The 121,896-nt window shown below is 39.6% G+C and overlaps 1 protein-coding gene across 1 annotated transcript; it reads right to left on the reverse strand.

The window, feature by feature from the left end:
* Positions 1-65,028: 65,028 nt before the first annotated feature.
* Positions 65,029-121,269, reverse strand: vwa5b1 (von Willebrand factor A domain containing 5B1). The gene is given in 21 exon segments (XM_066691072.1): positions 65,029-71,643; positions 73,510-73,627; positions 76,603-76,672; positions 78,149-78,220; positions 80,989-81,123; positions 81,991-82,128; positions 82,832-83,137; positions 84,271-84,466; positions 89,909-90,108; positions 91,138-91,363; positions 92,528-92,713; positions 94,146-94,260; positions 96,687-96,889; positions 97,495-97,605; positions 102,974-103,150; positions 111,163-111,287; positions 114,024-114,155; positions 116,236-116,390; positions 117,225-117,447; positions 117,887-118,048; positions 121,124-121,269. Coding segments are annotated over 21 exon segments (3,915 nt in total). The 5' UTR covers positions 121,263-121,269; the 3' UTR covers positions 65,029-70,917.
* Between the last annotated feature and the right edge of the window lie 627 nt (positions 121,270-121,896).

Genomic DNA, 121,896 nt, shown 5'->3' on the forward strand with positions numbered 1-121,896 from the left:
GGTCACAGATCTCAATCAATTGAGCATCTGCGGGATGAGACAGGACGAGAGATCCACTACCAGCCAGCTTGACACAACTGTGGGAAGCATTGGAGTCAACATGGGTCATTCCATCCCTGTGGAGCGCCTTCAAGTCGAGACAAATTGAGGCTGTTCTGAGGGCCAAAGGGGGTGCACCTCAATATTAGGCAGGTGTTCCTCATGTTTGTATGTTCTGCGTATTTGTGCCAAGAAGTTTCTTCAAACATGTAAATCAAAAAACAAAATTACTATTATTCAAACTATCTGAAACACTTCTTTTTCTTTTTTGGGCTGTTTCTTTAGGCTTAGTTTAGTCTCCCATTTTATGTGTGTGATTTGTGACTCTGGAGGGTGCACTACCCCTTTCACCTCGCACTTCTCGCTGTCTCTCATCTGCCGTGTCTGCTTCATTATTATTTCATTTTTTTGCCTCTCGTCTCCCTCAGAGTCATGTTTGAAGTCAAGCTATCATTGACAGGGCTGCAAAGTGTACTGAGAAGGATGGAAATTGAGAGAACTGGCAGCTGTCGACACATTATTTTTCTCTTTCATTTTTTTCAATCCTTCAAACAGAACTCATCCTTTTAAACAGATGACTGCAATTCAAAACAAAGCACATTTCTGTCTCTGTGTGTGCAAGAAAAAGGATACCAACCCTCAAGCAATCATGCAATAGTTTGCTTTTAGTACACAATTACCATTAATACACAAATGATGGTGAAATTAAGTCCCAGTAGAAATAAATGATAGGAGAATAGTAGAATGATTAATTTGATAACTTGAGTCCAGGACCTTTGAATTTTATTCTTGCTGTGACCTATAATCTGACACTAGAGCAAGACTCAGAAAGTAGGTACATACAGAGTAAGACATGATTTGTGTATGATGATATAGTACAACATGGCATATCCAGCCCATTCTGGAGTGGTTGCATGAAAAAGGTGGGGATGTGAACATTGACACGGACCTGTTCAAAAACAACTTTAAACACAGGGGATTTCTGTACTTTAAAAGCAAGCAAATGTAACACGCACAAGATTGATTACGAAAACGCAGATAACAATACAATATAAACAAATGGTGCTAATGGACAGTAAGTTAAAATGGACACAAAGCCATTACAAGAAGCATATGAAATAAAGCAAAGGAAGACTGCACAACAAGCCAACAAAGGCACTTGTGATCTAAATTTCTGTGCTTGGTTGTATCAAGTAGCACAGTGCTGACATTGCTACTGACATGGATCTGAACTTGTAATGGAGTTATAGCAGTGTTAGGCATCCTGCAATGACTAATCGTCTCTATATTCATATATGTACGAGCATTGTTGTGGGCCTAGCTATCCCTAGGCTCGCAGCTCCAGCTTTGAATATTAAGGGGCATAAATACTTAATTGAATGTAAAATTTGTTGACCTATTTGAACAACTCCATTGTGAAAACTTTGCACTCTGGAGCGATGTTTTTCAAGCAGCATGCACTTTCAAACTGAGGAAACCTACAGTGAGGGAAAAAAGTATTTGATCCCCTGCTGATTTTGTACATTTGCCCACTGACAAAGATATGATCAGTCTATAATTTTAATGGTAGGTGTATTTTAACTGTGAGAGACAGAATAACAACAAAAAAAAAACAACAGAAAAACGCATTTCAAAAAAGTTATAAATTGATTTGCATGTTAATGAGGGAAATAAGTATTTGACCCCTTTGACTTAGTACTTGGTGGCAAAACCCTTGTTGGCAATCACAGAGGTCAGACGTTTCTTGTAGTTGGCCACCAGGTTTGCAAACATCTCAGGAGGGATTTTGTCCCACTCCTCTTTGCAGATCCTCTCCAAGTCATTAAGGTTGTGAGGCTGACGTTTGGCAACTCGAACCTTCAGCTCCCTCCACAGATTTTCTATGGGATTAAGGTCTGGAGACTGGCTAGGCCACTCCAGGACCTTAATGTGCTTCTTCTTGAGCCACTCCTTTGTTGCCTTGGCTGTGTGTTTTGGGTCATTGTCATGCTGGAATACCCATCCACGACCCATTTTCAATGCCCTGGCTGAGGGAAGGAGGTTTTCACCCAAGATTTGACGGTACATGGCCCCGTCCATCGTCCCTTTGATGCGGTGCAGTTGTCCTGTCCCCTTAGCAGAAAAACACCCCCAAAGCATAATGTTTCCACCTCCATGTTTGATGGTGGGAATGGTGTTCTTGGGGTCATTCCTCCTCCTCCAAACACGGCAAGTTGAGTTGATGCCAAAGAGCTCGATTTTGGTCTCATCTGACCACAACACTTTCACCCAGTTCTCCTCTGAATCATTCAGATGTTCATTGGCAAACTTCAGACAGGCCTGTACATGTGCTTTCTTGAGCAGGGGGACCTTGCGGCCGCTGCAGGATTTCAGTCCTTCACAGCGTAGTGTGTTACCAATTGTTTTCTTGGTGACTATGGTCCCAGCTGCCTTGAGATCATTAACAAGATCCTCCTGTGTAGTTCTGGGCTGATTCCTCAGCGTTCTCATGATCATTGAAACTCCACGAGGTGAGATCTTGCATGGAGCCCCAGACCGCGGGAGACTGACAGTTATTTTGTGTTTCTTCCATTTGTGAATAATCGCACCAACTGTTGTCACCTTCTCACCAAGCTGCTTGGCGATGGTCTTGTAGCCCATTCCAGCCTTGTGTAGGTCTACAGTCTTGTCCCTGACATCCTTGGACAGCTCTTTGGTCTTGGCCATGGTGGAGATTTTGGAATCTGATTGATTGATTGCTTCTGTGGACAGGTGTCTTTTATACAGGTAACGAGCTGAGATTAGGAGCACTCCTAATCTCAGCTCGTTACCTGTATAAAAGACAACTGGGAGCCAGAAATCTTGCTGATTGATAGGGGATCAAATACTTATTTCCCTCATTAACATGCAAATCAATTTATAACTTTTTTGAAATGCATTTTTCTGGATTTTTTTGTTGTTATTCTGTCTCTCACTGTTAAAATACACCTACCATTAAAATGATAGACTGATCATTTCTTTGTCAGTGGGCAAACGAACAAAATCAACAGGGGATCAAATACTTTTTTCCCTCACTGTAGATGTAAAGAGACCTCTGTATTGAATGATGTTTGCTTGAATTAATGCCGAACCAAAGGCATTTGTTAGCAGATTGTGAACAAAGTATTATAAAATTAATTAGAGGCACGACTCGGCTTGACCTACTTTCACTGGGGGAAGCGGAGAACAATTAAACTAACAAAACTCACAATGGATTAGACATTTTATTGCTCAAATAAATAGTTTTTTCATCGGCCGTCGGGTGGCATTAACACTAAGTTAACAACAGGGTGCCTTGAATTATTGCTGCACGAAGAATACCCATTTGTAAGCCAGTCTGGTCAGGTGTCTAGCATTAAAGAGTTAAGAATAACATTTACAAAGTGGTTTTGATGCAGAATATTGTTCCATTGATGTGGTTGAATTTAATGGACAACAGCTTCAAGCACAGCTTAACACTGGTTGCAGTAAGCAAGTTTCGGTTTCAACTGTGAAGAGAAGACTTCGAGCTGCAGGTTTGACAGGTTGAGTGGCAGTAAGAAAGCCTGCTAAGATGGCACAGTAAGAAAAAGAGGCTTGCCTGGGCCATGAAGCACCGCCAGGAAACTACTGAAGACTGGAAGATCTTAAGGACCAATGAATCAAAATTTGAAATCTTCAGTTCATCACGCATGGTACAACGTCGGGTAGGCAAAAGGATGGTTCCCCAGAGTGTGACACCAACTGTCAAACATGGAGGAGGAAGCGTGTTGGTCTGGGGCTCTTTTGTTGGATCCAGAGTCGGCGACTTGCACAGAGTGAGTGGCACCCTGAACTATCACAGCATTTTGCAGCGCCATGCAATACCCTCTGGTCAGGGGTTCATTATACAGCAAGATCATGACCCAAATCATGGGATGAACTGGACAGCAGAGTGAAAGAAAAGCAACCTTCAAGTGCAAAACATTTGTGGGAACTTCTGCAAGTGTTGGGAAGAACTTTCCAAACAATATTTGATTTCCATTGTAGAAAGAATACATTGAGACATTAAACTGTGTACAGTTCAATAAAAACTAGAAGAATTTAGGTGTTCTGAAACTTTTGACCGGTAGTGTATTTGCTAAAACAAATATATGAGCATGATCTGAATGATGAAATTGAACTTTCACAAGTCACAAGTCAGTAATTCAAAACTACTTTATCTAATGTATATTTGTTTATTGGGGGCAGCATTATCCTGCCGTCTTCTCAGATGAGTGTTTTCAGCAGACTTCCAGTCAAATTCTAAATAGTTTCAAATATAAATAACATTTAAAAATAGCCACATTCACCTGTATGTAACCCCTACTCATCAAGATGAATAGATCAGCAAATCACACCTCTATTAACTGACGTGTATTCAATTCACTCAAACATGTCTCTTCATTATCTTCTCAGTCTTTGAAGTTTGTATAGTATGAACTCTGTATATGTTGTATTAACTGTGTGTCAGCTTGGATAAAGGCCTCATGATCAAATGATCAATAATAAAACGCATTGTATGAATGTTTGTTTAGACTAATAATCTGAATAATGTCTCGGGTAATCTTTTACTTACAAGGACCACTGAGAAAATTCAAAACAGCTCAGCAGTTTCTTGATTTTGTGCTCAAGACATTTAAGAATCATCAGTTTCAATTTACTCATAAATGCCATTTCAGAATATTTCTGAGAATGTCATGACCTTTCTTATAATTGACCTTCCCTTAAAATCATGTTAAACATAATGGGACAAAAGCAATAGGCAGAATGAGAGTCAGAATGTGTCCAAGCGTTATTTTACATTGTAGATTTAAGATAAAAGGGTTGAAATTGCAGGTAATGGTTTCCAACTTCTGGTCATCTTTGAAGTTCGATCGTTGTTTTCTGACAATATGATTTCATATGTTTTCAAATTCAATGTTGTTTCTTATCTAAGGTTTTTAGCAAAAACCTGCTTTGTTGCTGGCATGGGAACGCAAGTCTTTCAGCTGTCAGAATATTGAAGTAGACCGCAGTCTCTTCCTGGGAGCTATAGCCGTGTCTGCTGCCAGATCAGCGTGTACTGAGATGTGTAAGTGGGTGTGATGTGAAGGACTGACCTGCTAATGTGAGAGAACCTGACCTAGTTTTTTTTTTTTACTGCATGATGTGGGAGTTTTTTAGCGTGGTGGGAAGGCGAGATGTGGGTCCAGGAGCAATGCAGGCAGAGCCAAAGTCTGCCACTGTACTGCAGCAAATCATAGCCTGAACTACCAAACTAATGAGACACCGAACAGCACTTGCACTTCTCTTAGGTGTGCCCGGTGAATTAGATACTAGTCCAAACTCTGACAATGCTACAGAGACAGTCTCGCCATAGGGAAGCTATGGGAAAGTACAACTGCCAGCTGTACTTATTTCCTTTCTGATGAATGAAAAGGTGAAAAGAGTCCTGCAAGACCAGAACTGCCCAATCTCTGAGAGGGGCATGCCCTTCCCCCATGACAAGTAGTCATGGTCCTTATGCTCACAGATTCAGATTTCGGTTCACGTTTAAATGATAGCACTATTCAGAGGGAAAAAAGGTGGCATCAGAACTATTTCTTATTTCTATTTTCATGCATACAGACATGCCCCCGGAGAGGGCACACAATCACGTTTAATACCCCGCTGGAAAATTATCACACTGTGCCAACTATCGCCGTTATCTGAGAGAGCCCTATTTGATCAGGATTAATGTGGCTGTTCATTCAGTAGCTAAGGATCATGTTAAGCTAATTAATGAATTAGCCAATAACTGCTGCAATTATGTATTAGAGAGCAGGGATAGAATGAAAATTGATCATAATGAAAATAATAGAAGACAGAATAGAAGTACCAGGAAGGGAAATCCCAGCTTTATCTACATTAATTATCTTCCTTTAATATACAGGTCACAACACTGTGGTAAAACTCAGTTCCTGGAAGACTGCCATGTCCTCGAGATTTTCCAACTGTAACTCCCATTTACTTACTTAACCTAGTTATTGTAACAGATAGACAATCAATAGTTCGTAATTGAAGCTTACACCATGGGTTTTATTTAGATTTTTCTTGAGAATTTTGATGGGTCCCTAAAACTTTATTTACATCTCCATGTTACTGCAGAAGTTTAAATTACATGCTTGTCATTTTTCCCTCAATTTTATTGTTAACATTCTCAACATGTTATTAATTCCTTCTCCTATACTTCCAGAAATGTACAAGTCCCCCAGTCATTTGGTGCAGTGCGTTTGTTACTTGCTTGGGCCGTGCCTGTGATGGTGGTTTGAATCTATAGTTGGACCATATTGACATATTGAACTACACATATCCAGTGTGACTGGCCTCTTTGGACAGATGATCTCTATCACAGACCTTATCATACAGAGAGAACCACTATAATATTTCATAACTTCCTTATATCTGAAAATGTCAAGGTTCAAGAATGCATAGAACCTGATTTTTGATTCAACACCATTGGCAGACATTATTAATATTATGACATTCTTATTATACATTCAGATTATACATCATCATCAATAATCATTATCAAATGCCTTTATCCAAAGGAACTTACATGGTTTACTTTACATTTTAAAACACTGTTCTAAATATACAGAACATCACAGTAGCAACATCACTACAAAACATCATCAACAAGCTATAAGAGAAGATTTGGTCTAGAGGTGAAACTATATTGGAAGTAAGTAAAGGAGGTGCCAAAAGTCTTTCCAATGGAAAACAAAATGGGTCAGGATACATTTAAATGGCATTTAGATTTATCCTCATTTAATCTAGTAGGACATCTTGAATCAATTCCTTCCCAGGTCCATGTATGGTGGGCCGACCCACCACTCACACCACAAACATTTGGATCTTCATGACTGGCCAATAACTGAACATTTTCCTTTTTTTTTCCATTTTCATAAACTAGCAATTTTTTTATTCATGTCTAGTGTGTGTATAAACTACTGACTGTGTTCAGCGAGCTTCATTTATTCAGTGTACTGGATCCAAATCGAAATTCAGCATGCATGTGCGCGTCCTGATTGAGCCTCTTAAAAGACGATTATCTCTATTTATTTCTTCAAAGTAATTTTTGGAGAGTGCTTTCGAACTGATTTTCATTAATGATTTCCAATTGAAAATCGCTGGTGGGTGAAGTGGCCGGCATCAACTGGCTTGTGCACCTCGATGACATTTGTTTTTGAAAAACATCCTCCTTTTAAAAGTGCTTAGTTTTCTGTGAGGGGGAGGCACATGTGATAAAAGACCTGATTAAAAATCCAGTTCTTTCATTTTTTAATATACTGTGACACTATCTGCCCATATTACCCCTGTCCGCCACCAGAGGTCATCATCGCCTGAGTCTTAATCAGTCACTCTACACTCCTCTACTCTCTGTGCTCCCGCTCTCCACTCTCTGCTCTCATTGGTCACTCACCTCAGCCACAGTTACCTGCTTGACTATTTAAACCCCCTGGTCACATCCTTCTATGCAGCATCTTGTATTTCCTTGGTTTTCATTTCAAAGCACTTCTTTTGTTCTTGTTTCTTCCTGGTACCGATATTTTCTTCGACTCCATGACCACCGTCTCCTGGATTGTCTTGTTCTCCCCGTGATTGACCTGCTACCTGCCTTATCGACTCAGAGTCCTGGACTGTCCCTATTGCCCTGTTTACCGGCCCACGACCCTCACCTTTTCCTGGACTCCTCTGACACTCTGCACCTGGGTTCCTTCCCTTGGCACCGGTACGTGACAGAAGACACAGCCTGAGCATGGACCCAGCAGAGCTGACCGCCCTGCAGACGGCGATGACTAAGGTGAACACGAGGTGAAGTTGGACCAGATCACCGTCACATGGGATCAACTCCTCCGTCGGATTCCGGCACCACCGACAACAGAAAGCCCTCCCGTATTGGCCTCTGCCGGTGCTCCTGCAACCAAGGTTAGATCCGTCCATCTCCCAGTGCCTGAAAAATATGATGGCTCACCTGACAAGTGTGAGGGTTTCCTCCTCCAGTGCTCCCTGTACGTCTCACACCAGCCAGCTGCCTCCCACAACAATTCAGCCCGGATCGCCTTCATTATCACACTGCTTACGGGGAAGGCTCTCCAATGGGCATCTGCAGTCTGGACGAGGCAGGGACGACTCACTCGTTCGCTGACTCGCTTCATGGATCACTTCAAGGAGGTGTTCAATCATCCGGCAGAGGGAAGAGATGCTTTTGAGCGACTCCTGGTTCTCCGACAGGGTATGTGCTCAGCGGCAGATTATGCATATTATTGCAGTTCTGCACACTGGTTGCCAGTAGTGTATGGGATGATCGCCCTCTCTCGGGCTCTCTTCAGTCTTCAGACAGGGATTGCACTCCGACCTGCAGTCTGAACTGGTACGTCGGGATGAGGATCTCAATTTGGAGGAACTAATTAAATTAGCAGCCCGTCTGGATCACCTATGGACAGCCAGATGAAGGCCTCTCACCACTGACTTTTCCTGGCTAGCAACCAGGTTCTTTCCACGATCCCTTCCTGTCTCCGATCCAGAACCCATGCAACTCAGTCGCACACGCTTGACTACATAGTTAAGACAGCGGAGGATGCAACAGCGCCTCTGCCTGTACTACTGTCAGGCAGGTCATTTCCATGATTCCTGTTTGGTTCGTCTCAGCTCTTTCCAGGATTCCACTGTGATGTCCCTTACTGACAGTCACATACGAGCTCAGGTCACGTGGGGTACTAAGAGTCTCTCTGTATCTGTTTTGTTGGACTCAAGGTCAGTGGGGAACTTCATACACAGCGTCACCGTAGAATGTCTTGGGATCCCCTTCATTCCCTGTCTCCCTCCTCTCCATATCACCGCTGTGAACCATCAACCCCCTGGCACTGGTAACATGACCCAAAGAACAGTTCCCCATCACCCTGCAGATTGGACTCCTTCATACAGAGGAACTCTCTCTGTTTGTCATTGACTCCTCCGGCACTGACCTCATCCTTGGGCTTCCCTGGCTTTCCCATCACGAGCCAACTATATCCTGGAGGGACAGTGATATTCTCTCATGGGCTCCACAGTGCTTTTCGCGATGTCTCACCCTGCCATGTCAAGCTACGCATGTAGAGAGCCCTCTCCTTTCCACCACACCAGAGATCCCACTGGAATACACAGTCCTGTCGGCGGTATTCAATAAAAGCCGGGCCTCCCACCTGCCTCCGCATTGCCCAGGGGATTGTGCCGTCAAGCTGCTCTCTGGTACATCGCCTCCCAGGGGCCGTGTCTATCCCCTTTCCATTCCCAAGTCCCAGGGTATGGAGGTGTACATAAAGGAGGCTTTGGAGCTCATGATCATTTGTCCATCAACTTCCCCTGCTGCTGCCAGTTTCTTTTTTGTGACCAAAAAGGATGGAGGACTCCGGCCATGTATTGACTATCAGGGGCTAAATGAGACCGACGCTCCCATTTGTAGTGGAGGTTGATGCCTCGGAGACCGGAGTGCTATCCCAAGCTCTTCCCTTGTGCCTTCTTTTCCAGGAAGCTCTGCTCCGCTGAACGAAATCACAACATTGGTAATTGTGAACTTCTGGCCATTACATTGGCATTTGAGGAATGGTGGCTCTGGTTGGAGGGTTTGAAGCAACCTTTTCTGGTTCTTATGGATCACAGGAACTTGGAATGCATCCAGGCTGCCAAGAGACTCAATCCCCGTCAGGCATGATGGGCACTGGTCTTCACTCAGTTTCCTTTCATGCTGACTTACTGGCCAGGATCCAAGAATGTCTAGGCATACGCTCTGTCCTGACAGTTCGATCAACTTTCAGTTCCCATCTCCACTGATCCCATCCTGTCTCCCTCCTGCATCGTGGCTCCCATCAGATGGGATATTATGGCACGGATTCGAGAAGCCCAAAACACTGATCCAGCTCCGACCGCCTGTCCTGCCCAGCACACTTATGTACTTGCTGCACTCAATTGTTACACTGGCTTCATTCCTCTCCCGCTTCAGGACATCCAGGGGTGCAATGCACCATATCCATCGTACAGAGACAGTTCTAGTGGCCTTCCATGTCTGAGGATATCACCCACTTCGTTGCAGCCTGCCCAGCTTGTGCACAAGGGAAGACACCACGTCAACTCCCAGCAGTTTTACTGATGCCGCTCCCCGTCCCTCTCAGGCCATGGTCTCATGTCTCCATTGATTTTATCACGGATCTCCCCAAGTCACAGGGCAGCACCACCATCCTCGTGGCAGTGGACCGAAGGCGTGCAGACTAATTCCCCTGAAGGGCATTCCTTCCGCCCTCGAGACTGCGGAGTTCCTCTTTATACAAGTCTTTCGTGTTTACAGAATGGAGGATATATTGTCCTATCAAGGTCCTCAGTTTGTCACGAGTATGGACAGCATTCATGAAAGCCCTCAACATAAACATCAGCCTGTGACATCAGTGATACATACAGATATTATATATATAAAAATAAGTTGTTTTTATTTATTTATTAGCACTGCATGAATGAACATGGTAATATGAAGTCGTCAAAGAAATGGTATAAAACATGATGTATAATATAAGGCCCAAATCTGCAGATGACAGATGCAGATTAAATAGTAATTCTTTGTAGGACTGTATATACAGTACAGTTCCTTTGTATTCTGAACAGAATAAAATGCTTCAGGAATGCAGAAAAGCAAAGGAATTGTTTAACTCTATATGGCAAACGCTCACACGCTCAAACCCTGTGTTTAATCAGTGAGGAGGAACAGGCGCTTCTCTGCGTGGAGTTCATCTTGTGTGTCACACAGTGTGGGTGCCATGGAGACCGCGCTGTGCCGGAGGATGTGGCAGAACGACCATCCGGCAGTGATTGTTTGATTTCTCTGATGGCACCGAGAGTGATTTAAACCATAGCGTGTGTTTCACTTCTTTGTCTGTAGATCTAGGGAAAATAAAAATGTGCAAGAGAAGTAAGCTGTGGTCCTCAGTATTTCCACATCAGGCAGGAAGCTGCAATATCAGTGGGTCCAGTTTATCGTAAACATTGCATTCCTATAGACAAGCAAACACAATATTTTCGTATTGTCACAGACGGTGATGGCAAGTTTTCCATGATATATTACCTTGTATTTATTTTTCAATATTTAATGGTTTTTGTATTGTATGCATTTTGTTTCTTTATGCTTTTAATTGTTTTCACTCTACATGTGGGTTATTTTGTTTTGCATTGTTCTGTATTTTGTTTGATTTAATATTAGGCACGGATTCCTCCCAGCTTGATAGAATTGGAAGTTAATTAATTGATGCAGCTGAGGCTGATTGACTGATTGAGATAGCAACTGTTTAAAATGGACAGGGACAGCACGAAGGAAGTGCCAGCAGAGAACGAAAAGTCTTCAGGGGGAGGCTGCCGGGCTGCTGAAGAGACAGCAATTGGGGACGGTGGAAGAGACATCAGAGGTGTGCAGCGATGGGATGGGCAGCCAATGGAGGAAGGGGGCGAGAGGCTCGGCTCCCCACACAGGGCGAGGTAGGTGGAAGATCGGGGCACAACGGCACAGTGCCCCTGACCGCCTGCCGGGAGCCTGGGAATGGATGAGGTGGAGCCAGGTACCCCCAGGTGCCGCAGGGTCCCACTGGGCAGTGACTGTCAAGGTGCCACTGCTGAGATTGTCTCTTCCCTCAGCGACAGTCCGGCCATCCGAAGCAGAGAACATGAGAGGCACATGCTCTGTGCCGTGGAGGAGATGAGTTTGACATGGGATTGTTCGGGCTTCCCCCATTCGCATGACAATACTGGACCAATTATAGGAAGCGGAGGTGGGAAATGTTGCTTTCTGTTTGGAGGATTATGGACTGGTAAATGGCGTATGCTGTGCCTGTGGCTCCCCGTGCACTGATTCTCTGTGCCGCATCAAAATTGAATTTAATGTATGGTCTGCAAAATAACAGACAAAGACAAACATCTTCTTGATTTCCAAAGCGAAGAGCCTGTTTACCAGAGCTGTACTCATCACAGATGTGCTTTTAAACACTTGGCCATTTTCACAAGACTGTCCACTGTCATCATGAGAATAATCGGGAATCTGCTTCTAGGAAAAGTGATACATGGAGTAAGTTTTGTTCCCCTGAAGAGCTCTCAAATGAAGAACACATTTTGAAAGGGCACAATTAGAAATTAAGAAGAGCTTGGATTTTTTTTTTACATTCATTTCCCACCCCCCACGTGGTAGAAAATAGAACTGTTCGAATGGTGAGCATTTATTGAAAATGAAAAACACCACCAACCGCTTTCCTTACTAGTATTAATATGATATAGCCTTGATATTGTGTTCTGGAGCTTAATAATTAATGAATAAATAAACCCTTCTGCCTATCGAAGTGCTGCCAAAGAAGAGACGTTTTCCTCAGATTATGTCAGAGCACTTTTTATATAAACATTTATCCCAGACAGGAATCAGAGAGACATTTCCAGGAATGAATTATGTTGTTTAGAACACAACCCATAGTTCCTTACATCTGTAATGTGTAGCATCAAAATATCACTTTGATGAGGACACTTGTAAAATCAAATGTCCAATTTGTTTCTTTCACCAAATGTCCCACAAGCATTTCACCTCTGAGCCCCTTCCTCACCTAAGACGTTTTAGTTTTGATAAAATACATTTTTGCCTTAAATCTTAACCATCCCAGTAAACTTGTGTTCTGGACAGCTCTGATGGATGGCTTTGAATGCTGGAAAAGGACATCGACAACAAGTGAAGTTTCATAATTTCATATCTCAAGGAGCATCTATTATGCACACATTTGAAATGCATTTGTGATTGATTAGAACTAAACACATCACGCGAAGCCATCATATACAGCTTTGATACTTATTATACACTCACCTAAAGGATTATTAGGAACACCAAACTAATACTGTGTTTGACCCCCTTTCGCCTTCAGAACTGCCTTAATTCTACATGGCATTGATTCAACAAGGTGCTGAAAGCATTCTTTAGAAATGTTGGCCCATATTGATAGGATAGCATCTTGCAGTTGATGGAGATTCGTGGGATGCACATCCAGGGCACGAAGCTCCCGTTCCACCACATCCCAAAGATGCTCTATTGGGTTGAGATCTGGTGACTGTGGGGGCCAGTTTAGTACAGTGAACTCATTGTCATATTCAAGAAACCAATTTGAAATGATTCGACCTTTGTGACATGGTGCATTATCCTGCTGGAAGTAGCCATCAGAGGATGGGTACATGGTGGTCATAAAGGGATGGACATGGTCAGAAACAATGCTCAGGTAGGCCGTGGCATTTAAACGTTGCCCAATTGGCACTAAAGGGCCTAAAGTGTGCCAAGAAAACATCCCCCACACCATTACACCACCACCACCAGCCTGCACAGTGGTAACAAGGCATGATGGATCCATGTTCTCATTCTGTTTACGCCAAATTCTGACTCTACCATCTGAATGTCTCAACAGAAATCGAGACTCATCAGACCAGGCAACATTTTTCCAGTCTTCAACTGTCCAATTTTGGTGAGCTTGTGCAAATTGTAGCCTCTTTTTCCTATTTGTAGTGGAGATGAGTGGTACCCGGTGGGGTCTTCTGCTGTTGTAGCCCATCCGCCTCAAGGTTGTACGTGTTGTGGCTTCACAAATGCTTTGCTGCATACCTCGGTTGTAACGAGTGGTTATTTCAGTCAAAGTTGCTCTTCTATCAGCTTGAATCAGTCGGCCCATTCTCCTCTGACCTCTAGCATCAACAAGGCATTTTCGCTCACAGGACTGCCGCTTACTGGATGTTTTTCCCTTTTCACACCATTCTTTGTAAACCCTAGAAATGGTTGTGCGTGAAAATCCCAGTAACTGAGCAGATTGTGAAATACTCAGACTGGCCCGTCTGGCACCAACAACCATGCCACGCTCAAAATTGCTTAAATCACCTTTCTTTCCCATTCAGACATTCAGTTTGGAGTTCAGGAGATTGTCTTGACCAGGACCACACCCCTAAATGCATTGAAGCAACTGCCATGTGATTGGTTGATTAGATAATTGCTTTAATGAGAAATTGAACAGGTGTTCCTAATAATCCTTTAGGTGAGTGTATATATATATATATATATATATATATATATATATATCCTTATGGTATGTATATCTCTAGATACAGGGCTCAATTTATGAAAGTTTATTTCTTTTTTTAAGACATATTCAAGCTTTAAATACAAAAATAATGTTTTTTATAATGTAATGGTTTCCCCTTTAACAAATTGCACAAACATTATTATATGAATATATCTACTGAACTCACAGAATGAAAGAGAAAGAGAATGTAGTAAGAAAAATAGCTACAAAGTAAAAGTTCATAGAATTGTCCAAATACATTGTTTGATATTGGTACAGTACATCTAGATCAGGGGTTGGAGGGCCAATTTCCTGAGGTTGCATGGGATGGGGGGGTGGCAGTAGAAAATGAACCACCGATGAAAACTAAATATGCCCCAAATCATACCTTTTTATGTCTGTTAGGGCCATTTATGAAGTTTAATTGTTGTTTTATTATTGTTCAATTTGTAATTTGTAACATAATTTTTCAAAGTCTGGCTTTGGGGGGGCCGCACCAAACATCCTCAGGGGCCGCATTTGGCCCCCGGCTGCACTTTGGCTACATTTTGGCTACACCCCTGATCTAGATAATTGTTTACCTTATATGGACCTTTTTGCTCTTTTAAATGCAGCAGCAATAGTCATTTACAAAAGTAGTTATCTAGTTTGCGCACTTTAAGGAAATTAGGGAGCTGTTGGGGGTTCACTGGCACCCTTCTTCCAAGCACAATCATATCCAAACTTAAAGGGAACTATAGAAAGTGACATAGTTAAACAAATTACACAGTGTAAAGTGGTTTAAGTACAGCACAATGAAATGCAATACAGTGAAGAAAAATATGTAACAGTAAAAGACACAGCAGCTGCAGCAAAAAATCCAAGGATTACAGCACACTTCTCCTGAGCAGCTGTGCAGACTGTAGAGCCAAGTATTTGACTGAGGTCAATACACATTTCACTAAGCTGACAATGTACATGTTGTGGTGTGTTATGGGGGTTGAGCTGGACACTCAGTGCAGTTGCTCCTCTTTAAACCCCCTGCCACTCCGTCCCTGTGCAGCTTGCATGTTGCTAGTTCTTCCTCTAAATTATGTTATTATCATTAAAAAGTTGGAGCCACACCATTATGACATAATTCCTAGGGTGTTTGGTAAGAACTGCAGCTTTTCTAAACTAACATTGTATTGTGTATTCTTCCACTGAGAAAACAAAAATAGTTTAGTAGTAGTTTTGTAACATTATTTGTCTTAAACATTAAATTGAACTTTGTCCAAGATGTTAATGCATTTAGGAATTGAATTGAATAAATGTATCCCTTTAATGTCATCACAGACCAGTTTTCTTATCTATTTAATATTATTATACCTTAAGAAATAATTCAAATCCCAATTCCCAAATGCCACTTCATTTTTAAATGTTTTAAATAAATGGCAATGTTAAATTCAGTATTGTTGTTGAATAAGAACAGTAATATATGTGGCAGCATAACTAATACAAATACGTGATACAATCTTAGTTTTTTGTTATAGAAAGCTAGTTTGTGATTATTTTCATGACAACAGAGTGTGGGGTAAGAAAGGTCTTAGCTGTGTCATCAAAACTGAAGTGCTGGGACATGGTTAAGATACTGTGCAGTTTTGTTATACTCATGGGCAACTCATTGTACCACTTTGGGACAAGAGAAGAGAAATGAATGTATAGTTTCTTTCTAAATTTACATCCTCTAGTTCAGGAGCGTACAAATCACGTCTTAGTGCACTGCAGGGTCTTCATACTCTATTACCTCATTATTAATATTATTATTATTATTATTTTGATTTATTTCTTGGCAGATGCCCTTATCCAGGGCGACTTACAAAATATAAGCACAAACGAAGTGCAAAAATACAGCTCAGTAAAGGCATCAAACATTAGAAATTCAGATTTACATAATACAAAGCATAATACAATGTACAAATTCCAGTTTACACAAGTGAATACAATAAATTAGGTCTTACATCCTGGAAAGTATAAGCTAAATTATCTCATTCATCTCGTAGGCTTAATTGGACTAATTGAACATTGCCCAGGTTTTAAGGTGCTGATGATTCAGAGACCTATAAACCCTGCTGAAATTCAGTTTCCTGTCCCTTGAGTAACTTTGCCACAGCACAGAGTCTCTCTATGCCATCTCCTTACCAGTGCCAACTTCAGTCCCTGTTTGAGCCCTGGCAGTATAATAAGATGCATTTGAAAACAGAGCTCTTGTTTATCCCGAGGGTAGGTACTTCATGAAGTTTACTTCTGCTGTCCCTGCCTGCCTTTAGAGCTGAACTTAGCGTTGTTCATCCACGTCAGTTCAATCAGAGATCTTATGACAAATCACCCCCATTTATTAATGCTTCCTTCTCACTAAAGGAATACTCATGAAACGGAAGGTGATTCAGGGCATTGTGCATACGACAGTATTTAACTAGTCAGTCAGTGTGGCCTCACAAGTTGGAAAGTGTTGAAAGCAAATTCCATTATTCAGACTGTTATACCTACATTTTGACTGCTGGCATAATAAAGGCAAGGAGTTCTTTGAAAAATAATTGTTGAACAGCATCAAGCCTACTAATGCCCTAGCAATACACAATACGCTGTGCGGCAACACATTTAGGATTCATACGGGCTGTGCAGAATTAGATTGTCAGCGACCTTCCAGAGGCAATTCCTTTCTCCAATTCCAATTTTTATTAAATTGTTCACTGTGTACAGACCTGCAATTAACCTATAGCGAGCATTTCAACTCCATTATAATCGCCCCTTTTTCCTCACAATAACAGACTCATTACTGAGCCATTTAAGAGGTGACTATACTCAAATGCAAATAAAGTTACTAAAACCTAATTATTATTGTATTAGTTCTGTAATTGCTTCACTTACAAGATTCACCTGTTGTTCTGCATTCAAATCTGTGCCTCAAACAAAGGCAGGCGCAAAGTGAAGCTTCCAGGAAATTACAGATACAAGGTTATATGATTTGACCCGTTGGAGTCAAGTCCAGGTCAGACAGCGGCAGTAACAGCATAACAAACAAAGTAACTTATAACTTCAATTATATACCTGAGTACATCTATTCTTCCTAGATAAGCAGGGCTCCTCCAGTTGCAGACTAAGCTCTTGTATGTGTAATGTTACATTGTGCAATATGTTCCATGTAGTCAATTTAATGATACATTCACCAGCTCCAAATATCTAGTTAACACAGAGTTGGCGGACAAGATATGCGTACTGGAGGCACATGTTAAGATACTGAGGCAAACAACATCAAAGAGCGAAAAACGTTGACTGTGACAATGAGCGCTCAGTTACAGGAGCCCTAAGATGTGAAGTGATTCAGTCTCCTTTTTGCTTACTAGGTTATATTGTTCTTTTAATTTGTGGCAACCTTGAAAAGGGTGCTATACCAAAGAAAAATCAATTGACTGATTGAGTTAAATGTGGCAAAATCAGACCGCTTTTTTATCTTTCAAAGCACATTAGATGTCATATGGTGAAATATAACCCAACACCTTTGTACGTGAGTTACATTACAGAAGGTGTAATATAGACCAGTTCACTGTATGTAAGCTATCTACTATATAAATTGACTGGGGGGAGCTGAGAGGCCATTTAGGTGTTTCAAAATAAATACACAATTAAATCAAGAAAGAAAGAAAGAAAATTACAAAATGCTCAGGGAGATGTTTTTTCACCCTCATCAGCGCCATGTCTCTCCTTGGCTTTACATAATGCATCTCCTAGGCCCTGCCAGCGCACTTTATATTCATGTGTTGACCTGCAGCCCTGCTGGCTGCGCTCCCAGCCATTATATGGATAACATCAAGATGCCATTAAAAGAGAAGCACTGTAGCTTCTTGTGTTGCAGTTTAAATGTCCTGTCTTACCTTCAGGTTATTTGGTTAAGTGGGCAGGGGATCAGTTTCATATTTTTAAACACAGCATAAGTCTTCGATGGGACCCTGTCACTAAGAGTTGACCGTTGAAAACTTTAACCCAGTTCTGTTGGAATATCAATTAATTCTTGATTTGGACAAGATAAGGATAAACAATGAAATAATCCAGCTGAAGCAGGAGAATTGCTCTCTACTGGTCAAACTATGCCTTCATAAAATAATTGTATACAGCTATACTAAAAATGTTATATGTTGTAGGTCTATTTATATATTGGTAACACTTTACAAAAAGGTTCCAGTATTACTCATTAATTAATATATGAATACTATAGGATTTAAACATCAATACATCATGAACATCATCTGAGTTCTGATGTTGAGCACATGAACCCGCACTTACCCTAACCCTGTTATACATGTGATTAACATAAGAATTCAGATGAAGTGCATGACATATTCATGTGTTTATCCTGTGGTATTCATATATTCATTCATGAGTGATACCGGTACCTTATTGTAAAGTGTGACCTATATATTAATAAAAAACAATTACCACACAAGTTTATTGCAGTACTAAACAGGTGACTAAACAAATAATAAAATTGATCTTTAAATTACTTCAACTATCACTTTCAATATAGCATTTGCTATCAGTAGACGATACTCAATAAGAATTTTAAAAGGTTCATTTTCTGTAGGCCAGTAGGTTAGCAACTACAGGTGACATCACCAGCAAAGGCTATAATATTAATGATATAATAATGAATTACAATTCGAGCCCAGTGATTAAGTAGTACATACTTAGATCTTTGTGGTGGGAATTGGCAGCCAAAGGGTGCCGCTGTGCAGTTTGCGGCCAACATACCTTGTCCACCTGGAGTGGGGAGGTCCTCTGCCTCGTGTGTCTGGGCACCAATAACAGGCACGACGTGGCTGTGGCTTCCGGTTCCTCTACGGCACAGCCAGGGGTCCCAACCCAAACCGGACTCCGCCGCACCCGCTGCCACACCCAGCGATCACCCACTCTGGCGAGTGACAGTAGGGGCTCTGAGGTCCTGGATCTCTGCCTCTGCCCAAGCCCCTCCGTCTCCTCCTCCAGACATGCTGCTGTGGAGTCAGCCGTTCTCCCCGTGCCTGCTGACCTGCCTTCCATGGCAGCTTCCCCCCCCGTCTGACATGCCGGCACGTCAAAGCAGCGCCTCTCACATTGGATTGTGGACACTATTACCATGGCCTACAAGTTCCCAGGGACCCCGGTGTCTGGACAATTTGTGGCCCACTCGACTTGAGGTGTTGCCACATCGTGGGCCCTTTTTTAAGGTGCCTCCCTGGCAGACATTTGTGCGGCTGCAGCTTGGAGCTTGCCGCTTACATTTGTTCGGTTCTACATGTTGGAAGTGACGGGCCCGGTCCCCTCCTTCAGGAACCTGGTGTTGGCTTCAGTCGAGCCACAGCAGCCTACGGGCTCTGGCTCCTGATTTATCTCCCAGTCTGCCTCTGTTTTCATCCTGTTGGAGATACTTCGAACCGTATTTCCCTTCCACTGGACTATGCTTTCCAGTCGAGCACCCACAAGAGCTGCTCCTGGATTTGCTGACAGCCCTGCTGATGTGTTCCCAGGGTCTGTCATGTGGCCTCCAGTGCGTTGCCCTAAGAGGCCACCTGTATATTGTTAATTCATTATTGACAGTGTGTTGCGGTGGTGCATGCATCTGGCCTGTAACCTGCTTTATGTATTTACTGTGTTTATAACAGCAGGACTGTGGCTCCGTCTAAGCTGGAATTAGACTGGAGCTCACTGCCGCTGTTCCAGCTGATGGCGCTCAAGCAGTGTACATAGTTCCTTGGTCAGCAGGTCTGTGTCCCGCTCTGGCTGTGTGCCATAGAGCAAGAGACCGCTGCTGCTGTCCTCAGCAGTAAGAACTTGAGTGGGCTCTGGTGCCCCGCTGTGTACATAGTTTGTTCATTAACACAGTAGAGCGGAGAGCATAAGAGTTGACCTCTGTAGCACCTCTTTATATATGCTGATTACAAACAGTTTCCAGTAGAGCACAATTACAGTCCTCGCTCCTGGACGACTCATGTGTGGCCCTGAAAAATGTTTATTGTCTGGAGTTGTTACTGAGGCCCTTAACAGTACGCCTCAGGGCAGGCTCCCTTATCAGCTAGCTGCTTCCTCCCTTGCAACGGTTTGGTTATACAGTAACCCCTCCCTCTTGGGCACTGCCCAAGGGTTGCAAGGTCGAGGGGGAGTCCTAGCTCCCGGCAAAAGATTAAGAGCCTGCACTGACGTCACCTTTTATACAAACTAATCTATTACAGTTCTTTGAACATGCAACTGTAGATCACGTGAAAGCATATTAAAACATAAGAAACATAAGAAAATGTCCAATCGAGAGGAGGCCATTCGACACATCGTGCTCGTTTGGTGTCCATTAATAACTAAGTGATCCAAGGATCCTATCCAGTCTGTTTTTAAATTTTCCCAAATTTTCAGCTTCATCCACATTGCTGGAGAGTTGTGTGAAGAAGTGTCTCCTATATATGATATGATATACTTAGATTTTCAAAAAGCTTTTGGCTTCAAAAAGGTTCCACGCCAAAGGCTGATCCTCAAATTGGAAGCTGTAGGCATTCAGGGTAATGTAAGTAGATGGATTATGAACTGGTTGATGTATAGGAAACAGATGGTGTCGATTAGAGGAGTCGCTTCTAACTGGAGTGAGGTTGTTAGTGGAGTTCCACAGGGATCAGTACTAGGGCCTGTGCTTTTTCTAATCTATATTAATGATCTGGACTCTGGGATAGTTAGCAAACTTGTCAAATTTGCAGATGATACTAAAATAGGCGGCTCAGCAGATACAATCTCGGCAGCACAGGCTATTCAAAGGGACTTAGATAATATTCAGTTGTGGGCCGACACCTGGCAGATGAAGGCAAACAGAATGCTAGGGTATATTGTCAAAAGTGTAGAATTGAGAACAAGGGCAGTGATGTTCAGACTGTACAATGCACTAGTTAGAGCTCATCTGGATACTGTGGACAGTTCTGGGCTCTACACTTCAAGAAAGATATCGCTGCTCTAGAGGCAGTTCAGAGGAGAGCAACCAGACTTATTCCAGGTCTGAAGGGAATGTCCTACTGAGAGACTGAGGAACTGAACCTTTTCACCCTGGAACAGAGGAGACTACGTGGGGACTTGATCCAAGTCTTCAAAATCATGAAAGGCATCGACCACATCAAACCAGAGGAGCTTTTCCAGATCAGCAGGGACACACGCACCCGGGGACACAAATGGAAATTGGGCTTCAAGGCATTCAAGACAGAAAACAGGAGACACTTCTTCACACAGAGAGGCATCACAATCAGGAACAAACAGAAAGTAGAAGGAACCTGTTTGAATGATGAGTGCAGGGGCCAATGGCAGCTTTGATAGAGAGGTGTTTTCCTACAAAGGTGCACAGACACCCCTCCCCCCAGGGCAGTGCTTCCTTTTTCAGATAACCGAGGTTGCATTCGCAACCCATGGTTTCATCCTGTGCAACTGCACAATCGTGTAATGTCAATACAATTATTTCCCATTGACACAGACAGCAGGTAGGCTAAATATTTAACCGGGTTCACAGTGCTGTCATTAGACTTTCTTCCCAGGGGGACAAGGAAATTATGCATTATGATATTTTCTGCAGTTGCTAGATTGACAACATAGCTGGATTTGTTGGATTTACAGTTGGTGGTGAAGGTGAAATTCTCCTGTGCGGTTGGGAGTGAGATTTACTGACTGGGTTTGGGGGCACAAACATGACATTGAAATGACCCCCTATATCACTGCTGTCAATATGGCTACACCGCTGTTTTAAAGCTTAAAACATATTTACAGTGAAAGTGCTTTTAGATATGGATTAATATTTATGGATGAATTGATTCTTTTTTTAATACTCAATTTATTGTCAGATGCTTCTTTTTCCACTATCAAGTTAATGTCTGTAGTTTACTATTAGCTGGTTGGTCAATGCTTCTATGCTCTTGGAGATGTCTTGTGGCTTCCACCCTAGATTTTAGCTTGAATAACAGCAGATTTGATTTGCTCACATTGGCTTCCTCGCTGGCTGCCCTTTAGGAAGCCACACTGGCAAAAGCTGTGACTCTCACACAACTTTTTGCTTAACCAATAAGCAAAAGGCAATATTTTCTTAAAATACACATTGCTAGTTATATTAAATATAGTATTACCAGTATATCAGTATATATATTAGTATTTATTTTTACAGTATATCAACAGAAAGTGCAAGCATAGGAGAGAGGAAGAGAGCAGATCACCTACACTCACCTAAAGGATTATTAGGAACACCATACTAATACTGTGTTTGACCCCTTTTCGCCTTCAGAACTGCCTTTATTCTACGTGGCATTGATTCAACAAGGTGCTGAAAGCATTCTTTAGAAATGTTGGCCCATATTGATAGGATAGCATCTTGCAGTTGATGGAGATTTGTGGAATGCACATCCAGGGCACGAAGCTCCCGTTCCACCACATCCCAAAGATGCTCTATTGGGTTGAGATCTGGTGACTGTGGGGGCCAGTTTAGTACAGTGAACTCATTGTCATGTTCAAGAAACCAATTTGAAATGATTCGACCTTTGTGACATGGTGCATTATCCTGCTGGAAGTAGCCATCAGAGGATGGGTACATGGTGGTCATAAAGGGATGGACATGGTCAGAAACAATGCTCAGGTAGGCCGTGGCATTTAAACGATGCCCAATTGGCACTAAGGGGCCTAAAGTGTGCCAAGAAAACATCCCCCACACCATTACACCACCACCACCAGCCTGCACAGTGGTAACAAGGCATGATGGATCCATGTTCTCATTCTGTTTACGCCAAATTCTGACTCTACCATCTGAATGTCTCAACAGAAATCGAGACTCATCAGACCAGGCAACATTTTTCCAGTCTTCAACTGTCCAATTTTGGTGAGCTTGTGCAAATTGTAGCCTCTTTTTCCTATTTGTAGTGGAGAGGAGTGGTACCCGGTGGGGTCTTCTGCTGTTGTAGCCCATCCGCCTCAAGGTTGTACGTGTTGTGGCTTCACAAATGCTTTGCTGCATACCTCGGTTGTAACGAGTGGTTATTTCAGTCAAAGTTGCTCTTCTATCAGCTTGAATCAGTCGGCCCATTCTCCTCTGACCTCTAGCATCAACAAGGCATTTTCGCCCACAGGACTGCCGCATACTGGATGTTTTTCCCTTTTCACACCATTCTTTGTAAACCTTAGAAATGGTTGTGCGTGAAAATCCCAGTAACTGAGCAGATTGTGAAATACTCAGACCGGCCCGTCTGGCACCAACAACCATGCCACGCTCAAAATTGCTTAAATCACCTTTCTTTCCCATTCAGACATTCAGTTTGGAGTTCAGGAGATTGTCTTGACCAGGACCACACCCCTAAATGCATTGAAGCAACTGCCATGTGATTGGTTGGTTAGATAATTGCATTAATGAGAAATTGAACAGGTGTTCCTAATAATCCTTTAGGTGAGTGTATATCTCTTCTCAAAATCTAAATCTAAAATGTGCAGGATGGCTTTGATTAACTAAATGTAGCTGTCCCATCGTAAGTCACAAAAGAGTTAAGGATTGTTTATATCCTTGGAGAAATAATTGCACTGGCTGATTAGTGAGAGTCAGTAAATACAGGAAACACTGAAGGTTAAGACCACAATTTGTCATACAGTTATCTAAAGGAAAACAAAACGTGCTTGGAAAGAGAAAGTGGGTCGATTGCATTAGTTTCCGGCTTTAATCAATGCTGCACTCCAGAAACTCAGCGATCCTTATCGATGGAGTCACTGCAATAGGAAGGCTTTATTAATAATCAGTGAGATTAATTTCCAGTGTCTAAAAAAACAAGCCTTCTCCTCGGAGAATCGAAAGAAAGCTGACGTCTGTGTTTTAGTTATGGCCTACATTTTGTCTTGGTAAGAGAGATTAGGCACAATAACAAAACACACACTTGTAATGCTAAACTGCATTTTTAATTTCGCCTTGTTTGAGTGTAATCTGAAGCAACAGTAAGCCTGTTTTTTTTTTCATGGTTTCATTAAATTTGGAGTGCTTGTGCTGCCATTGTCCGTTATTATCCATTTCAGCTTATTTAGAATAAAATGTATCCATGCCTGATCGAAGGTTTGTTTCTCCTGATTTTAGATAGCCTACATGCACAAGTGGACGAAGCACTGATATCTGGCTCTGTTCACTATTCATTTTACATAAAACTAAATGAGAAGGGTGTACCAGTTAGCATTTGTGGTTTAATTCTACATTTATTAAGGCTTTAGTAAAATAATCTCTTGCCAACTCCCCACACCCTGGAATGGACTGATGTAAACATTGAGAACATACGTGTGGTCACCTGTATACTGTCTGAGAATGTCGATCAATTCGAAGTTGATTCTCCTGCTTGGATGTCCGTTTACAAATTTCCTAACTTGAAAATCGCGAATTTGCAGTAGACAATCACTCAAGTACAAGTACAAGAATAATGCCAAATAATAAGTGTCGCATTCGAATTTACCATCTTTTCCTTAAAACAGCTTCCAACCTTTCTCAATAGTAGTGTCCAAAAATATCTCACAGGCGTCTGTAGGAGAATGCAGTCAATACGTTGAAGTTTCTATCTAATGGTCTTCCTAAGAGAAATATGATACACACTCTGGGCGCACAAGAGGTGTGGCACAAGACCAGCCTCTAATAACCAAGACTTATAAAACGTGCAGAGACAGACATCATCAATTAACAGCACCAAATAACTCTGATCATAATTTGAACAAATTAAACCGTATTACTGTTTGTGTTGATTTTTAAGATGGTTTTGCATGTTTTTGCACATTTGTTTATTAATGACAGTTTAATGTGTCTATGTCATGCAGCAAGCTCAAAGACTCAGCGCTGTTCAAGATGAAAACCAAGGGCAAACATCCGTACTTCTGAGTAGCAGCAGCAGTAGTAATAATACTCATTATATTCCTGGAACAGGCATTCAAATGGGCAGTAAGTTAGACATGGGGTCAAAAGCATTTTAATCTAAATGCGATTAACTTCATGTTGTTGAAACGTTCAATTTGTAAATGCAAATGTGAAACTTTCACTACCATAGCCAAATAGAAATGCAAAACATGTAATTCATACCTTAAATACTTCAAATACTCTTCTATACGACGAGCTGCTGTAGACTGAGACAATTATACACGGGTGGAAAAAAATAAATCAGGAAAGACTTGATGGTATAAAGGATGGAAGGATTGTGGTATAAAGAGGGACACTAATTATTCAAATGCATGAATACACTTTTCATCCTGCTCTAGCAGTTAAAGGCTGGTGTGAAGCATGTGAGAGAACACGAGGTGAGGAATTCTTTAGCCAATTCAATGAAACAGAACATATACAACTATAGTCCTGGGGGGCTTCAGTCCAGCAGGTCTCTCTGGACCATCAGCCCCCTTACAATCTGGAAAATAGTCACTTAATTAAGCAAATCAGTCATCTGCTCAGCTGGAATGAAAACACAAAGCTTTGTGGCCCTTCCAGGACCAGAGCAGTGCTCCCCTGAACTGGAGGGGCACACTGAGAACTAAATTAACTAAAACTGTTTATTATCCCTGTGGTTTTTAATAATGCCAGGGGATTCCTGAACGTTCATGTCACCTATACGAGAGCACAGTCACATCACTTTAGCATCGGTTTGACATTGGAGTGTGCCGTACACACTGTGTGAAGTGAGCTGAGCCTGTACACCTTGTGTGAATTGTGCCGTACACACTGTGTGAAGTGTGCCGTACACGCTGGGTGAAGTGTGGCCGTACATGCTGAGTAAAGTGTGCCGTACGCATTTGGTGAAGTGTGCCGTACATGCTGGGTGAAGTGTGCCGTACACATTTGGTGAAGTGTGTCGTATACGCTGGGGGAAGGCCTGATCTTTTACAGTCTTCACATGCAGGGCTGTTTCTGTAAGTGTACCATTTTGGATCACTACAGCTTTTTTACTTTCAATGGCACTCAATGATTTTAATTTAATTTAATTCAAAATACTTAGTGGAAAAAATTAAGATGAAACATTACCTTTTAATAGGACATTGTATGTACAGAATTTTTATTTTTTTCAATTATTACTATTACTACTTATTGCCCAGGCTCGCTGGACTGCACAGTGTCTCCTTTCGACCTTTCGAAGCCTCCTTGAGACAGGTCTGTTCACATTACACGTGTAGACCTTTCTAGTATATCTTAATTTAATTCACTTTAACATGCAGAGGAGTTGTGGTGATGCTGTCCTACTCTTAAAGCATTGTAAATTCAGAATGTTGAAGGTTATTCTTGACCATGTAAGGAGTCCTCCGCTAAATAACTTCTTCATAGTAAATAAAGTTGGTGATGGAGAAATGGGTGAGTTAACATGAGGAGACTGGAGGGGTGAATGTACATGGTTTGTATGGTTAATGTATATGGGCTCATTACAGTGATGTGAGCCCTCTGTACAAAAACAAATCCTACGTTGGGAGACCTGAATTGGACAGTTCATGGTGTGGGCACAGACAGCTGGATTTAGTTTTCATTTCTGTGGAAAACTATATTGTGAAAGTGTTCTTTTAACATTTTATGCATCCTCTTTTGAAACCTGAGGAAATCAATATAGAAGAAAAAATATATAGAAGATTTGAAATTTATTGAAACACGTTTGAAAACAAAGTAGCACACATGCGGAAACTAGATCATCATTATAGACAAAATCTCTCAATCTTCCCCAAAAAGTGGAACACTGCACTCAAAACATTAGACGCCACAAAATAATATAATCCTGCATGTGTTACCATTGTGATTGAGAGTACATTTCCTTCAGAAGCTTGAAGATAGCTTTCAGGTCTGATTGAGACAGAGATGTTCAAATCTGGGACAGATAGTTTTTGTGATCTTAGAGTTAACTATTTGAAATCTAAAAAAAGAAAGAAAAGAAAAGAAAATGCAAAGGTGTATAGTTTACTGTTTCAGAGTAGGAAGCATAAACTGACACAGACTGCATTTTTATATCTCGAAATCCATGTATCTGCCTTGCAACCCACAGACCTATCAATACAATGCTTAACACCACCCACGGCACAAGATAAGAACTCAAGTTTTTATGTTTCAAACACATATTAATATTGACAAATACCTCCCCCTCCACTGTTTATCAGAATAAACTGATTTTGAACACTGTGTATACGAGATGCTTAACCAGTGCAAAACAAGACATTATTTTCACAGGCCATTTCTATTCTGTTCTATATGTATTTTAAGTGTTGAGAACTAAACGTATCCTATTTGAAGAAGCCATGGAGTCTTCATTGTTATACACAGCACAGGTGGCAGCGCTGATAGCCGGGATGATAATCTATGAAAACAGTGTCAGTACCAACGTGGCTCAATACGGTGCTGTTCTCTTGAGTGTTTTGTTTCTTGAAGGCCTGCTCTCGCCTGCCTGCTTTAATGTTGCTCGTCACCACTAGAGGACAGTGAGACTCCTTGATCCCTGTGGGAAATCTGATTTCAAAAGACCAACAAGCTAAAACACAAATCTGAGCCTGCGGCTGAGCTGATGAGGAGTGATTCAGTGTGCCAGGGCTCTCTCTCTGAGGCACACACCCCTGCAGTCTGGAAAGTGCTTCTGGTCTTTGATTCGTCACATTCATCCACAGAAATGTCTCATAACAAATAATGTACCCTCTTTTTTGTATTGCACGAGCCGGAGTAGGACAAGCATTATTTTAAAGTCTTCTACTTCTAAAGTTTATTGAATAATTACTCTGAGATTGATGTATAGTACTCACTTTTGTATCCTACAATTAGGGCTCAGTGTTTTATTAGTTTTATGAGACCTGTTGAAACTACTATGCCCTAGATGTCCCTGCAGCCTCTCCAGTTCCCATTTAAGAAATCAACACATTATGCTTTGACAAATTGGGACTATAAAAGATTAATGATGATAAGGATAGATGGTAATTCAATACAGGTATGTGTTAAAGGAAACATTTAAAAGTGTTAAAAGATTAAAACAATATTCACCTCGTGTTCTGTACAGAAATGGGTATAGATGATTTTGCACAATTTGCAATTTATCTTTGGATCCAGGGGCGTAGGTTTCATTTCAGAAGCGTCTCCCCATAGTGTTGAAAGCTCCCCCGCCCTGCGAAACCTGTGACTGGACCACACTCGATGACAGTGGATAATATTATCATCAGAAAATACAGGAAGTTAACGGCTGACATTGACAGCTATACGGGGAAATAAGGTCATGAATGCCGAGTGATTTTCTGTTTGACAGAGGCATTTGTTAGTGCTAAGATTCCCCAGGAGGAAAACATTATTTTCACGTGAAGGATCTAAGCCAGACTTTAATCACTTATTTTGTTATATTTAATTTTTTTTAATCATGGTTTGATCACATATTTATTTAGTTGCTTCATGGTTTAATTAAGGACTGTTTATGTTCATGTTGTTTTTTTTTTTTACTTAATTAATTGCACGAACGTTTCCTTTGTTCTGAGCTTACACCAAACAAGACACACTTGCGCTGATTTGTGCGTCACCCTGCCTCCAGCTAACAGCCCACTGCACATCTATTTCCCTTCCCCTTGCCAGCTGTAGCAAGGCTAGCATGGCTAAAGCTGGCAAGAACAAACAGACAAACAGCAGCAGGTGTGGGAGCTTCCTGGGCGGACGCAGGAGGTGCAGCCAGGAGCGGCGGTGGAGTTTTTCCCACGAGCAAACCAGAGTGGGGCAGTGAAGGTCACTCGGGAGAACTTGGAAACCGTTATCAGGACAACTAGAGCTGAAGCTGTGAGGATTGCCAGCTGGAAAGCTCAGTACATTACTGTGCGGCTATTTGTGCGGTTGTGTTTGACAGATAAAAGACAGACTGATTGCTTCTAAAAGACTTTTTATTGCCCTCTGTCTGCTTGCTGTCGCTCCAGTGACCCAAGGAGAAGGTCACCTGCTGTTCCACCTGAAGGAGGAAAGAACTTATAATCACACAAAGATAATAGGAACAATTTCTTTCCACTTACTGGTCCTGGGCACAGCGGTTCTGAGCAGACCCTGGTGAGATGTGAGAGAGGGGCATGAATTGGCTAAGAATGGGAACTGCACATTAAGATTCATTGGGCACCTTGTGAGACCACTTGCTCTCCTTCTCACTCTCTCCCAATCTCTCTCCCTCTTTGAGCTTTATTCATTGTCTTCGCACCATAAGGAGCTATCCCAGGCCTGGGAAGGAACAGAGGCTGCACCAGCACAGGCTATTGTATTGCCCTATTTGAATACAGGGGACTTTATTATGTAGTATTGAGTAGTTCACTTCCCCCATGTTGTAGTAATGGTGTGCATGGCAGACTTCAAGTCCTGTGCTCCAGTAATGTTAATGTGCCTCTGCCTGTTCAAAAGAAAACAAATTCTTACATTTCCCCGAGTCAGTAGTGTGTCCTGGGATTCCTGCCAGGGAAGGGGTGGCGTCGAGGCTCCCCTCCTCGGACATCGATTGGGGTGGTGCAGATGTTATTGGGCAAAAGTGTCATGTACCACCCCTCACAGTGTTTTATTTTCTTGGAACCCCCGTCTCACCCCTACTGAAGCCCTGCAGGGGTCACTATCACCATGGCCATAGCTTCCTGATATCACAGCCTTGCTACACTCACAGATTGTGTTGTGTGGCGCTTTACATTTCAGCACCACATTAGTGTGACAGAGAGGAAGGTGTGGATTATGAAGGCATTGACTTAGATAAGATGTCTGCTGCACAGGGGGCGAATACAGTCCCAGGAGAGAGAAACTTTAACAACAACAAATAAAGATTATTTTTGTTTCTGTATTTTACGAGGTCGTCTTATCATGACACCCACCTCTGCACTACAGAGGTTAATGGAGCCTTAAACTGTGCTTGCATAAGAGGAATAGCAGTCGTGTGGTGCTTCACATCCACCCCAGCCAATCCCTCCGACCGAACCACTGTGTGGAGAAGTATCAGTAAAGAAGTTCGGTCCTCAAAGGAATTATGATTCTGCAACCTTTTATAAACTCTGAGTTTGGCATGTTCGAACTGAGGACTTTCCTTATCCACTATCAAGAAAATGTTCTTATTTCTGTTAAAACAATGAAGAGGGGAATATGCATGCAATTATTATGATGAATATTCAGTTGTAATAATAATTATAATGATAATAAACATTCATAGACTGATCCAAGTCATTGCACGAGGCTTCTCTCTCACTGTGCCAAATGAAACCTCACAGCAGATTCATTAACAGCGAGGACTTTGCTGTATCACATTTTCCAATTTAACAAAGTGATTCCTGTAGGAGTTTGGGAATGTGCATCTTAGCTACCTCCAAGCAAAATAACAGATGCTGCCCGAAATCAACAGGGAACGGCTCATGTTTTTATTCTATTTTTGCTTCATGGGCTAAGGAGAAGATTTCTGCAATTAGGCCTTGAAGTTTCATTCTTTGTCTTGAATGGTATCATATCACTCAAATGCATAATAGGTTAATATGTTAAGAAACTGTGGTATTCATTTTAACACTGTGTTGGACAATTTGGACGAGAGGCGTATCCTACACTGACCATGTAACAGCTACAGTATCAGTATTAACATGCTTGGTGTAAAATTTCAAAACATCAGGTTTTAGTGTATATTTTTCCAAATGTAGCCTATTTGTTAAATGGGCACATTTTATCATCTCAAATGATGTCACTAAGTTATTAATCATTGATTAATAAGTTATTAATAAGCTGATCAGATTAGTCAAGCTCTAAAAGCCCTGCTGTCACTTTTATTGTAATAATTAGAGTAAGGATCAAGGTTATACCTTTAACAATAAAAACACTCCCACTACACTGTTTTGTATGACTTCAGACATTCATAATTTCCAGCTAAACCGACTTTCAATACTTATTACATAAGAACAGTTTGACTAACCTGATTTGCAACGCATATTTACATGTCATTCCTACTTACCCGTTGTGTTACAGCATTCACAGTGAGACATGCATTACAATAGGGAGCGGTTACACAGCAACCAGACAAACTTGATGGTCTTGTACATTTGTAAAGGTTTAAAGGACTCAAATCTCTTAATATGTATGTGTTTGTTTATGAAAAAGGTTTTTTATTTTGTTTTCATCTCCTTCCTTTATCACACGGAGTGAGGGGCAGCTTCAATTTAATCGAAATCTGTAGCCACACAATAAAAAGGGTGCAAAGACAAGGATTAGGAAATGCACCGCCTGACACAACAATTTTGGCCAATTCATTTGGGATTTAAGAAAAAAATCTTTGATCGCAGCCTGTTAATTCCCAGAACTGGTGTCACTCTATGTAAAATGCAATCTCTACTAATCCTGCTTTAAAGCTTACAGGTAACGCTTTGTGCAAATAAATTGGATCAGAGTCTTACTGAAAGTGCAGACTGCTTATGCAACAGTGGCTTTAAATCTCCGAAGCAGAAGCCAGGCCATTGTGTACACACACACACACACACACACACACACACACACACACACACAAATATGTCCTAGTGGATTTGGGTTGAAAGGAAAGGATGGAATGCCTGCTTAATTTATTTTCCTGCACATGAGGTGAATTTGTATACCAGACCAAATTCAGCTTTGACACAGACTCACACACATAACCAATATGAAATTATTCAATTTGTAGCTGTTACTTTGAGTCGGACTTTTGATTTGGTCTGGAGCATGTGACAATGACTCTCACATCTCCACAGGATGGCAAGGACACTCTTGTGGTTAAATTATGACCAGCCTGAGAGGTAGAGGCTGACAAGAGAAATGAAAATGGCCACAGGCATCTATTGATTGGAAAAATAAATTGATGAAAAGGGTCATGAGATTTGATCACCTTCAGACAGCTAGCTTGAGTGCCAGTAGAACAATGATACAGTATATTCTCTTTACACCAGTTTTCACATTGTCATCACATGTATGCATGCTTGGCAAAGGATTTTGACTGTAATTGTGCATCTGTCTGATGTTTCTGATTTTTTGTAAAGTTTTTATTTAGGAATTGCCAATTATGTTTCACCTAATCACCAATTAGTCAACTCAGCCCACTGCTAAGAGCGCATGCTTCAGACAAAGGTCCTATGTTACAAATGTTCTCAAAGTCAAGCTATTTTCTGCACTACAATGCCTGAATGCCCTCAGCCCAGCTATTACACATTTTAGAAGTTTGATGTAGTTGGAACTGTGAACCAGCTGAACCCACATGCATCCAAGAAAACCACAGGGAGTCGCTGGTATGGGGAGAACTGAGGATCATCTAGCCAACTTCTTCCGACCCCTCCTACATGTCTTCCATCGCAGTGCTGGGATTGGAAAGGACCTGGATTCAGGATATATGATATAAGATGTATACTGAAGTTTAAATGGAGGTTTTAATTGGATCAGGGTTTGATTCGATCCCCACCTTTCTGCCTAATTTCCCATTTTGTTTAAGTGAGAGAGGATGTCACGTGACCTGTGTGTCAATCACAGTAGCAGGCAGGCAGGCAGGTAACCTATGACCTCAAGCAAAGTTTGAACAGGAGTGTTTAACCTTGTGATTAAGGCAAGAGGACTCAACTAGATATAAGGCAGGTTGAACAAAATTGGACAGGAGAGTGTTTTTATAAAAATAAGTCCCAAATTATATTGCTTTGCCTGAAATGCAAATGCAAATCAAGAGAGGGGTTTTGATGGAAACAGCTGCAATGCCCCAGTCATCCTATTCTTAAGTGTGCCATATGAGGACAGAACTGACCATGTTTTCTAGTAGCAGTTACAAATCATCTTTAATTTCAAATCAACACAACCCCCAACCAATGAAGACGATGTGCCGTGACAACCAGAAGACACTTTGTTAGAATGAAGAAGCTTGCAACATGATGTATTGATCGCTGGCAAGGGGGAGCTGTGCTTGGGGGGGGTGTGGGCTACTCAGGGGCTAAACACACCAGTGGGTTTCATGACATTCGAGGTTGTTTACAAGGTTCATCCTTCTCAGGCTTCTTCTCTCGAAGTCTGTACTCCTCGCAGCCAGAATTATAAGCAGCTTTCTTCCAAGGGAGAGAAAAAGAGAAGAAAAAAACACATTACCATTTTAATGCTGGCGTGGGCGTGCAGTTCTTCAAGGCGAACCAGGAGACAAGTGTTATACGGGAGTATTGATTATAATTCAAATGACTGCCAGTTATAGACGCGCATCCGCAGAATATTAATATGTTCTCTGAGAACTCTGGAGGCTATGTTTTTAGCATCGGCTCGTGTCTCAATCATGTTAAGTAACACGGGGACCTCGTCCAAAGTTATAGTTAAACACCAGCATCTGAAAGAAGAGCAATCTTTCTAAAGCTCCTAACATTACAACAAAAGTCCTGGAGGAAAAGGATGTTTCTTCAAAAGGCTCAACGTCTTGTGGAAAACATCAATTCCATTAATTAACGTGGAGTTAATAGACTGCACAGTAGAAAGTCTTACACAAGGACTTAGCTGATGCAACATGATGGAGATCATACTTGAGGTACTCTGGAAAAGAGATGAGATTTGGCCTCAAATTCTAATATATACTAATATACAATTCTAATACTATCCCTTTCATTATCAGTAAACTTTGTCTGCAAAGTCTGAACAAATTGGCAACATAATAATTCTATTGCTACTACTACTAATACACATAATAATAATGGTAACATTTTACAATAAGGTAATGATAATAAAAATGCCTTGAAAACAATTAATATAATAGAAGAATGAAGCTACTGATGAGGTAGTATATATGGTTTACTTTATTTGTTTATTTATTTTCAATCTGTAACACACTCTGTGGCTACACTGCTAAATACTAATTTACTTCAATTATACTTAAAAAGCTCTGTCAAAGACCTCTGTAGGAGGCCAGTAGGGAGTTTGTGGAGCTCACGTGTATTGATTGTGGTTCAAGGTGACTAATGTGTCAAGGAAAAGCATTTGAAGGGTTTTACAGTTTCAAATATGTACATAATCTCTTCCTCCTGAGACGTGCAATACTGTCTGAAGCAAACAATAGATTCTTTAATATCTTTCTCATATATGCAGTGTGAAAAATTATTTTACTTGGCACAGGGCTAGTTTTGTGCCATCGGAGGAAGAATCCAGTTTAATTATGAAATGACACAAAGGATAACAAAAGCAGCTGATGGGGTTATTATCAAGGGAAAAAAGTTTTAAGTAGTATAAACATGAATGAAGGAAACCTTTAGGTTCTTTCTGCACCTTCTGCTTGGGAAAAACTGCCATCCTGTAATAATGATAAAGAGATATGATTAGATTTTGAGGCCAGATTCATAACAGTAAATATGGAAATTAATTTATATTCAACTGTACTGTATTTAGTAGTTGTAGTTGTAGTTGTATTAGTAATAGAGCAGAATCTTTATGACATCTTATTGAAAGGCAACTCACATTTAAGAGATGGTGTTGATTGGGAGATGTGCTGTGTTGGGTCTGTGCCAAATGTAACACTTGGCATTTAGGCCAAAAAGTTCAAATTTGGTCTCGTCATTTTTGCAAGATCACTTCGGTGCTTTGTTGCAAACTCCATGTGGGCTTTGATATAGTTTATGGTGCTGATGCTTTGAAAACGGTGAGTGTTTAGGAGAGGCATAAATGTGTTAAAGAGACAATGCCACAAGTGGACATCTGACAAGTCACTGGACAGATGAAAACATCAAAAGAGTGCATAAATTGGTGCACCAATGATGGCATAGGAATTGAAGTTGGACAGAAAAACTTTGAGGAAGATTTTGACAGAAGATGTGGAAATAGGGGATAGTTTCAGCAAAGATGGGTCCCCTGAAAGTTGCCTGCTGAGAAGAAACAGCGGCACCTTTGATGTTAGTTCTGATCTCTCTTGTGAATGTGGATCACTCAGTTGACCCATCCACTGTATTCCCCAGATTGTGGCCCCCTGTGACTTATGGCTGTTCCCAAAATTGAAGACTGCTTTGCAGGGCCAAAGATTTTCAGACGTTGCCGATATTCATAAACAGGCAACGGCCATCCTACAAACCATTCCAGAAGAGGGATTCCAGAAATGTTTTGAACAATGGAAACATTGATTTACCAAGTGTAATGCTACCCAAGGAGACTACGTCGAAGGTGACCACAACCTTTAGTGTGTAAATAATTAATCGGTGAGAGTTTAAAACAGAAAAAAGGATCGTCATGCAGATCACAAGACAGTAATTACCCACACACCTAGATTCGCCAAGACTGGTTAGGCTAAGAAGTGACAACTGTAAAACACCAAGATTTACTTGTGATAGAGTAAAGAAAGGGCTAACAACAAAAAATAACTACAAAAAGCAAGACTTACCTGACACTTGTAATCAAGCATAGACTCAATTATAAAAGCATCAACAGCAGATACATGTATAAAGCCACTTTCACAGACTGGCATTATTGTTTTACTCTGGAGGTGGAGAAAAGGATACCTTGCTTTATTTAAGCAGGCATGCAGAAAGGCAGCTTTTCATTGCCCCTTTAAGCACTTTGCTAATGGAAATGTATATTATTACCATTCTCTGGCTTGCAATTTCTAATTAGCTTATCACACAGATTAGAAAAGCCCCTTCTTCACCTGTGAACAACAGAACCACACTGAAAAAAGGGTTTACTGAGGAAGGAATGTGCTGCTAAAAGTACTTTCAAGCCTCAAGCATTTAATAGTTTCTCAATAAAAGGACATTATCATTAAGTTATGATATTGCTCTTTGTATCTGCATTAAATGCCTATTTTATCTGATTAATTTCTGTAGTGTCTTTGTCCTTGTACATAATGTATTGTACTCACTTTCTATAAGTGGTTTACTATACTTTTAAATATTTCCTTTAGTGCAGTAAGTTAAGTTATTTGTTGATTTTAAATGAAAGTCTCTACTGAAATCACATGACGTGCACTGTGAAATGGCCACTTCTTACTGAACTCTGTTTGGATGCCCTAATAACACCTTAAGCATCGTTCTTGATGAGATTTTATTTAAATCTGTTGCAACGCAACAGAAAGCTTTCAAACAAGTGCTAAAAGACAATGTGATGACTCCAGTAATAGAGCATGCCTTGGCCACACAGAGCCACACTATTGGCAGCATGATCTCCGGAGTTTTGGACGAGGCTCTGGGCGTGCTCGATTGGCTAATGCAAGCTGTCCAATAAGATTTCACCAACCACACCAAGGAGGCGGTAGAGAAACTTTCAGCATCTGTTCATACGATTAAAGCAGACATGCGGAAGTCTAAAAATAATGTTGACCATTGGCTCGAATCGGTTGACCAATTCCAAAATAACCTGAACAATCTCAAGGCCCACTCAATCCACTGCAATGTTCAAGTGGTCTGTTCGCCCAATGGATTGCAAAGCAATGACTAGCTACAATACCTTCCTAGTCTCTCGTTCTCTACCACATCATCAACTGAAACAGACAGAGCCAATCATATCTACAGTGGCACTTGGACGGAAAGCTGGAGACACTTCTTTACACAAAATATTTTAGGGGTTGGAGGAAATCCTTGCATGAAAAACTGCTAAAAGCTAAAGAGCAAAACTGGTCCAAATGGTTGGATCTCATTTGTAACATTTTGTTAGGCTATGGATCTTAAACAGGATATAAACACTTTCTAGGGGAAAACAAAAACAAGAACAAGAAAACTAAAAGACTAAGAGACCCACTCAAAAGAAAGAGCATATGATGTTGGGCATCAGGTAATTATTCACAAATATCTAATCAAACGATGAACACTTAATGCAGGCACATATTGACATACATTCTACATATACAAACATAATTAATTTATATTATGTAACTATGTAATTTTACTCTTTTTATTTTGTTCTCATACCCGCTCTTTGCTATCCCGGCTGAAACAACAGACTCCAGCGAATGGAGTTTTAGTTTTGTTGTAATTCCTTCTGTTAGCAACAGTTATCAAGAGGAAAACCATAGGACAGCGCAGTATATATGTATATGATAGTTCCCTGGTCATTTTGAAATGCATCCCCAGCTCTGTTACATTATAGGTACATACTAAATGTGTTCTGAACATGTTTTTTGACGGGTAAGTCTGTTGTTTTTCTCATAGCAAGTTTCCCCGGAGACCGACTGCTGTCTCGGCAACATTGCAGTTTCCATGGAAACCGGTACTGAGCATGAAGCACCAGCTGAAATATTAACTTCATACTTTCATCCTTACTTTTCTCAATACGGTTTTCCTCCTTACAGAGACATTCATTTGAAATCTATAATTAAAGTTACAGACAGAGAGATTTTAATGTACAGCCGAGCTCCAAGCATCCTACTTCAGCTCGCTGGCTAACAGGTTTGGTCAGACATCACAATCAAAATTTCAAAAAGGCAGTGGTTCAGAAATAAATATTTTCAGGATGGGGTTCATTATAAGACCTCAGCTATGGCAGCTCTCTCCTGCTCACTTCCTCATTAACAACAACCTAGATCAACCTCCCCAATCCCAGTTTATTTTTGAATAGCCTTTTGCTGCCTGTGTGAAACAAGCTTAGAAAACAAAGCCACATGAGGCTATATTAGCACCATGTGGAAATAAAACAGCCTGCCTTGTTTCTCTCATTAATTCACTAACATCATGTTTTTTTTTTTCGGGCAACCGCAATAATACTTGGCTGGCCAAATTAGATTTTGTTACTGATCTGTAATGTAGCAGGGGATGAAGATAATAACTTATGTTACACAGCTTCCTGCAGTGAGGGTAAATGTGTTCTGTTACAACTTAGCATTGGATAGATGGTGTTAGAATACATTGTTAATGACACATTTGGAAGCTGACTAAAATACCTGTGCGTGTCTGTCAGAACTGTGCTTGAAATACTTTAATCTTTGACTGCAATTGATATTTGTGTCTCAGGGCAGTGAAGGAAAATTACCTGACAGCAACACGGATGTCCTGAGGACAACCGCCGAAGGTATTGAAATTTATTTTGATGATTCTAGAATGTTGTGTCAAAGCAATGATTATCCTTTATGAGCATCAATAACCTTATTGAGAAATTGCAGTCAGTATGGACAGCAGTGAAACTGTCCTTCTAAGTAACCAGTGACCTTCTTATGAATGCAGATGCTGGTGAGTGCTCTACACTAGACCTATTAGACCTCAGAGCAGCCTCTAATACTGCTGATCATGCCATTTTATTTTCTTAGAACTGGGGCCGGTGCTCTAAATTGTGTTTGTTGTAATCTCTCAGGCACCGTTTTCAATTTGGTGATTTTGTGTCTCTCTCTGATCCCATTAATTGTGGGGTCCCTCAAGGGTACATTCTGGGGCCAAGCTGTCTAAGCCGCCAAGTCGTTTCACATCTGCAGTTGGTTCAAAATTCAGGTGCAAGGCTTCTCACAAAGAATAGCAAGAGAGCACACATTACCCCAATCCTTGCATCTCTGCACTGGCTTCCAATTGCTTTTACAGTTGATTTTAAGGCAAGACTTGGAATAGTCCCCAATTACATTACTGAGCTTTTAACCCCTTCCAAAACTGAACGGCCGCTCAGATCAAATGACAAAGCCCTTCTGACTGTTTCAGATTCCAAGTTCACTGTCCAGAATATCCATATGTTCGTAGTTTTGACTCCTGTAAAAGTTTTCTCAGCTCTGAATCTCAGAGGCATTTCTTGTTACACCTTTCTCTATTGTTCTTGTCCGACTCCGGTGCCTTGGCAGTTCTGGAATGCAATGTTTGTGATAATCATCTGCTTGTGCCTCGCAGCTTCGGAGTGGCATAATGCAGTGTAAAAAATGTGATGAGGCACAGTGTAGATGGTAGCTGAGTCAGTCTGAGGCAAGTAGATTAAACCAATAAAATGAAAATTATACTATTCGTCTCCCCAGCAAAATAATGGGAAGACGAATATTCTCTGTTGGCAATATCATGAGTCTTGTCAGCAAGGATTGAATAAAGCCCTGATATGTGAATATTCTTCAGGAGTCTCAAGAGGATGTCAAGTGATATGGTGGATCAGATCATTGTTAAAGCCGTGGGATATGTCACTCCCTGATACACGAGGGATGGAGAGAGGTCAGCTGTTTCAATGACATTTCAGGGCGATACTACCATTGGGTCCTTAGTTGAGAATTTATCTGTGTTGCAAAGCTTGGTTGTTTTGACGTCTGCATTTAGTCCTGTGCTGTAGCCTCCCTATGTGATCATTTTTTCCATCTTGTCTAAAGGATTCTACAGCATTTTTCTGTGAATGCCCCTCTGTTTTTGTCTTAACCCTTAGCCACGCAGAACCGACACTAAGCCAAAAAATATTTCCAGTTACAGACTGTTCACCGTTGTTAGTCCTTAAACCTGTTAGATGACACGAATCTTGTCCACAGAGACATTCCTGTTCCTTATACCCTTTTTGTTGTTTCCAGTAGAGTGGGGGCAACTGCTTGGCAAGGCCAGATGACATCAAGTCGGCTTTCAAATGAACACACAGCAGGTTCTGTCACTCAGACATAATTTGCATAATTGGGTAGGTGGGTCCCAAATCCGGGACCACGCATAAAAGCGCACAATAATAAATATCTAAGTCTCTTCAACAAAGTGCAGTGTTCACAGCAGTAATATACAATACTAAATCTCAACGTACAAAATATATTACACATAGAAGATAGGCAAAAAATATAGTATAAAATCATGTTAATCAGTCTATGAAAAAATATGTAAGCTGGAAAAATAATACAATGAGGAAAAAAGGAAAGGTAGTTAGGAGACATCGTATTGAGAGAATAGATTCAATATGTCTCATGTTGAATGAGTTTATTTTCGTGATCACCACCTCTATGTTTGTCCACTCTCTCAATACTGATATAGCTAAGGGCACTCACGTTATGGCCTGTTTGTTTAAAATGTGCCACCACCGGGTTCCTCTCATCCCCCATTTTAACTTTACTCCTATGTTTGGCAATCCTCGTGTGTATTGCTCTGGAGGTCTTGCCCACATAGGCCAATCCACATGGACATTTGATAAGGTATACAACATGTGTGATGTTGCAAGAGATAACACCATGTATCTTGATGTCTCTGCCTGTATGTGATTGAACAGAGACATCATAGCCAGGGGACCATCAGAAAATGATTATTTATTTATAGGGGGTGCAGATGTTTTATTTTATTAATCTGCTAGTGGTCGGACCCTGGCCCGAGTGGGCCCCTCCTGTTCCATGGCCTATGATCAAATACATTATATTCGATCATTTGTTAAATAACAAAAAGCAGCTTGATGATCCCCTTGAATCTGTAAAAAATGATTAATCTAAGGGCCTATTTGCTCTTGACCATTCTCATGTCTCTTGATCTTGGTTCAATCCCATTTTCTGAGTCTGCCTGGGTGGAGTTTGCACGTTGGCCCCAGGCCCGTGTGGGCTTTCTCCAGGTTCCAAACACATGCACCTAGGTTGACAGCAAGAAAATAAACTGTGAGAATATCTCATCAGAACATAAATGGAGGGTAGAGGTGAAAATAAAGCTCAGAATATATATTGATATAGATATTATTTCACTTTATAAAGTAAACACCTGCGTATGTACTTTTTATGATATTTTATGTACTACTTTAAAGTTAAATGAATATGCAGAATGGTACAATATTGTATTTATACAAATATAATAAATAATAAACTGAATGTCCTACAAAAATAATAGTTTTATCTCTCTACTGAGACATCTGTCTTATACTTGTCAAAACTAGCCCATTATTTCCCAAGCCTTGGGTTCTTTGGCCAATTTGCCTTCTATTCCTTCCACATCTCAGTTAATCTCCCAAAGACACAACTCCCTTTTCCAGCCCTGTTGTAATTCTTGTGCTGCTTGCTTCTACAGAATCCAGTAATGATGTGTGGCTCGCGTCGACTGCTTTCCCAAATTGCACTCAAGCCTCTGTGAGCTGGTATATTCGCTGCTGGTTGCCTTTCCCCCAATGCAGGCTTCTGTTTGATGGTTTTAATGAGAATCTCCTAGCTAATACAGTTGTACCCTCTTCCTGGGCCAAAACAACTCCTCTATTTATCGCAAATGCCCCTGACAGCCTCCCTGGCTTCATTTCAGACTGCCACTTTCCAGACTCTCGCTACGACTTCGACTGTTGCAGAGCAGCAATGCAGAATAATCTCCCCAGCAACGCCATCCGTTCAGTGCTCAGGGATTTTTTAAAATGATATCTCACTTCACACCTTTCTATAAATCTTTCAGCACTAGCTGCACTGCATGTCTCTTTCAGCTTGCTTTACAAATTCACTCCCCGTCATTTGTGTATGAAAGCTCAACAGATTCACTGAGTTGGAAGGTTTTGTAAAGGAACGGTTTCAGATCAAGGGTCTCTAACGCAATTTCTGGAGGCCTTCAGCATCTTCTGCCTTCCACTCAATTGGAATACATTTTCTGCACTTTAAAAAGTTTTAAACTTTTTAAATAAACCGCAAATGACTTACGGAGTGGCATGTAATAAAATTAACTACGTCCCAGTCCAAATTAAAATGTTGACCAACCTCCACAAATTAGAATTGCGATGCTTGATTTGGTTTGACGAAGGACGTGTCCTTTTGCCCAATACACGTACTGTGTTTTAATTAGTATTGATGGGTGGGTAAAATTGTTTAATTTGGCTTGGTCTATGTCCAATTAATTATGTAAAGTAATTGAGAACTTCACTTGGATTGGAAACTGAGACAATGTGACCCTTCAGGACGAGTCTTTAAAACTCCTGCCACTGTTTTGCAAATGGTGGCTCTCAGCCAATAGTTTGCTCTTTGAGAAAAAGCCATGAATATCATTTGACCAGAATCAGTTAAATCTATAAACCTACTACCTAGCAGTGGACTGAGTGACTGTAGTACTACAAATACACAAATAATCTGAATTTGAAAAAAATACTTGGAACAATTAAACAAAAAATCAAGAAGGATTTAATTATGCAACAATCATTTCAACAGTTATCTAATGTTAGTGGTGCACATTTCAGATGTTTGATGTTAAGCTAAAGTCAATTTAAATTGTATTATTATTATTATTATTATTATTATTATTATTATTATTATTATTAGTATTACAATTTTAGTTGTACACAAACATCACAAAAGTTTTCATTATTTTGGATAGCTACGGCAACAACCAATTAAAATTATGTGATTATTAATTAAGTGAATGTAGTCCTGGAAAACGTATTAATAATCCGTTTACTTTTTTTAGCGGGAAGCAATAACATAATAGCACCTTTCAAAAAGATAAATACAGTTGCAGTCGCAGGTAGGGGGTATAAATAGCAATATAAATTAAAAACGCATAGTTTGTACTCTGCGATGTACAGTGCTGCAAACACACTGATTATCGCTTTATCAATTCTGTTCAGAGAAACACGGCTGCAGCAAAGCTCTGACGATGTACAATAAGCAAGTGAAACAGTACCTACCATACAGTTTAAAAAAGTGAAATCTGTTCAGACACTTGAAACTGAGAAAACTCTACTAATCTACTCAGACATGGTCTTGCGTCCAGCTGTACTTAAGGAGCAGAGACGCCTCCCTCTCGCCGAGCACCGGAGCAGAGCGCTGGCAGTCACCATGGCAACCTGGCTGCCCTGCCAGTGCCGATGAAAAGGCATCCCTCACCGCCACTGCGGACGGCATCAGCCGCTCATGCTTTCTTTAGTCTTTGATAATAGTGCCAATTCCAAAATTCATCTTTTATAGCAGGTGATTTCATTGTTAAAACGTTAAGGGCAATATAGAGTTATAGGTCAGGTATTTACTCTGCATATTGATAGGTCTCATGCAAACAGCGCACATTCAGCACACATGCACATGCAGAGCAGAAGGACACGCTCCCACGGACAACGACACACTAGAGGGTGGTGCGTCGTGCCTGCCGTATGTGTCCATAATGGCTCAAATGTGTGGAGGGTATGGGACACAGCTACCCGGAGCGATTCGGGGTTCAAGAGGGTACTGTGATGGCTGATACTGTGTTCCTCCAGGGTCCCGTGTGTGTGTACTGAATTTGAGTGTTCCACGATGCCCATTTGTCTGTTTTCACTGGAGCTTTGCAGCTGTCTATGGACCAAAATGCATGGGCTTACAAGAAATAAGAGAAGAAAACTGCAGTACAGAGAAGGTTTTATAATGCAATGGATTCTTATTTTTTCTTTTAACACTCATACACAGCAATCTTATATAAACACTTTGCTTTTATATGTGTATAACACAAAATACCAGTGTTTGCATTGACACTGTCTGATTATTGTATTATTGTTTTGTACACTCACCTAAAGGATTATTAGGAACACCTGTTCAATTTCTCACACATGGCAGTTGCTTCAATGCATTTAGGGGTGTGGTCCTGGTCAAGACAATCTCCTGAACTCCAAACTGAATGTCCGAATGGGAAAGAAAGGTGATTTAAGCAATTTTGAGCGTGGCATGGTTGTTGGTGCCAGACGGGCCGGTCTGAGTATTTCACAATCTGCTCAGTTACTGGGATTTTCACGCACAACCATTTCTAGGGTTTACAAAGAATGGTGTGAAAAGGGAAAAACATCCAGTATGCGGCAGTCCTGTGGGGGTCGAAAATGCCTTGTTGATGCTAGAGGTCAGAGGAGAATGGGCCGACTGATTCAAGCTGATAGAAGAGCAACTTTGACTGAAATAACCACTCGTTACAACCGAGGTATGCAGCAAAGCATTTGTGAAGCCACAACACGTACAACCTTGAGGCGGATGGGCTACAACAGCAGAAGACCCCACCGGGTACCACTCATCTCCACTACAAATAGGAAAAAGAGGCTACAATTTGCACAAGCTCACCAAAATTGGACAGTTGAAGACTGGAAAAATGTTGCCTGGTCTGATGAGTCTCGATTTCTGTTGAGACATTCAGATGGTAGAGTCAGAATTTGGCGTAAACAGAATGAGAACATGGATCCATCATGCCTTGTTACCACTGTGCAGGCTGGTGGTGGTGGTGTAATGGTGTGGGGGATGTTTTCTTGGCACACTTTAGGCCCCTTAGTGCCAATTGGGCATCGTTTAAATGCCACGGCCTACCTGAGCATTGTTTCTGACCATGTCCATCCCTTTATGACCACCATGTACCCATCCTCTGATGGCTACTTCCAGCAGGATAATGCACCATGTCACAAAGGTCGAATCATTTCAAATTGGTTTCTTGAACATGACAATGAGTTCACTGTACTAAACTGGCCCCCACAGTCACCAGATCTCAACCCAATAGAGCATCTTTGGGATGTGGTGGAACGGGAGCTTCGTGCCCTGGATGTGCATCCCACAAATCCCCATCAACTGCAAGATGCTATCCTATCAATATGGGCCAACATTTCTAAAGAATGCTTTCAGCACCTTGTTGAATCAATGTCATGTAGAATTAAGGCAGTTCTGAAGGCGAAAGGGGGTCAAACACAGTATTAGTTTGGTGTTCCTAATAATCCTTTAGGTGAGTGTATATGTTTGGTTCTTGGGGCAATTAGCTTTTCACTTCTTCTGTATTCAGAAGACGATCTGCCAATTAGAGTTGGTGACCAGATTGCATGTAAACGTTTCTGGAAAAGAGGGAAGCACAAGTGAACAAACAATGAAGTTAAATGAGATACTGGGGTGTGACAACTCAGCCCTGCTTGCTCGAGTAAATGTCCTATCCTCTTTTTAATAAAATCCATAAATGTGGCCATTTTCCTCACAATCATTTTCCACATGACTGAAATATAATAATACAAATATTATAGAAGTCTTATTTTGTGTGCACAGTTTATCAGTGTCTTCTTAATGTATCACATTGTTCAGTTAACTGTTTATAATGTATTTATAATGTAGTAAAGTCGCATGTATTAACACTCAACAGAAATGAATACCTTTCCCCCGGGATGTTGTCTCTATGTCTACATACACCGATCAGCCATAACATTATGACCACTGACAGGTGAAGTGAATAACACTGATATGTGGGTGGGATATATTAGGCAGCAAGTGAACATTTTGTCCTCAAAGTTGATGTGTTAGAAGCAGGAAAAATGGGCAGCGTAAGGATCTGAGCGACTTTGACAAGCGCCAAATTGTGATGGCTAGACGACTGGTTCAGAGCATCTACAAAACCGCAGCTCTTGTGGGGTGTTCCCGGTCTGCAGTGGTCAGTACTGATCAAAAGTGGTCCAAGGAAGGAACCGGCGACAAATTCATGGGCGGCCAAGGCTCACTGATGTACGTGGGGAGCGAAGGCTGGCCCGTGTGGTTTGATCCAACAGATGAGCTACTGTAGCTCAAATTGATGAAAAAGTTAATGCTGGTTGTGATGGAAAGGTGTCAGAACACACAGTGCATCACAGTTTGTTGCGTATGGGGCTGCGTAGCCGCAGACCAGTCAGGGTGCCCATGCTAACCCCTGTCTACTGCCGAAAGCGCCTACAATGGGCACGTGAGCATCAAAACTGGACCATGGAGCAATGGAAGAAGGTGACCTGGTCTGATGAATCACGAGTTCAAGGTGTTGACTTGGCCTCCAAATTCCCCAGATCTCAATCCAATCGAGCATCTGTGGGATGTGCTGGACAAACAAGTCCGATCCATGGAGGCCCCACCTCGCAACTTACAGGACTTAAAGGATCTGCTGCTAACGTCTTGGTGCCAGATAGCACAGCACACCTTCAGAGGTCTAGTGGAGTCCATGCCTCAACGGGTCAGGGCTGTTTTGGCAGCAAAAGGGGGACCTACACAATATTAGGCAGGTGGTCATAATGTTATGGCTGATCGGTGTATATTCCTGTTACAGTATATAAAAAGATATCACTATACTGTACTCACTATCACTTTCTAACTGAAACAGAAACACATGAGCACATCACTCCAGTATGAGCTTCTCTTCACTGGCTGCCCGTGCGCTACAGGATAGACTTTAAAGTTCTTTAGCATTTAAAGCACTAAAGGCACTGGCACCTCCCTACTTAAAACATCTCATCATCGAATACACTCCAGGTTGCCCATTGAGATTCCAGGAAGCCGGTTACTTAGTGCTCCCTAAAATACACAAGAACACCGCAGGTGGTCGAGCATTCAGTTATAGGGCCCTGAAGCCGTGGAACGATCTTCCACCCTCTGTAGCATCTATTACTCCCCTCTGTCTTTAAATCACACCTGAAGACTCATCTGTTCAGTCTCTGTTTTTCTAGCCCATAGTGCCGCCGGTGTGCCATGGACATTCAATGCACAACTGTTTTGGAGATGTCCTGCACTGCATGACCAGTATCTGAGCACAACTGTCTATTTGTCTTCCAGCAACAGCCGCCTCTGAGGGTCCGATGAGGCACCCCAGAACCCACCCCAGAAGCCCCCCACCACGGAGGACTAACAAGGCACCCACACCCTATGGTCTGATGAGCCATCGCCACCCAAGGGCTGTCAATGTTCCAACCCCCCCACCCCCGAGGGCCGTCGAGAGGCCCCCACCAGAGGGAAGAGCACAGCCAGCGGCATCGATTAAGAGCTTCCTGATCTCCTTGCTGCTGAAACAACTACACTGCCTGGAGGGGAGGTGACCATTAGGCCTGGGCCTTAAGCCATGGACCACCAAAGATTGATTTTCTCCTACATGCCATCCATAGGTGTTTTTTCTCTCCTCCGTGCCTAATGGTTTATTTTAGGTTGTTTTACTTTATTTTAGATCATTTCGACATCTTTTTTTATGTTTGTTGTATGTTTACCACTCTGTAAAGTGCTACCCTGTAAAGGGCGCTATACAAATACAAATTGATTGATTGATTGCATTTGATTTGCCTGTCAAGCAATTTTCATGTAATTTCAGTTGTTGTTGTATGACTTTGTTCCACACGCCTGCCGTGGTGAGCTAATGCTTGGGACGTATTGTGGAGTCGTTTCACTGTAGCTCTGATGACAAGAGAAGCAAAACACTTACAAGCAATAAATACTTACATTAATTCAATCACGATGACACAGGATTTGTTTCTTTACAAATGGACCAACTCCTTCCTTTCTTTCTCAGCCCCTGGCCTCACTGTTACATAAATAATCTAGCAGTGATTACAGATTTCACCCTCAGGGTAAAGCTTTACTTTCTGAGAAAATCAACCGATCTAACGCACACTAAGCCATGTAGAGGCATGTTGCTCAGCCTGGCAAATACATTTGATTTTTTTGTCCACAGAGGGAAAAGTTTAATAAAATAAGAATCACCATCACCATGTGTTAAAAGTGCATAGGAGACACGTGGACATAGAGACAGAGAAACAGGAAATTCTATCAGTGAATAAAATGTCCTTTTTAACTTCACTGAAGAGTGTTTGTCTCCCTCCAATCCCCATCAAGTCCCACATATTAATTGACAGGGTCTTTCCAAAAATATGCTCCAGTTTTAAGAGTGTATATGCACTGAAATACATTACATATTGCATTGTGTTTGGTGTCTCTGAACTGAGCCATTTTGGGAGAGTGGGAGTCAAGTGAAAACATGTTCAATATGTCCGTAGTCATCTTTGGAAATGTTCCAATACTACAGCCAGAGCCTCTCCATTGATCGTGTTCACAGCTGTTAAGACGTCTTGCTTCAGTTCTTGAACTGTGTGGATTGTTTCTATAAACAGTATCCATAGAAAACCCCATAAGAAGTAACAGATCTGGAGAGTGTGGTGGCCAGGATCATCCATACAAGAATCCGTGAGGGAAAGCGATTAGACAAAACTCAATCATTAAAATGCTCATGCTGCTTTCTAGAGCACTAGGGGGCAGCACATTGTCCCATGCCTCTAGTGTACAGTGATACCAAACCAATGATCTGTTTCTTGTATTTCAGTAAATATTTGTGAATATATATATATATATATATATATATATATATATATATATATATATATACACTCACCTAAAGGATTATTAGGAACACCATACTAATACTGTGTTTGACCCCCTTTCGCCTTCAGAACTGCCTTAATTCTACGTGGCATTGATTCAACAAGGTGCTGAAAGCATTCTTTAGAAATGTTGGCCCATATTGATAGGATAGCATCTTGCAGTTGATGGAGATTTGTGAGATGCACATCCAGGGCACGAATCTCCCGTTCCACCACATCCCAAAGATGCTCTATTGGGTTGAGATCTGGTGACTGTGGGGGCCAGTTTAGTACAGTGAACTCATTGTCATGTTCAAGAAACCAATTTGAAATGATTCGACCTTTGTGACATGGTGCATTATCCTGCTGGAAGTAGCCATCAGAGGATGGGTACATGGTGGTCATAAAGGGATGGACATGGTCAGAAACAATGCTCAGGTAGGCCGTGGCATTTAAACGATGCCCAACTGGCACTAAGGGGCCTAAAGTGTGCCAAGAAAACATCCCCCACACCATTACACCACCACCACCAGCCTGCACAGTGGTAACAAGGCATGATGGATCCATGTTCTCATTCTGTTTACGCCAAATTCTGACTCTACCATCTGAATGTCTCAACAGAAATCGAGACTCATCAGACCAGGCAACATTTTTCCAGTCTTCAACTGTCCAATTTTGGTGAGCTTGTGCAAATTGTAGCCTCTTTTTCCTATTTGTAGTGGAGATGAGTGGTACCCGGTGGGGTCTTCTGCTGTTGTAGCCCATCCGCCTCAAGGTTGTACGTGTTGTGGCTTCACAAATGCTTTGCTGCATACCTCGGTTGTAATGAGTGGTTATTTCAGTCAAAGTTGCTCTTCTATCAGCTTGAATCAGTCGGCCCATTCTCCTCTGACCTCTAGCATCAACAAGGCATTTTCGCCCACAGGACTGCCGCATACTGGATGTTTTTCCCTTTTCACACCATTCTTTGTAAACCCTAGAAATGGTTGTGCGTGAAAATCCCAGTAACTGAGCAGATTGTGAAATACTCAGACCGGCCCGTCTGGCACCAACAACCATGCCACGCTCAAAATTGCTTAAATCACCTTTCTTTCCCATTCAGACATTCAGTTTGGAGTTCAGGAGATTGTCTTGACCAGGACCACACCCCTAAATGCAATGAAGCAACTGCCATGTGATTGGTTGGTTAGATAATTGCATTAATGAGAAATTGAACAGGTGTTCCTAATAATCCTTTAGGTGAGTGTGTGTATATATATATATATACAGTGAGGGAAAAAAGTATTTGATCCCCTGCTGATTTTGTACGTTTGCCCACTGACAAAGAAATGATCAGTCTATAATTTTAATGGTAGGTGTATTTGAACAGTGAGATACAGAATAACAACCAAAAAATCCAAAAAAACGCATTTTAAAAAAGTAATCAGCAAGATTTCTGGCTCCCAGGTGTCTTTTATACAGGTAATGAGCTGAGATTAGGAGCACTCTCTTAAAGGGAGTGCTCCTAATCTCAGCTCATTACCTTTATAAAAGACACCTGTCCACAGAAGCAATCAATCAATCAGATTCCAAACTCTCCACCATGGCCAAGACCAAAGAGCTATCCAAGGATGTCAGGGACAAGATTGTAGACCTACACAAGGCTGGAATGGGCTACAAGACCATCGCCAAGCAGCTTGGTGAGAAGGTGACAACAGTTGGTGCGATTATTCGCAAATGGAAGAAACACAAAATAACTGTCAGTCTCCCTCGGTCTGGGGATCTCTGTAATCCTTTATTTCGGGACTGCAAGCTCAGAATGCCTATAGCCCGACTCCCAACCAAACTCTGAACCCACAGCCACAGCTGACGATCACAGCATGTTCATGTGCCCAGGTAATCATGTAAATCATGTTAATTGTTTACAGAGCACGTGCACAGATTCCCTAACCACAACATTGCATTTGACTTAAAATGAACTGATCTTTCTTGACATGAACAGAAGTCTGGAAAGTTCATAGATCTCTGCAGCTTTTGAGAAATGCAGAGCAACCCCTGATTTTTTAACATTTTGCCCAAAGACTGTGGATGTGGAAATGTCAAATTAGGGAGACAGGGTCACCACCCAGCCCTTTGTGAGGGAAGATGACTGCATGATCAAAAGAGAAACCAGGAGAAACAAAAATCAGTGACACCTGAAGATGTATTGGCAAGTGCTGGCTTGACATTAAAGTGCTTTCACTATACAGAGAAGAGAAGCATAAATAAAGCTAAGTAGTATTCATATAAAACAAATAGATTTGCTACTTGCTTTTGGTGAATGTTTGTTGTAAATGTGACAGTTAGAAGATGGATATGGTCAGGTGATCTGAGAAGCCTTCTGTTTGTAACTTTGTATAAATGTTTTTTTTTTTCCTACAGATGAACAACAAACAACATAACCACCTAAATGTCAGTTTCCATTCAACCACTCCCCCACCCCCCATGTATGGCCTACATCACCCTAGGCTGGCCATCTGCTTGCACAGTCACTGGCAAACTTTGAGACAGGACTGGGTTTTGAGTGTTTAAATGAAGCATTATGCTTTTGGTAAAGTGAGCACTGCCCTGTAATTACTCCCCTGGGGCCATATTACACAATTTATCTTGCATTGCAGGGAGATGATTGCTGTCCTATTTTGATATTACAGAAGCACTTTATAAATGGGATACAACTTCCAAACTTCTCCATCTGATCCCAACTTTGGTTAGGAAATCCTGTCTATGGTAAATCACATTATCTGTGGATCAAGCCCGAATTAAGGGGCGAGAGTGCTTTAACGGTGTGTCTATGTCAAGGTATTCACAGAGACATATTGTACACCTTCATGTTTTGCTTGTGCGGCAATGAAACTGAGTTATCATTGTGAATTTTATTATGGACCCAAATATGTTTAAAAATACAATGCTCAGCAATTAAAACTATTTTTCATGTAAGCACAGTAGAGAAAGTAATTATGTAAGTGTAGAATATGCAAGCATAACAGTCCTTGTTTACATTGACTTCAAGTACATATTATTAATAGTCATGCATTTAATATGTGGGAAACAAATCGCGAACACACACTGATTTATACTGTAGCATACTGCAGTAAGGTCAGTGCACTGTTCTACAGTCCACGTCCGCCCCCTTTGGAGAAGCCTGGAGTTGCGGGGGTTGTTTCAGTAATAACTGTATCTTTGTAGCTCAAGAACATCTCCTCATCTGAGTCCTAATCCAATAACTCCACAACTTTCAGAATGGTTTTGAATCTTCTTAAATCTCCACTGGTTTCTTCCAGTACAATTTGACAGTTTATTACCCGATCCATCAGGGTGCAAGTTTGACAGTAAAATTAGCAGTTGCTTTGGACTGAGGATAATTAAATAACCACACATGATCCTTCAGCTCAGAACAGAGGTCTCTTCTGTTCTCAGTTGCCGGTCTTGTGCTCTGGTCACATTGTGATTCATATGAGAACACACATTTTAAAGCACCTGACTCCTGTGTTTTATTCTATTTGAAAGCTTTCTGCAATTGTCGATAAAATCAGCTGGAGCGTAACCCGTGGTTTTGAGGACTGCATAATTAATAGCAAATCGAAATTCAACTAGGGCGAGATCCCATGGCTTATGTTGGTCACACACATAAGAAGCTATCGTAGCTTTCAGTGTACTATTTATGTCCTCTATCGGTGGTGTAGGAATGGTAGGTAGTGGTATGGTTTTGGAAGGTTTGTTACTTCCCACATAACTCCTTGAGGTATTTGCATGTTTAAATGGGGTCTTTTATCATGGAGAAGGTAGTCAGATGTTCCCCATATAAGTGTATGTTCCTGTAACCAATATTTAGCCAATGATGTCAGTGGTAGCCTGTCTCATAATCAAGAGTTCTACCCATTGAAAATAAAAATCCACAAATACAAGCAATCGTTTATTCCCCCTGGAACTAGAAGATAAAGGTCCCATAAGAACTACACCAGTGGTTCCCAACCCTAGTCCTAGTGACCCCCTGTCCTGGTAGTTTTTGTTCCAATTTAACTAATAATTTTCCTAATCTGATCTAATTAATCATTTTAAAGAGTTGGCATTTTCACATACAATATACATTTGTTGAATGCACCTGAATGCTCCATTTAATGCAAATTAAACTATTTAAAAGTGAAATAAAGCAAGTTATTAGTTCAATTAAGACTTCAATTAAGTATTTGAGAAGTTGGTTGAAACAAGAAACAGTAGGATAGTGGGTCCCCAGAACCAGGTTTTGGAACTACTGAGCATCTCTCAAGGTGGAGAGGCATTTGTTTGCTGAATATTGCAAGCTAGATTTTTTTTTTTTAGTTTTAACCCGTACAATGCTTAACATCTTTCTTAACCTCTTGTAAAAGTTGTGACCAGTTGGCAACGTTTTTGATTCAAAGAGTCTCAAAGCTTCCAAACTGACCACTGAGAGGACTGTCATGAAAAGCAGACAAAATGTTTCTGCATAAAGAAGGCACATAGACTTGATGGCCAGCATTACTCTGTGGGAAGTTGTGACACGTTGTCTTCAACTAATCGGCTACTTCTGCACTAGACGACTTGTCAGAACAAAGGGAATTGTAAATACTTTCAATCTTCCCTTTGAGTCATTAAGATTTCAAAAGGCTTCTGGTTTCTTTGGATTGGAAGTCATAGCACCCAGTGGATAAGTGTGTACTTTGGGCTGTTTGTAATAAATACCCACAGTAATGGAGAGTAGTGAGTTGTGACTGTGAAGTGTCTACCAGGTGGACTGACATTCCAGGGTCCAGTTGAATCTAATGTGCAGAGGTTCTGCAATGAGGGAGAGGTGAGGAACAAAACATTGGTACCATCCTGCAAAACCAAGGAATCTCTATAGGGTATTCACATTTATAGACATGGGAAATATCAGGGTCAGTGTGAATTCCTCTCTGTCACCACAGGCCCATACAACTTAATCCCCTGCTTGCATAACTGATATTGTCCAAAATGAAGAGTGTGTAGTTAATTTAAAAGCTCTTGAATGTTTTGAAAATGTTTTGTGAGACTTGACTGTCAATGACTGTCATCCAAATATAGAAAAACATATTTTACCTCTGAGATCATCATTATCTAGAACTACTTCCATGATTACATGTATATGCTTATGTGTATACAAATGATTCCTTTACCAGTGGAAAAGTAATTCCTTGAGTTCACTTGTTCAATTGTAAACAAAGTTATTTTGTGTATTTGTGAGTATTTGCATTATAGTTACCTATATTGTTTCAATACTGAACTGGATGCAAACAGATTAAATTCAACAAACTAAGAGACAGTTGATAGAAAGGTGGTTTCCTCCACTTTTCAACCCAAATTACCATTTTACCTCCATCTAGTGGCCTGGAGGGGAACCATGTTCATCTGCTTTCATTATATTTTTAGTATGTCCATACAAATACACTGCACTCAGTCAGCTGATGAACATATGATGTTTGGAAAGAAGATAAAGGGTGGACAATGGTTTTGCACTAATGTATCATCAATGTTTTATTGTAATTCATAAAGGTTACTTATGTAAGATAATTTTATATGCTTGGTTTATGCTTGAAAACTCATAGGTGAATTGGTTTCTCTTTTAAGATTCTTTTTAGAGGGAAGATGCGGTCAAGTCACAGATATGCAATAATAATTTATTTTGACAAAAATAGGAAACTAATATCATTCAATTATATTATTTAAATAAGTAATATTAAGCTTCTGCTGGATTACAGAAAGAGAACAGATAATACACGATTTCTTCTTCTTCTTGTCTCCGTCCTCTCTTCTCCTGTTCTCCTTTCTCTTTGTCTGTTTTTTCTGTTATATGGTTTTTCTTTAACCAATCACATTTTGCCAACATCACACCATATTTCTATATGGCAGTAAGAAACCTAACTGTTTGGCCTCTTTGAGGTGTTTGTCCTTGTACTCTTATCTCTAGTTTAACTGCTAGAATCTGAGAAACTAGGCAAAAAGAGGGAAATGTCAGTTTTCCTGTATCAAACCAGACAGCAAGATATTCCCCATAGAAAAATACATTCTAACAAAAAATATCTTACACTTAGCTATGTAATTAAACATGTTTCTTGTTCCTTCAATTGCTAACTGACACAAGGGAAGGGGTTAAAGAGTCTATAGGTCTGACATTTAGCTGTTCCGTTTGTATTTTGGATGTTGGAGTTTGGAGGGAGCAGAGATATAATCTTTTCCTTACCATCCCTGTTCTTGAGCAGCTTTGCCTCCCTTCTTTCTGTTTTGCACTGTATATCTCTACATGTGAAAACATATGCACTTCATGCACTTTAAACAACATTTCTGGTATTGGTTCATTATGCACATAAATACTTTACGATCTATATTACACTATGGACACAGTAGGTATGAATCTGAAAATATATATCCTCTTATGGTATGTGGCTTTTGAGGATGATCAGCTTCAGGATTTGACTATTCACTTTTCATGATTTATACATCTATACACACCTTTGTGTAGGGAAGTGGAATTCAGGTGCATATTCAATATCACAGTAGTCCTCCATTTTGAATCGGAGTCACAGCCCCTCCATGTCATAATGGTCTGGAGAAAATTACAGTCATTAAAGCAGCAGACACGACAGGACTTTTAATTAAGCCAACAAATATGTTGCACATGTTTTGTTAGTTACTATTGTATTTTTTGTTTGATTCATACTGTACTTCTTATATTACACACCTATCTCTAGATTGGGATTTTATTTTGGTTGGTACACTTCTCGGTGTCAATGAAGTCTGTTTGGGTTTCGATTGATCGTTTCTGTTCGCAGTGGGGAGTCTTGGTTGCCATGGATACCCCGGGAGTAGGATGGCTCCTGGTCGCCGTCTGCACAGAGAATATGTTTAATAAATATTAACCATTAACAACACACATATCCATACACCCACATGATGTATTGACATGACATACGCAAGGCAAGCAATAGTAACGATCATTATGACTTTATTTCACCAGAGAATTGGACAGTTGCATTGAAGCGGACAGAATCTACACAAACAGCATTAGTACCAGTATAGGGTGTTGCATGCTATCGAATAGAAATACACATTGAAATAATATATATACATATAGAAAGAATATATATACATATAGAAATAAATAAATAAAGGGAGATAGGGAGAACATATTTTGGATAGATACACAGTAGTTATTTTTCTGATCTTTGACTGTCAGCAGCAACACAACATTATACAGGAATAAACACAATCACCTGCACTTGAAGGAAAAAGCTTCACTCCATCCTTTATATGTTTTTACAAACTGACACAACACTGACAAACCATTTTTACATCCAATCTACAAAGTCAACCATCATTTGGTACTCCATCATGAATACATTTAGACTAGACTACTGAGTTTTGTGATGTAAATATTGATACTGAGTATTATTATATTCAAAATGTTCAATCTGACCTTAAAGATAAGAAAGAAAGTTAGGATGTTTCCTGATTTTACACTAATGATGTAATTTCTCTACTGATAAGACAGGATTGGCAGTTGGGATGTTTCTGTAATACTCTCCCAGATCTAATCACCAGCATCGATCAGTCGTTCACAACTGTAAATGACTGGCACATCACCTATGAATCCACACCGGGCCTTCATTTCTAGTTATTCACTGTGGCAAATGTGTTCAGAAGAGCTGGATCAGAAAAGTCCTCAAGTATTAGAGATTGTGAAAAAGTCAGAAACTTTTTAAGCAAGAAAACTGAACAAACAAAAACAAAACAAAACAAGAGAGAGATGTTTTATTTGTTGTTGTTGTAGTGTAGCAATAAACAGTTTGAGTGTTTTCCTGTGGATGGCTGAATTCATAATAATTAAAATGACTTACCCTCAGAATGTTAACTAACTATCAGGACTTATGCATATTTATACTGAGCAGTGACAGAGAAAGGTGTTTTGCGTGGATGTGGTCACGGTCCGCTGCCTGATTGTGACACAACAGCAGCAGAGTTCACTGAGGCAGGAGAGTCTGCAATGACATTTCTTTGCACGGCTATTTTTTAATGCATTAATCATGAAAAGTCCAAACAAGTGCTACATATCCAAAATACTAATATGGAAATTGACTGTTTTTTGTATTTTTCAATAGCTACTCTGCAGTCAACCTTTTCTTGGTATTCATACAAGAGGAGCCATAGTCTTAAGTCCTGGTTGTCTGTCAAACATACGGGGAATTTCGTTGCAGCCAGAAAGAAAACATCCCACGAGGCCGTGCTGTGGAGCTCCTGTTCAGCTAAACTAGAGGCTGCCGAGTAGGGACAGAAAATCAATACGACAGGCTTCTGAATGGTTCAGACACACCTCTTCAATCTTCTAGGTGAAAGAAAAAAACATTTTTTTCTCCTCTTTATACAGCAATGTTCACTGAAGCTCAATCTGTGCCCTTTCACCCCCACCATCATCCAGGAGAGGCTTCCCTTTGACCTGTCAGCCTGTCAGCCTCTCTGTACGTTCTCTATCAAACCCAAGGCACATCAAGATGGCTTGATAGTAAAATGCCATTCAGGGAGTCGGCGAGGGCACATCAAACACAGCTTTGCTGAGAGAGACAGGAAGCCGACAGGTCTCTCTCCACTGCTTCGCCTTTAATGTGGATGAGGGTCAAGACTGGTGCCCCATTATGCCCACTATTCCTTTTGAATCGCCTGGTGCATTTAATGAGTCTGGATCTTGTCTTTCAAATCAGGTGGCACCCATTCCTCAGCTGCTGCCAGATCTCCCTTTGTTGTCTGAGGGATTTTACAGGTTTCATCACCATCACATCTTGTTATCGCTATGCAGATATTCTGTCTGCCCGTCGGAAATCTTGCCATTAGATTCTCTCTGGCTTCTAATGAGGCTCAGCAACTCAAAGGGGTCTGAGAAACATGACTGTGTTACTGGAGCAGCATTTTAATGTGACGGCTGGTTGTACGTTTCTTTGATGCCTCTGAGTGCGAAACATAGAGACTCATTCCTGACACTAAGACTCCCAATCTGTGGTGTCGGTGGATTCGCTGTGCTGTTCGGTGCACTTACCCTGTCGACAATAACCAAATCAAGCTACGGTTGAGGGGATAACAAGACAGGCTTGGCTTTCCCTTTCTAAAGTGTGGTGCAGCATCTACTGGCTGTGATAAGAATTACCTTTGGGCACCATGTTGAGGAGGATTTGGCTGCCTTGGGAGGAAATTAATGAAATGTCATTTAAAATAGAGAAAACAGATGTGGATCCTCACAGTATCTACAGAATACATCAATCAGTGCTATTTGAAAAAAGGAAAGATATACACTTGTTTTAGTTTTTTTTTTTTTTAAAGATAGCAGATATTATGGAATTCATAAAAGACAAGGTATGATTAGTATGAAAACAATTCTTAATTATTTACAAATACGCCTCTATATTTCTGAAACGTTAACCTCAGATTTCTTAAACTCAAAATATGGTTTTGAAAAACTAAAATCTTGTATGTTTTATACAATATTTGAAACCTATACATCATGCAGAGCTCCCATTGCTCTCTCTGAAAGCAATTCCTTCAAATCAAAGACTTAGTTCCTGCAGTAGACACCACAAATTACTAAAACGTCTTAGTAATCAATTCTAGAAATGTATTTGTTTTCTCTCTATCTTATGGAATGAAAATGGGAAGATCTAGATAGAAGGTGATTATAAAATCTTGGTGACCACACAGGTCAGAGTTTGTTTGGGTAGCAACAGACTAGCTAGAGTTGCAAACAGGGAGTTCCTCAGTCAGAAGTATAAATAATCTCAGACAAAGTTAAAAAGATACAAAAAAACTAAAAACACAATTAAATTAAGCAACACCTAAACTATTAATACAAGAGGAAAACATAAGTTGTCAGAATTACTAATAGCATATGTGTGTAATGTACTTTATTAGTCTTATTTAGTTAATTGCTTTAGTATTTACTGTAATATCAGCTTCATTATGTGGTGTCCAAAACTACAGTTCCTCCTGGTTTGGCCTGTCTATGGAGATCCCACTCATTCCTGATCAAATTGGTCACCAAACAATTACTCCTCAGATTAAAACACCATAAGTTCCAAGCTTTGAACCATATTTTATTTTATTTGCATTCACATACTGTGATCCATGTAAATACATTGTCTCTTCTAAGGGAAAATCACACTGTGAGGTTTGGCTGCTTTGCCCCCTCAACTGAAACTAAATAATGTATTCACATGTTTTTACCACTATATATTTCTTAGCAGACAACCTTATCCAGGGCAGCTTATAATACATCACATTATTTTGACATACAATGACCAATTTATACAGCTGGGCTTATACTCAATTAAAGGTACTAGGCACAGTGCTTTGCTCAAGGGTACAGCAGCAGTGTGTCCCCCCCAGGACTGAACTCAGGAGTCCAGAGCCCTCACTGTTACGCCACACTGCTGCCTTATAGTATGGCTTTTCAGGATTTACATTTGAAACAAATCCACAAAAAAAAAATTCATGAAGATGAAGAGCTGCAACTCAGTCTCTGTGTGTTTCCAGTTACTATTTTAAAACTCTGTGTATAGCTGCAGTGGAGGACAATCCTAGTCCTGAAGGATTTGTTAGGTTCCCACCTGCTTATAGCCTGGAAACAATGCTTTATTGATTCAATTTAGCAAATTAATGGCTGAATTGAGGAATTTGAGAGTTCAGGTAAAACAAAACCAGAAGATCCTATGTTTTTGCTGAAGTAATCTGAAGCATCACCATGTTGTATTGGCCTACAAGGTTTCGTCTCATATTTGAAAAGGGTTCATGTTAGAAACGCCTTCTATCTTAGCTGTATCAAGACATCACCTCCTGCAATTTAAAACATGACAACGCTTGGCAAATTAAAAAGTGTATTAACTGGATTGATCTTCAGCAGCACATTTTCACAATTCCTCAAAGAATCCAATATAACCAGATGCTCATCTAAAGGGTCAGCTTTCTCCCAGTGCCTGTAACCAAAGTAGACCATTCAGTGTTCCTTTTTTATTTGTGGTTTATTGCCGTTCATATTGGTGTGTTGCAGCGGTGTGTGACAGGCCTGAAGGCTATAGGGGAAGGCTATTGGGGAAGGTACCTGCATTGAAATATGAACAGATGCCAGGATGGATGCTTGACACGACGAGAAATATAACTTAGTTACTGCTTTAGACAACACCCCTCCAACACAAGAAGCTGCCATGCAGAGAGAGTGAAGAGAGATCAGCAGATGTGAGTTAAGGGTTAAGAGTTCCAATTTACATGCTTAGAGTTTGACCAGTTAAAAAATAAACCTTTCTTCCAAGAACTTATTTTCAAACAGTATTTTTAACATATGAAATACCTTGTAAGATTAGCGGAGTACTTTTTTCTGAGAACTTAATTATCAACAAGAAGCATTTCCTTATTTATATTAAGATAAAGTGTCATGTGTTAGCTTTATTGCTTTCTGGAGCTCTACATTTAATTATGAATAAACACATCAATCTCCGCTTACTTGGATTGCTACTGCAATGGCTGAAAGTTACAACAAGATAAGGTTCTGGCTGAGTGTTTGCCAATACAAAGCTGATCCAATTACTTAAATAGGTCCCCCTAGAAAACCTGTTCTCTGTTGTAGCTGTATTGATCCCTAGATGGGCCAGTTTGCCAGTCTAGATAATATATAAGCCCATATTTGACATATACACTACAGAGGACACTGAGTGACTCACCACAATAGTTCAGCAGATATTCATACAACTTAGTTAGAAATAAATTTTCTTGAAACCATAACTCCATGTTGGCATAGTATAGTAACCTTCAATTCATAGGGTTACTTGGTAAATAAAGGATCTGGTGGGTCAAATATATGGTTTTTCAGTAGTCAATAATGGTCTAAGCTAGGTGTATGCTGAACTAATATTATTTAAAACACCAATAGTCAATTGATGATCTATTCTATAGATTATTTTGTCCATCTGCAATGTGGCATTGTCATTTTAAAAGCATCACATGCTGTTGTTCGTTTTTGGATCCATTTATTTGTTTTTCTGTCTCTTCTTGTTATTTGCAGCATGCACTTGTCCATGGTTCTTTATGTTGTTTGTAGTTTCTGTATCATTTTTGCATTTAGTCATAAGTGAACAGTGATAGTATGCATTAAACTAATATGTTTATCTTCCAGGCAAATGGGTAGATTTCCTTTTACTAGTGTGCCATTTCTTCCAAATGCACTCCATCACAATTTTACTCTGCTCTGCTCTTGATTTCTTCCATAAAATCATAAGTATTGAACATCATTTTAGTTTTACTCATGTTCATTTTGTGTGCATTTTTCATACTTGTGTCCGAGAGGTCTTGAAATTGAAGATGAAGGTCTTCAGGTGTTGATGATGTCATCAGCAAAATGGAAGTTATTCAAATGAGCTCTGTTTATCTTCCCAGTCCAAAGTCTTGAAAACTTTTTCAAGTGTTATTGTGAAAAGGTTTGGAGAGATGGTCTCCTTCAGTGTTTTGCTGGAGTCATGTAAAGACGATGGTAGTGTAAAGTGTTAAGTCCACTATTTCTCTGTGTTGTCCTTTAAATTATGGAGGGGCACATAACAACTTTGATGGAGTTAAGCTGTCTTCATTATCCAGTTTTCTACCATGTGTTATATAGAGATGGAAAAACTGCACCTGAGGATGCATCAGAGGGGTGGATCAATGGGGCCACTTAAAAACAGTGAACAGATGGAGAAATGTATCATCATGTACTCCTCTTGTAAAGACAGTACTTTTATTTATTAAGCCTTGATGTGATGAGCCCCCTCTTGCTAAGAGCCTAAGGAGCAACAAGGAACATGGAACTCAGAAGGTAATTTAGTTAAGGGATTCATAACCTTTCCTCTTCATAACTAAAATGCTATAGTAATATAGTATAGTTGCTTTTAAATTAACGTATAAGCGACCACCCCCCCCCCCGAACACACAAAAGGAGGGCTTCTATAATGAAGCCTTTGTGGTCTCTGACTTGCTAGAGGGAATGTAATTGTTTTAAAATCAATAACAAGCTCACACTTGAACATTACTCTATTAATATAGCCAATTTAAAGAGATCTGTGCTGTTTTCTTAATTATCTAGATTGTGCACTGTGCATCAAATGTTACAAAAGTAATTAGTGTGTAATAAACTGCCCTTTTAAATACCAAGATATTCACACACCTTTGATATCAAATTAAAACAAGCTAGTCATTATTCTGCTACACTGCGTAATTTAAATGCCTTAAAAAAATCACACTGGCTGTTAAAGTTGAGGGCTTCTACAGAAGCATGAAAGCACGTTACAATTAGTCCATAAAAACACATTTCAATAAAGTTAGCTGTCATAAAAAAACTAACCATTAATAATCCTAAACTGTTTCCACTTCGATCTATTATTTCCCTCTTCCACATCACAGTTTATTATTAAGTTTATTGTTAAGTTTATTATTATTATTATTATCATTATTATTATCATTATTATTATTATTATTATTATTATTATTATTATTATTATTATTATATATTTTTTTTATTTCTTGGCAGACACCCTTATCCAGGGCGACTTACAACATAATCACGGGGGGGGGGGGGCTTATACGTTAATTTAAAAGCAACTATACTATATTACTATAGCATTTTAGTAATGAAGAGGAAAGGTTATGAATCCCTTAACTAAATTACCTTTTGAGTTCCATGTTCCTTGTTGCATCACATCACATCAAGGCTTAATAAATACAATTGCTGTATTTACAAGAGGAGTACATGATGATACATTTCTCCATCTGTTTATGTTTTCCTCTTCCCATCTTCTATGTGGTCTTCTAGGTATTTTCATCTCTTGGTATCCATACAATAACTTCCTTTGTTCATCTTTGATCTGTTCTTCTTGCAATGTGTCAGTTAGGTCACATATTTACATTTGTTCTTGGATCCATGAGTTTCTTTCTCTATTTCTTCTTGTTATTCCAAGCAGACGTATTTCCATGATTCTTTGTGTTGTCCACAGTTTCTGTAATATTTTTGTATTTAGTGACCATTTCATTTCATTCTTTCCATAATATCTGTCTGCACTGATTTGTTGCTCAAGGTAGACATGACTTTTGACTTCTTCAAGTATCTGTTGATCTACTTAAGAAAGTGTCCAATCGAGAGGAGGCCATTCGCCTCATCATGCTCATTTGGTGTCCATTAATAACTAAGTGATCCAAGGATCCAATTTGATCTGGAAAAGCTCCTCTGGTCTGATGTGAATGATGCCTTTCATGATTTTGAAGACTTGGATCAAGTCCCCACGTAGTCTCCTCTGTTCCAGGGTGAAAAGGTTCAGTTCCATCAGTCTCTCAGTAGGACATTCCCTCTCCTCTGAACTGCCTCTAGAGCAGCGATATCTTTCTTGAAGTGTGGAGCCCAGAACTGTCCACAGTATCCAGATGAGCTCTAACTAGTGCATTGTACAGTCTGAACATCACTGCCCTTGATCTCAATTCTACACTTTTGACAATATACCTTAACATCCTGTTTGCCTTTTTTATTGCTTCCCCACATTGTTTGGATGGAGAAAGTGAGGAGTCCATGTAGAATATAGTGGACATTTTTGTAACCTGAATGTAATATCTTGCACTTGTCCACATTGAATTTAATCAGTTTTCTTACATTTGACAAAGCTCTTAAACATTGGTTTTACTCAGGTTCATTTTCAGTCCAGTTTTCTTGCATCTGAGACCCTAAAACCACCACGGTAGTTGCCTCTTCCTCGTCTCCCATCCCCCATACTAAAGGGATGAATGGTGCTACACTGTGAATAGGCTGAGTCTAGCAGACTACAGCAGTGATGTGGGAATGGCTTTCTCCAGCTGCTAAGAAATGAAGTATTCTGAAAAGAAAATCATATATTTAATTAAATGGGGGTAGTTTACCTAACTTCATTTTTCATGTCTGAAACAAAAGGTAAAATACTGTAATTATTTCCAGATCAACCTGCATTTGCTTCAGCCCATGGACCACCTGGAAGCCACACCACACTCTGTTTAATGGAAAAAGATGTGTCACATTATACTTTTGGAATGAGTCTCAGGATTGTTTAGATCAGTTTTAATCCAGCCCTTGTTTTTAATAATAGCACCAACAGTGCTGTGCCCAACTGTCACTCAAAGGCTAATGCCGTATTTCTGGAGCAGTGGCGCCGGCTCTGTAAGTGTCGCAGTGATATTGATTTTATCAATACCAGTGACAGAATCTGATAAAGAAATGCTATTAACATCGCATTTCCATACCGTAAGTAACATCACAATGTGAAATCGGAAACAGTGACATTTACGCTAGAGTGAGTGTGTGAAGTTTTCAGGCTCTCCTACAAAACTTTGTGGACTGGAGCTCAAAGACCACTTGAGTCAGGTTTTCCAAATAAGAGCCCAGATTGAAAGAAACCTAGAAGGCACAGTGGGTTTCCAAGGATGAAGATGTAATTGTTTATTGGGATGGACGTTGCTCTTTACACTTTCATGTTGTTAAGTACAGCTAAAATGCCAGGCAACCTGCAATTGATGCTTTCCGTTCAGGTGGGGAGTCAAGACCGGTAAGCAGCTTGTCTATTTATTTGCAAAATAGAGCTGTTTAATCTTTGCAATTGTAAACAGTACAAATTTGAATAGTGCTTAGCACCCTTGAGTATAAATTGTTAGGGAAAGTACATTTTAAACCAGGGCACAAATACATAAATAAATAAATTGGTTTGATTTTGCAGGGGGGATAAACAAAAAAAGGTCCAATCCACTCTTTTAGTTGAGGCTAAGATGTGGCCTGTAACACATTGCTGTATTGCTTTTACACAAGAAGTTGGACACAAATGAAATTGACTACTTTAACAGACATTGAACCAACTTATGTTTTATTATGAAGCATATATATTGTATTGAGTCGAGGGTACGGGTCTTCAATCACCATTATGTACTGCACAAACTCTCTTTTGCAATGAACAGGACCACAGACAGCACAGCCAAGCACTCCGTTGGTCAGAACCATGGACAGCACAGCAGCCGGGTCTCAGTAGATTAGGACCATGGACAGCACAGCAGCCATTATTGGATGAAGAATTGAACTGGTTGAGGACTCTGAATAGAGTTTGGATGACAACAACCCTAATAATGACCTATGGAAAAATCAATTGACCATGAGACTGCTGTCCAGGGCTAGCTAGGTTTTGTGTGTAGTAGACCATCCCTGCTACAGATAGTGCTTCCTACAAGGAGTTAGGTTTTGTTTTACTTTTTTTTTCCAGAATGGAAACAAATAAAACCACCTGTGGTCTGTTTTACGCTATTCCTCTTCCCAAGTCCAGATTATTCTACATGAAAATTGATCCCTGAATTGTCTTCAGGTCCAAGACCATTAAAATTTGAAACTGGAAACAAATTGTATATAGTACAATATTGGGCTATTGTAGCCCATCATCAATAGATGTCAAAACACAGAACTGCACAATATATATGGAAACCCTAGGACCCTACCTGCAAGAAATGTGCTACTGTGCTTTTGTTGTATTCAGTCTACTGCCACCCATACTGTTTTGATTAAACATCAAAGTACAGCACAGTCAAAACGTATGAAGAGTGAATGAAAACTATTATTCTACCATGACGTGGCCTCATATATCAAGAAATACGAGTGATATTCTGTATGTTTTGTGTGTTTGGCCTGGAAACCTAATGGGTCTAACCATGTTGAATTACTGTAAAAATGTCCTTTGTACAAAATGAATAGGTTAAAGTCTATTAACCTCTCTGAAAATTTGAATAACTCACCTGAGAACCCTGGAAGTGATGTAATTGTACTAAAATATGACCGGTATATACTTTTCCTTGATGCCAAAGTTGTTGTTATTATTATAATGTATAACCCAATTTGAATGATCTTAAAAGGTGAAAAACACACCCTACAAATTATATTTACTGCAGTTTCCATTTTCATTTTATTACATGCATGACAGTCCAGTAGAGCACTGACATAGTTTGAGAAACGTCATTAGCAGCACATAAATATTAAACAGTCAACACCATTTTCAATACACAATCACTTGTGCAACAGCAATGTTTCCATTGATCCTCAGTTTTAAGGTAAAGCCTGCAACCACATTGTTTTCACAAGCACAGCATTTCATGGTTCATAGTTGTTGGGATGTTTTTGGTTTCAAATTATATGCAGGTGGACAATCGCCTACAGGGTCTTGGTAACAGACTCAGTAATGCAATGAGGCCATACAGTAAGTGTACATCACTAAAACTGTATTCTCGGTCAGGCCTATTCGTTTCTAGACCTTTTATGTTCTTACTTCACAACTCAGTGCATTGGCTTATTAAACCCTTGTATATTTTTATATAAAAATATAACCCCATGTCAATGTGATTCAGGTTTCAGAAACACCTTGCTGTAGGTATTGTCTATGTTGCGCAGTTTTGGGGAACCCTAATCCTAGAGGTTTTGTAACCCTAAAGCTGCAGGTCCCTACAAAATAAGCAATGCCACTTTATTAAAAACACATTTTTGTTATGTATGGTCCCAAAACTGCTTACAATCCAGCCGAGGGTATCTCTGCAGGGTTACTGCAAAATGTTCTTTCTAGTTTCCTAACAGCTGAAACCAATTAAGAGAGGTCTGAATGGAAGGAGCTCAATCAGCCCAGGAGCTGAAAACATCCCTGTGAACCCGTCTGTAGGTTCAAAGAGAACAGTACATTATGTGTATTTCAAGATTAGCAGTGTTTTAACAGTAAAACAGAAAATCCGGTCTAGTCTTTTTTTCTGTGTTATGCCCTCAGCGAAAATGTTTACTGTGCAACACAACTGAAAGCTTTATATGAAAAAGTCTTATGTTCAAAATAGTTACTGTATAAACATACATTATATAGACTTCTGCTACTTTAATACAGTTTACTTTATGTCATATACAGTTAGGTCCATAAATATTTGCAGAGTGACACAATTGTCATCATTTTGGCTCTGTACGCCACCACAATGGATTTGAAACAATCAAGATGTGCTTTAAGTGTAGACTTTCATCTTTAATTTGAGGGTAGTTACATCCAAATTGGGTGAACGGTGTAGGAATTACAACCATTTTATAGGTGCCCCCCCCAATTTTAGGGTCTCAAAAGTAATTGGACAAACTAACATAATCATGAATTAAGTTGTGAGTTTCAATACTTGGTGGCAAATCCTTTGCAGTCAACGACTGCTGAAGTCTGAACCCATAGACATCACCAGATGCTGGGTTTCTTCCCTGGTGATGCTCTGCCAGGCCTGCAATGCAGCTGTCTTTAGTTCCTGCTTGTTCTTGGGGCGTTCTGCATTTTGTGTAAAAATGGGTGTAATTCCTACACCGTTAACCCAATTTGGATGTAACTTCCCTCAAATAAAATATGAAAGTCTGCACTTAAAGCACCTCTTGATAATTTCCTGGTCAATGGTCATTGTGGTGGCATATATATATATATATATTAATTCAAATGAGTGCAGCTTAGACAACAGCTTGCTCAACATTACAATCCCTCGGAAAAGCTTTGATATGAATATTAATAAATTCCATTACTGACACACAGTTGCCATAAAAGCTCATACAGTAATTAGGCACTTAGGGCTAATGAGCACATCGATTGATTTCAAACACAGGCTGACAAACTTGAGAGACAAGCGACAGCACTGTCTAAAGAGTAACATTTATGTCTCCAAAGGTGAAGCAAAATGTTCACAAGGCACCCAAATAAAGTGGTGAATGGGAATAGAAAAGGCCTATATGATGCAGATGAGGAATTACAGATGTATGTGGTCACTTTTTACACACAGTCTGATTTGTTTATGTATTTTGGTACATATGTACAAGCTGGTACCAAGTGCTGGACACATACAGACTGATGAATCTTAAATCTACACCTCCCTTGAAAAAATGTTTCTTAATTGGTTGGAAACCCCATCCTTTCCTCCAGCTCTTTGAACCCGAACATTTGTAATCACAAGGGTTATTTGCAATAACTTTTTGTTCACTGCAGAAGCTCGCCTCAATTATGAATCAGATGCAAATATTCAAATATATCAAATATTCAATATCAAACACGAAGAATAGGCAAGCTATTTACGTCATTTTATAGTGTGTGGTGAGTTTCCTGGTCTAGTATACATAAAAATAAAAATAAATCAGCCTGTTTCACGTGTTTGTACTTTCAACTAAACCTGTTGTATAAAGGTTTTACTTCAAAGCTGCCAGCATGGCTGTCATTTGGAACTTAGTAACATTTTGCAAAGATATCAGGCCGATACAATTTGCTCAAACAATACAATAAGTAATGTTTTGCGAGTATCAAATGCATACTTTTAAAAGGACTGGTATGATAAGTGCAATTTGCAGTTCTGTCAATTACAACAAAAACAAAATGGGTTCCACTACAGCAAGATACCAATATGGGTGTCTCATCATTTAATGAGCCGGTGACAAAAGAGGGATTTAAAAGGGAAAAAGGTCCAGTATTGTGGCTGTAGCAGGCGCTAATTGGCTCGTACCCTCATCAACGGTGCAGGTCTGTCTAGTGCAATTTATGTGCCTGTCTGAGTTCCATCTGAATTCATGCAATGTCACTTCTTTAAATGACTCAAACAATCTGCTGGGCTACTTGGGTCAGAATCCTTTAAAACAGACATGAACCCGAACAGGGTTAAACTAGAACTTCACATAACTGACTCTTGAGTACAGCATGCAAACTTCAGCTGAAGGAAGGCATCCCAACTTAAACCTAATGTCTTGTGTCATCTCAATGCAGGTGCATAAAAATAGGAAAACTTTAATTAAACTCATGCTCTTTGTTGATTGTGTCCCTGAATCCTGCATGAAGCCAGTTTAATTGTTTTCAATGGAGGAGAGAATTTCTTGACCTTTACCAGCCATTCCAGCGAGCAAAATCAATTGCCCTGACAAAACCAAACAATACTGCATAACTTAAAGTGCTAGACTTCTGTCTCTACAGAACTGTATCTTTTTGCATCCTCTGCATTCCTTTTTTCTATCTACCTCTGCATATACCCATTTTAAGTACTGTGGGAAAGTATTACGTTACACAATTAATTATTTTGTTATGACAATAATCTGTAACAATCTGATACTATTCCAAACCAGTACAGTACCCACATTACGTTCAGATTGTGTTCAGACTATTGAGATTTTTCTCACACAGCAACAGAAGCTGTGTTCAAGAAGTAAAAGCAATTGTAAATATCTTCTGCATTCAATGTACAATTGATTTTAATATGGAAGACTGAATGGAGTTGATTTTTGTTGTGCTTTAAAATCTAAATGGGGGAGATTTTATGGGCAGGTTTCATATAAAAATTATGCGGAGTCTGGCATTCATCAGAAAATGAAGATTGGCACAGATTCTCAGGCAAGCCTTTCACTCTTACTGCATGATGTCGTGAGAGACGTCCAAACTGTGCACAGCATCTGGGGAAAGCCGTACACACACACTCCTTTCATATAGAATCTATCTTTCATTTCACACAAAGGTATAGATCCAGCTTTGTTGGGAACTTGTTTGGATGTCTGTGCTAATCTGCCATTTTGTTTAATACGGTACATATGTCAGAAAAAAAATCCTTTATTATTTTAATTTAAATGTTTATTATGTACTCATATGCTGAGAATAAATGTTAATAGTAGTACACATTTAAAAATAAAATCATAAATCCTTACCAGAAGGTCTACAAGAACCTGTCAGTGGGAAGACATAGACAGGGTGCCAGCACAAGAAAAATAAACTTCAGAGAAAAGTATCTCTCCTGATTCCACTAGTGATGCATGTTTGACAATATTAACACCCCAGACTAGCAACGCAGTCATCAGGCTTCTGTCAGAACAATTAAGAGTTTACTTTAGGTGAGTGTTTTCTTGCATAATGTATGCCTTTCTAAAGTTAGACAGATGACTAGCCTAACTATAACCTTTTGCTTTGATGGAAAATGTTGAACAAAATCTGAACATAATCCAACTATAGGCTGCACAAAAAACTGCTACCTTTCTGCCCACCTGGCAATAGAGAATACATGGAGAATCGTGTTGAAATATATATCACCAAAGCTAACTTTTAATCACAGATTTAATTGATTGAGAATTAACGTATTATATTCCATGTACCCTGTTTGGCACTGAAGAGAGAAGAAATGGAAACAAGGTCCCTTGGGCTTATGTTATCATTCAAATGCAAATGAAATGCAACTATACCATTAGATATGAAAGAAGGCCCACAGGGGTGACCTTCTGTCCTCCAGATCACAGCTGGATGCTGATTTCTCAATTATTATTAGTATTTTGCCAGGTTTTTTCTGGGCAGTGTCTTCTTTTTCTGTCAGTATTTCTGTATAAACTATTCATCCCATGAAAAATATTTTGCACTTTTATATTTTCCCTTCTTTCACAAAATCTCACTTTATTAGTTGGCAAAAGGTAATGTTTCCGTGTAATGCCTTCATCAAGGGTTTTAACATTATTATGATTAATTATAATTATCCATATCACTATTTATTGCAGGTGTCTTACAAGAGAGTTACAGTTAGCTTTTGTAAGGGTGCAAATCTAACGGGGAAATACATATTAGCAACCTTTTGGTTGTTTCCCTGTATTTACTGTAATTTCAACTTTATTAAGGATGCTTATATTCAAGATTGAATGTAGCCTACTGCTTGCCTGAGCAGTACAATACATTTTCCTGTGACTGATCTTGACATGAAACAAAACACCTGTATAAAGAAATTCAGTCTCCTACTTAATTTATAACAAATATAAACAATGATTGCGATTAATCACATTTTCCTCTTTTAAAATAAGTCCTCTGTACCTCCATGTGGTGACAGTGGAGTTGGTGGTGCCTCAGTTTGTCCTCATCACAGAGTGAATCTACATCCTGTTTGCATGTCAGTCAAAACAAGGCTGCAAAGCACTCTGAGTGGACCCCTACAGGGTCTTTCAGTTTTCTTAGTGGAGTCTTATACCTTTTCCAGTAAATTATTCAATCAATCCTAAGGGTAATCACCTACATTTTATACAAATGGGAGCACTGTTGTACTGTCCTCTTTGAATAGCTTCATGCAGTTGTGTACCACATACTCACACACAAGCGATCATAATGAGCCACCCTCTGGTGTGCATTGTCATCGTCCAATGGGAGCCTGTTCCCAAACGGTTCAATTTCTGTGTGCTTCATGAGGCACAGCTTTCGTGATTCAGTAGTCTGAAAAGGCCTTACTTAACCTTACTAACACCCTTTTATATGTCTGTTACCTGTAATTCTGCATGCAATGAACATACTTTTGAATTGAATTTGCTGCTGCAGTCATTTTTGACAACCCCCCTGGTTTTTATTTGAGAGGAGCAATGACTGGCCCCTGTGGGACACTACTAATTTGGTCAAATCGCTTTCCCATTAGGAGTATAACTTCCATTAAACTTTTTTAAATCTATATGCATAGGTTCTTTGACAATCATTGTTGATGTTATTTTCCCAAGTTGTGTCTAAAAAGCTGCTGAAGGCTGAAACAGTCTAACCCAAAGAGTGCTGCCATTCTGTGACATTTTGTGTTAATTTGCACTCAGAATATTCTTCCCATCTCTGCCAGATGAACATAATATCTAAATCAATTCAGGACTGAAAAAATAATCAGCAAGCAAGAGAAAAATGTTCATTTCAACATGGACCCTCCCATTGAACAAAACCAGCTTTTGAGGAAGAAAACGAACACACACAACAGCATCACGAGAGGGTACTTCGCCACGCCACCCCCGTCGCGATTCGTTCAGACGCTGTTGGGGTTGTAGCAGAGCATGTTGAGTTGCAGATTTTCATCCCAGTGCCTCATGATGACGAACAGCTGCCTGGCCGCCCCTTTGACCGTGGCGGGATCGCGGCCTTCAGGGATGGACTGTGCATTGAGCCACATGCTGGCCTTCGCCGCGATCAGCTCCCATTCGATGAAGTAGGAGGCTGAGCTGTGTTCCAGCCAGGCCAGGGCCACCGCGGTGGCCCACACCATCCCCTCTGGCTCCAGGTACTTCTGCAGACAGCTGACCGCAGGGGGTGTCTCCACCCCTTCCGACTCAGACCCCCTACCGCTGTCTGTCTGGGAGTTGACCGACGGTGGGCCACGTTCGGTGGAAAACCCCTGAAAGGTGGCTTCTGGGGAGGATGGTTCATGCTCTGTCCGGGGACTTCTGGCATGACTTTCTCCGAGACCTCCAGAGAAATGGGAAGGCCTCCGGTTGCTGCCGAGCTCAACACACTGGTTAACAGCAAAGTCTCTCAACCCTGTACTCTCCTTCGGGGACGCCTCAACACTAGGGCCTGCTTTCCTCCCCTCTTCCTGGCTCTCTGACACTCTGCTGCCCGAATGCGAGGCGTGGGTGAGGCTGACCCGGTGACTGGCGAATGGAGACGTCCACTTCAGCTTCTCCATGGGGATGTTAATGGCCTCACAAAGGGCATCATTCAGGACGAATGCCCCACATGCTAACTGCAAGGAAACCTGCCAAAAGACACAAGTTTGAGAAGATGATGACATTTATTTAGAAATTATTTTTTTTAATTACAAACTCTGGCCAGAAGGGACACCATAATATAAAGGGGTCAGATTAGGGATAAGATCCAATCAAATATTTGACCCACCTGCTCAACAAAGCAAACAAAACTTCACAGAGTCTGAAATGTGAGATTAGTGATTGGATCAAGGTTTTGATTTATTTCTGTTCAAGGTTAAATCAATAATGTAATTATCTTATAATGTTTTGGGGCATTTGGTTAGTTGTATTTCCTCTATGGACCTTTGTGTTTTTAATGATACAACCAATTGCATCCCAGAAAATTAAAAAAAAATGCTAAAAAGGTCTGTTTACATTTACAGCAAATACATCTCTTTCTGTTCTCTGTCTGCAACATGTCGTGTATTGGGTTGCACAGTAAGTGTCTGCAGTTCAGAAATTACATTATATAAATCACATTTAAACTTGATGATAACACACATTTCACATTTACAATAACCAAAATATTGTTAGTCCTACAGAAAATATGAGATGACTCAGCCACACTGACCTTTTCTGTATTGCTAGCAAATAAATATGTTTCCTGAATTGATCTCAAGCTGTGGTAACACCCAATATTCATCAGGATGCTTATCCCAGGTAGGGGACAGAAACCTCCCTGGGCCGTATTACCATCTGATTGGCTGGTTCATTTATAGTGTTTGAACTAAGATGCATGCATGTATCAGTGTGTGTGTGTGTATATATATATATATATATATATATATATATATATATATATATATATATATATATATATATATATACACCGATCAGCCATAACATTATGACCACTAACAGGTGAAGTGAATAACACTGATAATCTCATTATCATGGCACCTGTCAGTGGGTGGGATATATTAGGCAGCAAGAGAACATTTTGTCCTCAAAGCTGATGTGTCAGAAGCAGGAAAAATGGGCAGCGTAAGGATCTGAGCGACTTTGACAAGGGCCAAATTGGGATGGCTAGACGACTGGGTCAGAGCATCTCCAAAACTGCAGCTCTTGTGGGGTGTTCCCGGTCTGCAGTGGTCAGTCCCTATCAAAAGTGGTCCAAGGAAGGAAAAGCGGTGAACCGGCGACAGGGTCATGGGCGGCCAAGGCTCATTGATGCACGTTGGGAGCGAAGGCTGGCGCGTGTTGTCTGATCCAACAGACGAGCTACTGTAGCTCAAATTGCTGAAAAAGTGAATGCTGGTTCTGATAGAAAGGTGTCAGAACACACAGTGCATCGCAGTTTGTTGCGTATGGGGCTGTGTAGCCGCAGACCAGTCAGGGTGCCCATGCTGACCCCTGTCCACTGCCGAAAGTGCCTACAATGCGGATGTGAGCATCAGAACTGGACCACGGAGCAATGGAAGAAGGTGGCCTGGTCTGATGAATCATGAGTTCAATGTGTTGACTTGGCCTCCAAATTCCCCAGATCTCAATCCAATCGAGCATCTGTGGGATGTGCTGGACAAACAAGTCCGATCCATGGAGGCCCCACCTCGCAACTTACAGGACTTAAAGGATCTGCTGCTAACGTCTTGGTGCCAGATACCACAGCACACCTTCAGAGGTCTAGTGGAGTCCATGCCTCGACGGGTCAGGGCTGTTTTGGCGGCAAAAGGGGGACCTACACAAAATTAGGCAGGTGGTCATAATGTTATGGCTGATCGGTGTATATATATGTGATTATGATTTTATCTTAGTTTTGAATACCAGTGCATATTATCACTATCTTTAATGAATTGCAATGCTTCTTCTTAATGTTAGGTGACAGTTGACAGTTAGTTGTAGCATGAAGCATATCAATGCACAGAGACACCAACCAGTGGGATGTAGTCGTTGTTCTCGTTCTCGCTGACGGACTCGCTGGTTTTGCTTGGTGACCGAGACATGAAACCCCGCGCTGCCCGGGTCAACAGCCGAGTCCTGCTGAGGCTCAGCCTGGTGGATCAGGTGACAACAAAATAAGACATTTCACCAATGACCGGAAACTCACTGCAAGCAACAGACCAACTTCAGGGTTGTAAAGACAAATGTATTTCCTGTGATATGATTGTGCAAGGAGACACACTTTTTGGTGTGTATGTTATGCCCTTAAATAGTCTTTTATGAAGGTAAACAGGGGCACTTATTTTGCTTGCTAAAGATAAAATCAAGAATTGTGTTACAATAAATGAAATTAAAGTACAATCTGTTGTTTTGTGAAACTTTATAAAGTATTGTGTCTGGGCTCCTGCCCAGAAGGTGTCGCTGTTTGAGAGCTAGAGTAGCCAGAATAATTCACACTGGTGGTGCATTCAATGACATGTAACATGTAATTGGGCTTGAACTGTGTATGTGTTTTAGCTCATTTTAGTTTATATTTAGGGATACATACACATTCAGGATCATTTCTATATCATGAATGGAAATATAGTCTAAGAATAAAGTGCTCATTGCTCGTACAATCCTATATATTTGAATGAAATCAATGTATATGTTGTGATAAACTAAACCATAATTACACAATTAATTAATGTACATACATTAGTGTGCAAATCTAACAGAATACATGACTTGTTCTTAATTGAGCTTTTCATTATTTACATGAGAGATATACTAAATAGAGGAGCAATATTGAATAAGAATATGCAGCTATATGCTATTTGCACTGAAAGCTGCAAACCAAGGGTAAACATTAATTTCTAGAGGTAATGTAATTGTGAGAAAATAGTGTATAATATGTGGGGAGGTAAGGCAGATGCACTGTCAATGCCAATGTTTTTCAGTTGGAAATAAGAGTCCGAATGAAGTGACTTACATCTGGTCCCTATCATTGTGTTGCATCTCTCTCTGTGAACAGAGGGGCTGATGAAACGTCTATTGCTCAGAATTAATTTTATTGGCATATAAATTGTGTTAGACGTTTCCCGCAGATGAAATTACAGAGCACTTCCGATGACTGAGTGAAGTGGCTCGCTGTGCCTTGTTCGCCCATTGATGACAACAAAATGGCAGTTCCAGTATCACTGCTGACAGAAACAGTGGCAGCTGAGATTTAAAGAATTTTTCAGACAAAAGCAGGCTGTTATATGCAATTGAGAGGTCTGTGAATAGGAAGGAGACAAAGGAACATTGAGATAATGTAGGTTTGAAAATCTGAGTGATAACGACAAATGGAGAGCAAGTGCTCACAGGAGTTTGATTAAAGAATCAATGAGGTACGGCTCACAGTGGCACGATCATTTTCATAGCCTTCCCAAGGGAAACAAAGATGAAATTAAAAGGCTCATTTTAAGGCCTGTATTTCATTTTCCTGTGCGACTCTTACAGCATTTAAGCAGTGAGTCTGCTGTAGCGTAATGCTTGAAATGAAGAGAATGACTCATTAAGAGCACATTTCATTTGGTCTTATTAGTTTAATACATACAAAACTCAACTAATAAGATTTTCTCTCCAGAGTCTTTCTTTCCACAGAGCACTGACTGCCTGGCTCAACAGTGTATTTTAATGGATAGGAATTATTAATAAATGCATGATTCGTCATCAGATCTCTGAATTATATGAGATAGAGACATACATTTTCAATGCCGGTTGCAGTGTTAAAGGCAGGTAGTGACAAGAAATAAGCGTTGAAAGTTGGGGGCTCTGACTATAAACAGTGTTTGTTTATCAGGGGATGCTAGAGATTTTACACTTTATCAAACTTTGTTAAATGTTTTTTATCATTTATTACATAAATATATATATATATATATATATATATATATATATTTTTTAATGTTTAATGATCATTAACTGTTTAGCAAATACTGAATATGAGATGCATTGACTGATGTTTAAAATGGTTTCTATTAATAATAATAATAATAATTTCTCCATCCAAACAATGTGGGGAAGCAATAAAAAAGGCAAACAGGATGTAGGGTATATTGTCAAAAGTGTAGAATTGAGAACAAGGGCAGTGATGTTCAGACTGTACAATGCACTAGTTAGAGCTCATCTGGATACTGTGGACAGTTCTGGGCTCCACACTTCAAGAAAGATATCGCTGCTCTAGAGGCAGTTCAGAGGAGAGCAACCAGACTTATTCCAGGTCTGAAGGGAATGTCCTACTGAGAGACTGAGGAACTGAACCTTTTCACCCTGGAACAGAGGAGACTACATGGGGACTTGATCCAAGTCTTCAAAATCATGAAAGGCATCAACCACATCAAACCAGAGGAGCTTTTCCAGATCAGCAGGGACACACGCACCCGGGGACACAAATGGAAATTGGGCTTCAAGGCATTCAAGACAGAAAACAGGAGACACTTCTTCACACAGAGAGGCGTCACAATCTGAACAAACTCCCCAGCGATGTGGCTGAAGAGACAATTTGGGAACATTCAAAAACAGACTGGATAGGATCCTTGGATCACTTAGTTATTAATGGACACCAAACGAGCACGATGGGGCGAATGGCCTCCTCTCGATTGGACACTTTCTAATTTGTACTTCTCAGTTCATACAAAAAACACCAATCACACACTCGATAGAACAAATACAATTTTAATACATTTTATAAAAAAAAATTAAAAAACATACACGGCTCAGTCACACCTGAGTTCTTCAATCTCACCTTCTGTAAAGACTCTCAATGTTAACTACTTAATTATGATGAAGATGATTATGATACCTTTAGCCATGGTTGCTCGCATTTTTGAACTGTAAAATGATCCAATTTATACATGTAATGTAATTTCAAATACATTAAAAAAGAAAAGAAACCTGCTTAAAGGCCAATAAGAAAGATCTGCACATCTACACACAGATCTGATTTTTTCATCTTCAACCAAAAATAAATAAAATACATTCATATTCTTTTTAAAGTCTAAATTACTTGTCCAACGCCCTCCCATCCCATATTAAAGTCCCCTGGGACTCTGGCCCCTTACCTGGCAGCGAACAAGCTCTCGACCGATTTCTGAGAATGAACCGATGTCACCGAGGGACTCCTTTGTGGAGCTGGACAGAGAAGACAGAAAAGACGAGCGCTTACTTACACAAACACACACACTGGCATGGTGTCTCAGGTGGAGTTGGCATACATCCCATAGGATCCCTTAGGATTTGCTTTTGTTTCCATTGTGTAATATTGTTCCAATATAATGGCTTTGCACTGTTAATAAGTTTATCCGGTGAGTGTAAATGCTAGAACTGGAGTCGCTCCAAGATGTCTATATTTGCGAATTGTAGGGTAAATACTCAAATGATTCATATGGAAAGAGATACTTCTACAGAGACTCTTTTCTATCTTTTATAGTGATAAATACAGCCTGCACACAGAAGGTTGACGTACAGTATTTTGAAAAGTCACATGACTTCCTGCCGGCTTCTCCTATAGTGCTTAATTGTGACTCTCCTCTGTTAAGAGTCTGACAATCAAGGTGAAGTTTTCTTAAGAACACTTACCTTTGGGACATAATGAGTTAGAAATCACCAAGTTAAGGCCTTTTATTTTCTGCTTCACGGGCAGCTGAATTCCATTACCTGTTACTATGTGACTAATGTGAAAACCTTCAAAATTCCCAGGAAAAGGATGTAAATTAAGGGACAAGTGGTGTTCAGCCCCTTTCCCCTGAACATTGAAGGGCTCACCGTGCGTCTGAGTGTTCAGTGTACATAAATAGCAGTTTTTAACTTAAATTTCTCTCATTAATACTTAAACAAGGATATTGAGAAGAAAAACCATTTTAAATAGTGTTAATATGGAGAGCATGTGCTTTGTATGCTTGTTATGCATACGGAAATTAAGGTGAAACCTTATATTAAAATGTGTAACCATTGCCTGCTTATGTAGCCCACACAGAATGATTCAGTTGTTCAATTTGGACACATAGTTAACTAGAATTATGGTGAGAAGAAATAACCTGATCAAGCAATGTTGGCAGTTTATAACTGTGTGATCATTTCCTGTTATCACTCCAATGTAAGCCAAGTGACTCAACAGTTTACAAAGAGCGAATGAATTGACTTCACAGCAGCCCAGATATCCAAATTGATCAGAGAACAAATCAAAAATAATTTCTTATATATGCTGTTCTGACTTTTTGGGGGAAAGGGTAGATGCTTTGATCAAACAATAGCTATGGGATATGCTGAGAATTAACTTATTTCTTTCCTCGAGACTTCCAGATTGATTGTAATCTACGCATGATGGGAACGATTCTCACAACGTACAGCGATGAAAGTGACACTGCTTCCTCGAATACAGGATGAATTTCCTAACCTAAAATATGAAACAGTCCTCACAGAGAAGCTCGTGGCCTGTTGTCTGGATGACACTCCCCGGCCTTGTGGTCAAAACTGACTCCTGGGGATCAATCAAGGATCAACTGCATATCATTCTCGTTACGTCACATTACTAATATTGCAGAGGACAAGATACCACAGTGTGTCTATATAGAAACATTTTAAAACAATTGAATTTGGTGTCCTTACCTTCCACGAAACTGCATCGCTCCCAGCCTGCCGAAGAAGGTGTGCTGCAGGGGGAGGCCCCTTCCTCCATGGCTAAACCGAGACAAGAAAGTACAGGTAGACATTTGGTAGTAACATGGGTAAATGTCCAAGGATTTCACTGAACACAAAACCTGCAAAAAGCACCTGGACAGCTGACATATTGATGTCCCCACTGAATTATTATATTGTTTTAGATTTTACGAATATATATATATATATATATATATATATATATATATATATATATATTATTGTACCTGTGGCAGGTTAACAACAATCTAATCAAACAAATTGTCAATCATTGATTCAACCACATCTGTTTGATTTCCCCATATTTTATAAATAACAGCACTATTATTCTCTGACATACTTAGATAATATTTAAAAGACTATTAAGTGGCACTGTCAAATCTTTGCTCTTGAAATATCGAATCTAATATATCAAAATCTGTCAAAATTTGATTCATAGCTACTTTTAATGTATTTTGATGACATCATCAACCACATAACTTTGGGTACTTTTATCAAAAATGTAAGGGTTTAAATTGTATGTTGCACACTATATTTTCATAATCATGTGAAAACAAAGCTTAAAACACTGTGGTCGATGGATGCAGGGGCGTCGCTATTTAGGGGGGGCTTTGAATCCCTAAAGGTAGAGTCCTCTGTCACACAAAAAGTCACCATCAAGTGCTAGGATTGTAAGCTGTGATTCGGTCAGTGCGAATGGACGGTCATTCATATTTCAATTCTAAACTCATTGCAGATAAATTAGTCTGCAAGTATATCATTAAATAATTAAGAAAGTTTTTGGTTTTGTCTCGAGGGCAGAAATTACCTTAAGACTCTAAGCCTTTGCAGAGAAATTTGTTACTTTGTCAACCATTTTTGTACCAATCAGTGCATGACTCAACAATTCAGTTTCAGCAGCTGAATTTGGTACTTATGGAGGTTGTTAAGGCATAAGACTTAGCAGTGAAGTCATTATATTTCATGTTTCAAAATGAGCCTGTCAGATTTCTAACAGCTTGCTGTAACAGCTGCAAGGTTTTCCAGTGAACAATGATTGTGTTCTGAATAGAAACCAGAGAAGGATTTCTGCTTGTGATTTTTCTTTTTGCAAACATATTATGTCAGTAGGGCACTTTGGGATAGTTGCCACACTTTAAATATGAGTTGTGACAAAGCTAACAAAGGCAAACAATAGTGTAGATTTGTGTATATATACATATATATATGTGTAACATTTCTTTATCAAGTCAGCTCAGTTACAGTGCTGCTAGAAGTCTGAAACATGCAGTGAGAGAGGACGCTGATGAACAGTTAACATATGGATTAATTGCTTATAATGTAACCCCCTTTTTATGTTATATGTTAAGGAGATGAAATACCAGCAAAACCTTCATAGAAAATATCAATTTAAATAAACTCAGCCCTCTAAATCAGAACCTTTTGAAACCACCTTTGGCAGCAATTGCTACCATGAGACTTCTGGGACAGGTTTCTACCAGCTTTGCACAGTAGGAGTGTGTAGTTTTTGCCCATTATGTAGATTGTATAGCTTATGAAATATGAAGTCCTATTTGAAAGTTTGATGTTTACAAACTCAGATAACATGTGGAAATGTGCAGGCGGGTGAATACGTTTGCAATGCTTACACTTCTACATACAAAGTATCCCTATGCTTACACTGACTTCTAACATATACACTTACTTCTACATATAAAGTATCCCTAATTACTAGTGCTTACACAGAAATTACACAGTACATACATGGGTACTTAAATTACAGTATCAGTTCATTAATTTCCTTTTTAATTTAATTCAGTATGACCTCCTCTGCGGCTCCTGACAAATCTTCTCAGATCGAGTTGCCGTCTTAAGTGCTTTTGTGATCATTCACTCTTCTGAAGGCCCAAATACAAATTGTTTCAATCACAGAGGCTTTTAGAGATCCATGCATTTTCTTCATTTGAAAATAAAAGTCAAAGCCAAAGCCAACAGATCAATCTGTCAGTCACACTGATCAGAAAATGTCTGACAAAAGTTGTATCTGCTTTATGTAGGCCAGGAGTAGCTGCAGTTGCTCTTCCCAGCCTAACGATTTCATTTTTCTATTGGAAAATTATTTGAGAGAAAGGGTCCTTCAGTACTTCACACTGATTGCTCATTCATCGGGCAGAGTTTACATTCGTAGAAGCTGAGCTGTTCGGCACATGTACTCACAATCAGGCTGCTCTCACTCTGAATGACTTAAGCCATTCTGCTAGTGAGTATTGCTGAGTCGCAGCACAGTAAAAGTACAAGACTGGAAATGCTGAATTGGCAAGCTGAGCTCACTCAGCATGACAGGAGACTGTGTACTATAATGACAACGCTAACCGGTACATACATACATGAAGGGAAAATAGTATCACTAAATTACGCTGAATGAGAATATTATGCTGCATGTTAATATCACACTTTTAATTGGCTGGCCATGACTTGAACGCTCATGATATATATTTTAACTGACCTCTTCTAATGAGAAACGTCATGTTAGCAATGAATGCTACATTGCTCCCATTTTGTTCACACAATGTACATGTAGTTCTGTGCCAAGTGATTTGTGTCTGAATCATTTATAAAGGTACGACCCTGGAGCTACAGTGTGACCTTTAACGGGTGAAACTGGAACGTCTGTCTCAAGGAGGGGTGGTGAGACACGGACTGCGCAGTCCTAATGCTCATGGGCAGCTCATCCCACCTCTGTGGGACAACAGAGACAATAAAACATGGCATTTTAAAGTATTTTATCTTTTTATGAAGAACAGACTTACTTAGGGGTGAAAATCCATCCTCCCCCCCTTCAGAAACACAGCTGGACTGGGAGCGGCCCAGGCCGATGGAGTAGCCCCTGGTTTTTCTGCTGCCAGAATGAGTTCCCAGGTTGCTGATGGTCTTTGAAGCCTCTCCTGAATAAAACACAATTAATTCAGTAGGTCGGAGCATCCGTCGACCATGGAGTCCTAGTTTCGACGGGTAGTTGTTCCAGCTAGTAACCCAATTGAAGCCAATTATTAGTATTTTAACCCAGTTCCCGGTCTTTGGCTCCTTGGGTCTCTGAGGGACACTTTTCGCTTGCTGGACATATGAGGAAGACTGATCTAAATGAAATAACAAAGTGAATTACTTCAGCACCTTCAAGAAACCCTGAACAGAAAGTCATTAAAAATCAAATATAAAGGCTTCTAGGTTGCAGACATCAGTTACTGCAGTTAGATAAAGTCAAGATTATTTTGAACCTCACAGTTTAAACGCTGCACAATAAGCTGAGCTGCACAGAGTGCTTGGAGTACTTATGGAAACTCACAGAGCTATTTGAAGGACAGCAGGTGACCTTGTAATGGTATTCCATTGACCATGCTCCATTACAGTTGTGAACTCAAATGCCTTTCCCTCGAGAGCCGTACTTAAAGATCATTTGGTTGTGGCGGTGATTTAGACTGGCATACTGAATAGATTCTGCAAAAACCCAACAAAGCTACCGGTCATTGAATCCTTCAAATTGACTAATCACTGAATATGAAGAAGTTATTAGAAAGCGCCCATGACATTTCTGAATGTATTCTGGAAAAAAGCAGAATCTTTCCTGTCATGTAAAAAAGCCCCATATTTGCCAAACAATGCATGTATCCAGTGGAATTATATAAACACTGTTACTGTATCGTTGCATCAGCAGGGAAACGTGTCTGTTTTCAGAAAACCTATTTGCTGATTCAACTTTCTGAGTTCTTGTTTTGTGAAAAGTGAAAGAGCTGATCGAAGGCAGAAGATCTCACCCGGGCTGGTGAACTCAATCACTGTGGGCAGGTATTCGTTGCTGTCCAGATCAATAGGAACAAATGCTGTGTATTTACTGAGGATGTTACAGGCCTTGCTGGTGTGGATTGCATTCAGTTGGTATCTTCTACCAGAACCTGAGAAAAAATTAAAAAGACTGTTAAAGTTTCTTCAGTTGGACTTTTAAATTATACATTAGATATTAGAGTTAATTATTACAACTCTGATAATGCTTTTATCCAATGGAAAGAAGGGTTATACTGTCCTCATCCTGATTCCATGTCTGTGTACACAAGAGAGCCACTATCAAGCACGGCAATGTGAAAGTATGAATGTGCAATAAAAAACGAATTATAATTAAAGTATTATTATTGCGCTTGAACTGGTGCTGATACAAGATATCACCTCAATCAAAAAGAGGAAAATTAAAACTTCTAACAACTCAAAATTTTGGGGGGAATTGGTGTGTGGGCTGAACTGCATTAAACCGGATTGTATTGCCAACATATCAAGGCTGTTTTACAGCATCTCGTTTTCACCTTCAGAATATAGCGAAGGGAGATTCTGGATGAAAAATCATCAGCCTTATTTCTTGCTTTTGTTCTATCTTTTATTGATTACTTAAGTTCTTTGCTTGTTGGTTTACCTAGATTTTCAATTGCAAATCCTTACTAAAGACTTACTTACTGCCAGATCTCTGGCATTCTAATAATGTAATGGGCTTTGAGGTCCGTTTCTGAGTAAAGATGCTATATAGACTTGTATTCTATTGTATTATTTCCATTCAAAAGCTGCCCTTGTGCCCTTGGGGAATTACAACTTGGCCTGACCTCCTCTTACCGTGCTCTATCTCACACTCCTTATCTGCCAACTGTTCAAAATCTTGAATGATGGAGCGTCCAGCCAGATGGTGGAAGGTCTCGTTCCATAAGTCCTCATGGATCTTCTCCTCTCGTTCCCTGCCCTTCAGGAATGGGGTGATGTCAAACGTCACCTCCCATTTAACAGGCTTCCCACACAGCAGCCCAGAGATGACAGCCTTGCAGTCATGCCAGCTCTGATTGGTGTGGTGTGTGGAGTGGGAGTAGTCTAGGTCGGGGGGCTCCAGTGGAGTTTCCATCTCACACAGCTGATGGGTGTAGCCATCTGTAAGGACAGTGAAAAGCTGGCATCTCCACCTTGAACACTATTCTAACATGTCAGGGTCTCATAGCTAAGTGCCACATAGTGTCCCTGCTGTGCGCCCAATGGCAAGACATTATTTAATTGAAATTCAAGTGGTCTAAGATCACAAGCATATGTTCCAACAATTTGGCTATTCTCAATTAATTAGAAAAGGCATATTTATCTTATTGTTTAAGTCATGAACTGTTAATAAACTCATCTCACAGTTATGACTCTTGTTCTAATGCTGGAAGGATGTGGGCGGCTGGCACTCGAAATATGTCCTGCCAAGCTGCCCACTTCTTTTCATGCAGTAAGTCACACAGTATAAACAGTGGAGCTGTAGCATAAGATGGAGGACTAATCCAATTCTCACTGATGAAACTAAAGAGCTGACAAGGCCATTGCACGCCACAAGAGTCACCATTAATGTCAGGCAACAAGCCCAACCGATCCCAGCAGCGCTCGACCAACTGTGCAGTCATAGTCCAGACTGGAAGCGCCAGCTAACGAATGTGCCTCACGAGTCCAAATCCGATCGGTGGTTTGGTTGTGTCAAACAGTGTTGTTGCAAACTCTGTACAACACTGGTGATTCAGTTCCATCCAATAATGTTTAAATTACATGACCAGTAAAGAACAATGTACATATTTTACATTTATACTAATGTTAACATGCAATATATACTGTAAATATTAAATATTACATTGTTATATAATAAATTGGTATTGCTTTCCATACTATTTAAATACATTTTAGTTTGAAATAGTCAAGTGATGTAGATTCACGTTGTTCAAAGATTTTTTCAAATCAGTGTTGCAAACTTCATAGTAATGCCAATTTTTTTGATTTTGTAACATTATTATTTTTGTTCTCATAATGTTGAACACAACACAGTCAGCACGTATCTGGGAAAGTACAAATTGACGTTCAAATGTTATTTCACATGAGGAGGGTGTTGGCTCAGCCGGACTGGAGGCCTTGGCAGCTTCAGCCACTAATTAGCCATAAATTCTGTTTGATATTTTCACATGTTTTTTGTGAAATCATGTAATCTATTTCACATCGTTAAAATACTTTGTCCGTGAGGTGAAATGAGGAGATGTGTGACTGGCCTGTGTCTCCACTGCTGCCCACAGAGGGGCTGTCCGTGGATGACCAGGAGCCATCCTCCACCGCCAGAGTCCGGGCCGTGGCGCTGGGGGGGGGCAGGTCAAGCTCCTGCTCGTTGTCTTGGGTGAGCAGCGAAGGCCGTCTGGGCATGCACCCTCGCACCCTCATGGAAGATGCACAAAGACTGGCCAGTTGAGGCTGCAGGAAAAAGCAGACCTTACCTCGAGGACACACTGACCAACTGGCTGCCAATATACACTCACCTAAAGGATTATTAGGAACACCATACTAATACTGTGTTTGACCCCCTTTCGTCTTCAAAACTGCCTTAATTCTACATGGCATTGATTCAACAAGGTGCTGAAAGCATTCTTTAGAAATGTTGGCCCATATTGATAGGATAGCATCTTGCAGTTGATGGAGATTTGTGGGATGCACATCCAGGGCACGAAGCTCCCGTTCCACCACATCCCAAAGATGCTCTATTGGGTTGAGATCTGGTGACTGTGGGGGCCAGTTTAGTACAGTGAACTCATTGTCATGTTCAAGAAACCAATTTGAAATGATTCGACCTTTGTGACATGGTGCATTATCCTGCTGGAAGTAGCCATCAGAGGATGGGTACATGGTGGTCATAAAGGGATGGACATGGTCAGAAACAATGCTCAGGTAGGCCGTGGCATTTAAACGATGCCCAATTGGCACTAAGGGGCCTAAAGTGTGCCAAGAAAACATCCCCCACACCATTACACCACCACCACCAGCCTGCACAGTGGTAACAAGGCATGATGGATCCATGTTCTCATTCTGTTTACGCCAAATTCTGACTCTACCATCTGAATGTCTCAACAGAAATCGAGACTCATCAGACCAGGCAACATTTTTCCAGTCTTCAACTGTCCAATTTTGGTGAGCTTGTGCAAATTGTAGCCTCTTTTTCCTATTTGTAGTGGAGATGAGTGGTACCCGGTGGGGTCTTCTGCTGTTGTAGCCCATCCGCCTCAAGGTTGTACGTGTTGTGGCTTCACAAATGCTTTGCTGCATACCTCGGTTGTAATGAGTGGTTATTTCAGTCAAAGTTGCTCTTCTATCAGCTTGAATCAGTCGGCCCATTCTCCTCTGACCTCTAGCATCAACAAGGCATTTTCGCCCACAGGACTGCCGCATACTGGATGTTTTTCCCTTTTCACACCATTCTTTGTAAACCCTAGAAATGGTTGTGCGTGAAAATCCCAGTAACTGAGCAGATTGTGAAATACTCAGACCGGCCCGTCTGGCACCAACAACCATGCCACGCTCAAATTGCTTAAATCACCTTTCTTTCCCATTCAGACATTCAGGTTGGAGTTCAGGAGATTGTCTTGACCAGGACCACACCCCTAAATGCATTGAAGCAACTGCCATGTGATTGGTTGATTAGAAAATTGCATTAATGAGAAATTGAACAGGTGTTCCTAATAATCCTTTAGGTGAGTGTACAGTAGGTATCATTAATAATATCTCTGGCTCATATTAAACAAGGAATGGTCAAATAATAGTGCTATAATAATAATGGAACGGCATAACTAAAATAAGTCAATTGAAATGTGTATATGAATATAAATACACACACAAGGGCTTCCTGTCTGAGTTTCTTCCCCAAATTATATCCTTACACCCTTACACCCTCACTGTGTTTTGCCAGACTTACCAACATATTAACTACATTTAATTTAAGTAGCAGTGATTTGTTTAAATGTATTTTAAAGTTAATGCACACCTACAACACAAACTTCAGATGAGCAATTTGACCTTGTAAAGCTAGAGAAAGTTTGGATTCTTACTCCTAAACAGCCTAATCTTTTGACAGATCTTCTGAAGGGCAGACTTTAGGATAAATTATTCATCCAGTTGTCTGAAAAGGGTATGAAAGCGATTTAGGTGTCAAAGTAATTACGAACACTTAACACCAAATGGTTTTAGTCAGAAAATTCTTTAAAAAAAATTCTTTTAGCAAGCCTGTAAGCCAATTAAATGTGATATTGTGGTTAATTTCAACACGTGAAACACTGCGTTCTTCCATTTAAATTCACACTAATCATCATTCTGATCACGCCACACACCCAACGTCCTTATTGACATTTATACTAATTGCAGTTTAATCCATTAACACAAACTCGTCTCTCTGGCGATAATAAAGTCTATTAGGCTCACCGCAGGCAGCGCCAAGCAGAATAACTCAAGGCATCTCTTAATCAGCGTTTCGGTGGTTAACCCACCCAACATTGCTTCCAAATCGATTACTCTCCATTTAAAGGAAAATGATCTTTATTAACAGTGCCTGTTGCGCTGTAACGTAGAGTGACTTCTGTGTTTTTTTCTATAACAGCAGCTCAGCACTGATCCAATGATTGGTGTGTTTTATACTTCTCTCTGTGTGAAAATGAATCTGGCCTCATACCAATCTTTCCAAAGCAAGAAGCAGAAATCCACCCAGATCAACGGTGTGAGAAATAACTGTGATACAATCCAAACTTTCCCGAATAGCTAATAATGTTGTATGGATCCAGCAGTGATATTTTAAAGCGCAAGTTGCATTTTTTGTGGTCTTTAATTTAAAATAAATGTTTTAATGGTGTGTAATTCAAAGAAAAAAATGCATCAGATTCCCTTTTATTTATTTTGTATTTTGAATAGTGTGTACTTCAAAGAAAGACATTCATGCAACTGCCTCTGTTTTCCTAAACCCTGTAATACTTTATTATATTTTTGTTAGTACTTTTACAAACGTAAATCTCTGCACAATGTTTATATTTTTCATTTGTATGCTACACAGTTTAATGTCATAAAATACCTGAGTGGCTTTCCTCTAGAATTAATGGACATTTGTCAGCAATAATTGCTGATTGCAGCCTGTAGAGGTCAAAACCATTACTTTGAAGAGCATTGTTTGTATGATATAAATTGCCCTGGTGCCCTTACTGCTATCTCTATATAGATGAGGTTTGAAGTCAGGGAGATGCAATCTCCCCAAAACTCTTCATGGCAACTCTTAAAGAAGTATCCGAGACTTTGGACTGGGAATAAAAAGGAATCAAGTTAAACAGCTGATTTGAATAACTTACAATTTGCGGATTTGTCAAATCTGCAAAAACACCTGACGACCAGCAGTTTCAAATTCAAGAACACTGAGATTCAAAAAAGAAAACTGGACTCAAAATGAACGTGAGTAATACCAAACTCATGTTTAACAGCTTTGGTAAATCTCCAAAAATTGAGGCAGATCAACGGATACTCGAAGAAGTCAAAAGTCACGTCTACCTTGGACAATAAATCAGCATGGACGGATATTATTGAAGATATCAAAAGAAGTGTAAAAATGGGATCATGTTTCATAATATTTGAAGATGTCATCAATTTCAGAATGAATGACAATCTTCAGTCTTTGCTGTTCTTTAGCACACACCAGCTCAACCATTTCCAGTGCACAGGGCTTGACTAATGTCGCTGCACACTTTTGTGGCTTCTTGGTTTTTTGCAATCAAAAACGTGACCTTGTAAAATGCTTCTAGACAAGGTGTTTGCATTGGAGAAAGTCCAAGTTTAGGCAAAGATACTGATGCCTCAAATCGAGCTTCTATCTGTCCAAAGACCTCAAGACTGTCTGAGACATTCCCAGGGTGAATGGAAGAAAGATGCTCGTTCAGTTTCAAATGGGTTCATGCTGTCGGTGCATCTAGAAAGAATACAATTAAAACACCCAGACTAATGAATGACCTGCGATGAAGTCTTCCTCAGGCAGGTTAAAAGAGCTCACTCTCTGTATTCTGGGACACAGAAAATGACATGGGGAATATTCAGTTTTAAGTGCACTTGTTTTCCTGGTTGTGTGTTGTTAATAGGACAGGCCTAGTACTGGTCTATAGTTGTTGGTTTAATTTCATTGATTGAGTATCAGCATTTGTGCTTCCTCAAAACAATGTCCGTTTTCTATCTTTTCTATCTTTGAAAGCCATTTTTTTTAAATCAGTGTTTATTAAAATCATGATACACAATCTGCAAAAGAAGAACAGATTCAGATTAATTTCTTTAGTTCTTATTATCGTCAGTTTGAGATTTACTCTCTCTCCGATACAGTGCAAACATTTCAAATCTCTGAAAATCAGCCGCAGTTAATTTGCCAGCAAAGAATCTCTTTCCAATTTAACTGTCAGTGGCAATTAATATAAACGAGAAGGAACAAGAAGAAGTCACGTCCTTCATTAGTCAACCTAAAAATATAATCTTCCTCGTGCGTCTTCTAGACTCAGTTAATGTTCTCAGAGCAGGGGGGTCAGTCGACATTTCTGCACCTCTTTGTGCTTCGCAGAGACAAATCTGATCAGGGAAATATTTCCTTATAGCTTCCAGAGAGAAAATATTAATCTTCTGAAAGTACAAGGCAGCGCTGGGTTCATCACGTACTCCTCTGACTGAAGAAGCATATTTTATCATACCACGTTTTCTTAAAAGACAAACCTCGTCCATCTGTTAGTATGTTCTATCAAAGTCTTCAAGGCTTTTCGTGTCAGTTGTTGGGTGTTTATTCATTCACATTAAACAAGTAACAATTATTTTAACCTTTTATATATTTTTTCCCTCATCCTCCCGTATTGTTATTACTTCTATTTTTTTAATGTACCTTCTCCTATGCCTACCCCACCCTTTAGCACCCACTTGGGACTTGACTGTATTGTCTGCACTTTTGTACTATGATATATGTTTATTTTCCACTGTATTTGGAACTGATTTAAATGTCTGCACTATGTGACCCAAGGTAAGGACGTCTGCTGAGACATAAATAATAATATTATTATTATTATTATTATTATTATTATTATTATTATTAATAATAATAATAATAATAATAATAATAATAATAATAATAATGTTTATCTACATTCTCAACAGAAATGTTCTATTTGTAGCCTATATGTTCCATCCAGATTATTTATTTATTGCTTGTTTGTTGTAAAGCATTGCTTGTATCATTATTAATGTGTTCTAGGTATGTGCTTGGTTTTCCCATTCTTGTTGCACTTGTTCATAGTGCTGCGGTCTTTGAGGAGTCGTTGTTGTGCTGCGGAAGATGGAAAGTCTTATTGACGTTTATGGAGAGTAATTTTGTTTGTCACTTCACTACTGCTTCAAACACAAAATGTCTCTGCCCATGTGCTCTGCGGTGGCACCCTCATTTAACAGATTTATTAAACAAGGGAAATAATATATCCTGTGCTCATTGTAGTCCTTCATGTCTCCTCCCAGGCTCTGTAGAAATCGCACCAGCAGAAGAAATGTTAAAAAGCAAACATAGTGTCTTTAACTGGAAAAGCAGATCACTGACTGAAAATATGGATATTATCATATGATACTTAAATTCACTGTATCAAATCTAAAAACCTCATGATTTAAAACTAATTATGTTTCCTTTGAAAGATTTGTAGCTGTATTTTGTTTGTGGCGTACCAATGTCACAGGCGGCTTGGGTAAAAGTCAGATGGAGACCCATTGCAAACCATCTCCCTCTGGCTTGAAGTCGCACATGAATTTGTGCTGTGATCAGTAATTTGCGATTCCAAATTGAGATAAATAAATTAATAAACAACTGAATTAATGGCTTACTTGAAAGTCTGCCATCCACTGAGCCCCATAGTCCGGAGTGGCTGGCCCAGTCAGCTCCTGGACCTTGGCTCTCCTCAGGGGGTTCTTTCCCACAGCAGAGCTGGGGTCACTGGGAGTGTAGGCCTTTCTGATGGGGTTGTAATCGACGATCTGATTCGTGCTGTACGCGCGTCTCCGTGGTGAATTCCTGTCATCCATGCCTAAGCAACACACAGGGGATGGAATGAGACGCTGGTCGACCCGAACTGAATTCTGACCTTCAAGAGCAAATGGGTTTTCACCAAAACATGAAACATGGCATGAAAACACATGAAGGAGGGAGGGTTTCTCATCCACAGGTTCCCCTGCATTTAAAAAAAGCCAACAATACTTAGACTGAGTTCTTATTTAAAACCTTCTTGTCAACAGTGCTGGGAAGATAAATGATCAAGTACATGCTTAAAAAATTTAATCTAATTTGTCTTCCTTACTTAATTGCACTTAATTGAGTAAATTTTGTACTTAATTGACCTATATTAATACTGTTTCCAGGACTTGAGCCATTGCAGATTTTAAATAATTTACAAGAATTAAGACTGAGGGTCACTACTTTACATGAAGAAACACAAATACAAATAGTATCAAATCGGGCTGGTGTGCAATTTTCCTTCAAATGAAATTATCCAGTTTTCTGAAGGCTATCAAATTTTATTAAATTATATAAAAAAGATAGAATATATAAAATCTTTGTGTTTCAAGATGTATTTTTCATCCAGACTTGCAGGGGAACAGTCTGTGTCCAATTCAGTATTTTTAAGGAACCCTTAAAGTACCCAGAGTGTCATCTTTATAACATGAAAGACAAACAGTTTAGATCAATAGTTTATTCACATTTCTTAGTTGTCTACATACGTTTCAGTGATTTCCTTAAACTTGAACATCAGTGTTGATTTAAAGATTACACTTCTTATTATGAGCAGTCCTCCCACACACACACATCGTAGTTATTTTTGAAACTGCTTTTTAAAAATAAATAAACCGGTATTTTTATATATTTTTGATAGGAATTGGCAGCAAATATTCATTATAATGTAGTAAGTATCATTAACATGATCATTAACAAATTATTTTTTCTGGAAGTAATGGCAAAAGCAGCAATAGGTTTATGAAGTAAAGATGTCAATCTCGTTATTATGCGGAGTTATTTTCTTTCTCATCATGGGCATTTTCTCTCATCCTTAAAGGCATACCCCCAGTCTCCTGGTCTACGCTGCCTGTTAGACACTCTGACGGGGCGTCCTGGTAAGTGTCACACAGGGACCCCGGGGCCCCGTCTCTCAGGGACCCCACGACTCCATCTCGCATCGCCCCTCTGCTCTCACTACTGATTTTCCCCGGGTCCTCCTCCTGTGATTGGTAGAAGACGGAGCTGGCCGACTCGTGGGAACGCATCATGCTGTAGCGCCGCCTCTTGTCCTGTCAATCGAGAGAGAACAAGGGGCCGTGGATGCTGCATTCAATCAGCCTCCTTTATTATTGATTACAGTTATTCTTAAGCTGACACATTTGTGAGGATTTATACTCGCTAACATACAATGTTCCACATATACTCATTATTTAATCTCATGGCTATTAATATGAATATTTTGAATTTTCGTTCCATGGAATAGTACTCAATTGTTCCATTGGAGCAAATCATGTGTGTTGAGTTGTTTTTAAAAATATATTTATAATGTAATTTTATTTATTTGCAAATCACGAGGATCCTACTTGAATTGATTCAAACTGCAATCACAGTTCCAAATTTAAATAAATGACCACAAGTGATGCAATTCTCTTCCTGTCACATTTGCTTCTGTTCTCAATGGCTTTGTGGAAGCCTTGCTGCTTGCTGATCCCCCAAATTTGCAGCTCGGAGGAATCAAAAGGAGAGGCAAGTGATTGCATCTAAAACCAACAGAGAATAATCAGGTATGGTCCTGACACAAACAAACACCCACTGTTTAAAGCAGAAAAACAGGTCCCAAGAGTAAAGGAAAATAAGCATATCATTAGAGTTTTATTAAACAGCTCAGGCTTTGCCATCAGAAAGGATTTTTATCAAAAAACATTTTATGACAGTTGCTTGTTTAGGCTGCTTATTTTATGCTTCACTAACTTCCAGAAAGTGAAGCTTTCCAATGGAAAAGTGGGGAATATATTATATCAGAAATCAGAAAACTAACTAAAAGTATGACAATCATAATATCATATTCAAAAGGGGCGTTTAAGAATGTAAATTGAGCTTTCAGGACATCCATTCCAATGAACTCTGCAAAGTGGAATTTCACACAGAACTAGGAGAATCTGTCAGAATAACCTTGGATACCCAAATTCCCCTTCTTGTCAATGACAAAAAAGCAAATACATTCCACAGTGTAATATATTCCCCTCAAATATCTCTCTTGATTGTTTGAGAATAGAGCACATAATAGAACAAACTGCCATCCTGGTTTTACTGGGAATATGTTTGTTAGATCAAAACTGATCACAGATTCCTATCTGGGTCATATCAGTTTATTGAAGCCAATTTTCCCAATTTCAATGATAGTCACTACTTTCCAAGCTTATAAGTAACATTAATATGAAAGTTTTACTCACAGACTTGGGGTTGGGGTGATAGCGAGATATGTCACAGACAACGCTGTAGCCAATCAGGCGATCTCCAGGGAAGAGGAAGGTGGTGCCCACCGGGGAGAGCAACACTTCCTTAGTCTCAGGAAACAACCATTCGATAGTGACGTCACTCAGAACCGGAGACATGGATTTCTTCAAAGATTTGATCATCTGTCAAGAGCCATGAAATGCAGTGAACCGTCAGAACAGTCCATTTGAAATACTCCTCCACTATATCACAGTATCTTAGTATCATACATGATACTAAAATAGGTGGCTCAGCAGATATAATCTCGACAGCACAGGCTATTCAGAGGGACTTAGATAACATTAAGTTGTGGGCCGACACCTGGCAGATGAAATTCAATGTGGACAAGTGCAAGGTATTACATGCAGGTAACAAAAATGTCCACTATAATTACACTATGGGAGGAATAGAACTAGATGAAGTAACGCATGAGAAAGACCTAGGAGTCTACGTGGACTCCTCACTTTCTCCATCCAAACAATGTGGGGAAGCAATAAAAAAGGCAAACACAATGCTAGGGTATATTGTCAAAAGTGAGAACAAGGGCAGTGATGTTCAGACTGTACAATGCACTAGTTAGAGCTCATCTGGATACTGTGGACAGTTCTGGGCTCCACACTTCAAGAAAGATATCGCTGCTCTAGAGGCAGTTCAGAGGAGAGCAACCAGACTTATTCCAGGTCTGAAGGGAATGTCCTACTGAGAGACTGAGGAACTGAACCTTTTCACCCTGGAACAGAGGAGACTACATGGGGACTTGATTCAAGTCTTCAAAATCATGAAAGTCATCGACCACATCAAACCAGAGGAGCTTTTCCAGATCAGCAGGGCCACACACACCTGGGGACACAAATGGAAATTGGGCTTCAAGGCATTCAAGACAGAAAACAGGAGACACTTCTTCACACAGAGAGGCGTCACAATCTGGAACAAACTCCCCAGCGATGTGGTAGGAGCTGAACATTTGGGAACATTTAAAGTCAGACTGGATAGGATCCTTGGATCACTTAGTTATTAATGGACACCAAACGAGCACGATGGGGCGAATGGCCTCCTCTCGATTGTAAACTTTCTTATGTTCTTATGTTCTTATCCCTCCCTAAAGGTATGCCTCGCATCAGAGGGATAAAGACGCCACCAAACAATCAATCAAGGTGTCTTCAGGAGAAATGGATTATCATCACAGCTTTGGTCATTTGTGGAAAACAATGGTCCAAGTATGTCAAAGCTGTTTCTTGAAGAGTCAGCTTAAACCACATGGCTGCAGAGATTGTTCCAGACCCTCATAACCCTGTGAAGAAGACTCCTATTTTCAGTCTTGAATGTTTGCTAAACTGCATTTCCACTTGTGTCTCCAGGCCCTTCTGAAAGTATACACTATCCTATCAGTTAATTCACATACCAGTGATGGTGCAGCAACTATCTCAGGCTTTTTCTTGTCTCGACCATGTTCACCATTAATTAAATACCTATTATTTAAATATCAAGGTTCACATCATGTTCATGGAAAGTGTGCAAGCATTGCGCACAGATCAGCCATTTCAAATGAATGCAGAAGCCATTACACATGGGCACCTTTGGCTGTAGCCTCTCTCCTTCGATCAGAAACTCAGCCGTGCCTCTCGACACGGTGGAAAGGCCGATCACCAGCCTCCTGCAGGCGTTCTGTCCGATCCCAAAACTGTAACACCTGCAGGGAAAAGACAGGGACTGCCTTAGTAACTTGCCTTGCAAAATATTGTGTATTCAATACAACAACAGCAACAACAGTCTGAGCTGGACAGCTGTGCGCTATAGGGATGGTGAGATCACAGTATCACAGATCTAGTACAGGTAATATTAAATCACCCTCAAAGTAAACGCACATCAATCCACTACAACTATCAAAAAACACGAGCATTACTTGTTAGCACAGACAAAACTGCACAAGCTGTGTGTATTTAATATTAATTAAAGTTTAACAGACACAGAAACAGATTTAGGTTTACTTGCATAGCCAGTAATTGTCTTTCAATATTCAATGCTTTTAATTGAAACCATGTAAGGATCAGGTGACATCAGTTGTTTTAACTTTCACATATTATCATTAATTCATAAATGACACTTAAGATGTCTGTCAGAAGGGCATGAGAACAAATAAACATAAGACATTGTCCAATCGAGAGGAGGCCATTCGCCCCATCGTGCTCGTTTGGTGTCCATTAATATCTAAGTGATCAAGGATCCTATCCAGTCTGTTTTTGAATGTTCCCAAATTGTCTCTTCAGCCACATCGCTGGGGAGTTTGTTCAGATTGTGACGCCTCTCTGTGTGAAGAAGTGTCTCCTGTTTTCTGCCTTGAATGCCTTGAAGCCCAATTTCCATTTGTGTCCCAGGTGCGTGTGTCCCTGCTGATCTGGAAAAGCTCCTCTGGTCTGATGTGGTCGATGCCTTTCATGATTTTGAAGACTTGGATCAAGTCCCCACATAGTCTCCTCTGTTCCAGGGTGAGAAGGTTCAGTTCCCTCAGTCTCTCAGACATTCAAACCTGGAACCATGGACCATTTTTTGGTGTTGAAGTATACTGAATACTTCAGTTGCAAATGGAAAACAGGAATTATTTAATGCAGTGCAAGGTTATTTCTCAGTTTTTCTCAGTAAAATCACCTTTAAACACATTCAGTTTGTCTTATGTATTATATGTTATAGGTTTATGAAGAATCGCTCATTTCCCACAATAAACAGAGAAAGATATCTGACGTTGACTGTAAAGGCTTTTGCTTATTCAGTCTGGGCAAAAGGAGCAGATTACAATAAAGAAGAAGGCCCAGCCACCGTGACCTTTCACTCGGTTGCCTGAACTGACACAGCGCTCGGAAGCCAGACGCTGACTGCCATTTACTGTGAATGTCATCCGGACGTGTGGATCTGAGTGCGGTGCAAATGATTATCTAGGCCAGCTACATTGGTTTAGCTTCATTTCCATAATCAGATGCTCTAAGCAATTTCAAAGAAAGAAGAATGACAGTGAATTAATTCAATATTTGTGTGCCTGACGGAGGCAGCCCGCTGTTATCAACCCCATCAGTTGCTAGGCCACCCGAGAGTGCAGGCGCTGCACATCGTCCGCTCCTCATGTTGGGTTGGTTTGGATCCCTTACTCGGTTTTCTTCAAACTGCTTTATATGACCTTTCACATGATCTGTAGACAAAGTTGCACTGCAGTGAACAGTGTCCCTAAAAGTGACATGACCTCTCTCGATAAAACAGTTTCAAACAGTGATACTGAGAATGATTGAATCCTTCAGTCCCCAAAACAATATCCATCTGGTATGCACATAAGAACATGAGAAAGTGTCCAATCGAGAGGAGCCCATTCGCCCCATCGTGCTTGTTTAGTGTCCATTAATAACTAAGTGATCAAGGATCCTATCCAGTCGCTGGGGAGTTTGTTCCAGACTGTAGCAGTGTTTGTTTGTTTATTGTTTCAAGTATGTCACAAACTTATGTACGTCTGTGCGGGGAGTGAGAGAGAGTGAGAGAGAGTGGCTTCAGAGGGGCAGGGCTTCAGAGCTCACACAGGATCAGGGAGTGAGAGAGGTATGTCTGCCGCGTCCTTCAACAGGGCTGCTCTTATTTTGAGTCAATAAGAGTGGAGACCACAATAACACAAACAAAAATGACATCATTGTAATACTAATAAGGGAAATTAGCTTATTTTGTTGACTAGCTTTTCAAGACATCCTGATAAGTTGACCTTTAAAAGTCATGAATAGTTAAATACTTGTTCCTGTAGACAACTAGGGTTATTAACTTATTGATGGATTACATTAAAGTCATTAACAACAAAAGGAAAGTAGGAGACAATTTAGCTCTCCAGGACAAGCAGAAAATATCATGGCTTTAAAATTGCTGTTTTGCCTCTTTCATGTGACAAATGTGCAATATTTCAATTTCCCCTCGAGACAATGTGCTGGAAACATAAAATGTAGATACTTGATTAATTTGGCCATTGATTTTTGTAATTGGTTTTAAAAGGCTAACCAGTACACTTGAAACACTTGAAGCCTAGTCTGCCTTGCTTGTTTGAGCCGATCAATTAAAACGTTTAAGGGATGGGAGGCGCCTCAATGTTACCTGGTGAAACGCGCGTGACTCCGGACGAGCTCGATGACTTTTCCTGTGTTGCTGACGGCACCATCCGTGAGCAGGAAGAGCAGGCGAGGATGACCGCGGTACAGGGGCTGCCGCAGGATCCAGTTCAGAGGAGAGAGGATGTTGGTGCCACCCATGTCTGCTCGGATCTTTTTGATATACTCACAAGCCAGTGCCAACGAGTCCTGAATGAAATTTGACATTTAATTTTTGATGCTTGATGCAAAATGTCTCGAATCACAACAGCTATCATTAGTATCCATATTTTCTTTTCCTATCTTTCTTTTGTGGATTTCTTTTTTGTGGAAAAAAATCTGCTAAATCTGAAATATAGGGTCATGACTGGGTTGTCATATTTAAAAAAATAATGTAACTTCTTATTTCAAGTATCCAATTATTTCCCTTATTATTTATTTTCCCTCTGACGTATGATTTCCTAAACCCTGACAATGACACTGACTGTAGTCTGAAGCAGCTGTAACTGTAATCAACAACCTGAACCTGTAGAAACTTGAGGAGCCACAGGAAGTCACTGGTATGAAGAGAACCAAGGATGAACCAGTTGATTTCTACCCATACCCTCAATTATTCGCAGGCCACTGCAATTACCAGTTTGATAGCTGGCATTGAAAACCAATTTGGATCCAGCATGCAGCACACATGATGTTGTTTTTAGGTGGATAGTCAAGGGTAAGGATGATAATTATACTGCACTAAAAACATAACCTTAACTATACAAACATTGAAATAAAGACTGCATGCAAAAATAGTGCTGTTATTGAGTTCATACTTCATTGTAGGTCTGACTCGCAGGAAACAGGGTCTTGAAATTGGAGCCAAAACCAATGATATTGAAAAGACAGGCTGGAACCAGGCTCTTCAAAATGACCACCATGGCATCCTGGGGAAGATGGGCACACACACGGTCAGGAGAGGGACACACAACAAGAGAAACAAGAGTAGACACAAAAAGAGAATTAACAAAGCCCCTAAAAATAATCATGTATAGTTTCACCAAAAAATATGTTGTTATGATCTTGTGTAAATGTAGAACACAGTTTGGAATGACTTAGATAATGGTGTTCGATAAATTACTTCATAATAATATATATTATATAATCATATTGTTATTCTATGATCAAGAAGTTGTTTTCTTTTCAATTAATAAGCTCTCGCTCCATCTGGTTAATTACCTCCCATTCTGTCACTAAAAGGAGACTTTTCGGGATTAAATTCCCGCTTGATAAACAGAGCTATTAGCCGCCTGTGTGGCTGCAGCCCTAAGAGCGAGTAATGGACGAGTGCAGGTGCACTTAGGGACCTCCGCGGTAATTAGCGCAAATCTGTCTGGAATTTCAGCGTCCCTATTCAAATTATACCGCAGCAGCAAATTACAGCTATTAGCATATCTCACGTTTTAATAAAGAATTTGTGGATGATTAATTATGACAGGGCAAAGTAAATTGTTTTGCTATTAGTGGAAGCTACCGTCGATGGAATATAAAAGAAAAAGAAGAGTCGCTGTCATAATGAGTCCTTTGTAAGGTTTTCAGTGTTATATTAGAAAATAAAAGTAAAATGGCTTGGATTTTACTTTCCCCCCAGTTAAATCCCCCCGGTGACTATCTAGCACTTAAAACACGAACACCTGAACCACTAATACAATACCATTATTACACTATCATTACATATACAATAATACTTTATTTCAACTTTAAAGCTTTGTATTAGTCATCCGTTTGTTATGCGATTATTGTTAATCAATAACAAATACATTTTAAATATGGGCATAATGAATGATGCTGTCCAAGCGTCTAAATCTTCACAAATTGAGGGAGAAGGAATAAAAGCATAACAAAAACCATTCTGGTCATTGCCAGAACCCTTGCAAATGTATAAAAAGCATATATCGGCGAGGTGTGCACACAACAAAAAGTTTACAGTAGAAAAAAAAACACCATTAATAATAATAAAAATAATAACAAAAATAAATAAACAGTGTAACGTGTATATTGTTTTGTAGCTGATGGCAACACTACAATTTGTTTTCCTAATCAGGGCGTAGGTTTAATTTCAGGAGGAGGGAACAAGATGTCCCCGTGAGAGAATACGCAGGCATAAATAAAAGCATGGGCCAACCGGCTATGGGAAAACTACACACAAGCTTGATAGCGGTTATAGTTATGGTAGAAAAAAGAAGCAGCTATAAAATAAGTTTATTTTTACATTAGTACAGAATCTTTCTTTACTGTGAACATGTATATGCAGACACACAACCTTACTGGTTTCTGTTCCTCTTGTTCCAGGGACAACAAAACCAATGTTGTCCCAGGAAGAGCATGCCCTAAACCAATATATTGTAGCGATCCTGGCTATGTGTGTATGTGTTTAATTGGGGTGTTGTTGCTGTGTGGGGTTAGGGAGGGATGTTTGTGGGTTATTGTGTCTGTGTGGTCCCCCGTCTCCAGGTGGTACAGATCTGAAGGAAAAAGAGGGAAAGTGGATGTAGAGAAGATTAATAAACGACAGTCTTGCTTTGGAAAACTCTGCTTCGACTGCTTTCATTTCCATAGCGACCAGAGTCACTACAATATGTTAAGAGTATTAAACTCATGGTTGTGATGTCATTGCAAAGCCACTAACAATGACTCTTGTACGTAAAAACAAAACAGTTTGCAGAGCAAGTAGGCAAACCTGCAATAGGAGCTAAACTAATTTATTTTATTTTGGTAGAATAAATTAAGCAATGAATTATTTAAATAAGGATTTTTTTATGAAGCCTTGACATTTTGTAGCTAAATTGATTCAACAAACTATTTTTAGCCACTGCTTTATCCAGTTCAGCGTACCGTCTCTCCATACCTGAATGATAATAGAGAATAGAAACGATAAAAAAAATTATATTAAATTGAAAATGTAAAATAAAAACATTTTGGAGTAAAAAATATAATTAAATTTCCAGGAATATAATTAATCAGAAGGCCTTTATTGTAGACTTATACATTTTGAACAGGGCATCAGCCCAAAAATGCATTCATACATAAAATAAATGGGTAAACAACACTGCTAAACAAACATATATTTACATATCAGTATTTATGTTTATATCCCAGATCTCTCAGATCTAAAAACATTGGTTGACACTCTAGAATCAGGAATTCTGTATATATGATAATGATCTTAAACGCAGTATGTAGATCCTGGAACACATTTTAAATGTTAGAATGTGTAATAAAGCAAATGATACAAGATGGAAACAGGCCGTAGCAACATTGAAAGCAGTGGCTCAGGTTGGAGGGAGGCAATTTCAGTGTCATGTTTGTGCCCCCAAAATGCAGTCGGAGAATCCCCCCCCCCCCTCTTCCCACTTTATAATCATTAGATCTGCTTCATTGCAATGGCTTGATTGACTGCCAGGGCTTTCTAATTGCAAACCTGTTCGTCAGATAATTGAAATTCACCGCTGATAACATACATTAAGACTAATTACAGGCCTATAGGAGTCTGCATTGGAATGCCTTTGAAAGCCACGTAGCTTTTTCAATGACAGAAACCAAAGCTTTTTAAAAAATGATTAAAACACCTGCATAGCTTCTAACGATGAGAACCTCCAATACAGGATGTCAAGTGATTGTGGGTCTGCGGCCCCCAAACGAATTACAATGTGGAGCCAGGAGTAATAGCTTTTAAAGTCTAATTATGATAAGCTTCACAAGCGCTCAGTGTTAAGCTTTGAGAAAGATGGCAAAGCCAACATGACAAAAGGCCAAACAGGAAGCTGGGTTCAAGTCCCCATCCTTATGGACATGTATAATTAAACAGGCTGTACAGTTTTATATTTGGTTTTCCCAGCAACTGTGTAAAGATCTATGGTCATAACATAAGACACTGTACTTTAATGGTCTAGCAAAGCTCACATATTACAGCATCATATAAAATGCCATTCCCCATATGAATAGACTGAATATCATATTACAGACTGCAGCAGAGAAACCAAAGACAAGACCGACGAGAAGAGCTCCCTCTTGACATCACCCAAGTGTATTTGTGAGTGATGTGAGGAAGTGCTAAGCGGTGTGTAATTAAGCTGAGAAGAAAGCCCAGTTGTCTATCTCTAGGAAGAGTTTCCAACGATCATTGCTGTATCTGAGCTACAAGTTGGAGAATTGCCTCCATAAACCAAGTAATAAGAAATAAGAGCTCAGGCTAAATAAAAGCACTTATATTGTAGATCCTTAATAACTGTGTAGAGCTTTAATTTTCCCTACATTTTCAGCCTACCTGGGTCCAAATATCAGAACTGGGTCAAATACATATTTTGTGTATCCAAAATCTTATTTACTAGTTTAATGTATTTGAAATACTTTTTTAAAGTATTGATATGTATTTGCAAATACTTCAAATATGTATTTCCACAAGTATTTGATATCCTGTGTTTTCAACTATTTGTATTTCAATGTATGACTTGTTTTTGAAAATACAATCTCCACAAACAAGATGGTCTACAATTGTCAAAACATCAAGGCTCCAGTTGAAAGTAAATGTTGAGTTGCAGGGAGTTGCATACAGCTGAAAATTTTATCCAGAGGGCTTCCAGGAGTAATCTTCTTTTGTTGTGTTAATGTTGTACTATGTTTTTGTTGTTGTAATAAGGTTATATTTTCAACTACAAGCTATTGTTTCAAATAGAAATCATTGAAAATGGAGAATATCAAATCCTAGTGAAAATACATAATTGAAGTATTTGCAAATACATAGCAATACTTTTACAAAGTTAGTAATTGTCAAACAGGATACAATTTGTAATTTTTCAAATGCAACATTAAAATGGTATTTGACCTCTAGGAGGCCTGGGGTGGAACAGTTTTTGTACATAACCATATTACAGTGTTAGATTTAGAGGTCAAAGGAGGGTTCCCATAATGTAGATGACCTAAGCATTTGAAACAGAATACTACCTTCAGTGTTCTTGCTTCAAAGATTACACTATTTTCCAAGTTTTTTTTTCTCATTTATTTTTTGAGTTGCTGCCCATTCGTGAGTCACAAAATGAGGCCAGTCAACCATCGCTGAGTTTAAAAGCAGGGAGGCACATTTTAAATCCATGATGATTGTTCCTCCAATATGGAATTATGGTTTGCAATGCTTTTATCTCAGACAGGGGACAGCCTGTCATTAATCTGAAGATTTAGCATCAACTTCTCATTCGAAGATGGCTGCCAAGACTTCGGCTCTTATCAACTCAGAAAGCCGCAGCTCACATTTTCTGCCAAGAGTGAACAATGGCCGTGTCTCGTAGTTTTACTCTGAATGCAGAGTAACGAAGAATGGGGAATTAATATGTCTGCTTTAATATAACTGCCTTTGGTCACCAGCTTTAAGATATACCTAAAGCCTTAATTGGTGAAATTGAATGACAAAGTGTTTGATCTGGTTTGAAACGTTTTAAAATCCTGCATCACTTCATAGAGTTGAAAATCTTCTCTGATCCGTATTTAAAACCAAAGATATAACTGGCCTTGGCTAATTGAAAATCTAGACCCTCAATCAAAGTCTTCCACAAAGCAAACCACGGACCCACAGTGAAACAGAACATAAAGCAATGGCATGCTGCTTCTCTTAGGGGGCAAAAAGGGCATTTGTCTATTATCCCAAGGTCAATAATAGACACAAAAGCAGCAGTGATGGAAGGCAGATTCTCCACGTCAGATGCCCCAGTCTGTTTTCCCGCCGACAGCAGGTCAAGAGAGCTTGTTTAAACCCTTTAATCTATACCAGTAAAGAGCTTCTGCTTTTTGATGCAAAGCACAGAAAGGTTGATATTTCAGTAACTAACTAGATTCCGTCTTTCATTTTTAAACTACTGAAATGCTTTCACTCATCCTCACATTTTATTATCGTATGTTCTTATCCTTTGGATCACTTAAAAATTAAAATTGACTTTTCTCTGATGGCATAAAAATGTGTCGAGCAAATAAGATGATTTTTCTGACTGCATATGTGAGAAAATAATTAAAGACCATTTTGATTTAGTTTGCTTCACTTATATTAGTGAGTCTACTTTCAATGCGTGGAAAGAATCAAACAGCTTTTCAATTCTCAGAATCAGAGGATAATTTGGTTTTTTTGTGTGTCAAACCCTTCAAAAGCTATCAGCGGTCTCCTTTTCATTGACACATAGGTCGCCTTGAACCACAGGAATTCACCTGAATTCCAAATACTTGACCCACTACAGACCTCTTTAAGAGAAGATTGGAAATGGACTTTACCTTCACTCGGCTGATGTTCACCCCACTCATGCTGCCACTGCGGTCAATGAGAAAGATGAACTCTCCTTGAACCTTCTTCAGGTCGGAGGGAAGAGACTTCAGGTCAGGGCAGAAGTTGAGCATGACCACGGGGTTGTGGAGAATGTCCTTGTGAAGCCGCTTTCGGATTATCTCCACCTGCCATTAAACACATGGGGGATCATCAGAGCACAGCTGCTCATCTATGTTATAGGCCACAACTTTTATTCCTATTTACAACTAAACTGCATCACTAAAAATAATAATAATAGAAAAGCAGAAACCCATTCAGGCACTTCAAATAAATAAATAAATAAATAAATCTCAACATAAAATCTGAAGCATAATTGGATATAACTGAATGTCATTCAAGGGGGTATTATTCTTTTAACAAATTTAAATAACATTTGCAGAAATCAAACCGTTCCTGAAATACTTGCACAGTAGCAAATGTATTCAACCATATTTATACATTGAAAGACATTTAACAAAAGCCTAATTATTACCCTGAATCCAGTCCAGAAGTCCAGAATTTAGAAGTTCTTCAAAAGCATCTAGAGCTTGGCCTTTAGGTGATGTTTGGCTTTTTGACTCTGCTTTAGATACTGACCCAGACGGGCGGAGGATAAAGACTACAGAACCCGGTCCTAATTGCCTGGACTGTGACCATGAGACCCGCCTTTCCATTTCTACTGGTGCCTGTAGATCTACGTCTCTATGGAGGAGCAGGAACATTACAATGAAGATCCAGCAGCATCTTCATTATCGCTGTCTTCATCGTAAGTGAATCCTCTGCTTCTCATCTGCATTGTAATTTCAGGTATATATATATATATATATATATATATATAATGTGCTCTATTATTAATGGTATTTATTTGTGTTATTAAAATGTTTATCATGTAGTATCATGGTATTTATGCTTCCCACAGGGGTTTCTGGAAGGAATAAGTGTCATCCAAGTCACATACACATTTATTAACGTATTTAAATATATTTAACTTAACCAGGTCTGCCTCAGTGTTTGAAGAAGCAGTCATGTGATTTGTACCCTGGTTATTTAAGTAGTTTTGATGAAGATTTATCTTGCTTGATAGTAGTAATAGTGGGTAAAAAAAAAACGCATTCATTTTAACTCAAATACAGGAAAGTAAATGGAAATCCTGTACAATCTAAATAGCTGCAGGGTCTGTGCCAGAATTGATAACAAGGTTTCATATCATGATCATTTGTTTCCTCTGTACAGCTGGCCTTCAGAAGACTTCCTGTGATCTGATTGTAATGTTAGATTGCATCAGCGGGGCAAATAATTGGATAAGAAGAAACAACAAAGAAAAAGCAAAAAAGTGGATGGTCAAGATAAAAAGCTCCTTCCAGCTTCATGGGAAGACAACCACAAACGTACAGCCGGTTTGTCACTCCCGAGATGTTTATGAAGCACGTCTTGTGAAGACTTCTGTCTGAACACAAGCATGTCTCTCAATCATGAGAAGCACTCAGTTTGTTTCTCACTGAAATAGATATTCAATTTCAAAAAGCACAACACTTGTGCAAAGTCTCTCATTGATGAATACATTCACTACAATATACATGTTGTTCAGCATCTTAATGGATATAAGTATCTGGAAGTTCCGTTGACCAGTTAAACAGTTTATTCATTTGCATCGGTCTATATATGAAAAAAAACATTGAGTATATGTAAAAAAACAACAGTTGGCATATTGATTATTGATTATTGATTATTGATGGCTTATTGGAATGCATGAGGTTTCTGCCTGCAAACCCAGTTGGCTGGAATTCACTCAGGGGTTTTGCAAGTTGGTTTAGAAACATTCACTCTGTATTTTAGCAACCAGTATGATCTTGTTTGCAAATACCTTATCAGTAATGAAGACTGACTCTAAGTCTTAATATAAGCAGCAGCAGTATTGATAACACTTTAAACCGAAACCAGAGTGGTTTCCAGTAGGTGGCCCCTGCGATTCGAGAGGCCGATGCGCCGAGCAGCCACTGCAGACCGGCCTGGTTGCTATAGAAACCCTTTATCGTTCAGAGGGGATACTGGAGACAGACTTTCCAAAAGAGGCTCGTTTTGCCAGCAGTCTGCCATGTAAAATGTGTATCTCCCACACTCCTTACAGGGTAGCGTTCCCCCTCTTCTAGATGAAACCCAGGTAACTCACTTACCCTACACCCCACCCCTACCCTCGCTGGCTCCCCATGTAGGAGAACCGATCTGTCCGGCCGAGGGCTTGGACAACGTTTTCATACTGCTCCCTTTGTTTTGGTTCTTCAAGCTTTTTTAAGCCTCCTAGCTGAGAGGGAAATGTAAACTTAATTTCAAAGGACAAGAGTGAGAAACGTAAGTCAGATACCAATATGTAACAGGCTTGTGAGGTACATTTTGAGGAGGAATAAATCAAGGCTTTATTATACTTTTTCAAATCAGTTGGGACCTGGAAGAAAATACAGGATAAGAAGCAGAACTAAAAGAAGTGATGATTTTCTAAGGAACAACATTTAAAAACAGAGACTCCAACAAAACACAGTGAACTGGAAATTGTATGTTGAAAATCAGGCGTGTAAAAGAGCCAGGACTTTTAAATACTTTGGTAACACTTTACAATAGGTTTCCCAAATTACAGTTTATTAACATAGTAGGTACTCATTAATTACATGTTAGTTAATAACAGTGTAATTAAGCATTTGTTAACTTGTACTTAATGTGATCAAATGATTAAAGGTATATGTAAGTACACATTTGTCTGTTAATGCTGTAGCAGGCATGGCTTTACATATTAAGTAGATGTTAACAAATGCTTAATTACACTGTTCTTATAAGTAACTAACATGTAGTTCATGAGTAATACTATGTTAACTGTACTTTGGGATACCTATTGTAAAGTGTAACCAATATTTTTTTAAATTGTTAACAATAACCTTAAATGCTGCATAAGAAAACATGTGCAGTCACAGTACAGTGTAGTGTAACAATGTACACTGGACATGACCAAGTGGACCACTTTGAGACAAATATCATGAGTGCGGAAGCAGGGACATTAGATGGTCCTGTTGGACCTATAAAATCTAAAAGGCAGGTGTATTTAAAAATAAAATCTGGGAGGAAAAGTATAACTGTTAAACCCACAAGTGCTGATTCCAGGAGAGCCTTTTGTGTCATGAATTCAACATCAGTCTCAGGGAAGTGAATGACAATATGCAGCATCTTATCTACACAACAATCACACACCAAGCCAAAGGTGCAAATATCAACTCTTTTTCTTCTCAAATATGGAGAGTGACAAAACTGCAGCTTGTGAGATGTCAGCTGTGTATCATTTTTAATCAATTTAAAATAGCATGCCATGGACCGTGACACATAACCTAAACACTAAAAAAAGTTTGTGACTCTAGTAAACTGAGCTTTTTGGGTGTTTTGGCCTCAATTTCTGTGGGTGATATTTTACAGGACTTGTCATCAATGCAAGGTGAACCTCTCTGCCTTGTCACCATTGCCACTGATGCTTTATATAAGGGGAGCAGAAAGCTGTGTGCCTAAGAGACCTCTTGGAGTTGAGTGTAAACATCTGGATTTTTATGAGGATAGTGATGCAACCACAAATGACATTCATCTTGCCATGAGGGATTGCTTTGACAAACACCAGCTGAACATTAACTGCATTACTGCATGCTCCGCAAATAATCCAGACGTGAATTATGGAAGCCACCATTCAGTTTATCAGTTAATATGCAAAGTCAACAATAAAATTCTGAATGCAAACTGCCTGGAACATATCTCTCACATCACATGCAAACACAGCTGTCCCATGGCATCCTGTTGAAAATTCACAACCACTTTTCTGCGTCAGCTAGTCAGCAAGAAAAACTCCACTCGGTGCAATAAGACTGGTAATTGCTAGATGTTGTTAAAAGCAATAAGAAATATTTTTGTAGAAAATACCCAGTAGAGAAACAAATCCACTACACCAAACAACGGTCTCCCGAAGTCGGAGATTTCTACACTACTGAATTTAGAGGGATTGTCAAAACAATGGGCTCATGTACACAATGAGCCCCATTATAACTGTTCATGGTCTAATTGATGGTAGCAAACTAATGTTGGAAGAGAGTTTTGGTATTTCAATGGTGCTGTATTTCAATAGCAGAAGGTTGACCACCTCAGTGAAGACTGCTCTGAGGGAAGATGGAGAAGATGGGAAGATCCTTAGGTTCATGAGAGGAGAAGAGCAGGAAAAATAGCAACAGAGATTGCATAAATTCCTGCTGTCTTACATTATGAAGGGCTGTGAGTCCTTAGTGTGAATATTAATCATATTATTTTGTTTTTCGTTTTTTATGTAAAATGTTTTGGCTGGACTTCAGCTGCTAACTGCCTCTATGTTTTTATCTTGACTGAGAGCATAGCATTCTGTTAATAGCTATATATTCTGCACAAGACTGAGATTGGATTCTTAAATCAAATATATCAGTTCTTTATATTTAACTGAAAGAAACTCACTAAATGTTATCTTTACTTCTTCTTTTTGCAAACGCGGAGGGAGACTCAGCACCGACACTGACTTGTTGTTATCCTGTGATTTATGATTATTTTCTTCTCACAGCAGTGCCGGTTTCAGAGTATGGGCATTGACTCAGATACACAGACTAAATTGGTGTCTATTTCCTCTTTTCCTTTTCTTTCATTTCAACAACCGTTTAAATGTACCTCCTAGTGCTGTTACTGTAGAGTGAATACTATGGCAAGCCAAATTATCATTTAGAGATATCTCTAAATGCATTTAAAGATATCTTCAAATATTTAAAGATATCTATACATGATTTAGAGATATCTAAATAAGGTGCTTTTTAAAGATATCTCTAAATGATTTGCAGATATCTTTAAATGATTTAGAGATATCTTTAAATATTTGAAGATATCTTTAAATGATTTAGAGATATCTCTAAATGATAATTTGGCTTGCCATAGAATAGTCTGTGCTGCACTTCATTGTAACCAGTTTATGTATTGTTGTTTACGAATGTGTCATTTATTATCTGTACTCATAACATAATTGTAGTGATTGGGAATTGTTTATAACTTTTTTCTGATTGAAACACTATTGAAAATGTATTATTTCCCTTCCCTAATTACAAAAAAGTGAGTGAACACATGCCACAATATTCGTCTGGTGTTCTGTAAAATAATGGATATTATTTATTTTGCACAACTTGCGATTTATCTTTGGACCACACTCGAAAGTCAACAATAGCCCGACATTTATCATTTATCAAAAAAACAAGAAACTGAAAGGCTGAGATTGACAGCTATGAGTCGGCGTCTTCCAGTAAAAAACACAAGGGGAAAGAAAACGATGAACGCCGACAAGATGTTATTTTCGATTTGACAGAGCCATTTGTTTGTGCTAATATTTCTCTGGGAAAATGTGATAATACCAAACTACATGCATCTCTGGACAAATGTAATGAATGTGGGAGGAATGCCTGAAGCAGGTCAACTAAGAGGGGAATATCTACCTCCGATTGTTGATTTGCACAAGATGAAAACTGAAAAAACTGGTAATGATGTCTGACTGTATCTGTAGTTACTGACAGGTTTTGCTCAATGCTTGATCTCCAAGGACTATTTAATATCTCCAAACAGAAATAAGAGCCAATACAGTTCATCTGCACTCTGTGAGTTACTTAGTGGTGGCACAGGGCATTGTGAAATGTTTATATGTATTTTAAGTTAATGTAAAGAGTATAATTTCAATATTGCCAGTTACGTGAGCATACAATGATATTCTATGAGATTTACTGCCAAATTCAGCACATTTGACTTGTATTTCCAACATAATTGCCACATGCCAGCAATATCTTGGAAAATCAAATCAGAGAGGTTTGTTGCAACCATTAATAAAATCTTTAAACATTGGCCAAGCAAAGACCACTGGACAGAAACAATCCAACCAGAAGTCTGTAATTCACCCATAATGTTGCCTCCTGAGCCGTGCACAACACGAGGGGGCATTATGGTAATCTGCCACTGAAAATCATTACAAATGCATCCCTTTTCACACAGGCTTGGTGGAGAAGGAAATTCATTTCACCAAACACTGTAGTGTTAAATTACCTCCAGAAATTGCTTACATATGTGCAAAGTGCAAAGTGTAAAGTCTCCCAGATTGCGACGCATGACAAGGTACGGGTGGATCTAACTGAGTGGATTGAAAGCCGTGAAGAGTCCATCAAATCAATAATAAAGTTGCAGAATTCATAAATACTTGACAAAGCACAGATTGCCACAATGCTATGTGTGTATATTTCTGTGTTTATATACAGCTCTGGAAAAACTTAAGATATTTTTTCCCAAAGCTGTATATGTATGTATTTATGTATGCATGAAAATTCATAGATTTGCACTTGATATGTATTGGAATTGCAGAGATGGGGATATGATTTGTTCTTACATTACTGTGCACAATCGCACAATAACGAAACCATGTCAGCAGGGCAATTCATTTTCTCACGCCAAATTTGTTAGAACCAAAATACAATCAAACCACATCTCACACTATGTTGCCGGAACAAAATGTGTTTGCTGGGAGGCTCCAGGTATCTGATTGGCTTACCAACCAACCAATAAGAGCATGACCAGTCAGACCCCTAGTAGACAGAACTCCAACCCTGTAGCCTACCTATCCAGCCCACAGTATATATATCTAATGTAAGTATTCCCAAACATATAATAAACTGTCATAAAAGCCAAGACAATTTCACATCATAATTGCATATTGTGTCTTAAAAATATCTTAAATGATACCCCCCAAGTGCTTAATATAAATGCCTGAGACACAACCTATATACAAAATTGCAGAGAACAATTTTAACTAAACTAAATGTTAGTTTTAGTGTTAGTGGGAGAGCGTAATGACATATGCTGTAGTCACAGTAATTAGATGCACTTGCCTGTCATTCATCTGTGCAGGATTTCATATTTAAAGCTTAATAGGAAAATGTATTAAGACACAGGGATCACTTCCCCTCCTGACAGTCAAGTTACTTAGTGAGATTGATTTGAATTTCAGGTTTATTACACATCTGAGATCCAGATGGCTATTTGCATTTCAATTCATCAAAGACAGGACCCTAGAAGAACTGTGCATTGTTGTGTGTGTGTGTGTGTGTGTGTGTGTGTGTGTGTGTATGTTTTGCCAGGACGTAGATGACAATGCAACAAATATCTTAATGGATATCTGGAAGAAAAAACTCAAACTTCCACACTGGCGAAGCAGTGTATGTGATAAACCTGTGTTTAATATAGAAAGAGAAATTCATGCTGAAGATTCCCTATCTGTGTCTCAGAACGAGATCTATTATCAGCCAGAGAAGCATGTTATGTAACAATCAATCAATCAAGAAACATAGATAACTATTTTGCCAAGAATTAAGATTTAAAAATATCTTGTTTTCTACACAACAGAATCTTTATATGATATTGTTTTGTTCCACCGTAATCTAGTTACTATAAAAACAGGCTTGCTTACATCTGGCATTTATTGCCATTGTTCCTGCCTTCAAGGCTGTAATTAGCGTTGTTAATGCGTGTCTGTTTCTCAACTCACAGAGATTTGATGACAAATCGCACGTTGATTCATTCTGGTCTGTTAACAGGACACTCTCTACACTGCAGACAGGTCATACATTGCAATGTTTATGTATTTATTTCCAGTCTTTTGGATCATTTCACATCTGGTGTGGATTGACAGTGTGCATCTATGTTCACAGGTTGTGGATAACCTACAGAAATCTGTAGCAGATTTAACAAAATCTACAGTTTATGGTACAAAAATTTTAAAAGGCTTATTTATCCTGCAGCCTATGGAGTCCAAAAAAACAATATCTCATATGATGTCTTGCACTTAGTATCTTTTGTCTTCTGTTCTTGGGATCAGTCTAATCTTCATAAACCTTCCGTGGTAACATTTTCCCTTTCTTCTTTCACTTACAGGCCTCGGGATTATTTAATAGATTTTCTTTTTACTGAAAATACTGTAATTCACAACCATACAGTCATAAAATGACAAGAAACATTGCGAGCGAAGGTGCAGTCATTTGTCTCATCATCCTCATCAATCTGAACATCTGTTCTTACTGTCTTTTGTACTCACTTTTTTCTCACAGCTGGGATCCTTCTTCATTCCCTTGATGAAGTCACTCCTCCCTTTGAGATGTTCATCGTACTCTTCTGGGGTCATGTCCCCATCCTCTATGAGGACGTGAGGCATGTGAGGTTCTGCAAACCCAAACAGCAGACATTAGACAAACCCTCATAAACCACAAGTCTGGTTAATCATCTGTAAATGGGATTTTGTAAAATGCAGCCCCTAGGAACTGCTGCAGATTGCATCCATGTTTCCATCGTCCACAGAGCCAAGTGTCATCCTGGACTCAATCTACTGTGACAGCTTTTCTGTCTGTGAAACTCCATTGACCTCAACCTGAAAATGTTTCTCTCTGACAGTGCTTTAATATGATTGGTTTTTTTTTTTTGCTATATATTATACGCCCCAGTTATATACTCCATTATTTTAAATCTATTCAGCAATCTGGGGCACCCTGATCTGAGGGCCACTATAAAGAGATGCTCTTGTATCTGCATTGATGTTGAATCTCTTCTCTCCCTCTCTCAACTGTCTCTCTTACACAGGACAGAAAAAAGGCTCTTCTAGAAACGCTTAGCTAATGTTTATTTTTAGGCTTTGTATTATTTCAGCTTAAATCACATCTAGTTTTTTTTTTATGTAATTGAGTGTCTTGTTACATTTGGGGAAAGAGAGGAATCGCAAGCCTTGCATAATAAGTCTACACCCCCTTCCAAAATGTTCACCTTTCGCCAATTATTTCACAAGAAAATGTGTTTCCCCTGAACAGTGTGGATTATTGTGTGTAGATAAGTGGGAAAAAATCCTCATTTAAATGAATGAGTCTCTGACACAACAAAATGTGAAAAAAATACTTTCTATAGGCAATGTATACCTCAAGTCAATCCTTGCCTCAACTATCGTAGTTACATATTTCAGCTTGGCTTCAAATGTTTTTACCTGTATGGTTTGGTACAACTGCTTAATTTATAGCTAGTATAACAAACCCAGTAAAACAAGCCAGCGATTGCATACACATCTGTGTTAGACAGCACATTAGATCACTCGTTTTCATCTCGGTTCGAAACTCCACATGAAAACATTCCACACCTCTGCTTCCCACATGTCAACAATGGTTATTGGTTTTGTTTTCTTCTGCCAGTTGTAGCTTTTTTTAGCTCAAAGAAAATAAAAAGGACAGGGAGTTCTTGTGCAGACTGTCATTCTGTCAAATCAAACAATTATTCCAATGGCACAGAGAGTGTTATTTGCTTCTTTTCTTGGGATGGCACAGATTGTAGGTATAATAAGGGCAGATGCTGTAGAAATAGTCCAAGCTGAAAAACTCATAGGAAAAACAACACAGAACATTTCCAATCTTTTATCTCTGTTTTTAAAGCAAAATTAAACCATTTTCTTTAGCAACTGGAGTCCCTTTATTGAATTTAAAGCCAAACAGGGTCAAAAGGGTGTTATAGTGCAGTTTATAGACAAAGTGTGTGATTGTAGAACACAGTGGCTAAACTTTATGGATGTGTTAATAATACGAGAGAAAGCTGGACTGACAACCCTCTGAATTTAACCATAATGAACCAGCACAATGTTCAGCCATAAGCAAAGGAGAGATTTTACAAGCTATTGATTGGACTGTTGCTGAACTTTGGTTACTTTTTCCACGTATGCGAAGAACAGTTTACCCCGAGGGAGACTCGAAAACTCAAGATTAATTTCAGCCTTTTACAGAGACGGCTGCAGCAAAAAAACGGGCACAGACACCCATACACACATGCAAAACAGCCTCCTGAAAGCCAAGCTGGATTCAACAGGCAACCCTGAAGTTTGGATGGAAAAATGCATTTCGATCTGAACAAAAGGTGAACATTGTGACCCAGATCTCCTCAGAGTGATATTGCCTTTGTTTAATTACCTTGAACTTTGCTTGCCCTTCAAATGAATGCCGAAGCTGTTCCTCCAAGGATTGGGAAAATACAATACCTGTGGCATATTTTGCATTTTTCTCTTCATAATTAACTACATTGAACATAACATTACCTTTGTTGTCATCCATGAATGAGATGCACAACCACCTAAAACACCCCATTGGACAAACAACTATAAATAATAATAATAACTAATATCAAGGGAGAATATGAAGAAATGCAAAGATGTCATTATAGCCAGAGCACTTATCTTATCTAGGTGACCAGTACATGATTAAATCTTTAATCAAAACTAGTTTTGTCTTGGAATAATGACGTGTGATAAATGGTGTACTGAATTCTAGTCTTTTTGATTTTAGTACTGATTTATTAAGGAACTATATGCCTTTGGCACGTTCTCCAGACACCACTCTACCCCGGGGAGGATGTGAGCCCGTTCTGTCCCCCCGACTAGACGCATGTTTTGAGAGAGAGTTTTCTCTTGCTGTGAAATTAAACTGCAGTTCTCTGGCTCGGTGCATTAATGACTCTCAGACAGCCTTGTGTTTAAAATCATCTCTACTGTGTAGCAGCTGTCTATCTGAAAAACTGAGTGCGTTCAAATAAACAATACATAACATTGTACGCTGCACACAGCCTTTCCTATCCATAGCCACAGACAAACATTACATTTAAAGAAACATACCCTGAATGTATATTTTAGATTAAAATTATTGAAATGATCTGTAACAAAATACATTAAACTATATGTATATATACTTTGACATAAATACATATTTATTAATGGTTTTCCACCATTTTGAACAATACTTTAAACAGCCTAACTGAGGAAAGATCTCTTCTCGTATAGCACACTACTACAATATACTGTTTCATGTATATTTGGCAAATAGTAAATACACAGCAGGGCCTTGGCATGTGAACCATGTATGTGAGGCGGATACCTACCACTGGGGTAGATGAGAATCTCCACGGGCCGGTCATACGTGTATTTGTCTGCCAGGGTGATGACCACACTGGTGGCTGAGTGGGCCGAAGGGTCCGCGTCTGCCCGGATAGCGTGGGTCGGGCTTTCCACACCTGCACACAGAAACACAGCTACCAAGACACGCACGGGTAATCTCCACAGGGCAGGATCTGCTCACAGTGTGCAGCGGTGCACGTCTTCCCCATAAGACAAATATACGAAAGATAAAATCTAATCAGCCCAGCAGGTGTGGTACTGACTCAGCTGATTTGATTTGTTCTTTGGGATCTAAGCCTGAAAGCTGCGTTTATTGGTTGTTCTCTTCGGGCTGCAATTGTTTCCATTCCCAGTTTTTAGTATCTATCCACTAATGATGTCGTGCTCTTGAAATGTCGAAATGTCATTGGCATAGAACAGTGGTTCCCAAACTGTGGGGCGCTGTGGGGGGGCACACGGTAAAGAGATGAACGTGTAAAAAGTCAAGTCTAGACACGAAATCCAGGAGGGGATGCGACAAACCCCCCGCTGAAATTGCATTGGATAAACTGATTTATTTTGCATCGACCTGTCTCTGTGAAACTACTTTTTCTGATTGGCCAGGACTGGTTATTGGATGAATCCATATCCAGTCCTGGCCAATCAGAATAGAGGATTGTCATGTTTCATCTGTGAGATGCTTCTTGGTAGTTTCAGACCAAAATTACACAGCAGTTTATGTGAGGTGATAATTACAGTAAAATAAAAATATACAAATAACTTGCAGGTCTAAAATGTAGGAAACGAGTTCGCCAGGAATCTCTACTGCAATAGTTTGGAAACGCATTAATAATAATAAAAAAAAAGTAATTAACAAAAAACTGTAATTGATGACTTTGAGCAGTTCGACATTAACCGCATCTGAGGCAGATAGTGGAGACAACACTGCAGCTGGAGCCAGAGCGTCCATGGCCAAACATCTGGAGTTCAGAGGTATGGGAATAAAAATAAAAATAAATTAACACTTCCCTTGATTGTGCAGACTAATCCGGGTTGTTACGTGTGAAGACGAGTTTATATTTTGTCAGTTTTAAAAAGTCAGCAAATGCAGAAGTTTATTAAATTACATATTTTTTATAACAAAGACAAGATATATAGGCTATTTTAAATAACTTTTAAAATCATATGAAATGGAAATGTATCTTCTGTAACTACTTTGATTCAGCCTTAGCCATTTCATTAATTTGATTGAGTAGTAGATCAATTAAGAACAGGTTGAAAGAATAGGTCCTGCATGGAAAGTTTCTGGTATTACCAATATACATGGCCAAATAAAAGTGTGAGAAGTGAAATGCAAACAAGTATGTAAGTGTATTCATCTTTGTTAAGCCTTAGGGCTTTCAAAAATATAAATTATAATATAAATATGAACATGTGAGACAAGGGGGGTGCGAGCTAAAAAGTTTGGGAACCACTGGCATAGAAGATCCGTTAACAAATTAGTTATACCACTTTTGAATGGATCACACCCTGATATAGAGGGTGCTTATAAAGTTAGTGGACCTATTAAAGAAACCTTCCCAGTGGAGCAATGCCATTCGATGTCACGTAGCACTCTTTTTCACTGAACAGCTTCATGCAGCTGTGTACCACGTCCTTCCACATACATCAGCCATCTGAGACATCAATGATGGTCACACTTTGCTGCCCTCTGGTGTGTTCTGTCCTTGTCCTTGGGAACATGTTCCTTACGGTCCTGTGTGTGTGCACTAAATGTCATTGCACAATTATTACACTACAGCTGTCTGAATAGGCCAACTAGTTTTATAAGCCACCTGTAATTCTTATTCCACATTTGGAAACTGTCCTACTTGCAACAGTTTTGTCACTATATTCATTTTCCCACATACTCCTAAACTCTTAAAGTCCTCTGTTGGTCAGGGTAAGCATCTAAGATATCTATGCTTGGAAGGAGAATGTCCTGGATTCTTAATTATTATTTAGACTTTTGATGTTTGTATCGAAAGGGGGGATAGTAGTTTCACATAAGAGGAAGAAATGAGGGCAGAAAAATATTATTCCAACAAAATGGAAAAACACGTGGAACCTAATTCAGTAGTCTGGCCACATCCAACATCTTTTAAAAGGTGCAGAAGCTTGAAAAGGATGTTGGATCGATCTCAAATTAGTGGAGAAAGCATTTAAATTCATACAGACCTGCGAGCAAATAAGGGCCTCTGATCTCCAGCTGAAAGTTAAATTCATAGTCAATGGAGTTGATGGGTTCTTCTTCTAATAACCAAGCGAGACACAACTGAGCGTTCACAGCGATTTGGTCGTGAGGACCCAGGGCACAGTGGTGTCTCTCTTTGCTGGACAAGAGATGGCAGAGAGGAAGAGAAGCATTAGAACAGAGTATTCACTTCCACTTCACTGTCTATTTCCTTTCTCATTTGCACAGGACAGAGCCTTGCCAATTAATCCATCCAGCTACAGAAGAGGTTCTCAGTGATCATCTTCATGATTCAAGACATGAATCAAAGCTCCAGCGTGATTTTATTTTAGGTCACACACTTTACATTCACATTCTTGTGTAAAAGACTAAACACTGTGTGAGCAGTTCGTTTTGCTCTGACGGGTTTATGTGAGCTGATGTGAACCGAAATCAGCCGGTACTAAATTATATTATTTAAGCTGATCTATCACTCAGGGTATTTTGTGAAGATGGCAGAGATTTTCCAAAAATCCCCAGATGTGTTTTACTAATATCCATTAATGTGTCTATTGCTTGTTTTCAAAGTCTTTCATGGGTTACCACTTATACATTAAAGTGTTTACATTAAAGAGAGATCTAGGTAGAGTACTTATAGCAAACTCATAGCAGTGTCTCACCTGGGTTTCGATCCCACAACCCCCTGACATTGTACAGTCTGCAGCCATTTTGAATTCCCCTCTTACAATGGGAACTTAACTACATGAGTAGCATGTTAAAGTCACTGATAGGAGTAGATATTCCAATAATTTGATTCTCAAAAAGAAATATATCTAATAATAAATAATATAATATAATAAGTGTAATCCACCCAAGAAATAGAATGTGGTCATTAATGTACACTGTCATATTTCCACTCATATGAAAGAAACTTACATTTAAAATAGGTATATTAGGAAGACATTTCAGTGTATTCTCATAGTGGAGTGAGGACTCTTACACTCTGATGTGGTTTGGGGCGAAGTGCTCTTCGTTGACGGACCTCTGGACCTTGGGGGTGCACACGGTGGGAGAGGTGACCCGCACTGCTCCGCTGGGGAGGGTGGGCAGCTCTGAGGACGTGCTCACAAGCACAGTCACAGTCTCCAAAGGGGGAATAACGCCCAGGTTGACCACCAGCACGGTTCGCTCCAGGTCTTCATCCAACACAATGTACCCTGAAGAAAGAGGAAGCCAATAAAACGAATGAACACCATGACCTACGCCAAAAGACCACATCCGCGATGCCAAAGTTTTGAACCCTCTACCCACTTTCTACAATGTCATCTATAATGGATTGATTAGGCATGTGAGGTTCATTATGTGTGACTTACATTTAACAAGGTAGAAACACAAACACTTTTCTTTATTGCTCCCCTTTCATGTTACAGATCAGTCATGTATGTGCTGGGTAAATAATGTGTAGAAAACTTATTTAATTGTTACTGATACGTGATTTATTTTTTGCTAAGTGAGGAGAGGAAAGCCGAGGAATATATTAATTAATTGGAGCCAGGTTAATTGAAACAAGCTAGGTGTCTCGTTTCACTGCATGGTTCATCTCATGCTACACACACCCTACATTAAACATGTGTAGAATAAGATCAATGCTCTCACCACTGCCACTCTGGAAGTTCCCATTTGCCACGGTGCAGCAGTCAAAGTAACAGTCATCGATTTTGGATTTGTCTTTAATTTGCACTGTTATTATTCGTCTGGATATCATCGCCTCAAAGCCCACGACCATCGAGCTCTCGTCCAGAGGGTAAATGAACAGGCCTGAAGACGGAGAGGGGAGAGGGGAGGGCTGAAGTATCTGCTGCTGTTTTTGAAGTCACACTAAAGAAATCTGATTTCTGTTCTGGGAACCATGGAAAAAATGTGCTCCCAAAGATATTTTGAATACCTTCATAATAAATATATGATTTGTATTTTGAAAGCAGGCACACATGACAAGTTACAGCCTATATATTTGTAAATAAAAGGCACATTTGGAAACACATTTCCAAAAACAAATGAAGGTATTGGGTAAAATACATTTCTATTTATGTATTTCCTTTCTTACACCCAATTTATATCAATGTATTTATTGTGAAATACCCCAAGCCACAGTATATATGTGTAAACAAGACTGTTTTTATGGATATTGAATAAAATGTCAATATTTCAAACACATAATGTATTACATGTATTTCAATACACTTAGGTTGCCTTTTTTAATATAGTAACATAATACAAATATATTTATGCTAATGCATCTTTCTTATGGGATTCCCATACCTGAGTCACCTAGTTCAATCTAAATTGTGTTAATTATTTATCACACCACAGCTGAGGATTGCACAACTGCAGAGAGAAACAATGTATGGCAAGGTATCGTCCCCAACCCCCAGTTTAGAAGTGAAAAGCTTTGTCATAATATCACATTCATAAGAATAACTTACATCTTTTCCTATTTTAATTAGAAATGCTTTAATCCTAATCTAGCGCCTTGATACATTTTAATCTCTCCAAATCAACATTCTGTAGATGCTCAATTAAGTGAGAAAGTGACATTCCTTGATGTCAGAGAATACATTTCCTTCATCAAAAATACAGATCATAAAATAATGTGCTTCTCCACTCACTGAGCTATCCAACTGCGTCTCATACCCTGTAAATATAATTTATTGATAATCTAATGTATAATGCATTCATTTATATAACAGTACATCGTTTCTTGTGTTTCTATTTAGACCAGTGATACACACAGCTTGTTCTAGACTACAACAAGGTATTCTTGCTTCTTCATGACCACGGGCCCCTTAAATTTAAAAGCTTGAAAAGCTGCAAGAGAGTCACAGCTCTGAATATCGCAGTGGCGCCACTGCTGGCTGTATTAAAACTAAAAAATCAGGAGCTGTAAACAGAGAATAGACCAGCCCTGCGAGACAATCCCACTGGCTGTTATTTCAGCTCAAAAGCTGGGTGGAAGCAGCAAGAGGTCTCGGCCAGACATAAATAAACCATTTACCAACCTGCCAAGAGCAAACTACAGACTCGGACTTGAGAACAGTTATGTGTATAGAAAGAAGAAAGTAGAAAGAAAGAAGCATCTCACCATAAATAAAGTACAGGTTTGTGGTTTTGTATGTGCAAGGGGTTCAATCCCAGTTTGATCTCCTTTTTCATGTTTTTTTAAGTGTGTTTAATGGAAAAATATTTAGTTTTCCATGAACACATGAATACATAATGATCTAGTTCTTGTTAGGTAGTGAAATGTATACATCGCTTATAATAATAGCAGTAATACCAACAATAAATAATCAAAATTAGGTGTTAAAAATGAAGAATAAAGCATTTACAGACAAAGCAATTTTCCAGTAAATATCCTCCAGACCTCTCCTTAAAGCGTTACCTAAATTATGTATGTGAAGCAGTTGATGTAAATGTTATGGGAAGGACATTATTCTTCCTTTCCTAATAGCACTTATACTGCAAATACATATTTTATGGCACAGAAGACAAATCTGGCATATTTACATTTCTCTCTCCCCTGGAAGAAAGTCAAGCTATGCCTTTGTGCTGACGTAAAAACATACATCATATTGTGCCCTTTTAAATGTGCAAAAACACCTGAAGACTGGCAGCTTCAAATTCAAGAACTCCCTCTATGAGCAGATTCCACAAGCCTCTCTGTTCATGTTAAAAAATCAATTACCACATATCAGAACATGTGTTTAAACAGGATCTGAAATTACAATAAGCTGTACTTTCAAATAAAATATCTTCTTATTGGCATTTTGTTTTTAAAGCCACCCCCATTGGAAACCACATCAGTGGTGAAATCCTATAGATTGAATGAGAATAAAACTTTAAACTGGCTAACGTACATCCTGTTTAATACACGTCTATTTGTGAAAGCAAAGTCTTTCCTTTAAATTTGGATTTAAGTAGTGATTTCTGATGTCAAACTCAGTGTTGCTTTCTAGGGGTTGGCTGTCACAATTAGCCACCAGATTAAGGCCAATGTTAGTTTGTTTCTAATTGATAGCTGAGCTGTTAATACACAGCCTAGTAACAGTGGATGAATGATTATTCAAATACAGTACATGAGGGTGGTGTTGAAGGGTCAGATGACTGTTTTTTACGGTGGCGGGTGGCTGTAATGGTCATGAAAGTGCATGTATTTAATCACTACAATCATGCTTTCAATATTTTATCTGTGGATCCATAAGTGAACACTTACCAAAAACCTACAATTACATTTCATCATGTTTTATATTTGTATTGGTTGAATCGCTTCCAAAACAGACCTAACCCACGGCTCGTTGATTCATTTATTGGTCAGGATGTGAAACAAAATAGCCAACAATAGGACTTTGGTATTCCCTCTGTTTAATACATAAAGAAAAGGCCCTGTATCCTTTTTGCGTTATCACTGTTCAGCGGTACACAAAATAAGACACAAATAAGACATGTACTTAAACTGACGTAAATCTGTGCTCTGGGGGTACTATACATATCTTTGAAAATTCAATGCCTTGCAAACCAAATACATTTTTTGTATAATGCAATTATACTTTAGGAGTCATTGCGTGGCAGTTTTTTGGGTGGACATTTCAGATTGGTTATAGAGTAGGACTGAAGATACCGATACTAGCCTTGAAGTTGTATATTCATTTATTTATTTTTACTTTTACTGTACTATGTTCCTTAGAAATGTGTATAATTTCTGATAGCCATTAAATTGCTCTGGCTAAGGTAGTCTACTGAGAAAGATCTGACTAGTGTTTTGTCCTTGGTTTACAGATTATGGTTTTTGTTTTGTTTCTTACTTCCAAGATTAGATTGAAAAATGCACCCAATGCCTACCTTCAATAGGATTGTCTTCGATGTTGTCGTAGGTCATGGATGCTGTCATGGCCAAGGTGTAACCCCTGACACAGCAAGTGACCTCGGAGATGCTGAGTGGCAGGGCACTGCGTTTCCCCTTGTTGATGAGACCTGGCATGGCGATGTTGTGGTTGGCCTCCTTTGCTCCACTGGAACTGGAGAAGAAAGAAACAATAATAACAAATCAAAAACAGGGGTGACAAACAAACCCGGGAAACTAACAAGGATCCACCTACAGTATCACATATTACTTCCCACGAGCATCCTGCCTCCTTCATCTCCCTCCAAACGCAAAGACAAAGGCAAATGTTTCACAGTAGGGGGCCGCTTTAATGATGTCACAGTCTGAAGTTGACTGCCAGGAATTCCAGAGAAGTTTTTAACCAATTTAACAAATTAGTCATTAAAATTGATGAATGTATTTACTGTATTTATATAGAATACATGTTGAAGCAGATCTGCAGATCCAAAAGCCAAGCCAACATTCAAATTATAACTTACAGTTTGAGTTTTCCACCAAGGACATTTCAACCCACATGAACCACATACATTTGTTTCACAGATTATTGCAACAGGAGCTATTCAATTATTTCAGTCTCCATGATACCAACTGTGAATATCTGACATTTTTGCCTTATCTATGCCAATAGATGTATAGGTATGATACTGCAGTTAACTCGTATATACTTTTTATTTTCAGTTAAAAAGCTGAATGAATGTCAGGCATTTCTGAAGAGTCCTTGTCAATCAAG

Source organism: Amia ocellicauda, chromosome 18 (assembly GCF_036373705.1).
Source record: "Amia ocellicauda isolate fAmiCal2 chromosome 18, fAmiCal2.hap1, whole genome shotgun sequence".
NCBI classification, from domain to species: Eukaryota; Metazoa; Chordata; class Actinopteri; order Amiiformes; family Amiidae; genus Amia; species Amia ocellicauda.